The sequence below is a fragment of the Mustela erminea genome, chromosome 11, assembly GCF_009829155.1.
Source record: "Mustela erminea isolate mMusErm1 chromosome 11, mMusErm1.Pri, whole genome shotgun sequence".
NCBI lineage: Eukaryota > Metazoa > Chordata > Mammalia > Carnivora > Mustelidae > Mustela > Mustela erminea.
Window position 1 is genome coordinate 81,380,728 of NC_045624.1, and position 144,179 is coordinate 81,524,906.

The 144,179-nt window shown below is 33.8% G+C and overlaps 1 pseudogene; it reads left to right on the top strand.

Annotated features, from left to right (window-relative positions):
* The first annotated feature begins 33,082 nt into the window (after window positions 1-33,082).
* On the top strand, window positions 33,083-117,849 carry LOC116568773 (annotated as a pseudogene).
* The last annotated feature ends 26,330 nt before the right edge of the window (window positions 117,850-144,179 follow it).

Genomic DNA, 144,179 nt, shown 5'->3' on the forward strand with positions numbered 1-144,179 from the left:
CTGCTTTCACTTAAGCTACACTTGCTATATTATTAAGCTATTGGATCCATCAAACATTGCTGTACTGTTTATTCATTAAAAAGGTGATTTTTAACTAAGCCTATGTCATATCATCATTATATAATTATCTTATTTTCAGCAACCGAATTATCAATTTAATATTTGAAATCGCAAATTGAGGTAATTTTTAAAACCACTCATCTTGCCAAATGTGTTTCAGTTATGAATCTATTCAAGCTTTCATATATATTATAAGCATATATACATACACACACACACACACACACACACACACACACATATATATATATAATCAGTAGGGCATAACATGGGGTTATTTGGTGACAGAGTATGCCAGAATATTTCGATATGGTCTTTAAATTTCTTGCTTTAATCCATGTCTAATCCATTTAACTCATTTGATTAGTGTGTGTAGCAAGTGAAAAAACAACAAAAATTTTTTATCTTGTTTCATCCTTTATTCATCCATTTCAGGTAATATAAGTAAAGAAAACTGAGGAAAATAGCTTCTAATGAACTCTTCAGTATTCTAAAATGTGGATTAAATCCCACCCAAAAGGAACTGTTGTAATGAAAATATTCAAGACTATTTGCAGAGAGCAGCTTAAACAATCTCAGGAGAAATTTTATAGAACTTCTCAAAATGAAAAATCAAAATATGTGCAAACATTTAAAAAGAGAACTCTCAAAGGCTCAAAATATTTTTCTAAAAATATTTAATGATCATATTTCAAATGTTTGTCTTCTATAATTTTTAGATGTATTCTTTATCAAAACTATAAAGAAATCTATGACATACCAGGATGGTATGTGTTTTTAAAATAAATATATTAAATTTATCTTGGCAATTCATGTTCCTAAATCTGGTTGCATATAAAAATATGAACAGAAGACATCAAGGCAAGAATGCAAAAGCAATAAGGTTCTTCCAGCCTAAATTATCAACTCTTCAATCTTGACTATCTATAAGCTCTGTCTCCATTCCACGTAACTAACCTTTTTCTTACTAAGGATTCAATATTGATCATAAAGTTTTAATAAATGGCAGCTGTTTTCCCGTTTCTCCCCCTTTAGTCTGAAAAAGACTTTTAAGCTTAAGAAGTATGAACACACCTAAGAACTGAAGACCAAAAGCACAAGATGGTATACTTCTAATATTTCTTAGAATTTTAAGTGTTTAATCATCACTTTGGACCAATATACAACAAACTACTTTGCTATTAACAGACTGAACATAACTCTGGGTTTTAAAAAAACCTCAATAAAATTTTATTTTAATTTTCCAACTATAAATTTATACAACTTTTTTTTTTTTTAAGCAAAATAGCCTAGAAAGCTACCTCTGGCATTCTTGTGACACATCACACCATTTTTTTTAAAAATGTAGTATATAAGGACAATATTTAATAAATTAATCTTCAATCTAATTATCTTTCACTAGTATTTATCTTAACAATAAAATATATACACTAAAATATGAAAAATTATATTACAAAAATGTAGAGAGCAGCAAATGTTAGGTAATTGATGAGTGTTTTCACTCTTCACTTAATATGGCTAAATCTCATCTAAATATCATCTAATCTGAGATGCAGACTTTTTTTTCTTAACATTTCAACATCTCTGAAATCAAGATGTATCTTAAAATCACTCCAGCAAATAAATAAATAAATAGATAGATAGATAGATAGATAGATAGAGGTCTAAGGCTGATTCTCTAAATAAATAAATGAATTAAATACAATCACTCCAGCCAGGAAGCAGTTGTGACATAGTTATCATTTCCTGCCCATGAGAATCCAAACAAGCAGAAAGAGTACAGGGACTTGAAAGTCCCAGAGAAAAAGAAGAACATACACTTAAGAAATGCTGTATCACTAACACACAATGTCACATAGCACAATTTATGAAAAAACAAAAACACGGACAATTTAGGATCAAAGCATCATTACGAATGGTCAGACTTTGCATATGAGTTTTACAAATACATTATCTAATTTATTTTGCATACATACATACATGTGTAAAGAAAGATGGAGCCTGTGTAAAAAATGTAAAATATTTTTAAAAATAAATACAAAAATAAGTAGGTATAAAACAAAATGTCTAAGTGATAAGGAAATATCATACCGTAACATAATTGACAATAATCTTTTTTTCTTCCTCAGTAAGAAATAAAATATAGGTATGATTTTGGTATAGCAGGCACTTTGGGTGGCCATTCCTATAACCCCTTGACCTACCTCTGATTTCAGCTGAAGCTATAGTAGTGGTTTCTATTCTCATTGACAATGTCCAACCTAAAGATCCCAAGCTTTTTCTCAGCATAACTCAAACTAAAACAGTATCTTAGACTTGATTAATTACAAAAAATAAAATGAACAGATTTTTTTCTTTTCAAGACAAAAGTGAATACAATACTTTATAGTACATTAAATATCTCTGAAAATTATTCATTCAAATTCTTCTTTGCTTTTAATTTTTTGTTAACATTAAAGTATTAAAGCCAGCAGCAACAATCTAGTATTCCCACCCTTCTAAATGCCAAAGTGTACTTAATCTCTGACATATATTACAACGAATATCTCCAAGTAATGGAATATAGGATTGATACATAATTCAAAACACTTGCACTTTATACATTTAATAGCATACAGATTTTAAAGCACATCTACACATGTTATAATCACACACAGGTTTCATCATGATAAGAAAATGCCTGAAATTGTGAGCCATTTGTAACAAGATAAATTGCTAACCTTTGCACATTTTCTTATATGCCTCTATTCTTTCCTACTACTTAAACATGGAAATCAAAGTGTTCTTCAGATATGTTTGCCATCAGATTTATAGTACACACATTTAACCACAGTAACATGACAGAAGACACATGCTATGCCATTCTCCTAGTTTTTGCTTAAATAAATATTAATATCAAAAATTGTTGTCACATACATATCATGTTCAATGTAGTGTGTACTACAGAAACTTTTGAAAAATGAGTAAGAAGCAGTCATCCTAAGTACTCACCTTGCCCACTGTTGATAGCTGGCAGAAAATCAGTAGAATTCTACTCTAAAAATATAAATAGAATGAATGTCCAATCTAAAATCTAAATGAATGTCCAATGAAGGAAGAAATAATCTCTCTTTAGTAAATTAAGGAAGCCTTTCTGGAGGCTGTTGACAATTCAGTAGAAGCTAAAGAAAATGAGTAGAAACCAGCCAAACGAAGAAGGGAGAAAATTTGTGCTAGAAGGATGTGAACATTGAGGAGGGACCTAAAGATGATAACAGCATGCTGGTTTAGCAAACAAAAATTTTCTCCGTGTGGCTGAGACATGTAGTGAAAGGGAACATAGAGTGGTGAAGGGAAGCTGTCAAGGAACCCCTGCAGATGAGGCTAAGGAACTGGCCTGGCAGAGATGGGCAACACTCTAGGTGAGTAGGAGTACTGCTATACTGCACAATAAAAGATGTCAGAGGAGAGGATTATCCGAAGAAAAGTAATATGATAATGTCAAATGCTACAGAAAAAATTAAGGCTAAAGACATCTGACAAAAGGCTACTGGTTTACAATGTCAGCCTCTGAGAGAATAATGGATTGTGGAATTTTTAATTCAAAGGGTGAAAGAATGAGAAACCATCAATAGAGAAAATAAATCACTCTTGCAATAAGTTTTGAAAAGGAAAAAAAAAATCTAAACTTTGTATTTCTTCATTTCTTAATATTTTGCTAATGGTCTTTGTCACTATGAAGTACCAGCATCCTTTCAAAAAAATAACATTAAATTATAACTCTCAGACTTACCAGAGTTTTGCGAATAACAACAACAATGACACACACACACACACACACACACACACAATTTGTGCTTTAGTTTAATAATTATAATATCATTTATCCAGCACCAATGACTCTATAAAATAATGTAATTGTGGTTTCCTATAGGATAAAAGGAAGATATAGCCAACAAATGATGAGTTAAATCTGACCAATTTTTAAATTCACAACTGCTGAATACAGATCTTCTTTGACTTATGGTGGGGTTATGTCCCAAAAAACCCAATGCAAATTTAAAATACTCTAAGCCAAAATGCATTTAGTATACCTAACATATTAAATATCATACCTTAGTCCAGCCTACTTTAAGCTTGCTCAGAACACTTACATTTGCTTACATGTGAGCAAAATCATCTAACACAAAGCCTATTTTATAATAAAGTGTTGAATATCTCAATTAACTTATGGAATACTGTGTTAAAAGTAAAAAACAGTGACTCTATGTGTACAGAATGGTTACAAGTGCATTAATTTTGTTAACCCTCATCATCATGAGGATGACAGGTAAGCTGAGTTTCATTCTCACTGCCTAACATCATGAAACAGAATCATCTCACATATTGTTAGCCCAAGAAAATATCAAAATTCAAAATTTGAAGTACTGTTTCTACTGAATGTGTATAGCTTTCATCTCATTATAAAGTAAAAAAAGAAAAGTAAGTTGAACCTCTATTAAGTTGGGATGGCTATATTTAGAATTTTTGATACAAATTTAATAAAAAATGAATAAATAATAAAATAATAAAGGTTCATCATAAGAAAAGAAGAATATATAAATGAAAAGAGTAAGAATAAAACTCATAATCTAAGAATCCAGAGAACACTTTTAACATTTTGAGGTACAGCTGGCCAGTCACAGGGAAGAATAAGAATGTGTAAGTTTTTAAACCTCCTCTGTCACTCACTAGTTGTTTCATGTTATGCAAATTATATCATTTCCCAGACTTTCAGTTTATATATTTGCAAAATGACATAATAATGCATAGGAATACTGCAAAATTAAATGAATCATACACATAAACTTCCTAAGCCACTACCTAACACATCCTACTCCATAGAGTTAAGCAATTATGTTCATGAATGTGCATGTTTTTGTATGTATGTATAGGTCACAGAGAAAGTAAGATTATCTGATATAGATAATTCATTAAACCACAAATATATTTTATTTCTACATTCATGAAGACAAAGGGTTGGCAATCTTTTCTACAAAAATCCAGAAAATAAATATCTGAGGCTTTAAAAGTATCATATTGTCTCTACGGCAGCTGCCTCAACTCTGCTATCACAGCATGAAAGCAGCCATTGACATCACACCGTAAGTATTCACATGACTGCTTTTCCAATAAAACTTTATTTATAAAAGTAGAAAGTAGGCCAGATTTGGTCCACAGCATATAGGTAGTTTGTTGTGCTCTGAACTAGAACATCATTTTATGACTGTGAAATATATTATCTGTAATTTATTTTGCAACATCTAATTCTTGAACATGTAGGTTTTTTCCTCAAAGCTTGCTTTCACAACCATTTCACAACCACAAACATTCTAGAGTAGTTGTTAGGTTAAGTAGATTACTTACTTAGGTTAATTCTGACATACATGTGAAAGCTTTTTTTGTGTATGCCTTGCCATCCAGCAAATCTGTACTAAATTCCACTCACACAAGTATTTGAGGGTATCATTTTCCCAATACCGTTTTCTAAACTGGACATTGGGGGAAGGTGATTTTCTTAGATATTTTAATTTTGCATAAGTTACTATTATTTAGTTCCATAAAATCAAAGATGTAAGAATTGATCATTCTATAAAACAAATAATTTCTGTTTATTTCTAATTAGTTCCACATGATGAAAGGAGCTAGCTAGATCTGTGAGCTCTCTTTTATAAAGAGCATAAATCTCATTCATAAGGATTCTATCTTCATGACCTAAGCAACTTCCAAAGGCCCCACTTCCTAGTATCATCATGTCAGGCATTAGGATTTTAACATATAAATTTAGGGGGCAGGGGATGGGGGACACAAAAATTCAAAACACATGTTTTTGCAATGTATATTAAACAGTTGAAATATATCAATTCACTGAGTTATACTCATTTTTTAATATCAAAACATTTCATTATACAATATTAAAAAATCATACTATTAAATTGCCATTGATCACATCAGAAGAGACTTTAAATGTTGAGAAGGTCTAGAGCACAAAGTGACAGGTAAATATTTCCCAAAGTTCCAATTTTTACTTGAAAGTGTAAATGTTACCACCAGTGGCAAGGTCAGATTTTTCCCTGGGAGGATGGGTGTATAAAGATCATATTTGAATTTTGTAGAAATGACTGCCAAATGCTCAAGTATGCCTGTAAGTCTTTATTTTTTTTCAAGTAAAAATTGTTTTCAATGAAAAATTTGTTAATTTAGATGGTGACTCAATTACAAAAATGCTTTACCTCAATACAAGCTTTGCAATTCACTATTCAGCAAAAAAACTCTATGTGTCCCTCTTATTTTCTTACACAGAATATTTAAGACTTGTAACCAACATGGAGATTTGGTCATTTAATATTTTTCATTGCTACATCAAAGATTTTGAGTTTGTATTTGTTTTGTTTGTAATGTGAATACATGGTACTCACGCATTTGTTTGTTTTATTAGTAATATGAATGAATGGTACTCATGAATACAATGACAAGTTCAGTTTGGTGTTACTGTAGTTTTACTTGCCCTAGCTTGAATATCACTAATGTAAATACCAACATAGAGGGGAAAAGACAAATAACATGTTAGCAATGTTATCAAAAAAATTTTAAATTAATGGATCTCCTAACTGCATCCATGGACACTAGAGGTGCATGGAGCATACTGTGAAAATCATTGTATTGAGTTAAATAACTCTTTTATTAATACCTCAACTAACATACCAAAATATCAGTTTTCCAGAGAATACATTTTGAGAATATTGGTTAAGTGAGATTCCAGAGAAAAATTTCCAATTATAAACTGAATTTCCTGATTTCTTTATGATTTTTCTTCTTAAAAAATAGAGTGTTGATAACTTGAATCCCTTGTTCCTAAGACCTACTTGCTTAAAATTTCTATTTACTTCTCCCTGAGTACAAAGAGCAACATAAGCAAATTTTCTGCTCAAAGACCTTTAATTTAAAAATCCTTCCAACTTGTTCTTTTGATATGTATGTCTCCCATCTATAAACTGTGAAAACTGTGTTATTTTCCAAAATTTGCAAAGAAAAATCAAATGATCTAATAACACTTGACATATTCGGAAACCAAATAGAATTTTGTTATGACACTGCTTATGAGTAACTCTTACCTTGATCTAACAGCTCTTGTTTATAAAAGATTACTCTCAAAAAGGACAGAGGTCATTCCACTCACACCATTTGCTGTTGTGGAAGATCAGAAATCCTCTGGAGAATTTTGCCATAAATGGTAGACACTAAAGTTTAGCATCCACTTCCCAACACAGGAAACCAATGCCAGCTCAGGCCATTGGCTTTTCAGACAAAAGACAGCCTCAACCAAGAGTCTGGTGGCTAAAAGTTAACATCCACATGGAGATTATAACATAGAAAGAATTACGATCAAGGGAAGAACTCTTTAACAGGTTTTGAAATTTTGTTTACTGAAATTCCACCTCATTATAATTAAATATAGCAGATCACAGCCATGTACTAAAAATGGCAGATCCTAAAATAATGCAACTTTTCAGATTTGGGAAAGACCATGAGCAAAAATGTTAAATATATATATTTCAGTGAAAATGTTTTACTCGTGAAATCTTGAATACAAAATTAAATTTAAATTAAATTAAAACTTTTCCTTAGTTTAATGATGTTACTGCTAGTACGTCTTTTATTTTGCATCATTTTTAAAATAAATTTTATAAATGTATTCTATTTTTCCCTTGATTTCTATGGCAAGGTGCTTACATTTTAAGGAAAATGTATTTTGAGTTATTGCAAGAATTCCAGAAGAAAACAAAAGCAATATTGTTTTGCCTAGGAATCAGGTCATCAATGCTAAGTAATTTACCTGAATTTTATATGTGTATTTAATAACAATTTTTGGTAAAGCAACTCTAAAAAACTTAATGAACAGCAATCTAGGGATTGCTTGGCAGACCACATGGCTCATTCCCAAAGTTCTTAAGCTAATGTGAAATTTTTCTTTGGCACAAAATGGTCCAATTTAAATAATATTAAGGACACTACAACAAGGTTCTATGTTGTAATCACCATCACCTTACCTTTTAAAAGATGATCTTCAAGGACTAGTATTAAAAGAAATATTTATGATTATGTTTATGTAGCTGTGTGTGTGTGTTCAAATTAGTCAGCCTGCTGCTTTCTATAGAAGGGGAGACCTGGGATTACTTTACAGCTTAGAAACAGATCTTCTGCATCTTCAAAAGCAATGTTTTTCAAATGTAAAAGGAGGGGATCTGGGAACTTATTAGTAGATCATAAAATTAACTTAAAGGATGTTAACATTTTTAATGTTAAATAAAATCTATTAAAGGATTTCGGACATCCTTTAGGAAATAGGAAAAGTCAGTCATTATCCTGGAATTCACTAGTAATAGAACATTTTCATCCCTGTCTCTCTGTTTATATGCAGAGTTCTAGGAAAGGATGTAGGTCTATTACACAATGTCATTCTTCTGTGTGGGGCATCACAGAACTGTAAATTCTGTGTCCTAAATTTGAGGTTGCTTTCAAGACCAGTAACAAAGGAGAATAACAGACAAAAATTAATCAGTTGAAGAAAGTAAGGCTGGAGACCAGAGACTAGAAAACTAAGTTCAAAAAGAAAAGAAAAAAAATGGCAAGGGTTTATGGGGTAAACTGATATTGACATAATAGGAAAATGATGTTAGAATCACCTTTGACTCCCCCATTCCAGTGCATGTTCATTTATTCAACAAACATTTACTGAGTGTGTAACTTCTGTCCTGGCACTGTGCTATTTACATTAATGAATAATGCAGATAAAACTACTGGTTATGGAGAGTTTATTCTAGTATGTCTGATATAAATACTGAACAACTAAAAAAAGCAAATGGTAGCAAATGCATGGAGAAAAACAAAAGATTTAAGTTAAGTAGGGCTATGAAGAATGAATGCTATATTGGCAATCTTGCTTGGCCTTTCAAAAGAAGTAATATTGAAACCAAGAATTGAAACTATATGAAATCAATCATGAGAGGAAAAAAAAATTAGGGAAAAGATGGGTTGTTCCAGGTAGAAAAGAATGTATGAGCAGAGGCTCTGAGATCATGAGATAAACAAGGTAGAAGAATTACAATGAGACAAGTATGACTGGAACTTAGTGGGAAAGATGATAATACCTGGAGTTTGATGGTGGCCAGGGCGTGTATTCAGTGAGTATTTACTCGCTTAGTGCCAGGAATTGTTCTAAGTATAAGCATATAGCAGTGGGCCAAAAGATCAAGTTTCCAAGGTTATTCTGATGAAGATGGATATAAAGTAAGTGAACAAAATAGTGAATTATAACTTCAAGGAATACTAAGTGCATTTAAGGAAATAAAGCACATTCTAAAGACAAAAATTAATGTGGTTTGGCTTAAGAAATGTTGTTTGGGGAAGGCCACTCTGAGGATGTTACGTTTAAATAGAAGCATAAATCCCCAAAACATCTAAGAAAACATCTATGAAAAGAAATTTCATAGCAGAGTGCTAAGGAAATAAGGTAAGCACAGACTCATTAAGGAGTAACAAGACTAATGGTGGTTAAAATCTAAGAGATAGCTAGGACCAAATCAGGTATGGCCTGAAAGGCTATGGCAATGACTTGGATTTTATTTTCAATATATCTGAATATTCCTGGATAGTTTTAAGCAGAATGGTGAAATGATCTGATTTATTTTTTAGAAGGATCACTTGGGTGGCATGCTTGAGGATGGACTGAAAAGGAGGACATAGTCTAGTCAATAGATGATGGCAGTTGAGACCATGATGGTAGTGCAGAGGTTAGAAAGAATGTCAAATTGGCTACATTTTTCAGATGCATGGGGCTATTTTTTTTGAAATATTGATATTAAATGTAATAGAGTGCATGATACCCTGTGACGTTTGACTTGAATAACTGAAAAAAAGGACAAAAGTGTCATTTCCATTGGAAAAACTTGGAAACTTCAAATTTAGGAGATATGTAGAGAAGGAAAATAGGACTCCTGTTTAGGATGCCAAAAGAAGATACTGGATAGCAATTGGGGAATGATTCAAGAGTTCAGAAGGCAGTCTCAGTGATAAAATTTGAAATGTATAACAGCACTGAATTCATAGGATTAGATGAGAGGAGGAAAAGCCCTGGGGGAAGTTGGGGAAGAAGAGGAGGATCCACAAATAAGCCAGAGAAAGAAGAGCCAATATGAACAGTGAAATACCAAGAGGATAGGAAACAAATGAAGAAAGCCTTTGGGAAAGGTAAAAGTGATTAGTTAAGAAGTCATATATGGAAGAATTGAAAACTGTATACTAGATTTGACAAAGTAGAAGTCATTGTTGGTAGAGGAAAATTTAATTTTTATTGTTTTTTAGCTATAAGTTTCATTACTCAGAAACTCTTAACAAGAAAGTAAAAACCAAGTATTCAAATGTTTGCTGATTCCTAAGTGAAGTCAATCTAGTTAACTATGAATTACATTAGAAGAAAAAAGCCAGTGATAGAGACTGTGAGTTAGCTATTATAATTTCTTAGAACAAACATATTTACAATCTAAATGAGCAAAGTATTTTTATAGGACTCATTTCAACAAAAGTTATTTCTTGTAACAAACTTTAATAGTTTCAAAGTTTACATTCACAGTCTTTAAAAACATTAAAATAATCCTTTTAGCATTACTTGAAAACCTTATGCCTCTCTGAGACAGAAACACAACTCTATGAAGATACAGAAAAATACATCTAACTTCAAATTTATGGGGGAAAATGTTTGCTAAGTGTTTCCTTATCTACTCAAACCTAACATACAGGCTAAAGTAAGAGCTTTGCCTTCTTTGAGCATCTGTGTCAAGATCTTTCAAATTCTACTCCAGATTCCTCAACAAAATGTCAACTGAGGTCTGTTTATGAAGCTTCACTTACGATTTCTACTCAAGGATAACTTAGTATCACAGAACTTATACAAATCTTTTTCCATATTGGGGAATTTGCCCAGAGAAACTTCAGTAGAGTGATGCAAGCAAAAGCCTGATTAGAGAGGCATCAAAAGAAATGGAAAGAGAAGAAACGGAGTCAATGATTATACGCATGTTTTGAAGAGTTTTGCTTTCAAGAAGAACAAAGGGAATGTAGGAACAAGAGATTTCATTGTTGATGTTGGTTGGTTTTGTTTTTTAAGATGGAAACATGACAACTTGTTAATGGATATACTCACAGAAAGGGGAATACAATACAAAGACAGAGTGGCTAAGTGGAAGAGAGTCCTCAAGTAGGCAAGACGGGATGGGTTTCAGTGGACAAGGGGTGGGTTGAATCTTAGCAGAGAAGTTTATCTTTGATCAAACAAGACTTTTTATGATGAGTTTGAATTTAATGGACATGAAATTAGAACAAATTTTAAGAACTTATCAAAAACTGTGATGCCACATTTTGGAAAACTGAGCTATGATATAGTTTTCGATAATCAAAAGTTCTACAAAGTAACAAGGATGAGGAGGAGTGGTTGAGATAGAGCAGGAAAAAAAAAAGTGCCATTAAAATGGGGAAATGAAGAAAATGAAAAGACCAGATGCTGAATGGGCTAGCTATGTGGGTGATGATATGATCAAGTATGATGCTGGTTAGGCCGGGAGAGCATTTTATAAGACAAAAGCTTATTAATGAGTGAAATAATGAGTATTGGTAGGTGGCATAAATAGAAAGGTTGGGAGATTAAGAAAGTAAGTTAACATTATAAAATTCATTCTGATGAGAATGTTTTGAGAGTTAAGAGATGGAATATTATGGAGGACTCCTTCTGGCTTTGAGGTCAAAAGTTGGTCTTTAAAAACAAAGTTCAGAGCACGGTATAAAACAGTTATAGCCTTTGTGGGCGGATTGGAGCACCTCTGCACCCCAGTCAGAGATTTGGAACAGCAAGAGCATGTGTTCTTAAATGGAAAAGAGTCCACAGTACATTTCAATGCCTGGTTTTAACAGTTAATAGGCATAGCAGTGAGAATCAAGTTTTGTAACAGATTGGTCTGAAAACCTTTAATTGGGAAAAGCTGCAGAATCCTTTAGAGTAAATGGAAGCCTCAGTAGAGGCACACTTTCTTCCTGTTAACAGAGCAAACAAAATCTTTAGTTTTTAATTGATCTAAAAGAAGAGAGTATTTCTATTCTGATTTTTTTTATAGCTTGTCAAGCTTTTATGTATAGATAAGTCCATATATACGTTACCTAAAATATTCAGAACAATCAATAATCTTTGATTATTGTCTCTGTCAAATAGAAACATGGCAATGTTGTGCCAAGCAAAATGATGCAATATTCACCTCATTACCTGTCATGCCATTCATCAATACACCATCCATTGTTAATTTCATTTTTATCAGTTTATCTTAAAGAAATATCCCAAATAATGCTTTTGATTTTTTTTCCTCAAGGTTTAGAAATTACTTACCCAATTTAGGTCATTTGTTACTAAAAATAACTGTCAGTTGTATTTTATTATGCATGTTCTCTTATTACATTTTGGGGAAAATACACGATGCATCTGCTATGAACTGATGTTCTCATTTCCAGTAAATAACTTTTTTTTGCCTTATTTTGACATACATATGTCAAAATGTTTCATTCTAGAACATTTTAATATTTTGTAATAAGTAATACAGCAGTTTCAAATTGAACATCTCATATTTACCGAGACTGATATAATTAAATTTAAAATATGACTCCCTCCCCATTAGAGAAACAGAGCTATTAATTTTGCTAGCTTCTACTGTGAGATTTTAAAATTTATTTACAATCAAGTATGGACAACTGTTAAGTTGACTGCAACTGAAGCTTCCAAGGAAAACTTTGAGAATCAAAATTTTGCTCAGTGTCATCTCATTGGTAACACAATGACAACAGAATCAACCAATATGACAGAATTGTGACAATACTTAGCGTATTTTATTTCCTTTAGAAAGCACATTTTGCCTTTGCAGACATAAAAGGTTGCTTTTTATATTTTCTTCTATTTGTGAAATTGTTAAATGTATTACTGTTTAAACTTTTCTATCTGATTTTACTACATGTCAGAGATGATTTTTTTAACAAATTAGCTGTCATTTATAGAACATGGAATAAAGCCCTTTCCTTACCCTATGTTTTTACAATAAATCTACTACCTTGAGTATCTAAATATTAAGGGCCCTCAAGAGGGTATATTGGGGTATAAGGACTCAGGAAAGCTAGTCCTAAGTCTTGGCCATTCATTTTTCTGAGCTTATTTTCTGACATATAGCCTTTCACATTTCAGAAAAACAGAGACGAGGCTTTGGCCCATGGCTCGGACCCAGATAGGGCTTCTGCTCCTCTCTTGTCAGACATAATTTGTCTCCTAGTTTCCTGCTGTCCTGTGACTTAGCATCATGTTTGATATTATCCAGTCTTCCTCTCTTGTTCACCCATTTGGATGTAATGTGTTGCCCTGACAGTTTAGATCCTCAAATTCTCTGAGTTCCCCTACAGTTTGCCTTCCTTGGCAATAACAATTGGAGCAATATCAACTACACTCTTGGCCCCTGCATTTGGCAAACTTGAGTTTCCTGCTCTCTGTAGATGGCTTTTCTGAAATATGACCCTGGCTTCAGTTGTAGACTTTGTGTTTGTAATTATCTGAAGAGTTTGCCCTCAGTAAGGTAAGCTTTTGGCAAACCATGCAGCAGTCCAGCATCCTTCTGGAGTTGGGTGTATTCCTCCCCAGTTGACACTGTCCTTGTTTCTAAGCCAAACTCAACAGGATATGATCTAATGCCTGCCATCCAGAGGGTGTAAAGAACAACTTTATGCCATTTTTCTTGCTTGTTTTTGTTTGTTTCTTTTATTGGTGAGCTTAATTCAGAATTTGTATGCTTTTTGTCTTTAAAACAGAGCTCCTTTGAAAACCTTTAATATAATATGACCACACCAGTTTACCAGTTTATCACAATGTCCACATCTCTCTGCTTCTTTTCACCACATTCACCCTTTCAACTTTGCAGTCCACACCATTTCAATGAGACTGTTTTCCACAAGACACTAATAATGAGTTCTTAGAAAATATAGTGGATGGTTTCCAGCTCTTACATTACTTGACTTCTCAGTAGTATTTACCAACATTCATCATTCTCTCTGCTATGATTAGAATGTGTATGTTCTTCTCAAATTCATATGTTTAAATCCCAATATCCAATATGATGGTATTAGGAGGTTAGGGCCTTTGGGGGTATTAAATCATGAGGGTGGAACCCTCATAAATGGGATTAATGTTCCTATAAAAAGACCCCAAAGACCTCCCTAGCTTCTTCTGCCACATAAAATATAATGAGAAGTCTGCAACCAGAAGAGGGCCTTCGCTCAACCATACTGGCAGCTTGATCTCAGACTCCCAGTCTCCAGAACTATGAGAACAAATGTTTGCTGTTGTTTTGTTTTGTTTTGTTTTTAAATATTTATTTATTTATTTGACAGACAGAGATCACAAGTAGGCAGAGAGGCAGGGAGAGAGAGAGAGGAGGAAGAGGCTCCCCGCTGAGCGGAAAGCCCGATGTGGGGCTCAATCCCAGGACTCTGGGACCATGACCCAAGCCGAAGGCAGAGGTTTTAACCCACTGAGCCACCCAGGCACCCCATGTTTGTTCTTTTTAAGCCACTCAATTTGTGGAATTTTGCTATAACAGCACAAACAGATGAGGATGCCCACTATTTAAATTTTTTTTTTTTGAGATGTCATGGTCTCAAATTTTCTAATTTTCTTCCCTTCCCTATGGTATCTTCATAAAGGCACCTTTTCTTCTTTTATTCCTTAATTCTGGATTCTTAAGAGTGCCACTTGAAGTTCTCTTGTGTTCAAATTTTATACACTCTGAGCAATCTCATCCTCTCCCATGCCTTAACTGAACATAGCCTTGCCAAATGTGTATCTTGTCCTAGACATTCTCTATAGGAAATCCAGTAGTATTCTGAATATCAGAACATGAATATTTACAAGGACTTTTGACTGAACTTATCTTCTCTTCACAAAACTTCTTTTCCTATAGCACTTCTTATCTCAGTAATGGCATTATACGCCAGCTGCCCAAACCAGACATCAGGTAATTTTCTTTCCTCTTTACTGTCCTGCCTACTAATAAATCACCAAGTGTTGCAAATTTTATATCCTCAAATGTCTGAAATATATCTCCCTCCTTTTCCTTGACTTTTGTTTATTGCCAAACCCAAGCCTCCATCACATTTTGCTTGAATCACTCCAACAGTCTGATAACTCCTTAACTAACTCTAACCAAGTTGATCTGTTGAAATAAAAATGGAAACAACTGCTTTTCAATTTAAAATCCTTTGAGTTTTCCGGTAACCTCAGGATACAGTCCTTCATCAGGGAAATAAAGGTTTTTCTTGCAGTTCCAACTTAGTACTCTTTAGTCTCTTCCAAATTCTCACCCTACTTTGCTTTCTTGTATATGTACACTATCAAATATAAACTTTCCAATGAATTATTCTCTACATAGCACTAACTTCTCCCTTTATAACCAGAGATCTTACACACACAGAGTGACACAGACACACACACCAGACACACACACACTCTCTCTCATGGGCCTTCCTCCCTCTCACCGTGCTGGTTAACTTCTACTGATCTTTCATGTCTCAACTTACATGTGACTTCCCTTGGGAAACCATTCCTTGATTCCTTAGAGGCTTCTCCTATGTGCTAACCAAGTCCTTTGTAATGCTTCCTTTCATAGAACTTCTTAAATAACTGTTCGTTCAAAGCGGTTGTCTTCCAACCAGATTGTCAGCTCCATGAGGGAGGGTACTGTGCCTTATTCCATCACTCTCATAGTTCTGGTTTCTAGCTCAGTTACAGGTATTTTGAACAATTAACAAAGCTACTATTTTTTCTAGGAAACTGATAACCTCCCCAAATAATTCAGCCTTTTATCTGAAAGTCCATAGAAGTCTTAACTTTTTAGTGGGGGGCGGGGGAGCACCAAAGTCTTTAAATTACAGTATCCTACATGACTCCACATGCTCTGAACTTCCCATTGCTTACCTTTTTATTGTTTCAAATCATTTTTCTAGAATTCTTTTTCTTTGTTAATTCTTCCTTGCCTTTCTAAAATATGCCAGGCATTGCTTTTATAGTGGCCTTATCTGTTGATGCTCTCTCTTACTGGAATACTGTCCCCAAAGATGTCCAAAAACTTTCTCTCTCAACAACTTAAGATCTCTCCTCATATTGCAGCTTCTCACTAAGGTATTTTCTGGCCTACTATTTAGAATCTCAACTTGTCCCCACCAAAATCCCATGCAATTATATGCAGTGTCCCTGATTTCTTTTCCTCCTTAATAATTATAATTTCTAATTTATTACATTTTGCTTCTTTATCTTGTTTATCTTATATATCCTTCTACCTCTTAAAATGTAATGACCACGAGGGTAGTGGATTTTGTCTCCTTGTTCACTGCTATATTCCAAATGTCTAGAATATTCTTGCCCTTCTTGAATAAATGGATTCAATAAAAATAAAAAAGGCTAAGAAAAAAAAAAAGGCTAAGTAAAATAAGTAACAAGTTGGTAAAACTTCAAATGAGTAATTATAGGGTAGTTTTAGCTTGTATATAGATACATTCTTCAATACTTTAAACAATATTCATTTTTTTATTTTTTATTTATTTTTTAAATTAAATTTATTTTCAGCATAACAGTATTCATTATTTTTTTCACCACACCCAGTGCTCCATGCAATCCATGCCCTCTATAATACCCACCACCTGGTACACCAACCTCCCACTCCCCCCCCAACTTCAAACCCCTCAGATTGTCTTTCAGAGTCCATAGTCTCTCATGATTCACCTCCCCTTCCAATTTCCCCCAACTCAATATTCATTTTTAAATACAATTTGTGCTATTTATTTATTTCAGGAAACTGTCACAGGCCATGTGCTAATTTCTACTATTTATCATTTATCATTTTATTTCCATTAGACTGTTTTTTAAGTCTACTTTCTATTATCCATAGATCACACTGAGATACAAGAAATAATTTTCTTCATTGTGGTTTAACATCATGTTAAAATACACTTTTAGTGAGAATCACTACCTGAGGCTGATTCACGGTATTGCTGTCCTTATTTTTGGAAATCTGTCTTACTGATACACAATTTCCTCTAATTAAAAGACATTTATGGTTTTACATAAAAACAAAAGAAATAATTTATGCAGATAGTGTAACATGATTTTCCACTTATCTGAAGGTCAAATAAGCTTCTAGTAGCATTAACCATTCATAAATTTGGCTTTTTTTAATATAATTTGACATGATTATAATATATCTGCTAGGGTTGTTAGCAGAATAGAGGCTAATTGGCTTTTTTTTCTTCCTCATAATGAACATACAGAGTTCGTCTTTTGCCTTTAAATTGCTATATCCACAGAAGATCATGGTGAGGCCAACAGAGCCTAGTGTATTTCATTAGCACAAATTTTGCCCTTTACTCTACAAAAGACAAGTAAACAGAGCAATGAGTCTTCTAGGTCTTGTTGAAACATGATTTAGTTGAATAATAGCTTGTTTGAATTCTTGGTTCACAGCAAATGACACAAAGAATTGACAGCAAAGAACATCCTCATGCTGCCTAGCACACACTGTCCTTGAGGAATGATAAGTAATAATGTAGCACTTCAAGGACTATGAATGTTCTAACGCATCTGATTTGGTCTAATATGTCATTTAACATGCATTTGAAGTTTGTGGCTCTGCATTCCTTTGACTGCCACAGCCAGTGCCACTTTCCTGCCACATCTGCTTAGCTGATGTTGCCATCAACATTCCACTAGAGTCAGTGCAACCTCAGAATGGACTTTTCTGGGTGCAACACAGCAGATGTGTTCTACTTGACTGCTACCACACATTCATCAAGAGATGAATGATTAATGACTGTAATCCCAAATGGCTTTAAAAATGCACTTTAAATAAATCTGTCTCTTACCTTTGGCCCTGGCACCTACAAGCTTATAGCTATTTAATTAACATGCATCAATAGTCCTGAATCTATATTTAATGTACTACTTAAATCTGATATAGTCTACCTTCTTGCTTAGTATTGACACATATAATATTTAAAAATCCTCTCATTAGCCAAAATTGTATAGTTACAGACATGTGCACAAACATTTGTAATACAAGAAGTAACTCTGTAGTATCTCTGTCCACTTGGAAGACTTTATATACAAATTCATATTTTTCTGCTCTATTTAATTCCTTATCCTGGAGAAAAATTATGAAATTCAAATTGCAGCACTGTTCTCTTTTTTCTCTAAATGTGATCTATGGGCCAACTGCATTAAAATCACCCAGGGTACATTATAAAATTTTAGAGTTCTTGAATCCACTCATTATTCACTGATCTCTAGGGTTACAGTCCAAGAATCAGTTATTTCGATCTGTGCCAGATTATTTTAAAGTATACACAAGTTTGAGGAACCTTGGTTTAGAAGTCTTTACTGCAGCCTTTACATATTTTTTCCACCAGATATATGTTTATAATTATAACTTTTATTTTTGCAATCATTTCAAAGTATAACAAAAGCCCTATCAAACAAATTGCTCTTTATTTCAGTAAGAAACTATGCAAATATCATTTTGAAGATTCAAGACAACATTTTACCAATGAAGGAAGGCTATCTTATGACCCATACAATGTGGCAAACATTATTCTTGATGTTTTTATAGTCTAAAGTATTTTCAATGATTGCAAGGGTTTACTCATGTTGATTACTGTTATACAATTCATACTTTCTCTTGCTCAACTTCATTTGTGTGCATCATTTGAAAATATAGACATGTGTATGAAAGTATATGCATATACCTTTTGTGTACATGTATGTAAACAAGAAAGTACATACGTACAAACAGATGTATTGATACCTTTTATATATATATGTGTGCATGTGCATGAAAACATATTCATGTGCATGCATGCTTACATGCATCTGTATAAATGAAAACACACAAAGCACACACACATATATATGCCCTTATATACATATACATGCATGTACATATATATTTATAAAACCCTTACTTTGTAGTAGATACTCTTGAGAGAATTATGAAAACAAATGTTTACTTAGCATTCACATATTTCTTCCTATAATAATTTGTAATTCTTCCCTCAAGTCTAGAAAACTTCATAATGTTGGAAATGTCCATTTATAACTTCCGCATTCTGTTCTGCTAAGACTTTTAATGACTTTGTAGATTATCCCACTTTGAACATGATGATAACTAATACTCTTGCAAATGTATGTACACAAGAAAGAAAATAAGGGGCCAAAATAGAATGAAGAAGTAAGTCAGTGAATTGGAGAAATAAACAGAAAAGGCAATCAGAATAATGAACATCAAAATGTACAGGCTTAAAACCAAAAGCAACAGATTTATGGTGGAGAAAATTTCACAAAGAATTCCTTTAAGTGGAAACTTAGAGAGTGTGGAATTTAACAATTGCACATAACCCTGATTTTTCTTGGAATTAGTTTTCTTTACTTTGGATAATGATTTTTGAAATCTATCGTTTTTTACAAATAAGTACTATAAAACAGATCTTGTCAAATTTCTTTTAAGCATATACTTATTAATTCATTAATAGAACACTTTTATGAATACATTTCATTCCGTTGAGTTTATTTTTCTTCCCGCTGACTTTTCTCAACCATGTGTGCAGGTAAAGAAAAAACAGCTTCCTATTCCATCAACTCTTCCTTTACTTTGATAAGTATTTGAAAATATTTGAGTATATTCCTATAAAATGTTTGAATTTCTAACAAGTGTATTGAATTTGGAAGACAAAGGTCAAGATTTATCATTCTTCTATAATATCATAATATGTAAACTTTGGTCAAAAAACTAAGGGTAATATATATTAATTAAACTTTAGTTACCATATTGAAAAATGCTCTATTATCTTTGACAATTAAAACAAAACCAATGAGGAAGTGGAGATGCAACGTGGAGGGTTTTGGGGATAGGAAAAGAATAAATGAAATAAGATGGGATCGGGAGGGAGACAAACCATAAAAGACTCTTAATGTCACAAAACAAACTGAGGGTGGCTGGAGGGAGGGGGTTAGGGAGAGGGTAGTAGGGTTATGGGCATTAGGGAGGGTATGTGCTAGGGGGAGTGCTGTGAAGTGTGTAAACCTGGAGATTCACAGACCTGTACCCCTGGGGTTAATAATACATTACATATTTATAAAAAAAATTTTAAAATTATTTAAAAAAATACAAACACCTTTGCCTACTTACATACAATTTTCTTTTTTTTTTTTTTAAAGATTTCATTTATTCATTTGAGACAGAGAGAGCATGAGCAGGGGAGAGAGACAGAGACAGAGGCAGAGGGGAAAGCAGATTCCCTCCTGATCAGAGAGCCCATTGCGGGTCTGGGTCTGGACCCCAGAACCCTGGGATCATGACCTGAGCAGAAGGAAGACACTTGACCATCTGAGTCACCCAGACACCCCTACATGGAATTTCCTTACAGTACTATTATTTATTTTATTAAAAGAAAGTCCATGGATGTGAAATCCTACAGGAAATTTTAAAATAAATAACAAAAATGGAAAGAAAACTGTTAGTATCAAGGATATTTTCAAGTCTATCTCACTGTTATAATCTGGACATTTCAAAAATCCAACTCAACAAAATTAAGATAGTCTAAAAGAAACCCTAGTCTTGCTAACCTAGTGACTATTTTAAAATGAGGAGAGTTACAATTTACTATAAATTAAATTTTCATTTCTCTTTATTTGTCTTGGTAACCTATATTTTGGTATTTAGAGATTTAAAGACCCTTCATACATGTAATTTCAGAATTAAAGTTCACAAATTTTTTCCCAACTTAGTAGATTTTTTTTAAATTTTATTTATTTGCTTACTTTTTTTGCCTGCTTCAGGTAACAATTTGACCAACAAACAGTAACAGTAACAGAATGCTATTTGGTTAATTTATTTTGAAGAATTAAGTAGTATCAGGCTATAGATTTTCTTCTTTTAATTATATATTCCTGTTATTTTTCTCATATATTTACCCTAATAGAAGTATTTAGTGTTTTGAGGCAGTACATATACTAACTACTAGGAAGTCATATATTAAGACATTTACATCTAGTAATAAATTTAATCCTCCCAATGGAGAGAATTACATCCAGGGGGAAACTGAGGCTTTGTTAAGTAACTTTTGTCAGGTTTTATGTCAATTAATTGAATAGCCAGATTACAAACTGAAACAGTCTGAGTTTTGAGGGTATTCTGCCGTTATCTTTCTTTAAGCTGTCATTTAACATTTCTAACTTGATATTCTGAAACAATTTTAGATTTACTGAAGTTTAGCAAAGATAGTATGGAGAGTTCTCTTGTATCTTCTACCTAACTTTCCCTAATGTTAACAGCTTACATGTTAACAGCTTACATAACTACTACACAACTACTAAGGCCAAGAAATTAACTTTAGTGTAATATTATTAATTAAACCATGAACTTTTTTTTTCACATCACCAGTTTTACCACTAATAAATTTTTTCTATTCTGAAAGCTGATTCAGGATTCCACAATGCATTTAGTTTCCCTATCTTAATCTTCTCCAAACAGTGAGTTTTCAGTCTGTTCTTCTTCTTAATGACCTTAACATTTTTATAGAATAATGGCCAAGTATGTTGCAGAATGCATTTCAATTTGTATATGTCTGATGTTTTCTCATGATTAGATTGAGGTTATGGATTTGAGGAAAAGTACACAGAGCTGATGTCCCTTCTTAGGCATCAAATCAGTAGTACATGTCTATATTTGACTTACTACTGACTATGTTAATATTTACCACTTGGTTAACGTGGTATTTATCAAATTTCTTTACTGTAACCTTAGTATTTTTTCCCTTTGTATTTAATAAGTATTTGAGGTGGGGCACCTGGCTGGCTCAGTCTATTAAGCAGCCAACTCCTGATTTTGGCTCAGGTCATGAGTTCAGATTCCTGGGATCAAACCCCATGTCCGGCTCCCTGTCAGCAGGGAGTCTGCTTTGGGATACTCTCTCTCCCTCTCCCCCTACCTCTGTTCTCTCTCTCTCTCTCTCAAATGTGTATCTATGCCTATATAGATATCTATATCTATAGATATAGATATATATTTGAGGTGATATACTTTGAAGGTATAAAATACCCCATTTCACCATAAACTTTTGCCCTCTTGCCATGCTTTGGTAGATCTTGCCTGCAGCAATTACTGTAGCTCTAATGATGTTATATTTCCCTCATTACTTTTATATTTATTAATTAGAATTCTTCTATAAGTAAGAGTTGTCTCTTATTCCTATTATTTTTAAATATATTAAAATGTATAAATATAAATATAAAATATATATTTAAATACATTATAAAAATTATAATTAAAATTATAAAAAGTCCCACACATGTTTATCGATCTCATTCTTTTGCATAGATCCATATTTCCATCTAAAACAGCTTTTCTTCCACTTGAAGAAAATTCTTTAACATGTCTTACAGTCTAGTTCTACAAACAAATTCTTCCAGCTTTGCTGGCCTGAAGAAGTTTTTATGTGGCCTTCATTTATGAAAGATACTTTCACTGGGCAAAGAATTTTAAGTTGACAGTTTGTTTCTTTCAGCTCTTTAATGACGTTTTTTCCATTGTCTTCTGGCTTGCATAATTTCTGAAGAAAAGGTTACAGTAATATTTACCTTTATTCCTTCATACCAGGGGTAAGTACTTTAGGTTTTGAGGGCTACAGTCATTGTTAAATATTCTTCTTTAATAAAAAGCCATAGCAAAAGTTAAATTCTTAACTTTGAAGTCATACAAATACAGGGTATAGGCTGAATTTGGCACATGGACCACAATTTATTTACCTCTGTTTTACATGTTTGATTTTTTTTTCTCTTATTTCTTCTTAGGTTTTCTCTTTATTATTACTTATTTTAATAATTTAATTATGAGTTGCATTGATGTAGTTTCCTTCATTTTTGTCTTGGTATTTGTTGATATCAAGGGTTTATGGGTTTATATGATCAAACCTGGAAAAATTTTGGCAATAATTACTTTAATTTGTTTCTTCTTACACAACTCTCTTTAACGAACTCCAATTTATCATGTATTAACTGTTTAATCATATCCTGTAAGTCTCTTTTTCTCTGTTTTTTTTTAAATTTTTTTATTTTTTTATAAACATATATTTTTATCCCCAGGGGTACAGGTCTTTGAATCGTCAGGTTTACACACTTCACAGCACTCACCAAAGCACAAACCCTCCCCAATGTCCATAACCCCACCCCCCTTCTCCCAACCCCCCTCCCCCCAGCAACCCTCAGTTTCTTTTGTGAGATTAAGAGTCACTTATTTTTTTTTTCAGTTTTTAATACCTCTTTACTTCATTTTGGATAGTTCTTGGTTCTATACTTTTGGGTTTAATATTACTTCTTTTCTGATGGAGTCTAATCTGATAAAAATCTTAGGTAGTGGTGTTTTACTTGATATTTATGTTTTTCTTTGTCAGAAAATAGCTATTATATATTTTTTTAATTTATTTTCTCATTATGTCCACATTTTTCTTTAAATATCTGAGCATATTTATAATTGATTTTTATAGTCCTTATTGAAAAATTCTCCCAGTCCTGTCATTTTTTAGAATGTTTACATGGATAGACATTGCTGCTGGCTATAAGCCTCATTTTTTTAATTCTTCATATCTATGTACTTTTTTTATTAGATGCTTCCGAATTTGATGTTGTTAAGTGCTGACATTCATTGTCTTCCTTTAAAGAGTGATGACACCATTTTGGTAGAGTTACTTGTTGATTAGTTTGATCTTTTCAAAGCTTTTTAAAGCACTATTATTATGTTCTAATTTATTTTTATTATTTTTTAAAATTATTTATTTATTTTGGAGCACTAATTACTCTGGAGTAGTATTTCTGCTAGAGCTCACTTAGTCCTCCTCCTAAATCATGATATGTCTGGAGTCTCTACAGTGTCTCACATATTAATGAGACTCCACAATGAATTAAGACTTGAATAATTCCTACTTCTGTGTGATTTTTGGAAACCCTTTTGCTTACAACTCCCTGATAATTGTTCTTTTCTTACAAGATTTTTTTTTTACTTGCCCTTTGAGGTTTTACTTGTAATATGTGCAGAATGGAATTCTAAAAACTAAGACCTCTGTGTAAATTACTGAAACTATTTCTCTGTGTATCTCTCTCATCTCATGTTTTCTACCTTGTAAATTCTAGTCATCTCAGCATCTTAAAAGTCCAGTCCTCATGTTGTCAACACAGCAAAACCACTGGTCTCTGTTTGGGTTCCCCTTGCTATTTTGCATTCCAGAAATTTTCTTCAAGCATAAGGCTACTGTGATTTGTTTTCCTAAATCCAGGGATAACAGAACTGTACTTCCTGCTGTCTAACATCTAAAAATGTTTGTTTCATATAATTTCTCCAGTTTTCAAGTTGTTTATGGAAGAAGAATAAGACCTATCACAGAGCTTATTATACTCTTGTGTCTTAGTCATTAGGAAGTTTTGAGTAGAACAGTGATGCAACTAGTAAAACCTGACCTTTGCTCCTCGAAAGTGTTCTTTCTCCATCCAACTCCATGAAATCCAGGACGGCCTGTTCTTTTTATGCCCTGGTACTCTCCTGTGACCTTTCTTTCCCTATTCTTCTGATTACAACCAGCATCTGATATTTTATTTCTTTTTTTTTTTTTAAGATTTTATTTATTTATTTGACAGACAGAGATCACAAGTAGGCAGAGAGGCAGGCAGAGAGAGAGGGAGGGGAAAGCAGGCTCCCTGCTGAGCAGAGAGCCCAACGTGGGGCTCTATTCACGGACCCTGGGATCATGACCTGAGCCGAAGGCAGAGGCTTTAACCCACCGAGCCACCCAGGCGTCCCTGATATTTTATTTCTTTATGTTAAAGAGAGCTATCAGCCACTCTCTTCTACATTTTTCCACACTATGCATGGCAAATACATAGAAATACATATGAATTACTGAGTTCCTGTAATGTCCCAGAAACTGATAAATAATCCTGACATTTATGTATGTGTACTAAGATGGAGATGGGAAGAATTCAGCTGAAAAGATTTAACATCATCATATAATAAATCTGTGTCTGGCACTCAGAGATCAATATTTATCTATAGAATAAATGAATGAGTGAATGAATGCCTACAGTCATTTCCAGGTGTTGAACTACTACCTCTTAGATACCAACTATAATTTTCTCTGATTTAAAAGTGATCTAATGTTTTCCTTCTCAAGTCTAGTTGCATTTCCTTTCTCAAGCCTAGTTGCAGAGTGAACTGGAGCTATGCAATCTTGGTACAAAACCTAGAAGTTATTTGCCCATTAAAGTTTCCCATCTTAGTGTAGTTAACCCAGATGGACTATAAAACCAGATTACTCGGGGCGCCTGGGTGGCTCAGTGGGTTAAGCCGCTGCCTTCGGCTCAGGTCATGATCTCAGGGTCCTGGGATCGAGTCCCGCATCGGACTCTCTGCTCAGCTGGGAGCCTGCTTCCTCCTCTCTCTGCTTACTTGTGATCTCTCTCTCTGTCAAATAAATAAATAAAATCTTAAAAAACAAACAAACAAAAAAAAAAACAGATTACTCATAAAGGGAGGGAAACAGAGGAAGGAGATGAAGAAGAATGTGAAGAGAGAAGGTTCTTTGATGGACAAAAGTTACTACAAGTTTAGATAAAATATGTAATGAATTTTGTTGCCTTACACTCCCTTCTTTAAAACTCTTTCATTTTCTGAGTTCCAGTGAATATATTTTTTTCCACTTTGAATGCCTCAGAAAGCAGTAATCCCTATAGTCTGAAAGCCAAGATTTTAAGTACTGACATCTGTCTTTGTAAGTTAAGGTGCTCACAAAGTTGCACAGTTAAACACATGAATGAATAGAGGTACTAACACTTTCCACTCATAAAGATTAAAGGCAACTTGATATTCTTTATACTCCTTTATTTAGGCTGGAAGTCTCAGGAATTTTCCAGTTCCAAATTTTAGATCCTTAAAATGGTAAACATGCTCAGTAAAACATGGCATTTCTGTTTTTAGTGTTTCTTAATTATTTAACACATACCAATTTCTTATCATTTTTCTTCTGCTAAAAAATATTTTGGGGCACCTGGATAGTTCAGTCCAGTAAGTGTCCGACTCCTATTTTTGATTCAGGTCATGATCTCAGAGTACTGAGATCAAGTACTGCATTGGGCTCTGTGCTCAGCAGGGAATTTGCTACAGATTCTCTCTCTCCCTCTCCCTCTGCCACTCCCCCATCTTGAGTGCTCTCTCTCTCTTTCAAAATGAATAAATAAATAAATAAATAAATAATATCTGTTCAAAAAATATATATATAATTTTTCCTTTGTTTTTTTTTTCAAAATTCACAGGATAAATTGCATATGAATTTATTCTCTGTTGAGTTGCCAATGTATAGACAATATTCATTTATTACTATTTGCTAGTCAATTAAGACAGTTATGACACAGATTATTTAAAAACATTATTACTGAGAGAATCCTGACTCTAAATCTATGCTACTATAATATATAATCACTTAGCAGGATCTTTAATTATTTGGCTATAATCGACTTTCAAATATGAGAAAGAGATAGATTGCTAGATTAGAGAGATAGCTATAGATATAGGGGCACCTGGGTGGCTCAGTAAGTTAAGTGTCTGCTTTTGGCTCAGATCATGATCCCAGGGTCCTGGGATGGAGCCTCATGTCCATGTCAGGCTCTCTTCTCAGCAGGGAGTCTGGTTCTCCTTCTCCCTCTGCCCCATACCTCCCACTCATGGTGTCTCTTGCTCTCGTTCTCTCAAATAATGAAATGAAATCTTTAATTAAAAAAATAAAATAGATATATATCAGCATATAAAGAATATATAAATATTAAATATAAATATAAATATTATTTATTTATATTAATTATATATAATTAATTATATAATATATAATATATAATACATATTATAATTCTTAATTAATTATATTGAACATAAAAATATAAATATAAAAATATAAATCAGCATATGAAAAATAAAATAGTTATATATCAGCAACAAATATCTTACTGTCAAACTAAAATGAAATTTTCAGTTTAAAAGCCTTTTAAGTTTTCACCACTTAATTTTTAGTAGTGTGAATCCCATAGGCCACATACTTACATGTCAAAGAAATAAACATATATATGACTATATATACATGTGCATATATGAATATGGATAATTTAATTTATGGCTTAATTTATAATTCTACCTGAGTGCAGAAGCCTGAAACTTTATCAAATAGTCCCTTTGAAACTTGCTCAGTAAATTTTTGTTTTTGTTTTTTCTGTCCCTACTTCAACCCCCAACTTGGTGTAAAACCTAAATTTATGAAATTTGTTGTGAAATAAGGATGAGTAAGAACCTCATCCTTATAGTGCATCTATCCATAGCTGGCACCTGCTGAAAAGGATCATTAAAAAATAGTTCACATTTACATAGCTCTATAGTAGGTAATTTATATCTATATATCTTTATCTGTATCTGTATCTATCTATAGTTATATCTTTGTTTATCCATCTTCATAACAGCCCTATGGAGTAAGTACTATTATTACTATCCAAGTACTATTATTACTATCCATGTTTTACAAACAGGAACACTAGTGCCCAGAGCAGTTAAAAAATTGTGTCAAGTTTATGCAGCAATTAAAAGACAAAGTTGGATATGAACACAACTGTAGTACTCTACAACTTGAGGTTCAAATTCCTGTGCTCTACTAACCTCTCACTTCCTCTACTCCATGGGCATAATCAATCTTCTACCTCAGCACATGATGAGGCATCCATGTTATATATGTAAATTTCTGTGGCACATTCCACAAGAACGCCCTCATCTCTGCCCACCCCAGAACTGTTGTCTTTCCAGGATACAGCTGTGTCACTCAGGGCAATACAAGGGAAATAAAATTATGTGACTGCACACTTCTAGGACTTACTGTTCACAGGGGCTCTGGGCCTTATGTTCACCAGCCAAATAGCTTCATTTAAACATCATCTCTGTTTTCTCAAAACCACAGTCGGAGGAATTTCTTAAGTGTTAGCAGTATCCCAAACAGGAAGCTGTGTGTTCTCTCATTCTGCCAGGGGTGCAGCAGCTAGAATAATTTTTACTTCAAGAGGGCACTGGTCTATGGCTATCTTTCTTTTCTTACTATCTCACTTATGCTCCCCCCAAATTCTTTATAGAGATTTACCAGGTGATAAAAACTTGTTCTAACAGAGGATTTATTTTTCTATGTCAGTAATTTAGGTCAGGACCTTAGCTTTCAATACTTAAAAGACTTCTTATCATGCCACCCCAAAGCCTTTTTTGTCAAGACTGTTGTGTCTTCCTTAAATTCACAAGTGTATTTTGAAATTTAGGACACAAGAACTGACTTAGTTCTCAATTTTTTTTTCTTATTATATCTTTCCTTTCTTGAAGCAGTAAACTTAAACTACTCTTACTCTCCTTGAAATGGGGAGAAGGGTCATGTGGGAGAAAAAATCAAATTAAAAACACACTAGTGAATACTTCACAGTACCTTTTCTAATAGACTTCAAAGCTCTAATTTTAAAGAATTTGAGAATTATCTCCATACTTATCTCCAGATATCTTATATAAAAGCCACTTAGTGGTCTCTTCCTTTTAAAAGAGCTTGGAAGTCTTGGTACAAATTCTAAGAAACCTGGAGAATCATAACCTCTCTTCTGACTTTTAAAAGGTAGGAAGAAAAGCAAAAATACTTGAGAGGAGCCAGAAGCCTGTGGTTTTAGTCTCAACTCTGCCAATGACTAGCTGTGCTGCCAAGGACCAGTCATTCAAATCTTACTTCATTCGTGAATTACCCAACTAACATTTCTGGATCATTTATGGGATAGATACTTAATATAAAATACTTGCTTAGTTTTCACAATTTTAGCATAATCAGAAAGTTTAGTGACTTGTCTAAGATCTTAGAGGAGTTAACCGGCAAAATCGTGATTGAAGAAAGCTGTGTATTATCCCAACAGAATATTTCATGATATCTAAAATCCCACCTAGGCCAAAATACTCTATAATTCTAAGTGGGATTTGGCAGATTTTGCCGGGGAGACTAACTATCCTATGTATGTGTGTTTATATATATGTGTATATATACTGTGATTTATTGAAGAATACGATCTCTGGATTAAAAAAAAACTGGATGCTTGCCAGCAAATACACTCTTCCAGAGGTCTTCTTTGCATTTTTATTTTGATATAGTACCTGTACATTATCATGGGTTTTTTTGTTTGTTTGTTTTTTGTTTGTTTGTTTTTGTTTTAATTCTGATAACACACAAAGCTTACTAACCTCTCCACAATTTGTTAATCACGTTCATTTTCCTAGTGGTGGCTGTCATGAACTGAAAAGGGTAGAATTTATCTCCGGCTATCTCCTCTAGGGCTAACATTCACATTAAGCAATGTGTAATGTCTTCTCACGATGAATGCTGTCAGGCTGACATCAACAGTGAATTGTGTGAATACGTAACACAAACTAACATGATTTTTACATTACAGAAATCCCATTTTTAAAAAGGACAGTATACGGTGCCTGGGTGGGTCAGTTGGCTAAGCAACTGCCTTCAGCTCAGGTCATGATCCCAGAGAACTGGGATCGAATCTGGCATCAGGTTCCCAGCTCCACAGGGAGTGTGCTTGTCCCTCTGACCTTCTCCTGTCTCATGTTCTCTCTCACTCTCTATCTCACATAAGTAAATAAAATCTTTAAAAAAATAAAAATAAATATAAAGGACAGTATACAGTGATAAACAATGTGTGGACCAGCATTGGAAATCTATTAACATAAAGGCTTTTCTAGTTCCCTTGGAGAATATATTGATTAAGTGAACTATATTACATTTGCCTTTATACTGAAATACAGGGTTGATTTGCAAATGTTAATGAATTCTTCCAAAACTTCTGAATGATGACTTCTTGGCTAATAGATATTTGTAGCACATAATTTAATTTCCTTAAAAGCAGAGCTTAGGATTTTGGTAGTTTGCATCTGGAAACTGAAATTCTTTTTTATTTAAGTGATGGAGTGAAAGGTTTAGTTGTGAGTTCTGTCAAAAAAAACTTTTTTTAGATTCATTAATCCTCTACCTTGTGATTTATTTTTTTCAGGCTCATTTCCTTTTTTTTTTCTTTTTTTTAAGTAATATTTTCTCATTTCTCTATTTTCAATGGTACAGTCTAAAAAATAATATTAAAAGGTATCATGGGTCGAGAGCAATACTGGAGAACCCTAACAAAAGCCCATTCCTCTAACTACACATAATCTTTGAAGAAACACTAGGCATGATAACACTTTAAAGTTTACAAGAAATTTGTGTCCACATTGAAAAGAGATTATGACAGCACACTAGCCCTTAGTTTCACAAAAGCCTGATTTCCAGTCTCCTTTTAGGTTCCTTCCTTTGGTGCAATGGTTCTCAAACTTGGCTGTATATTGGAATCACCTAGAGAGTTTTAAAAATAGAAGTCCTATAACTAGAGATTCTCATATGATAGAGAATTGCCTGGGCACCTGGATCAATAAAAGCTCCCTCAGGTGATTCTAATGTGGAGCCAAGGCTGAGAATCACAGACTCTGTAAATTCTCAAGACATGCTCACTCATGTATTTGGGAGACTGACCCTACCAATCTTCCCAGGTGGCTGCTTCACTATCCATTTGCTTTAGGTAATAAACCAGATGTTATTTCCAAGGCAGTGGTGCTCTGTTCTGAGACTTCCACCTGGTTTTTTGTTTGAGATATGGTTTATGCATCATTGGTACTTATGTCTACAGCATTGTTTTGCCATGAACATCCCAATAGGCTCAGAACCTGTCAGCTGCCGATTACACTTTACATGTGCTCCTGGTTTCTTTGCAATGTCTATCCAGGCCATAAGGTTGGTACTAGATCTCTTGGCAAGTCAATAGAAAAAAATTGCTAACTATTTTTTGTTCTCCTTATTTATTATATCAAGCACAAGCTTGGAGGACCTATCTCCTAGCCTTCATTCAAAGGGGGAATAAAGGATATCTCCTCTCATTTAAGGCTTACACAGAGTCAGAAAGAAGGGTTTACTATAGTAAGCACTGGAGACAGAAATAGGAAACAAAGATAGTGGGAGGAAAATGAATCTGTTAATTTTCTCTGGGTCTTTGAAACTCCTTACTGGGAGCTTTGTTAAATAATGAGAATAATCCCAAGAATAATACATATTGAAGGGCAAAAAGTACTTCAATCAACCTCTGGATTCTGGGGGGAAAAAATGACCTCTTTACTAACCTGGCATATAGCAACTTGGAGAACTTAGCCAATTTGAAAAGAAGGAAAAATTTTAAAATGTGCAGCAAATAAACTTAGCTAAGCCACATTAAGTTCCTGGTTGACATGAACTCTGAAGACTGAAATATACTGGCTTTAGGACCTTGAAAGGGCAGTGTGATGACCTCACAGTAAAGGCTGGAGATGGGTAGCTGAGCTCCAGTCCACAGCTGGCAAGAACTAAGTGGAAACTACATCAACAGGAGAGAAATGCCCAGGACTTCCTAGTACCATTGCCTGAGCAAAATGAATAAACTATGAGTTCATCCACCATGAACTTCTGCAAAAGAGGCTAACACTACTTACAGGAATGAAAAAATGCACAACAGACAGCTCTGTATGAATATCACTTTCCCTAACTCTACTAAGAGAGCAAGTGCCTGTACTCCTCAAGGGATACTTTCTGATATCATCTAAGATCAAAGCATGGGAAGAGCTGAATAATTTTATACAAGATAAACTAAAAGGACTGTTGAAATTGTGTGATTCTGAGTAAATTTTCAGAGGATTAGGTTTTGTTTTTTGTTTTTTTTTTTTCCAAATAGCTGTTTATGCACTCAGAAAGATCAGATAGGTTTTTTGGTGTGTGTTTTTCTCTTTAAACACACACACACACAACTATGCTTTCTCTACATACAGTCATAATGTATCAAGGTGGAGACATACTGAGGAACCTGGGTGGCCTAGTTCATTGAGTGTTGGACTCTTGGTTTCAGCTCAGTTTACCTCAGGTGGTGAGATACAGCCCTGAGTAAACTGCATGCTCAGTGTGGAGTCTGCTTAAGACTCTCTCCTTCTCTCTCTGCCCCTTCCTCCTTCTCCCTCCCTCTCTCAAATTTAAAAAAAAAAATGTTTTTTTTTAAATATGGAGACATATGGAGAAGATAGAACCAGTAAACTGTAGGGGCATGACAACAGTATCTGCCTTTACTGCCTGGATGTTACTCCTTATTTTCTCTCTCCCATAACTTCACCCTATCTTTTCCTATTTGCTCTTTCACAATAGCTTTTTTTTTTTAAAGATTTTATTTATTTATTTGACACTCAGAGATCACAAGTAGACAGAGAGGCAGGCAGAGAGAGAGGAGGAAGCAGACTCCCTGCTGAGCAGAGAGCACGATGCAGGGCTTGATCCCAGGACCCTGGGATCATGACCTGAGCCGAAGTCAGAGGCTTTAACCCACTGAGCCACTCAGGTGCCCCCACAATAGCTTTTAAACATGTAAAAACATCTCCCACCATAAGGCATTAAGCAAAATACATAAGAAAATAAAATATACAGCCTTCCTCAACTCTACATATTTTCAGCTATTACTCTATTTCTAGCTGTATTAGTCCATACCTACTGTTTATACTAGATTTTCCACCACCACCTTAAAAGTATTTTTGCTGAGACTGTGGAGGTGGGACACATAGAGCGCCCTGGAATGGTGCTGGTGACTCGTGTCTGCTGTGACCGAGCCACGGGCAAGGACCTGTCCCAGGCTCTGGGGAAGTAAGGCACAGGAGGGGCTGAACCCACTGCCAAAGCTGGAGCCATGGAAATCGGCGTGGAGATCAGTCGAAGATCTGGAGTGCCATTAAAGGGAAATTACAAGACCTTACATTGATGAAGAACTTCCTGATAACATTATAGTAATAGTGGCCAACAAGAAAGTCAGGACCAAATGACAGAGGACCTGTCCTTGTTCCTAGGGAACAGCACGATTCATCGTTATCTCTTCATGGTGTATTAGATAAACTTGGCTATGTTACAACTGACCCATCCAGTCTAAAGTCTTCTGAAACCAACATCTTTGATAATAATGTGTCTTTAAAAAAGAGCAGTTTCAGTCAGGGGGATGAGAGAAGCATGAAGCTGCAGTGCTGCCCCTTGCCATTGCTAGCACTAGCCCTGAAAAAAGAGATTCCAGGTCTCTCCTAGTTTACAGGTGCAGAAAACTACTAAGTCAGACAGACTTATGATGATGGAGCTGCAACCTGATTAATGTCAGCTATGAAGCCTCTGAGGCAGACAGCACCCTCTGAAGATGTGATTGATACTAAGTCAGAATCAGATGACCCCATTGATGAAGACATCAGTTTTGTGCAGGAGAATCCCTTATCTCAGAAAAAACCCTACAGCGACAATTTCATATAATTCTTCTCACACTTCTGTTGAAAATTGTCAACCACCTGCAAGTCAAAATGCAGACAGTCGTTCTCATTTAAATAAGCTGCAATTTCAGCAGCAGCAAACTGGTATTTGTGCCACCAAGCAACCTATATACCTATATACAGAACAGCCAGGTGTATGAAATAGGACATTTTTGTGAACCATAAGTGCTTAACAGCTTAGAAGAGACTTATAGAAACTTCTTCAGAAACAACTCAGAAAAAAATAAGTATTGAGGAAGAAAATTTTCAGAAGAGGAAGTTGCTTGTGGTAAGTTCAACTGTTAAAGTAAAAAAATTCCATCATGTTGGTGAAGAAGAGGAGGAAGATGATGATTTTGGGTATCATAGAGGAAGCATCCCTAGCAGTGTGTCAAGTGCCAGCAAAGCCTGAAAGGAGACCTTTGCTTCCACCTTCTAAACAAGCTAACAAGAATCTAATTTTGAAAGCTGTATCTGAAGCTCAAGAATCTATAACAAAAACAACTAACTCTTCTAGTCTCACAGAAACAGAGACTTCCAGTTGCTCCCAGAACTTGAACTTCTCAAGAAGAATTGCTGACAGAAATGGTCCAGGGGCAAAGGAAGACTCCCAGAATAAATCTCCCCATTAAAGAAGAGGAAACAAAGGGATATAATAAAGAAAAAAGCCCAGGAACTCAACAGAGGCAGTGGTTATCCTGACTGCTAATTGAGCCAGTAATGGCAGAAACTTTGCAGATCAGTCAAGATTACTATGACATGGAATCCATAGTCCATGCAGACACAAGACCATTTATTCTGAAGAAGCCAAAGCTGTCTGAGGAGAAAGTAGTGGCTCCAAACCAAGAATGGGGGATGAAGACTGGAGCTACCCTTCAGGTACTTTCAGGATACCTTAGGCAGATGGAATCTTGTACCACCTGCAAGTCCCAAATTTATAGTGACACTGGATGGTGTCCCCAGGCTCCGAGAATACATGTCAGATCAAGAGGAGGACATGTGTTTTGAAGTAGTGAAACCTGTAAACCAAAATGCAACCTCAAACAAGGGACTCAGAGTTCTCCTCCATCCACAGCACTTGCACTTGATGAGCAGGCAGCTTGATGAGCCAAATGGTAGCTTTTCAGATGGGAGATGCGTGAGCTGAGTGTGTTCCAGAAACCAGAAAGATTTTTTGAAATGTTGCAAATACTTACCTGCCTTAAAAATGGGAATGAGTGTGCTTACCATCACCCTGTTTCACTTGCAAAGCCTTCCCCATTGTAAATTTATTGAAAAAAAATGTTTGTTCTTTCATCCAAATTGAAAATGATACAAAATGTGCTAAACCAGATTGTGCCTTCACTCATATGAGTCTAAGAATTCCAGTAGTATCTCCAGATCCAGCAATTGCAAAACCAGTGCCACCATCTTGCTTCTAATAGTCAACTGTGTCATTATTTCCCTGCTTGTAGGAAAATGGAAAGTCCCTTCTATCATCCAAAACACTGCAGATGTAACACTCAGTGTACAAGACCTGACTACTCATTTTATCATCCTTCAATGACTGTGCCAACACAACATTCCTTGAAATGGATTCGACCTCATACCAGTGACTTGGCAGAAGATTGTGGAGTATCCACCCACTGGCAAAAGTTATTCTGCAGACCTTGTCAAATCTTTGAAACTTGGAAACATTGCTTTCATAATATTGAGTTTACTGCCTACCTGAAGTGTCTAATTTTTCAAGTTTGTAAGTTTATTGACTGGTTTTAACATTGGGTGTTTTTTGTTGTTTGTTTTGGTTATGAAAAGACCATTTAAGGATAAGTTAAATTCTATAAAACATTTCAAGCATGTTTGTTTAAAAAAAAAAAAAAGCCAAAACATCTAATGATTGACTTATTCTTAAATCTGACTCCATTTTTTGTCTCATTTACTCTCTGCAACGTGTTCTTTATTTTTTTGCATTCTGTGATTTGGTTAGTTCTAGGTTAACATTTGTTAACCTGTCTCTCTAGCCACTTTTATTTTCCTTTATTATATTCTCTTCTTCAGCCACTCTATAAATTCAGTGCTTCCAGGATTTCTAATTGATTCCATCCATTTACATGGCTTGAGCTATCTCTTGTATATTTTAATGACTCAAATTATTATCCTCACCTTCATTCTAATTCCTCAGTGACAGAAATATTTATTCTAATAATGACTATTTATTCAAATAATGACTACCATCACCACTCAAACTCAATGTGCCTCAGAAAGAAATCATCTTCTGAGATGTCATATCTCCTTCTAAAAGTACTGGTGCAGCCACTATCTTCTAAGCTAGCCTTTAATTTGTAGTTGTGTCTTACTTTTTTTTCTTTATAGCCTCCCCCACTTACAGTTCCATTTTTTCAGAAGCTCATATCCAAGGGGCACCTGGATAGCTCAGTTGCTTAAACAATAGACTCCTGATTTTGGCTCTGGTCATGATCTCAGGATTTTGAGATCAAGCCCCAAGTTGGGCTCCATGCTGGGCATGGAGCTGCTTAAGATTCTCTCTCCCTCTCCCTTGGCCCCCAACACCCCTCCTGATCCTGTGCATGCACTCTCTCTCTCTCGAAAAGAAAAGAGCCTCAATCCAGGATAAAAACTTTTTTTTTAATCTTAATTACTATGAATAACATCTTAATTGATACTGTTATATCCCACTCTTAATGTCCTTTAGAAAATTTCTACTCTTTACTAAAGAGTGATTGTTTTAAAATGCAAATATAAGCAAGCTATAGCACTAAATAATATTCAAAATAAAGAACAATCTCTTTAATGTATTATAAATATTATGTCATCATCTGTTTTCAAACATGATGAAATATTTTTACTCTCTGGTCCCACCATGCGTATTTGTTTGTTTTTGTCATCCTGAGAGCTCTTCCTATCTGTCTGGCTAATTTCTCTTCAGCCTATAGAATCTAACTCAGGTGACATTTCCTCCAAAAAGCCTTCCAAGTGGTAAGTGTAACTTGGGTACCTCAAGTGGTAAATATCAATTCTATGTGTTTTTATAACACCTTGTTTCTGTTTCATTTAGAATATAAAATGAATCATGGTGTGTTTAATTGTTTGCATTTTCCCACAGAATCATAAGTTTTGTTTTGTTTTTTGTTTTCCTTTTTTAAACTTTTATTTAAATTCTATTTAGTTCAAATATACTATAATACTGGTTTCAGGAATAGAATTTAGTGATTTATCACTTACATATAATAACCAGTGCTCATCACAAGTACCCTCCCTAACACCTGTCACCATTTAGTCCATCCCCCTACCCACTTTCCCTCCATCAACCCTCAGTTTGTTCTTTATAATTAAGAGTTTCTTATGGTTTGCCTTACTCTCTCTCTCTTTCTCTCTCTCTCTCTCTTTGAACCATAAGCTTTTGAAGGCAAAACACGTTCATGTATATTTGTATTCTTATTTCCTGGAAATTTCCCAAGAAGGAGCTAAAATAAATGGACACTCAACAAATGAACATTTAAACAAGCACATATATTTCAGGATTCTGTGATCAATTTCTTGTACCTGTTATACAATAGTGTGGAATTGTGAAGGCATGACAACACCTATGTATCTTAACTCATGTTTCTATGAAGAATAATACTTATTCAAATCCAACATAAATCCATGCTGAAATATCATCCCACATCTTTTTAAGAATGTCAAAGGCAACAGAGGATCCCTGACTTATGTAAAAGAAAGTCTGGAAGTGATATTTCTCATAAACAAGACAAGATAACCTGATCTCCTTAAAACTGTGTTTTCCTTTTGTTCTGCCTTCTGTGGTGATTTCATAGTTTCTTTAAGACAGATGAAGAAAAGAAACTAGTTTTCTGTTGGATTGGATCAACCCTGCCCCAACTGGTTTGTAGAGGAGAAATATGTCTCTAGTACAAATGAATACACCTTTAAAAACCCACTTTTTCTTCCTTCCATCTTCCTTCCTTCCTTCCTTCCATCCTTCATTCCTTTTTTGCTTCCTTCCTCCTCCCTCCCTCCCTTATTCTCCTACCCTCTCTTCTTCCTCCTCCTCCCACTCCCCCTCCCTGCACCTGTCTATGTGTCTGTCACTGTTGCTCTGTTTTATTTTACTTTCTTTGCTTCTGGCCTATGGTAACTCTTCAACCATCTCAGTACTATTTGTACATATATAAATATGCAGGCAAAGAGTATTCTACTATAGAACATAGACATATTTAAGAGCTCTCATTTCATCTGTCATTAAGTATAAAGGAACAGATTACAAAAGACAGAGAGTCCAACAGTACAGAAGGGCAGAAAAAAAATCAAGTATATCTGAAAGTCACCACAAAATCAATTTCTTACTACAAAGGGGTCATGTTTTGAGGTATATTAAATAACAATACATCCTGTTGGTTCTTTAATGTATAAAAGACCATACATCAAAACATCAATGGGATTTTATGTAAGTTTACATTAGAGTTCTTCAGATCATGCATATTAGAGAATGTAATCTGTTTAACACTGGAGGCAACAATGAAGTTGAACAGTCCTACATGTTATATAAACATTCACTTTTCATATAAAAATGAACATCTTAATAAGTTAATTTTTAGCTATCCATGAAAGGTCTTCTTTATATTCAGCATTTTATAATGGATGGTATGTTTAATTAATGAGTTAGTCATATAAATACTGAGTGACTATAGAGTCAAGACACTGTGCTAAGTGATAGTGATATGTAGATGAAAAACATCCTTTGAAAAAGGATTTAATATAATTGAGAAGCAAAAAAGATAGTTGAAATGTAGTTACTGCTTTAAAAACAATAGCATTTTATAGGGACACCTGGGTGGCTCAGTCAGTTAATTTCACTTGACTTCATTTCAGTTCATGATCTCAGAGTCCTGAGACCTAGCCCCTCCAGCTCTGTGCTCAGTGGGGAGTCTCCTAGAGATTCTCTCTCTCCCTCAACTTTCCCCCTGCTCAAATGATAGCATGCACTCTCTCTCTCTCAAATAAATAAATATTTAAAAAATAATTGTATTGTACGGTGACAATAGCTACACTTGTGGTGAGCATGACATAACCTATGGACTTATGTAACCACTATGTACACCTGAAACTAATGTAACATTGTGTGTCAAATATACTTCAGTAAATAAATAAAATGCAAGAAAATAATAATAATAATAATAATAATAATATAGTATTTATTAAGATAAATGTAAATATTTTGAAAAAGGAGTCTTCAGTTCTCTGAAAACATAAATAGATATACAGAGACCTGAGCTTCTAAAAGGAAATAGCCTAACTTTACTAACAGGTATTTTTTTAATAGATAGTCATATGAATTAAGATTATTAATAATAAAATCTAGAAGCTGAAATTCTGTTCCCTATTTGATTACAAATCACAAGGGACTTACCCCTCCCGAAAAGGTGGTGCCATTCACTAATGTTTATCATAGTCCCTGTAAGGAATCTGTTGGTTTATTGTTCAGGAATAAAAACTATGCTAAAGAAAAAGTATGAAACCTTCCATTAAGCATAATTGAAAGGGAGTGTCCTTAGTGATTCTTTTATCAGTTTACACATAATGCCATTTTACATTGCTATTCTCATTTGAATATGAATGACTATATAGCAAATTATTACTTTTAGCCTGTTTTTTTAAATAAACAAATATTGCTAAGTAAGAGTAGTAGTATTTTTCATGTTAGAAATCTGCAAAGAATGGTCAGTACAAAACCTAGTCATCATCCTGTGTGTCCTAATTACATGATTTTTCAAAACGTAGTGGATACATCTAAAAATGATGATAACATTTATATAATCACCATATCAACTGATATATATATATATAGAGAGAGAGAGAGAGAGAAATTTGTCTATATATATATATATGATTTCTATGCACATTAGAACTAGAAGTGAGGGGACACCTCGGTGGCTCGGTCAGTTAAGTGTCTGCCTTCAGCTTGGGTCGTGATCCCAGGGTCCTGGGATGGAGTCCCACATCAGACTCCTCGCTCAGTGGGGAGCCTACTTCTCCCTCTGCCTACCACTCATCCTGCTTGTGCTTGCTCTCTCTTGCTCTCTCTCTCTGACAAATAAATAAAAAATCTTAAAAAAATTAAAAAAACTAGAAGACATTTTACTGTATAATAAAAGGATGTAATTTTATACAAAATTAAATACAGGTCCTTGTTAATTAAAGTAGTGGAAAATACTGTTCTGATTTTAAACTTATTTAAAGTGTATTTTTAATTCACTACATTAACACAAGGTTTGAATCAGTGATTATACATGCTTTATTATACACTACAATTTTAATTACCACAAATGTGTTTATATTAAGATTATGATACACACATGCTATTTCACAAGCATAACATGGATATTTAGTTGGAACTGAAAAGAAACTTCACTAAAATTATAATTTAATCTTTTTCCATAAGAAGAATTTATTGTGTCGTTGATGTAATCTTATTTTTCCGTAGAAATTATCTACTGAAAGCCCATTCCATGAAGTAAACTGACAGTAACTGGATGAGGATATGTTTTTGGTTTTTTTTTAAGATTTTATTTATTTATTTGACAGACAGAGATTACAAAGTAGGCAGAGAAGCAGGCAGAGAGAGAGGAAGGGAAGCAGACCCCCTGCTGAGCAGAGAGCTCGATGTGGGACTCGATCCCAGGACCCTGAGATCATGACCTGAGCCGAAGGCAGCGGCTTAACCCACTGAGCCACCCAGGTGCCGGAGGATGTGTTCTTGATGGTTGGGAACCAATCCTTGCTTCTAGTAAACTTGGCTGCCCCAACAACTGACTGAATAAATTTTATCAAGTGAAGTAACCTGTCTTATTTTCCCCATCTCTATTATGGGAATCAAAGAAGTACCTAATTTATACTATTGTTGAATAATACCTAAAATAAAATATGTAAATGGCTCAGTGACTGGTAGAGTAGACCTGTAACAAATATAAACTATAGATAGCTAGATAAAAAATCATAAATTTTGAAGTAATAGAGATAAAGCTTAATTGGGTGACTAAAGATAATTGAGAGGACCAATTTATACAATTTGACTTTTTTATTTAATTTGCATATTCTTCTTTCTTTCTTTCTTTCTTTCTTCCTTCTTCTTCTTCTTTTTTTTAATTTATTTGACACAGAGTGAGAGAGCACAACAGGGGAAGCATCAGAGGGAGAGAGAGAAGCAGGCTCCGTACTAGGCAGGGACCCTGATGTGGAGCTTGATCCCAGAACCCTGAGACCATGACCTGAGCTGAAGGCAGACGATTAACAGAATGAGCTACCCAGAAACACCTAATCTGTGTATTCTCTAACTGCAATCCTATTTCTCTGCCCATTACAATTTACACTACAAAAAGATTTCCTTTTCAGTAACAATACGAGAGAGAAAACGTGATAAAGCATAAAAAATAAGGAATTTGCTCATACACTGGGTCTAAATCCTAAATGTAATACTTACCAATTTTAATACTAGAGAAGTCATTTAAAATTTCTGAAATTATTTAAGACTTCAACTTCTTTTTCATAAAATATAATGAAAATAAATCTTATATCCCAAAGATATTTAAGGTTTAAATAAGAAATACATATGAGAGGATATATGTCATTGTTATTATAGTTTTCATTGAAATGAAGCTCAATAAATTTATACACAAAGCCCATACTAATTCAAAGTCCTTGAAGTATTTTTATGAATTAATTTTTTAAGTAAAAATTATAATTTTATATGTAATTAATTTACACAAAATATTTCTAGTTGTGTGGTTTGCTCAAGAAATTACTGAAGAAATGTTCTATAGTGTAAAGTTTTACAAAAAAAGATTTAAAAATGTGAAGTGTTTAAAATGATGGAGGTATGTAATTTACGTTATTTTGAAACAGTTTTGTCTAATACAGATTTTCATGATTTTCAATTTAGATTCAAAAGAAAAAAATCATTGTTTTAGTAAATAACTGAAATGCAATTGAAATTTTTGTAAGGAAAAATCCAAGAAATATATTTAAAGGAGTCACTTCACATGTGTGTCATATACAGTCACTGATTTATTAGCTCTAATTAACTGAATGCAAAATATATTAAAGAATAGTTTTATTCCAAATTCATATTAGAAACACACACTACTCAAAAAAAAAAACAAAGAACAAAAAACCAAAAAAAAGATACATTCAAGTTTCACATGTAGAAAATTAAAACTTTGTTCTTTATTTAAATAAAGTTTTTAATAAACTTGTCCCATTCAAAATAGAGAGACTCTTAAATATGTGTTTTACACTATTTTTAGAAGATTAATTTCTCCTCATTCATAGAATCTGTTTTGCTTATGTATTCTTGTATGTAATTTTTAGGCAACTATTTTGTAATAGCTTAAGGTAGATACATGAAAATATATCTTCAATAAAAGACATGCTAAGTTTTTTCTTTTTACTCTAATTAAAAAGAGTGTTTCAGAGGATTTGTTATTTGAAATATTTTGATATATTTCAAAACTCAACTGTGAGCTATTATTGAGAAACAGAAAATATTCCCCCATAACATCCCTAAGTGATTTTAACATTTCAACCTTAATTTCTTAAAGTGGGTGGAAATGTTGAACTAGAAAATAAAAGCAGACCACCATAGCTCAGTCATGAATCTTAACAGAATTCGTATTTCTTTAATCCAAACACCCTTTGGTGAAGGAAATATTGGTATGGGGTCAACTATTTGTAAGAGCAAGTTCAGTACCTCCCCAAGGCCATGTGCTTGATTGTGCCCTAAAGCCTCCAAGTTTTCCTTTCTTGCTTAAATTTCACATATTCATACATTCACTCATTTATTCAATAAGTACTTTTAAGCATTAACATATGTAAGGAAGTGTTCTAGGTTATGAGGATATCAAGGTAAATAAGACATAAAATTTACTCTAATGTTGTTACAAGGATTTTTAAAATATTTATAACTGTATTACAATAGTATAATATGAAAGAATCACATTACAAAATAGTATAAGCAGTGACCATATCTAACTGAGGTAAAAAATGAGGTGAAGCTTAAAGGCAGGACGATCTTAATTCATCACCCAACTGGACCAGCTCTTCCAGAACAATGACCAAAACAAGCCAAAATTTATCATCACCCTATTTAAAGGAGAATAGGATTATGAGGAAAGATAGAGAAGAGAAATGGCTAAGAAAGACTGAGGAATAAACTTGAGCCACTTCAGAAAGGACAAAGACCACAGCCTACTGGAACAATACTAGTGGCTACAAAAGGACAGGGAGATGGAATTTTAATGGTACTGTTTACAAATGGCAGAAGAGCCTCTAGAATCACCTAATCTAACAAGTGTCTCTGAGAACTCTAAAGCTATCCCACGCATGCTATTTATGGTCATGCTGCCTGATACTGTTTCCAAATTGCCATGCTGAATACTTCGTAATTATGTATATAGAGGACACAGTACAATATTGATTTGCTTCAGGTTTTGCCACACATCTGGGAAATCACATTCTGAAAGCATTGCATTTTATATTTGTTTCCCCCCTCGGATATAACCTAGAATAAACTCAGTTTTACTGTGGAAAAATAAAGACGAAAAATGTATCCTTAAAGAATCAGAACCTCCTTAGAATCTAGAGAAATAAAGTAAATGGCAATATTATTTATTCTGCTAACATAACCTTTAATTTGCATGCAAATTTTTAATTTTAATGTAATGAAAGTATCTGGTATATATACATATGATTTACTTTAGAGAATTTTAGGAAAAATAAATCTAAAGTTGATAAAATAATGTATTTGACATTATCAAAATGTATGTATGTATTTGAGATAATCAAAATGTATGTAATGTATTTGAGATAATCAAAATGAGTTAACACTGAATCATAATGGAGTTTTATATTCAAAGTTGAAGTTGTCAAACTTTTTTCCCCACCTTGGAGCATCCACACACTACAGGAAAGCACAAAAAGAACATCAGCTATAAGTGCACGTTTCTTCCACTTATATTGTAATGGCTACTAGTCAGTTGTATGGCACACCTACTCACAAAGGAGACTGAGGAAAAAAGTGTGGCTTTATGACCAGGTCTAAGAGGGAAGAGTGCTGCAGGAGGCTGTTCAGTAACTCTGGAATAAGAAACAACACATTTGGACTAAGAAGTGTAGGAATAAATAAATGAAAAATATTAGGGATGATTAATTTGTAGGGTTTTGTAATTAGTTCAATATGAAGGTGAAAAAGGAAAGACACTGAGACTTAGTAGTAGCAAATATGGCTAGATATTAGATTAAGAATGTTATTAATCAGGGTGCCTGGGTGGCTCAGTGGGTTAAGCCGCTGCCTTCGGCTCAGGTCATGATCTCAGGGTCCTGGGATCGAGTCCCACATCGGGCTCTCTGCTCAGCAGGGAGCCTGCTTCCTCCTCTCTCTGCCTGCCTCTCTGCCTACTGTGATCTCTGTCAAATAAATAAATAAAATCTTTAAAAAAAAAAAAAGAATGTTATTAATCAGTGACAAATTCACAAGCAAAAGTCTAAGTCCACTTTGGGCAGAGGTACAATACACACATATACATATATGCTCACACGATGTGTGTGTGTGTTCTATTTTAAAAAGAAAATTGTTATGGAAAACTATTTTAGTTCAGGATATTAAAGAACGGATGATTTAATCATCCATTTCTAATACAGTTCACAACGTTCCCTCAATTATTTCATTTAAATCCCTTAAAATCAATGCAAAGGTTAAATTTACCCTTGCAGTCCAGGTAAGTATGCAGTAAGTAAATCATAACTGAACCTTGAAATCTTGAATTGCAAAGTTAATATACCTAAGTAACTGTATCTTAAATGAGAACACACCTTAACTTGAACTCTAAAAATATTTTGGCAAAGCTACTTTCAGCAATATTATCTCTGGCAAACCACACTTGATTTCAAACTCACAAACTTCACCTTTGGCAGTTACACCTCAGCTAACCACCTCACCATGAGAGATTTAACCTCTGGTAGTAATCGTGCAATCCAAATTTTATAACTTTGTCTTCAAGGAATTGATTTGTAAGACACCATGGAAATCCTTTACTGAATCAGTAAATAATGACAGAAGTGGAAAAACTACATTTATTCAGGTTTAAATTCCTCTCTTTTACTGATCTTTGCTCCAATGTCTAAAGAAAGCAATAACACAAAAATTAGAGGGGAAATAAATCCAGTTTCTACTAACTATGTAGATTAGAAAACTAGTTATGAGTTTGATATTTTGTTATGTGACTAGTTTTATTAATTCTGTGAATATTATGGAGTGGAGATAGAAGAACACATCATGATATTAAGAATGTATTTTTAGGGCCTCTTGGGTGGTTCAGTCAGCTGAGCATCTGACTCTTGATTTCAGCTCAGGTCATGACCTCAGGGTCATGAGATGGAGCCTGGGGTCAGGCTCCTCACTCAGGTGCAGAGTCAGCTGGAGATCCCTTCCTTCTCTCCCTCCCTTTCCCCTTCCCCCTGTTCACATACTCCTTCTCTCTCTCTCAAATAAATATACAAATAAAATCTTGAAAAAAATGCATTTGTATTAATTGCAAAAAGAAAACCAGAAATAGTGCCCTAAAATTCGTTTATCAGCTCTGATTGTGTAGCCTTTTCTCCTGATGTTGATTGTCTCCACATGGCTATTTATCCTGAATTTCTTGGATAAGTGACTATCTTGAGTAAGATCCAAAGTCATTTTAGAATCTTGGACTCTATTCCAAAGCACAGCAGACACAGTTACCAATAATGCAAAGAATTTAAACACAAATTTCTTGAGAAGCCATATCTTGGATTAAATTGATCCTTTTTCTATTTCTAGTCACATATATATATATGTGTGTTTGTGTGTGTATAACATTATATATATATGTATATATATTGCTTTATATGTATAATATATAAATACATATATATGTATTTTTAAATAGGGATCTATAATATTAAAAAAAAAAGTTCACCTGCAAATTATGAAAGACATGCAAATATAACTGACAGCAAGTTAAAATTTTGAAAAATCACCCCAAATGACTAACACTGTTGAGGGGGATATTCAAGTAAATTGCTGCTAACAATTTATACTATAGCAAGCTATGTGGAAAACATCCTATCTTCAATCTCCCAGCTCAACAAAGAACATTTGTTCTTATTTCACTGAAAAAATGCAGATGATCAAGCAAGAAATATCCCATATAACAATCTATAAACTTATCTCTATCTATTGCAATATTATTTTGCCTTTCTTTCTGGTTAAAAGACAGACTTTCTCAGCTTCTATCTAAAATGAACCCCACCACTGAACCATAGCTCACATCTTAATTATTCTTTTGCTTATACCATAGATTTTCCTTTCCTGCTCTATCATTACCACAAATCTATGATCCCTCAGAAATTCTCCTATGTTAAGATAATAAAGCCCCAGAGACCTTATATCATCCTGTTAAGGCCTCTAGTTACAACTGCACAGAACAGAATCTTAAAGATGTTCTCTATACTTCTTCCCCCAGTAAATTTCTCATCTGCCTAATCCTAGTTTCATTCAAAACATTTTCCTAAAACTTGTCTCGATGAGGTTATTAATGACCTTTATTTTGCCGTATTGAATTGTCACTTCCCATTTCTTTTCTTAAACTACCACTATCATTCGATACTGTTGATAATTCCTTTTATGGATAATTTTATAAATTGATTTCTATAATTCTTCACTCTACTAGGTTTCCTCCTGCATCAATGCTTATTTTTTGTCTCCTTTGCTGACACCACTCTCTTTTCCAGTTAGAAATGCTGATTTCCTCTGTCATAGTATAGTCTCCATCTACTCAATTTTTTTGGCAGTCCAATTACTCTAAAAATCTAATAGACTTATAGCTCCATAATCAAGCCATCCTTTTAGGTCTGGACATGAATCTACTTGGTTGGCTTAGAAGGGCTGAGGAATGGGGAGAGGAGAGGTGATAGAGAAAAAAAAAAAAGAGAGAGAGAGAGCGAGAGAGACAGAGTGAGAGACAGAAATTGGTTACACTTGGCACTAGGTAATCAGAAAAAGTAGTGGGGGGAAAAAAAGTTCCCATTACTGTGGGGCAGAATGTTCAGTTCTCATTAAAAAGTTGTTTGTGTAATCTGAGGGGTTTGAAGTGCGGGTTGGGGGGGTGGGAGGTTGGGGTACCAGGTGATGGGTATTATAGAGGGCACGGATTGCATGGAGCACTGGGTGTGGTGAAAAAATAATGAATACTGTTATGCTGAAAATAAATAAATTTAATTTAAAAAAAGAAAGTTGTGTTTCTGGAGTGTAACACCTCCCTTCTTCCCTCCACTGACTCATGCATGAAGTCTATGCACAAGCACAGTTTTGAGTGAGAGAAGTTATCTTTGTGGACATTAAGAAAATGGTCTGAGTTCCACAGCTGGGTCCATGTGAGGCCAAATACAAGCTGCATATGGGGAAAAGCAAGAAAATCTATAAACTAAGCTAATTAAGAAGAAGTAGAAAAATAGAGCCAGAAGGGACTATGATGATGTAAACTACTCTTGGGATTTTTCAGAGATGTGGGGAAAGAAACTCACATAATATGAGTTAAACCTTTAGGGTTAGTGATGATAGCTAATTTCCAGATTACACATGTACATTCCCATCTGGAGGCTATTGTCAACAAGAAGAAGGTATGAAATAAAAATCTGATGTGAAGTAAAATATCTAAATAGTTTCTATTCTAATACTTGCTTTGATTAGTTTCTATTTAACACATATGCAAATAAATGGAATCTTGAGTATAAAACTCAATAAGGAAAAATGGACATAATCAAAAATTTGTCATCATGTATCTTTAACTGGGGGTATAATAAAATAAGATGCTTTGAACAAGACTGAGGATCAAAAATAGCTCTCTGAATAAAAATAGATGGTCTTAATCACACTTCACACATACCTGACTTACATAAATGAAGGCAGTTTAGCTTAATGTTGAATACAATATGAAAAAATAGGAGATCTATTTCATGTGAAAATATTTCAGAACTGAGCTCATCTAGAAATTAATGCACTTAAATAAATTTACCTTAGAGTTTGCTTATATATTATAATTTCATGCATTTTTCATAAGGTAAATGAATGCCAAGTTAATAAAGTGGCCTACAGCTTTTTCTTTCCTGAAATTCTTTATCAAAATCACATTTATATGCAATGTATCATGGTGCAGTTGTAAAATAAGAAAACTAAAGTCTCTGTTTTACTATATTTCTGTCATCCAAAGGAGAGTGACCACATCTTACATTCTTTAGTTAATAAACTACTTTGAGTTGGTGATGTTTACCAACAACTGACTTTCATTTATAAAGCCCCCAGAGGCTATTACTTCATAGATGTATTGACCTAGATTTTGGTTTGCAGCCAGCAAATGCATGAAGATGCATTGGCTTTGGTTTCAGGTTTCGAATCTTTCAACCTCATTTGGGCTTTTCCCATACAATGGAATTTTACATTAGAACAGCAAAGTAAAGGGGGCGCCTGGGTGGCTCAGTGGGTTAAAAGCCTCTGCCTTCGGCTCAGGTCACGATCTCAGGGTCCTGGGATCCAGCCCCGCATAGGGCTCTCTGCTCAACAGGGAGCCTGCTTCCTCCTCTCTCTCTGCCTGCTTCTCTGCCTACTTGTGATCTCTGTCTGTCAAATAAATAAATAAAATCTTTAAAAAGAAAAAAAAAAAAGAACAGCAAAGTAAAGCAAACTAGACTATCTAATCACTTACTTAAATATTAGCTAAACAATTTAGAACAAAGTTTAAACTAGTTAAAGTTAGGCTTCACTCAGACTTTTTTCAATGATTCTTAATCTCTGTATTATAATTTTGAGATCTTCTCAGGCTGAGTAAAACTAACTCTCTCTAATTCATTCTTAAAGTCAAGAAAACCTATCATATCTTAACCCAGGTTAATAATCAGGTTTTGAGACTGCTCTCCCCAGACACTTAAATTTCCACTTGCCATTGTATCAACTGCCTTTCTGTTCCTGATTGCACTATAAATTATGTGATTCCCTGCTAAGCTGTGAGACTGTTTGGAGATAAAAAGCAGTATGAGCTCCTTGTGTTAATTTCCAGAACAGTTTCAGGTTGTCTTCCTTGCATTTCTCAGTAGAATTTCTGAGTATTTAGGGTTCCACATTCCTCACAGGTAGGGAGGAAAAAAAACTAGCATAACATATTTGCTATTATGGAGTCTTCTTAAATGTCATTTAAATTTTTTTATTATTTGAAAATATTATTATTGTATGTTATCAAACTAATCATAAGTAAATTGGTTATAGAAACTTTGGACAAATGGAAATACTTATAAAAAAGTTTAATTAGTTTTCTGAGGCTGCTGGAAAAAATACCACAAATCTGATGGCTTAAAACAACAGAAATATATTCTCTCACAGTTCTTTAGGCTCTAAGTCTGAAATTCAGCAAGGCCACACTTCCTCCGGAGGTTTTAAGGATGAATTCATTTCCTTCATTCCTCTTCCAGCTTCTGCTGGCTCCAGGCATTCCTTGGTTTATGACCATATCATAACCTCTGCCTCAGTGGTCATGTGGCCTCCTCTTCTGTGTCTGTGTAATCTCCCTCTGTTTCATTCTCACAAGAACTCTTGGCACTGGATTTAGGGGCCACATGGGTAATTTAAGATGATCTTGCCACCTCAAGATTCTTAGGTATATCTACAGATTCTCCTTCCAAATAAGGTAACATTTAGAGGTTCTAAAAACTAAGATGGGGGTTTATCTTTTAAGATTCCACTATTCAATCCACTATAAGCAATTAAAATTTTAGTTTATTTTCCCCAATCTTACTTTCTCTAAAAATTTCTTGTTGCTGACTTCAGGCTACATAGGGCTTCCCATGAACAAAAGAAAACTAAATAATATATGTTTAGGAACATATTCCTATTTTGGTAAAATTCATTTTTTTTTAAGATTTTATTTATTTGTCAGAGAGAGAGCACAAGCAGGGAGAGAGGCAGGCAGAGAGAGAAAAAGACTCTTAGCTGAGCAAGGAGCCCAATGCAGGACTCGATCCCAGGCCCCTGAGATCATGACCTGAGCCAAAGGCAGACACTTAACCAACTGAGCCACCCAGGCATCCCCTAACCTCATTTTTAAAATAAGAAATAATAGAGAAAAATCTAAAATTTAAATCCTTGAAAGGAACAGCATGGAGTAAGGATATGGGATACACACACACACACACACACACACACACACACACACACAATAATATTACTCAGCCATAAAGAAGAATGAAATCTTCCCATTTGCAACAACACAGATGGAACTAGAGAATATTATGCTAAGCAAAAACAGTCAAAGAAAGAGAAATACTGTATTATTTCACTCATGTGGAATTTAGGGAACAAAACAGATAAACATGGGGGGAAAAAAGAGGCAAATCAAGAAATAGAGTCTTAACTATAGTCTTAACTGAACATTGCTGAAGGGGAAGAGGGTGGGAGGATGGGTTAAATAGGAGACTCATATAGAACATAGAACACTAGTAACAATGGCTTAGCTCTAAAATTGAGTACTTGTTTCATGGGTGTATATTTCATTATTATACTTTATAACTTATTTATATTATATATAATCTTTGAGTTAATGAATTATTAGATAATTAAAGACTTTATAAGGATTTTTATAGGATGCTTCCAAAGTGGTGATATACTGATATCATTAAGATAGCATTAAAAGCACCAGTCACTCTACAGAGCACTGTTCATTTTGAGTGAAGTATTAAAAACAAAACCAAAAATCTTTGTTACTTGGAAAAAACAGATAAATGTGTCACATTTTAATTCATTTATTTATACCTCGATTATTTTTCTTTAGGATTGTTTTCAATTTTTTTAAACATTTATTCTTTTTTATGTATTTCAGAAAAAGTTTATCAAGCTTACTTTCTCTAAAATATTTGTATTTTGACTGAAATTGCCTTAACTCAATACATAGTTCTTAAGAAAATTAACATCATAAAAATATTGACAACATTCAACAGAAACATAAATTAGTTTTCCATAAATGTCTTGTACATATTTTGATAGGTTTATCCTTGTTGCTAGTTGCTTGTCCCTGTCGTCTTATTATCTCATAGGCTTCTTTTATTTCATCTAATGTATTCTTCTATTTTTCTATCTGTAAACTATCATTTTAATAGAACAATATACCATAGCTGTTTTTAATAATCAGAAGATTACATGTTTCTATCTGTTCATGTAATTATCTTTCTATATATATAATCAGGATATTTTTAATTATAAGTAAAATAAATCCAATCAAAACTAGCTCAAGCAAATAAGCAATCTATTGATCCCATAGTGATAAATTCCAGAGCTAAAACTGTCCATGGAAAGAAGTACATTCAAAAAATGATCTTGGGCTCCTTCTTTCCATTTCTAGAACTTTACTTAATTTAATAAATTGTGTTAGTAAGTATTTTGATCTAAATTAATGAAAAGTAGTTCTATTGTTTTGTTGTTTTATTTTTTCCTAATGTATTTTCCTGGGTTTTGTTTCAGAATAGTGTTGATCTCCATCTAAGTTGCAAAACAGATCTTCCTCTTCAACTTTTGAGAAGACTTAGTGTAGAACTGGCAGTATTTCTTCCTCAAATGTAGAATTCCTTGTTGAAACCATCTGAACCTGTAGTTTTCTTTGGGGATGTGTTTTAATTTCAAATTCATTTCTTAAAAAGATGTAAGGATATTCATGTTATCACTTCAGAGAGAGGGCTCTCTTATTTCATATACTTCTAGCAATTGCTCAATTTCATCTAAGTTAGATTTAGTGACAAAAAGTTATTCTTAATATTCCTTCTTATTCTTTTAATATCTCTAAAATCTGTAGTGATTTTCTTCCTTTATCAGTCTAGCCAACTGACTAAGGGTTTATTAATATTACTGATCTTCTCAAAGAAATGGCTTTTGGTTTCATTGATTTTTCTCTATTATATTTTTTTCTGTTTTCCACTCTCATTTTTATTTCCTTTCTTTCACTTTGGGCTTAATTCATTCTTCTTTTTCTGACCTCTTAATTAGGCAGAAGCTAAAGTCATTGTTCTGAGACCTTCATTTTCCCCTCTATATGATATGGTGCTATAAAATTTTCTCCAAATACTACTTTATCACTTCCCCATAAATTTTGATATTTCATATTTTCATTCTCACTTAGCTAAAAATATTTTCTAATACCCCTTTTAAGTTCTTCTTTGGCCCACAGTATTAACATAGTATTTTTTGTTTGTTTCCAAATTTGGGGTGGTTTTCCAGATATTTCCTATTTATTTGTAAGATAATTCCATCATGATCACACAGCATGTTTTATTACTAAAATTACTTTAAATTAATTTAGACTCAATTTATGGCCCAAGATATTGTGCATCTTGGTAAATGTTGTGTATGCAATTGAAGAGAATGTGCATTCGGTTTGAAATGGAGGGTCTATAGATGACTATTAATTCAAGTTGGTAAATAATGTTTTTTCAAGTGTCTGAATCCTAACTGATTATTTCTTTACTTGCTCTATGAACTACTCATAGCTGATATCACCAACTTACCTATTTATTTGTCTAGCAATCTTGTAGTCGTATCATTTTTTCTTGGTATATTTTATAGCATCGTTATTAGGTGTATCAACATTTGGAATTACGTTCTCTTTAAAAATCGACCCTTGTGGGCGCCTGGGTGGCTCAGTGGGTTAAGCCGCTGCCTTCGGCTCAGGTCATGATCTCAGGGTCCTGGGATCGAGTCCCGCATCGGGCTCTCTGCTCAGCAGGGAGCCTGCTTCCTCCTCTCTCTCTCTGCCTCTCTGCCTACTTGTAATCTCTCTCTGTCAAATAAATAAATAAAATCTTTAAAAAAAAAAAATCGACCCTTGTATCTTTAAAAATGGGACCCTTTATATTGATGATATTATTTTTGCTATAAAATCTACTTTGTCTGATTTTTTTAATAGTGTTAGTCTAGTAAATCTTAACTTAATGATGTAATTTAAATTAGGTTTATTATAAAAAGCATACAGTTAAGTCTGATTTTTTCCCCCCAGCCCATATTTGCCTTTGGATAGGAGCATTTGGACCACATATAAAATGCAACAATTGATACAGTATGTTTTAAATCTGCCATCTTACCATTTCTTTTTTATTTATGCTATATTATTCTTTTCTTTTCTAATTTCTTTTTTATTTCCTGCTTTTAGATTAATGAATATTTTAATTGGCTCTATTTATCTCCATTATTTGTTCAGTAATACTATTTTTGTTATTGTGATTGCTTTAAGATTATGACATACAATTTAACTTAATACATTCAAATGATACTGTACCACATACAAATGGTATTAACAATTTTACAAGAGTGTACTTCATTTCTTCCATCCTAACATTTATACTATTATTATCATTCATTTACCTTTGCCATGTTAAAACCACACAGTGCATTGTTACTAAATTTACTTAATCTATTTTTCAAAAGATGTTAAATATTAAGAAAAAGTTACCCAGGTAGTTACCAGAGTTCCCCATTCCTTTGTGTGGATCCAGATTTACATCTAGTATCATTTCCCTTATACCCAAAAACTTTCCTTTAACATTGGTTTTAGTTTAGGTTTTCTGATGAATTATTTTGCTTTTTGATACCATTTTTTATTACTATTTTGTTTTCATTTTTGAAATGGGTCTAGAATTCTATCAATTTCTTTCTTTCTTCTTTCTTTCTTCCTTCCTTCCTTCCTTCCTTTCTTTCTTTCTTTCTTTCTTTCTTTTTTAAAGATTCCATCCATCCACTTAACAGAGAGAGATCACAAGTAGGCAGAGAGGCAGGCAGAGAGAGAGAGAGGAGGAGGAAGCAAGCTCCCTGCTGAGCTGAAAGCAGGGCTGGATTCCAGGACCCTGGGATCATGACCCTAGCTGAAGGAGAGGCTTTAACCCACTAAGCTACCCAGGCACCCCTAGAATTCTAAATTAACATTATTTTTCTTTTGATACTTTAAAGATGTTGCACTGTTTTCCTGTTTGCATTGATTTCAACAAAATATCTGCTCCTTAGCATGTAATTGGTCTTTTTTTCCTCTTGCTGCTTTATGTTTTTCTCTTTATTACTGATTTTAAGTAATTTCATTATTATGGTACCCTGGGGCAGATATCTTCATATTTATTAAAGATGGGATTAATTGAGCATCTTGGATCTGTGAGTGTATCAAAATTAGAAAAGTTTCTGCTACTATTTCTACTCTGTTTTCTGTTTTCTCCTTTTACCTCTCCTTTTCCCTCCTTTGGGGATGCTAATTATATACAATAGTAAATGCTTAAAAATATTCTCAGTTCACCAATAAACTTTTTTTTTAATTCATTTTTCTATGTGTGTGTCATTTTGGATAGTTTCTACTGCTATGACTTCAAGTTCACTAATCTTTTCCTCTGTATGTCATTAATCTAATCCAGTGTATTTTTAAAGTTTCAGGCATTGTAATCACACCTTTAGAAATATGACTTATGTCTTCTATATATCTTCCACATATCTATTTAACAAGTTCAACTTTTCCTCTCGCTTCTAGAACATGTGGAATACATTTATGACTGTCATTTTTCCTTGAATATTTTTCTTTCATCTGTTTCACTTACAAGTTGGTTTCAAATAATTGATATTTCTCTTCATTATGGGTTGTATTTTTCTTCTTCTTTGACTGTCTGATAATTTTTTACTGGATGACAGAGATTGTAAATTTTACCTTGTTAGATATTCATTTCTTTTTGTATTCGAAAGTGTTGTTCTATACCTAAGTATATCACGTTGAAATGGTTCAACCATTTTGGATCTTGCTTTCCCACTCCCTCCCCCATGAATACTGGTTATACTTTGAGAATCTTGGTGTAATCAGTGCTGCTTCTTCTACTTATATCTCATCCCAACTCAGTCCAGTGAGAACTTTAGGAAATGTGAAACTGAAGCATGTCAGAGGTTATCACCACTCCATTTACCATCTGACTGGTGAGTGATCCAATTCCAAATTCTAACTTAAAGGGCTGCTTTCTAAGCGCTGAAGAACCAGCTTTTCTGGTTTGGGTTCCTTCTGAAAGCCAAACTCGAGACAAAAAGGTAGAAGTACATAGTTTATTGGAAAGACAATCTTAGAAAATGGGAGGACATGGGAAAAGTAAGATGAGGAAGAGGTGAATGATAATAAAGACTGTTACCAAGTTGGTTAGTACCGTGAGCAACTGAGAGACATTATCCCTTAGGTGACCATCGGAGGTATCATATAGAACTTGCCACAGAATTAACTCACCAGAAAATGAGGGGGCTGGGGCACCTAAATCCCATTTGCATCCTTCATTATTTGAAGGTTGTCCCATGGAAATTAATTCCCACATTTCACGATTGTGCAAACCCATAGGTAAATGACCTTTTTTGGGTGGAAACAGAATAGCTAGTTGTGGAACACTGGCAAACACATATGGAAATATCCATCAGGTGGGCCAAGGAGATGTGATACGGGACCTCATAAGTGCCTGCTACAGCATTTTATAGATACGTGGAAGTGGAGACCAGAAGAAATAGATAAAAGAGTTGAACATGATCTGGATAATAGAACTTAAGGAGGTGGGTATGGAAAGAGGGGGCATTAAAAGACTTCATTTTTTTTTAACTTAAGCTCTAGAGAGCAATTTGACTTTTAAAGTATGAGTATGCATTATTTTAATTAAAAATTAAACAGGATAGTTGGCAAATGCAGGAACTATGGTCTAAAACATGGGGTTAAAAGTTTAACTATTGCAGCATCTACTGCTTAATTTTTCCTTTAATATACTTTATTTTTGTTCTATTTTCTCCCATTGCTTTAGCTAAGACATAATATCTAGAAAGGACAGGTTCTTTTTAAGTTCTCTTTTAACAGATGGCTCTGAGTTAATTTGCCAAAGATCTACCCACAAAATCTTGACTCACTGAAGAAGGGTGGAGATTTTCTGAGCTAAGGGAGGTTGTTTTCTCTTCCACCTCTCTGAGGCAGCTCCTGCAGCCAAACCTTAAGGCCAGAATCAGATGATAGGAATTCAAAATATGACTTCACTCTGAGCTACAAGGTCCAAGACCTCCAGTAACTGCCAGTTTTACTGAGTTACTAATAGTCAAGGAGGCAAACAATGGCTTTTTTTGTTTTGTTTTAATGAAGGTTAAATAAGAACTGCTGATACCACATTATGAAGTTTTCTCTTTCTTTTCACAAGAAAGTGCATATTCAGTCCTAAAGATTTTTAGTTGCCGACAAAAATTCAAATGCTGAACTCAGAAGTAATTTACCATCTTATTATATTGCTCTGTAGTGTTCTACACATTATTCTCTGCATGCAGGCAAGACTATACCTTTCCTGAGAATAGGTACTTAACCTCTTTCAGCTCTGTGCCATGTTTTAGCCAAAGCATTATAATTACTGATAATTACTGTCTAATAGTATTCATACCTTTTTTCACAGAAATAGTAATGTAAATACTATTAATTAATCAGTAATGAATGGCAATGTTTTAAAGACAAGAACTCCAGGGTCTTCTATAGGATTCTAACTTTGCATTTTAACAAAGCTCATTCTTGGTAAAAGGTGCCTTATGTGTTTATTGTCATAATATGTGTTTATTGTGAGGGTTTCAAGGCAGCATTGCAGTTGGGGAGATGAAAGAAAGATACTTTGGACAGGTGGAACTGTCCCACTTCTCACATATCCCACCACAGTGAATTTACCCTACCTTGTCCCACTGATGACTGCCACTTTCCAGTAGGATCACTTCTTTGTTATTACATTCTCATATATATTTTGTATCATCCATTCCAATATATGTCCTTCAAATAAGAGAAATAGCTGTTTCACTAAACTTTTGCTATATATACATCACATCCATAGAATTTCCAAACTGAAACAAAATTTACAAACAATGAAATTCACTCACTTTCTTCTTTAATGAGGTAACCATAGCCCAGTCAGAAAAATAAAATAAATCTCCCATGTAAACATTAAAAGAGTCTAGTGCAGAGTTGGTACTTGAAATGGACCACCTGATATCTAATTTTAGTTCTCATTATAGTCATTGATGTATTTTTTTTCCCCCTGGATTTAACTAAAATTCATTTATTCACTGGGGAGCTTGACAACAAGAGCAAACTAGGTGATCTGTGAATTCTATTATTCTGTGTATAGTGTACATATAAAAAGTCAATTCTGGCTGCTAAGAAAGAGGTAAAGATACTGGTAATTTAATAATGGATGATTTCTAAAGATAAACTAGTAATTGTTCATTCAAAAAATTACAATGAAATTACAGGTAACCATTTTTAGGAGAGCAAAAATAACAATTTTACTATTATATTCAAAAGATTAGACATTTTGAAGATAATTATTTTAAGAAAACATATAAAGTATGTAATTGGGTGAATACTAAGTTCAACTGAAGACTCAATTCACAATTTTTTTTATTCTGTGTTTTTTCTTTTGTTTCATTAAGCTATTTCCCAGCAGTTAAATTATAAACTGTTGTATAAGAATTACTTAGAAAAAAATTCAAGAGAAAAAAATAATCAAAATATAGAAATTGTTAAAAATGTCTGAATTTTTCAATCATTTTCTGTATTTTTTTAAAAAATGCATTCATTCCAAGTTGGCATAAGGGCTACAAAATGAGATTTTTTTAAGTAACATAATTTTAAAAAATACTTGGAGGGACATTTGGATGGCTTAGGTAGTTAAGCGACTGCCTTTGGCTCAGGTCATGACCCTGAAGTCCTGGGATCAAGTCCCGCATCAGGCTCCCTACTTGGCAGGGAATCTTTTCTCCCTCTGATCCTCCCCCTTCTCATGGTCTCTCTCTGTCAAATAAATAAATAGAATCTTTAAAAAAAAAATACTTGGAAATGCTACACTAAATATCCCTACTGGCTCTGTTCACTTATTTTCAGTTTCAACAACCTGTTTCTTTCCTAAAGGTCATGGTATTACTTATTTGTCAAAATTAACTATTTTGAAGTAAATATTATAACTAAATAATTCTACTTCAATTCTACTTAGTCAAAATACTAAGTGCATGGAGCACGGGGTGTGGTGCAAAAATAATGAATACTGTTATGCTGGAAATAAAAATAAATAAAAAAAAATACTAAGAGTATTCAATGAATAGTATATAATTATTTTTAGCCTTTGGTCGATAACTACAGATTTCATTAGTCACCAACTCAAGTCACCTCCTAGTGATTTAAAGTAATCATGGAGTAGATAGTAAGTAAAGTACATGGGAGGTAATCATTAATAAGGCAGGAAATTGTTTTATATGTGCCATTAACATGCCAACAAATATTTAAAAACAAACAAAAATTACATATAGGAATCTATGAATCAGGCAGGAGTCTTATTTTAAGGAAATGCAACCAATACTCACAAACAAAAGGAAAAATAATTTACTGTATCACTATCAAGTAGCTTGCAGCATTGATAGACTTGACAATGTTTTAGTCAAACAGGCAGGAACTGAAAGTATAGCCAAGACCAGACCCAGGAACCATCTAATCAATATGCTATCAGAAGCAGCAAAGGTGACATTTCTGCCACTGGGCACTCACTGCCATTGCTGGGCTCACAAAGCTACCATAGGTTTTGTTATGCAATTGTATTCTGTTATCAATCACCACCACTACCATGAATGGTTTTGCAACTGTTTCTACAACTTAGTATCACAAATTTAAGATCCAAATTCTCCAGTGAGGATCTAATTGGCCAAGTATAGGGTACATGTCTATGTCATGGATGGGAAGAAGCTGTATTTGTCTCTCTTGGCTTATTTATTTCCATAAGGAATATTTCTTTTCACTAAGAGTTACACTAGAGAATATTCTTTCCAAAATTGAACAAATGTTCAGAATCTTGGTATAAATAAAAAGACAAATACTTGCACAGTATATCTGTGTTAAGAATATAACTGAAATTTCATCAAACTCTATCAAAATAAGAATTGTTTTTCTCATTGGTATTTGTTATATGTTTCAGAAGATTTACGCGCTCTTCTCCTAGTCTATATCATTGATAAATAACTTTCACTTCTACAAATGCCAAGTAAGAAAATATAAAAATTTTAAAAATTCATTTTCTAAGTAAAAATAAAATCAGTTTTATTAAGCCTTACAAGAAAATAGAAGTATCTTTTTACATGTTTATGTTATGGAAAGATGTCAAAGAGGATATCTGAAGTTATTAATTATGTCAGTAAAATTGAGAAACAAGTACACACACACACACATTATATATACATATGTATATATATAGTATATTATTTGTACAAATCTATTATATGTATATATATAATCTACATGTAGCACTTATAACATATTCATAATATATACATAACCTTTGAAATGTCAAAGTGAGTTTATGTACCTTATACATTTTTATTACTGAAAAAATTAGAGAGGAACCTGAAGCTCAAGGACATGACACATTGTTACCATCAGAGCTGAGACAAGAAAGATTTCATTACCTCATTTAGCACACTTTGCTGAATATTGTAGAAACAGAGTTAGATCAGTTAGATCAGACATTCCATCTACCTTACCCAAGTTACTCCTGTATCTCCTAAGGCTGCCTACAGTGTACTTCCTCTGAGGATTTCAGAGGAATTCAAAACATGTAATCAGTAGAAGCACCACAAGGTTCAATCCCAGCCATTTCTGGACTTCAGAGGCCTCATTCTTGTGTGATTTTTTTTCCCAGCTGAAAAAGTGAGGTTCTGTACTTCCCAAGAAGTATTATCCTCCATCAGTCCTTAGCCTCTGCACCTTTGGTAGTTCCTATTCCAGCTAGAAATACGTGGGCTTGTTAAAAAACTATGTGGTTACCACAGAGGTTCTTTTTTCTTACTTTTTACTTATATTTTTGTTGTGTTTCCTATTTCTTTAATTTGAATGACCAAAAGACAGTTAGAAATAACATTTTCAGTCACATCATGAAGTTAGGTAGGTTTGATAGCTTCTGAATGTTACCACTAGTCTAGACAAGACCCTAATTACCCTTCTCACTGTCATATGAAATTTAGAATTGGGTCTGTGGCAGACCGTGTAGGTGGGCTGACTCCATTATTTCCAGTCTGGCTTCACACTTGTTTCTCAAACTCCTCTGCAGCCAGGAATAGATATATGATATGCTCACCAATCAGACATCAAATCTGTGAATTCATTTGAAAGTTCTTAGAGAACTATAAACCTCCAAATAAAAGGCTTAATATGGTTACTATCTTTTCTTCTAATGACCCTTACCCCTTCACACTTTAGCATTTGACTCTGCTTTCACCACCAAGGTTTCTCTGAGTAAACACTGACTATCACTGAATTTCCACTTGCTTTAAGAGTACAGAGCATTTCAGTGGCTCCATCTACCATCCTGTATCTAGACCTAATCTTGGCAAAATTATCAGTTGGTCGGGGTTTGCTATAGGGAGCTCCCACTCATCTGCAATTCCTTATTTTATTCCTTGCTAAGTCATTAGCTAAAAAATTAAAAGGTTGTTTCATAAGGATTTAAGTTTAATCTTTTCAGAATTAACATTCAGGACAATAACAAATAATGGTGGTTGACTGATAAGCCTTCAGTCATTAGGTTCACAAAATTTATTACCTAAGCAAGCAGCTCCTGTGCTGTCTATTCCCACAGCCAGCCCTGCTTGTTGGGCAACGTTGCTGCAGTCACTGAAAATTCCTATTCAATAGCAAGTTCCTCACTGTTTGCATTTCCTCTAAGGAGGAAGCAGTCTGTGGACCCCTGAGATTTAAATTCACCATTAAAATGAGGTTTTCTTCTTTTTCCCACTCTTGCTGCCAATTATTTCATGGTGGCACGTTTGGCACATTTGCCAGCCCCACAAGGCGTACAAATGGGTTCCCATGGAGATGAAATTCTTTCTTGTTGCCATTCCAAAAACTGTATGCTTTGAAAAGAATGTACTATGTTCTGTAAATACCTCTCCTACTGATACAAGTTTATATCTTTGCTAGTAAAGTTTGAACACTTTTTTTTTTTTTTTTGGTAAATGCAGACACACATGAAGTGACCTCCTGTAGTATTAGGGTCTACATCTGGCATGCCTGCTTGCAGACAGAACTGAAATGACCTTTATTTTTTTTTTCTCCTTTCGTGACACATCAGCAGCTGGTGTCCTAAAGGGATGGGCGAACCCAGTCATATTTTAAGCCAAATAATGTTTCAAAAAATTTTGTCAAGTATTTTGCCAAATGTCTAACCTCCATTTCTTTAAACACTTGCATATTTGAAAATACTTAATCTACATGTTTCTGAATAACATGTCTTTAACTCATCAAAATATTTTACCAGATAAAAACTATCATCCAAACAGCATGTATCTTGCCTTTTCAATGAATTTGTCTATAAGATAAATTCATATACTATCTCACAAAATTTGGTTTGAGGCTCAAATTGCATTTAGTTCAAGGAAGTTCTAGACATAAAACAGAGGGTTTTGTTTTGTTCGTTTGTTTTTAATTCTAAGGGGAAGGAAGCAGTATTTTGATGCATATATACAACATTTAAAGCTACTTTCTCCTTTCTCCCTTGCACCCATCCTTCCTTTTTTTTTTCACCCTTTCTTTTCTCTTTTTCATTCTATAAAAATGGTATTTCTGCTATCTAATTTGCTCCATTTGTCACCTAATTTCTGGGATGGCATCCACATTCCGGTGCGCATACACTGTACTACCTGAAACTGTGTACATCATAACCTGCAAAGTTCTGAAATTTGTACCCAGGAGAAAATGTCCAGGTCATAATTTAGTGTAAGATGGTAATGAATTTTAGTTCAGACTATAGTTACCTTTCTAATATTTATATATGTCAAACTGATGAGAAATAATTAATAAATTATAACAGACATTGTTATAGATGTGAGATAACTTCAAAGGAAAGAAATCTCATACCAAACAGTGTAGCTTTTCTAACTTTTTCCCTCTTGGGAATAATGTGGAGGAAAAGAATAATAGATTATTGACCTCATGCAGAAACTTTTTGTTTCAGGCAAATAAGGAGTTTTATCCTATTGTTCAAACGTGGTAAAAAAGAAGTCAAGAAATTCCAAAGAAAATCCATATAGGCATAGATTGACCTTTGACCACTGAACTGCCTTCTATTGTTCTCTAGGAAAAGGAGAAATAGAATTAGGAGAGTCAGTTCTGGCTACGTCATAAGAGCTTTCTTTTTCTTGGTGTTTGTTTTCTTTGGCTTGGTAGTGCACAGCTTCTTGTGGAAAATAAATCCCTTGGTAGTGTTTGTGTTTCTTGTATGTGTGTGGGACTATTTAGCTCAAAGCAAGTTCAAGCCAAATCAAGAGTTCCAGTGTGTGCTGAACCTAAGCAGCCTTTACCTTGAACATAAAGAACATGGTCCAGCAGTTCAACTGGCCCTTCCAGCATTTCACCATTGATGCATGCAGAAATGCATCACTGAGGAATGTGTCACTTCATTTGACATGGATGCTTGCCCAGAAACTTGGTAAATCTCAGTCCAAAAATTCATTCAAGAGTGTATTTGATAAGACATGGGTATTAGTGAATATGAAAGGACCATAGGGAAGTTAAGCTTATGCGGAACTGTCTTAATCAACTTTCCCTCGGTTTCTGCCTTCTCTATAAATCACATTACATTGCTTAAAGTATTAAAAGTAAATCAGCTACCGCTAGAACTAATCATGAACCCAAACAATAATATACAAAAGTTAACAGTAAAAATAGGAGACATGTGAAAGTAAATAAGACACTGAGTGTTTCACTTGTCTAAAAAGAAAAGAAAAATTCTTTCTGGATTCATAAAACATATCCTCATGTGGAAATAAAATTCCCAGCATGGCAAAAAATCATAGGAATATTTCAAATGCATTATAAATTAGGTATATCAAGAAGGGAACATGCTGAATACCACAAATCCAGATACGGATGAGTGTGTGATTGTACATATGTATGATAATGAGAAAGGAGACAAAGCCAAACTACTTTTAAGATGACTTACCTATGAGTGTAAAAAAAAGACCATATCACAAGCTTAATAATATAATAATTAAAGTTTTATGTAATATTTTCCTTTCATATATTAAGCATTGTTTTTATAAAGAGAGTTCATTTTATAATATATTTCAAATCATAGGGATAGGAAGGGAGGAACATTTTATGGTCTTCATTATTATACCATATTCAGGGTAAGTTTAGAAAACAAAACAATTTGGGCAACATATAAATAGGTTACAAGTAAACCATAGATATTTATGTCTCTTGTTAAAATATACATGGTAGAAGAAGTAAATAGCTTTTATCCTTAGCTTTGGACTATGATATTAACTATTCATGTGGTAAATAGTCTCCTCATTTAAAGGAAAGAAAGTTCTGATATTTTAGACTATCTTCCCTGTTCAAATTTAAATTAATGGTACAAATGGTTACGAAATGTGGCCATAGGAAGACTTGAAGAATCTATAAATTTAATGCAGTTTTAAAGAGAAGATTTTGTCTTCTCAGGAGAGTCTCAGAGAATCCCTTCCATTGTTACAGTGTTCACATAACATCTGCTGCTTGAGTTGGTTTTAGCAGGGTTCTAAAGCAAAGCAGAATTTTAAGGGCACTGGATAAAACAAAGACTACCAAGTTACAACTTGTTTTGCCAGAACTAGCTTCTTAATAGGCTCTAAAATCTCCATCTCTTTCTTAAATAAAAATTACCAATGATCTCTTTAAGAGTAAACACTCATTTTGTATAACCCTCATTTGCTGAATTTTTAATATACCAACATAGCAGTATATAGAATGAATAACATAAAACTCAAGTAGTAAAATGTATTTCCTCTAGAATCTTCATTATGTTGAAATATCAACATAACTATTTCATGTTATAGGAACACTACTAAAGGGCACCTGAGTGGTTCAGATGGTTAAGGTCTGCCTTTGACTCAGGTCATGATCTTGGGGTCCTGGGATCAAATCCCACCATCAGACTGTCTGCTCAGTGGGGAACCTGCTTCTCCTTCTGCCTCTGCCTCTCCCTCTGTCACTCACGAAAAAATGAATAAATAATCTTTAAAAAAAAAAACTACTAAAAAATATATGTTGGCTATGATCTAATTTAAATTTAGAGATATTTCAAATTCTACATATACACATATTTAAATGTAACAATTTAACTTGTTTGGGTAATATTTAAAAGCTCTTGCATTTTTGAGAGTGCCTGGCTGACACAGTCAGTTAAGCATCTTGTGATTTTGGCTCAGGTTGTGATTTCAGGGTCATGAAATTGAGCCCTATATCAGGTTCCATGCTCAGCATGGAGTCTTGCTTGAGATTCTCCCTCCCTCTCCCTCTGCCCCTCCCACACCGTGCCTATGCACTTTCTCCCTCTAAAATAAGTAATTTTTTTAAAACTTTATAAAAATAAAATAAAACCTCCTGCATTTTTTTCAGTTTGGAAGAGATTAGAGTACCATGGTTCAATTTACTAGCTTCAGTCTTTGACCAGCTGAATCAGATGGTTTTTCCTCAGTTTTCACTTTGCACTGGAATTAATATTATTAACCGTTTGTATACTGTTAGCTAATCTTAGTTGTGAACCTATAATGTAAAAGTAACAGTGACTGGAAGACACAAGTATTTAAAAAGGAAGTTGTTTGATATGACCTAATTAATGTATAACAAGTACTCAATTTGTGCACGTGAATTGTATTAAAGCTGACATGGTTGAGGATATTTTCTCATTTAAAAATTATAAAAGCATTTATCAGAAGGATATAAATATGCAATAGAAAACTTTGAAATTATACATTTCTTCCAGTTTTGGAATTCTGTGCTAAACAACTTGATTAAAAAAGAATTAATAAATCAAATTTAGGTTCTGTAATTTGTGAATTTCTGCCTGTGGCATTGGGAATTATCTCTGTTTGAGATATAGTTGTGAGTATACAAGATACCACTACCAGTCTCTTACTTCTCCAAATTTAGAAGAGGACAAGACAGCCAGATAAGAAACACTAAATTAGGAGAAACTGACGACTAGATCAAGGTGCAAGTAGGGGGAGGCAGTACACCTGGCTAGGCTTCTATGGACAACTCTCTGATGAATTTTGGTTTCTAATAAATGCTGTACTTTATGGTACCTCAAAAGACTACTGAACTTTATCACCTATACCAGGAAAACTTGTTGAACTACCAGCTATTTTAACTGCTGGATAAAGGTATGCTAGAAAATGTTCCCTTGGAAAAGATGGTATATCAAACAGATCTGAATTTGTATTTATACCTCTTTTTTTTTTAAGATTTTATTTATTTATCGGGGGGCGGGGAGAGCAAGCACAGGCAGACAGAGTGGCAGCAGAGGCAGAGGGAGAAGCAGGCTCCCTGCTGAGCAAGGAGCCCGATGAGGGACTCCATCCCAGGATGCTGGGATCATGACCCGAGACGAAGACAGCTGCCCAACCAACTAAGCCACCCAGGCGTCCCTGTATTTATACCTCTTATTTGTTATCTGAACCTTGGGCAAGGGGCTTAATATTGCTTAATCCGTTTTTTCCTTTATAAAAGAGAATTATATTAACTCACTTTTTGTGAAGATCTAAAAAACATATATATGCGTATGTATACACACATGTAAATGCATTAAACAAAGGTTTTGATATATAGTATGTATTCAGAATATGTTAGTGATGATTATTTATGTATTAAATCTGCTAACTTCCTTATGCCAATTATATTTTCTCTGTTATAAAACGTGGTGGTAATTGAATTCTGTTAACATGAAAATTTATTCTGGATTTGGTATTCATATATGGTAAGAGAGAAACAAACTTAAGCCTTGAGGTCCAACATAATCCTAGGCTTGATTTTTCCTAGCCATTGCCTCAAAAAATTATTCACCTTTTTTGTCCCTTCAGTGTAAATCTGTGTGTGGTATATGTTGTGAAACATCACCACAATAAGTGTAGTTAGTAACATTTGTCATGAGAGTTATATTATTTTTGAATGCTTATTTAAATTCTAGTTAGGGGACACTTGGATGGCTCAGTCTATTAAGCTGCTACCTTCGGCTCAGGTCACGATCCCAGGATACTGGGATTGAGTCCCACATCCTTGCGGAACAAGGAGCCTGCTTCTCTCTCCACCTCTGCCTGCCACTGTCCCTACTTGTGCACACACACTCTCTCTCTCTGACAAATAAATAAATAAGTAAAATCTTTTAAAAAAATAAATAAAATAAATTCTAGTTAGTTAACATCTAGTGTAATATTGGTTTCAGGAGTATAACTTAGTGATTCATCACTTACACAAAACACCCTGTGCTCAACAGAAGTGTCTTCCTTAATACCTGTCATCCATTTAGCCCATCTTCCAACTACCCCCATCAACCCTCAGTTTGTTTTTGTAGTTAAGAGTGGTTTGCTTCTCTTCTTTTTTTCTTCTTCCTCTATATTCATCTGGCTTGTTTCTTAAATTTCACATGAAAGTGAAATCATATGGCACATGTTTTTCTCTGACTGATTTGGTTTGCTTAGCATAATACCCTCTAGTTCCATACACATTGTTGTAAATGGCAAGATTTTATTCTTTTTTGATGGCTGAGTTATAGTGCAGTGTGTGTCTATGTGTGTGGAGGGGTGGGGGAGAGTTTGGACTACATCTTTTTTTCTTTAAGATTTAATTTATTTATTTGAGAGAAAGAGAGTGCGAGAGTATGAGCAGGAGAGGGAGCAGAGGGAGAAGCAGACTCCCCACTGAGCAGGCAGCCAGATGCAGGGCTTGATCCTAGGACCCTGGGATCATGACCTGAGCCGAAGGCAGGTACTTCAGTGACTGAGCTGTCCAGGCCGGCCTATAGACCACATCTTTATCTATTCATCAGTCATGGATATTTGGGCTCTTTCCATAGTTTGGCTATTGTTGATAATGCTGCTACAGGAGCACTGGAGTGCATGTGCCCTTTTAAATCAGTATTTTTGTACCCTTTGGATCAATACCTAGCAGTGCAATTGCTAGATCATAGGGTAGTTCTATTTCTAACTTTTTCAGGAACCTCTTTACTGTTTCCCAGAGTGGCTGTATCAGTTTGCACCTCCACCAAAAGTTTAAGAGTGTTTCCCTTTCTCCACATCTCCCCTAACATTTATTGTTTCCTGTGTTGTTAATTTTAGCCATTCTGACAGGCGTGAGATAGTATCTCATTGTGGTTTTGATTTGTATTTCCCTGATGATAAGTGATATTGAACAATTTTTCATGTGTCCTTTGGCCATCTGAACGTCTTTTTCAGGAAAAAAAAAGTCTATTCGTATCTTCTGTCATTTTTTTTTTTAGTATTTTATTTATTTATTTGCAGACAGAGATTACAAGTAGGCAGAGAGAGAGGAGGAAGCAGGCCCCTGCTGTGCAGAGAGCCTGGTGTCTGGCTCAATACCAGGACCCTGGAATCATGACCTGAACCGAAGGCAGAGGCTTTAACTCACTGAGCCACCCAGGCACCCATTTCTTAACTGGAATATTTGGTTTTTGGGGGTGTTGAATTTGATAAATTCTTTACAGATTTTGGAATACTAATCCTTTATCAATAGGTCATTTGAAAATATATTCCCCCATTCTGTAAATTGCCTTTTAATTTTGTTGATTACTTATTTTCCATACAGAAATTTTTATCTTGATGAAGTCTTAATAGTTCATTTTTGCTTTTCTTTCCCTTGCCTCCAGCCAAAGGTCTACTAAGAAGTTGCTATGTCAAAGAGGCTAATGTAAAAGAGGTTGTTGCATGTGTTCTCCTCTAGGATTTTGGTGGTGTCCTGCTTCACATTTAGGTCTTTCATCCACTTTGTTTATTTTTGTCTTTGGTGTAAGAAAGTAGTCCAGTTTCATTCTTCTGCATATTGTTGTCCAGTTTTCCCAACATTCGTTGAAGAGACTATCTTTTTTCCATTGGATATTCCTTCCTGCTTTGTTGAAGATTAGTTGACCATATAATTGTGGGCCCATTTCTGGATTCTCTATTCCATTCCATTGATTTATGTGTCTGTTTTTGTTCCAATACCATAATTTCTTGATGACATTAGTTTTGTAATATAGCTTAATGTCCAGAATTGTGATGCCTCCACCCTTGTTTTTCTTTTTCTACGTTACTTTGGCTATTTGGGGTCTTTTGTGGTTCCATACAAACTTTGGGATTCTTTGTTCTAGTTATGTGAAAAATGGTGTTATTCTGACTGACACTGCATCAAACGTGTAGATTGTTTTGGGTAGTCAGACATTTTAACAATATTTATTCTTTCAATCCATGAACATAGATTCTTTTTGCATTTCTTTGTGCCCTCTTCAATTTCTTTCAGAAGTGTTCTTTTTAAAATTTTATTGTGTTATGTTATTCATCATAAAATACATCATTAGTTTTTGATGCATTGTTCCAAGATTTATTATGTACAACACCCAGTGCTCCATGCATTATGTGCCCTCCTTAATACCCACCACCAGGCTCACTCATCCCCCAAACCCACTTCTTTCTAAAACCCTCAGTTTGTTTCTCGGAGTCCATAGTATCTCATGGTTCATCTTCCCCTCTGATTTCCCCCAATTCACTATAGTTTTCACAGAACAGATCTTTTATCCCTTTGGTTAGGTTTATTCCAACAAATTGCACAATCTGGAAGAAATGGATAAACTAGAAACATAAAATTACCAAAACTGAAACAGAAAGAAAAAGAATATTTGAAAAAGCCCATAACCAACAAAGAAATTGAATCAGTAATCAAAAATCTCCCAATAAACACAAGCCCCAGGCCAGAAGGCTTTCCAGGAGAATTCTACCAGACATGTAAATAAGAGTTAATACTTACTCTTCTCAAATTGTTCCAAAAAAAACAGAAATGGAAGGAAAACTTCCAAACCCACATAACAAGGCCAGATTTACCTTGATTCCAAAATCAGACAAAGACCCCACTAAAAAGGAGAATTATAAGCCAATATCCCTATTGAACATGGATGAAAAATTTCTCAACAAGATACTAGCAACAATCCAACAGTATATTTAAAAAAAAAATTATTCACCATGATCAAGTGGGATTTATTCCTGGGCTATAGGAGTGGGTCCATATTCACAAATCAACCAATTAATAATTGGCAAGGATAAGAACCATATGATCCTCTCAATAAATGTAGAAAAAGCAGTTGAAAAATACAGATCCTTTCTTAATAAAAACCCTCCAAAAATTAGGGATAGAGGGAACATACTTTAACATCATAAAGGCCATATACAAAGACCCACAGCTAATATCCTCAATGAGGAAAAACTGAGACTCTTTCTTCTACAGTCAGGAACAAGGCAGGAATGCCCATTCTCATCACTGCTGTTTAACATAGTACTGGAATTCCTAGTCTCAGCAATCAGACAACAAAAAGAAACAAAAGCATCCAAACTGGAAGAACTCATCCAAAGGAAGAACTCAAATTTTACTCTTCACAGATGACATGATAGCTTATGTAGAAAACCCAAAAGACTCCACCAAAAAAATTGCTAGAACAGATACACAAATTCAGCATGAAATTCAGATATAAAATCACCATGCAGAAATCTGTTACATTTCTAGAAACCAATAACGAAGCAATGGAAAGAGAAATCAAGGAATCAGTCCCATTTACAACTGCATCAATACCCATAAGATACCAGAGTTATATTCCTAAATATGAAGTATTAAATATTTGAGAATAGGAATCCATGTTCTCCAATATCTCATGTGCCCTGAATAGCAATATCTTTTAATCCCTGAAGGAATACAGATAACAGGTGATGGTAATCTGATAATGTTGATAACAATGGAAAAGTTGTGATGAGTGACTTCAGTTCATCAAGATTCATCTCTGATGAATTTATCTGTTTCTCTTTCTGCTCATTTACATTTACTTCTCTATTATTTGGATAGACAAATTTTCTCACTTTCCTTGGGTCTTACTCCCTCTTAGCTGACAATATGGAATTGCAAAATATTTTTAAGATTCTTAACATGTGTTTTAATAATTGTTTTATTACTTCAAATGTCAATCAAGTTTAATACATTTCAAGTAACTTATGTGAGAATGATTTTCTTACTCTTTGGGCCAGACATTTGAGATAAACAAAGCCCTTCAATCTAGGACATGAATTTAAAGTAGTTTTCCAGTCATAAACAACCAATATTTCTTTGTCCTTACTTTTAAGAAAAATTGTGTATTTAATAAGAGGCTTTACCAATTTCCATGTTATGATTCAGAAGGAAAACTGTGTACTATTTTATCATTTTGTACTACATCTTCATGTTTTAAGATAATTTAAAAAACAAAATACTTAAGCCAAAATAAAGAACCAGAGGTATTTCAAGCAAAAGAAACCACAGAAGATCATTCGGGGGAACTCCTAGCCTTAAAGCAGGTAAATTTAGTATTTCTGTATTAAAAGTAAGGAGCCTAAAAAGTAAAGTGTTCAGTCTGTTGACTTTTGTGCAGTATTCAAAAATAATGGCACCATATTTTGATAGTCCATTATCTTATGATATCTTGATATGGAATTGATACTTGAACATTCAATCTGGAGCATTCACAATATATCAAATGGTTTGGTAAATAAAATATCAGCTCTTTGGTGAACCCTATTAGAGCTGGTTGAATAATATGTCCCAAAAAATATTTCTACCAGAACATGTGAATGTGATGTTAGATCTCATGATGAGATCATCTAGGTTTATCCAGGTGGGCCTTAAATCCAATGTCAAGTATCCCTATAAGACAGAAAAGGAGAAGACACAGATACAGAAGTCTAAGTCAAAGATGCACAGAAGATAAAGTCACATGAAGACAGAGGCAGAGATTGAACCTGTGCATTGGGAAACCAAAGAAGCCACCCGATGCTGGAAGAGGCAAGGAAGGATTCTTTCCTAGACCTTATGGAGGAAATGTGGCCCTGCAAACACCTTTATTTTTTACTTTTAGCTTTCAGAACGATGAGAGAATAAATTTCTGTTGTTTGAAACCATCAAGTTTGTGGTAATATGTCTTGGCAGCTCTAGAAATCTACTATACCCACCATTTGGCCTCTTCAAGTATAAGCCTGAAGAGCTAGATGAACATTGTTAAAGAAAATTATATAATGGAACTACTTCTAATTCAAATTCATAGGTATTAATAGTAACAAACTTCAAATAAATACTCAATTCTATTCAGAAAATCTAAAATGTTTCTCACTATTCCACACACCATAAAGAAAATTTGCATCTCCTCTTCAATTATTAAACTTTATCTTCTCTATACTATTGTCTATGCCCATCTTTCTTTGAAAAATGGAACTCAAATCCCATCACCTTATATTGGTAAGCTTGTAGACCTACTTGCATTAACAGACATTTCATCTTCTTCCCAGATGTGACAATGGAGAATGCCCACACCCACTATCTTTTATCAAAGAACATCTATCCACATGCTCTCTGGACCCACTATATTCTTGCCTTCCCAATGAATGAACTTTAGTCTGTATCCTCTCTTTTCAGCAATATCTAACTTTTTATCTCTACTACAGCATTCCAATAAACACATAAATACGTTCTAATATAGACTATCTTAGAAAAACCCTCCATGGACTTCATAACTGCTTTCAACTCAAATTCTCTAATAGTTTTCATACAAAAGATGTTGACTCTTGTTCATTTCCCAATAACCTTTAATGTACTTCAATCTGCCTTCTATTTCCACATTTTTTAAAATAGTTTATTTACTTAACAGGTCACAAGTAGGCAGAGAGGCAGGCAGAGAGAGAGAGAGAGGAGGAAGCAGGCTCCCTGCTGAGCAGAGAGCCCGATGTGGGGCTCAATTCCAGGACCCTGGGATCGTGACCTGAGCCGAAGGCAGAGGCTTTAACCCACTGAGCCACTCAGGCGCCCCTATTTCCACATTTTTGAAAGTCACATCAAGATCATCAGTAACCTCTATGTTGCTAAATCCAAAGAATAATTCCCTATCCTCATGTATTAGATCTTTCAGTAACCATTAAAATGGATGTCCACTTTCCTTCTTTCTTGAAACTCAATTTTCTCTTAATTTCCTTAACACTATACACTGTTGGTCTTCCTTCTTGCTTTGTGGTTCCTCTTTTTCTACTTGAGGTCTTAATTCTGATATTCTTCATGATCCAGTTACAGGTCATCTTCTCATTAAAAAAAAAAAAAGGCCTTTTTTAGGTGATACCATCCCTACTCATATCTTTAAATTATTGGAAATTTACCACATTTTTTTTTTAATCTCAAGCTCAGACCTAGTGTGTGAGTTGCATTCTTTCTACCCACTTGCCTGCTACACATCACTTACTTATCTCACAAAACCCTCCCCTCTCCCTGACAGTTTTCACCCACCTCCAATTTTTTACACTTAAACAAATGGTATCACTATCCATCCAGCTTTTAAAACTAAACATAAAAAAGTCATCATATTCTATACGTCTCCACACCCTCCACATCCCAATCAGCACAAAGTCTTGTTTATGATACTTATCAAATATATTTCAACTTTGGTTAATTATCTTATTCTTCACTGTTACCTTCCAAACACAGGTTACAATTTTTTTTTTTTTTTAAACACTGTTATCTCTTACTAGACCAAAGCCTTTGACTGGGCTACATACTTCTACTCTTTCCCTCCTCCAATTCATTAAGTCTTGTCATTTCTCTGATAATAACCCTTCAATTATTTCTTCTTATACTTAGAACAATACTGAAATTCTTTCCCATGGTTATAGACCCTTTGTCATGTAGCAATTACCTCTCTCTTTAACTTTACTATATACACTTCTTTCTCTTCAGTCACTGTACTCTGGCATCATTGGTCTTTTTTTCAGGTTTTGAACACACCAAAATTTATTTTCTTCAGAGTCTTGCAATGTTCTTCTATTGCTCTTCTTTTTCATTTTCCAGTTATCAGCTTAACTTATCTAATCAGAGATGCTTTACTTGACTACCCAATATAAATAACTCTCTATTGCATTATTTTCCATCTGGTCTGTTATCTGTTTTCTTAGTGACATTAATAATCTGTAATTGTTTAATCTAATTCATTTACAGTTTTCTGCATTAGAATGAAAACTTTATGGTAGAAGGGGAACAACTTCCTCTGCTAATCACTGAATGTCTAAGCACAGTTTCTGATACAAAACAAGTCTGCCTGTAGAGTATCTACTTTAGTACCTTCAGGAAATTCAAATTGTACAGTCATTAACAAACAAAGCTCATGTGATAAGAGATAACTGAACTTCTAAAGTAATTCTCAAGGATTTTTTTTAATTAATGAATCTATTTTAAAATAATTATTGTCAACTAGGTACACAATCATGAACTCTGGATGTGCTTACAGACTATGACTATTACTCTCAGTACAATATCTTTACACAATAACATAAGCCACTTAATTAAGGGAGGAAACTAGCACAAATGCTAGAGGGAAGCTCTGTTAAGTGTGGCAAGAAATCTACACTATGACTGACCAGTAAGGAATTGAAAGCGAGTCATGAGATGATTTCTTCAAGAGTATTTAAATGAAGAAGTTTATAATACAAGCCTCTAATATTAGAACCATACATTTTCCAAGTACAGTCTTCTGGGTTTGTTTTCATTATCACTATCAGAGATTCCTCATAGTAACATTTTGAATGACTAAAACAGATTAGAAAACAAAAATCAGAAGCCCTACATTAGACTCCTCAATGTTTATTATGCACATTACAGTTAATTTTTCTTTCTGAATTTTCTAGTTTGATATACTTTGATTTTGTTGCATATATGACTCTGAAGTAGACACAGAATATATGATTCTGTGAACTGAGACTTGGAATTTTCATTTTAGTGTTTTATTAGCATTCTCAGACATTTTGGATTATTGTGTGACTTCAGAGTGGTGTAACATTAATAAAAAGTAATAAAGAATATAAACTGATTTGGGGTAAAACCAAAGGTGAGATTAATAATCTGAACATGAATAGGCTACATGTAATTAATTCTCAATTCAAATTATGATAAAATAATAGCTTTAGAAGCAGACATATTTGAATTTGATAGATGCTTTGTCATATAATAATAGTGGTGTAAACTTTTTAATCTTCAAGTGACTTTGATATCATCAAAAGATAAATATGTTGAAATTTTGAGCTAAAGTTGAAAATATTTCAAATTCATTGAAAAATCAATGATTCTGCACCATCTATAGCTACTCAATTGATCTAATTAGTAGAGAATTTACAAATCATTTTGAGAATAGGAAAAAAGGTAAATGATAGCAGATACACTGATAAAGGTTGCACAGGGAAAAATTCTGTCTGCATTAAATATCCCAGGGAAGTGGCATGCTGTCATTTCTGTACTAAAAGGTGAATGTAATTTGCATGTTGAGCCCTATAATAAGGAACAAATAACTGTTGGTCCTACAAATGAAACCATCTGGTTTTTCAAAAAAAGAAAAAGAAAAAGGAAAAGGAAAGGAAAGAAAAACAGCAACAACAAAAATGTGCGAAAACAGAAACAAATAATACAGATCAGATAAAGAAAGATCAATATGCTACAAACCGAGCTCCAGTTCATGGACAGAATCACAGATTATAGAAAAAGCACTGTTCACATTTTTCATATATTTCATGAAAACACATTAAGCGCTTAAAATCTTGTGTTCAGTCGATTTAATACAAATTTAAAAAACTATCAGTCTGGTTGACACGTTCTCATTTAGTTTCATGTGGTATTAATGGAAGAAATATGTAAATTTAATTAATTTGTGGACCTTGTAAGGTATTTATAATTAAATTCTAACTAATACTAGATTTTATTGTTGCTTCATATGACTATTACAGCTTTCCTAAATGATATTCTTAAATACCATTTCAAAATTGTTACTAATTTGGCAGGCTAGTTTCCTATTAGTCACAGTTGTTTTTGTTTTATTGTTGTCTTTTTTTAAAATTTCAATCAAAAGACAGGAGATCTTTAGTCATAAAATAAATATTTCACCACTCCCAAGTCTAATTTCCTATAGAAAGTGACAAGCTACTCATGGATGGTCTGATGGTTGCCTGTGTCAGCCCTTTTGTGGTCTTTTCTGTCTAAAAGGATACCATATTCAGAGACCAGAACAATAGATCATGTTGTTTCTGTGTTTTGTTCTTTCTTCTGCCCATTACAAGCACTCCAAATGGCAGTGAAATTCAATGGTTGATATAAGAGACCAAGGCACTTGTTTACAGAGGCTATGTTATTATGGAACTAAGCACTTAGGACTTGATCATTGACTGAAAAAGTCTTCAGGGGAAAAGAAAGAGATCTAGCCAGATGGTGCTTAAGAAAAAAAAAAAAAGTCTGAATCTCTTTCACATAAATTAGCCAATTAATATGCAAAGTCACAAAAGGTAAATCTTGAAACTGTTCTTTTCCAATTACAAAGCTGTCCTTTCCTGGTTTTCCTCAATTTTGAAGCTACTTTTAAGATTTTTCTCCCCTAATTCTAGTTTTTTAATATAGAACTAAAATGATTATTAAATATAAAAAGCAATGTAGAATTATTTATCACATATAAATGTTCTGGTGGCAAGAACACAAGATAAGAGCCTGGTTTTCACTGGGCTTATTATACTGCTTAACTATGAACAATTCTAATTATTAATTTTCTCATCTATATAGTAGGGTGGGCATTACAACTTCCTCCAGAGTTGTAAGGATTGAACGGGATAGTGGATTCATGGTTAAAGGACTCAAAGAGCATGGGTTATGCCCAGCTGAAATGCAGACATATCCAGACAAGTCTTTAGAGGACTGCTGAAAATGACCTGCCAGCAGTTCATTTACCTAAACACACAAGTGGCTTTCTGGGAAGAAACACATCTTTAAAAGGGAGATAGAGAAAGACACAAATGACACAAATAAAAAGGCTCAGTTTCCTACAAGAAAGGTAATTTTGAGGCCAATATAGGGATGGTAACTCAAATCCATTTTCTTCCCTAACAAATGAACTCATAAACATATCCTAAAAAGATATTGCACAAAAGAAAATAAACAAAAACCCAAATCTGACAATAAACAGCTTCATTACAATTCTGTAGATACTAGACAACAAAACTAGTCATTTTAAAACTATAACACAAAAGTGAGAGATTTGAATATACATGGAACTCAGCATGGCTATGCACATTTAGGACATTTAGAGCATGTGAGTACCACTCAGCTCTGTCTTAACAAGGATTTCAGGGGACTGCAGATATCCTTGCCAGACATCTGGCACCCTGACAGCAGTAGCTATAAATATAAAACTCCAAAGGCCCCTATTTTAGTGGCTTTAGAGCTATAAGCAACATTAATACCTAATTGGGAGTTTAAATTGAGTACCAGTCACAGATATCCATGCAGAGATATCACCTCACTAAATAAGTGTAAGGAAAGACACAAGAAAACAGCTAATGGGTGCTCTAGGTCAGAGGTCAGCAAACTTTTTCTGTGAAGGGCCAAACAATAAATATTTTAGGTTTTGTGGGTCATATAGTCTCTATCACAACTACTCAAATTTATCACAACTACTCAACTACCGATGTAGTAACAAAGCATCCACAGGCGAATGAGACATGAATAGGTGTTGCTGTATTTAAATAGTATTTTATTAACAAAAACAGGACAGGTTGAAACTTGTTTGTGAATATAATAGAAGATTTGTTTGTGAATATAATAGAATGATTCTTGAAAATTATTACAAATAAATAAGGACATACTTCAAAAAAAAAACTTTAGAAATTATGAATACATTGGCAATGAATGTCAAATAATGTTTAATACATTGATGGGATGCCTTTTTTTTAAACTCCAAAGTAATTATAGTTACATATCCAAACTTCTTCAAATACAGAAGGCAAGCAAAAGTATGCTGTCCCTTTCTCTCTCTCTCCCCACTTTTCCTCTACCTCTATATATATCTTCCTGAAGAGAAGTCTCTGAACCCATACTTCCATTTCTTTTTTTTAAATTTATTTTTAATTTATTTTCAGCATAACAGTATTCATTATTTTTTCACCACACCCAGTGCTCCATGCAATCCGTGCCCTCTCTAATACCCACCACCTGGTACCCCAACCTCCCACCCCCCTGCCACTTCAAACCCCTCAGATTGTTTTTCAGAGTTCATAGTCTCTCATGGTTCACCTCCCCTTCCAATTTCCCCCATACTTCCATTTCTAACAGTAGTTTCGCTGAACAAAATTCCACTTCTGATGATGTAAATAATTACATTAGTCAGTGCCAACCTAATAGTTTGCCTAATGAACGACAGCATCCTTGACTTTAGCTAAGTTCTGGGAATGTAGGATGTTGTAAGATTCAAGATAAGTCATGAGGATGGCTTAAACATTAAGATCATTAATAATTTTGCTTTACAACAATATGGAACTGGAGAGTATGCAAGATGAGATAATTTATAAGAATGAGGTTCAGGTGATCACTTTTGGAAGTAAATATGTCATAATTCTAGCTAATAAGTTATAAAAAAAAACTTGCTGAGGACTACCTGGGAAGAATATCCTCATTCTTAAAATGACAGATTCCTTATTCTTATATCTTTCTCTTCTGCCATTGTCAGCATCTTAACTTGTCATTTTTAGGCTTTTTTTTTTTTTCTATAGTCTAAAAACATTTCTAGGCATCATTAAAGAAAGCAAAATTGAAAACATGTTTCGTACTTTTTAAGAGTGAGGAAAGCCTTCCCAGAGGATCTTCAGTAGTTTTATACCTAAAATATTATGTAGATGTAATGTATATCACAACTGCAGCATAAAGAAAGGTTGAAAGGCTATATTTTACTTAACATAAACAATTATCTCTAAGTAGAATGTAAAAGTTAGGTGAATTGCCACAGCAATACATAAATATCATAGAGGAAACACAGTGAAAAGCTCAATAGATAAATTAAATGAAATACTAAAATACTAAAATAATTTAAATAATCAAAAAAGACAGGGAGGAAATTTTTTTTAAGAAAAAAAAAGAAAAAGATTGTACAGACAGAAAAATAATAATGAAATGGTGGACCTACATCCACATTAAATATAAGTAGTCTAATACAGTTTATTAAAAGAGATTTTGATACTGAATTATTTTAAGAGGCCAAAATATATGTTGATATATGTAAGTACTTAATATAAGAACTTGAAAATCAATGACTAGAGTTGTTGAAAGGAAAAGAATGGAAAAAGATATATCAGGTGCCTGGATGGCTCAGTAGGCTAAGCATCTGCCTTCAACTTAGGTCATGATCTTGGGTTCCTGGGACTGAGTCCCGCATCAGGGTCCTGGCTCAGCGGGGAAACTGCTTTTTTTTTTTCCCACTCTCTTTGCTTGTGTTCTCTTTCTCTTTGTCAAATAAATAAAATCTTAAAAAAAAAAAAAAGATATCACACAAACACTAATTTAAAAAATGTCTGGGGTTGCTATATAAATATCTGACAATGTGACTTCAGGAAAAAAAGGAAAATTAGCAGAAAAAAGAATATTATGTAATGATAAAAGTATCAATACATCACAAAGATCTAATAATACTGTGTCTACATGTAACAACATGGCTTCAAAATACATGAAGCAATAACTGATTAATCTAAAAGGAGAAATAGACAAATCTGTGACTTTAGTTGGACATTTCAGCAGTCATTTCTCAGTAATTGATAAAATAGGTAGACAAAAAACCAAGTAAGAATTTAGATGACCTGCAGAACCTTATCCGCCAACCTGTTATTTATAAAACATTCTATCCAAATCAGTTAAAATACACTTCTTTGCAAGTAGACATGGAACATTCCCTAGGATAGACCATGTTCTTTGTCAGAAATTAAATTTATTAAATTAGAAAAATAAAAAGTATATTCTTTGGCCATAATAAAAGCAAAAATATTTTTTAAAAAAGTATTTGCTAAAACTCAAATAATTTGATAATAAACAATGAATTTATAAATAATATGTAGATCAAAGAATTTCATAAGGAAATTTTAAATTTGATTTTAAACAATTTTAAATTGATTAAAAATTAAAATACAACATATCAAAAATTGAGAGATGCAGATAAAGCAGCATACAGAAATTTATACTATAAAAGTGTATGTTAGAAAGAAGAAAAAAATCAATAATCAAAGCTTCTAACTCAAGAAACTAGAAATTTAAAAAAAAACTAGAAATAAAGAGCAAACAAAATACAATTATTGCAGAAGGAAATAAAGAGCAGAAATTGATAAACTGAAAACAGAAAATCATAGAGAAAAATATATTAAACCAAAAGCTGCTTGACCAAAAAGATCCATAAAAGTGATAGTGAAAATGAGGGTTTGAAAAAAGTGAGGACTCAGTGAACACCACTGGAAACAAAAAGGGCAAATGTCACAAGCATTAAGAAAATCCTAAGAAACTACTAATTCCTTAAAAGATATGAATTACAAAAACAATTTCAAGAAAATGTAGAAAACTGGAATTATTTTCTATTAAAGAAACTGAATCCAGTTATAAAATCTTCTAAAAATGTAAAAATAAAAATAAAAATAAATTTTAAAATAATTTTTAAATATCACCAAATCTATAAAATCTCTTCCAGAAAAGAGGGGGAAAAAATTTTATGAGGCAACCATTACTTTAATAGCAAAACTAGATAAAGACAATTAAAAAAAAAAATAGGGCAGTCCAGTATCCTTCATGAACGCAAAAATCTTTGAAAAAATATTAGCCAAATGAATATGTTAATATATAAAAATAATGAAACATCATTATCATGTAGGGTTTATCTCAAGAATGTAAGTTTGCTTCCAACATTCAAAAATAAATAGATATATTTAAATCACAGATTAACAGATTAAATGATAGGAACTGATAAAATTCAGTATCTATTTAGGATAAAAAACACTCTGGAAATTAGTTGTAAATTAAAACTTTCTGAACCTGATAAAGACTATCTACAAAAAACTTAAACCTATCACCATACTTAATGTGAAAAACTGAACGTTCCTTACCAAAAGTCAGGAATAAGGCAAGAATATCTGGTTATAATACCCCTACTCTATATTATATTGGTTGCTGTAGACACTGATAAGGTGAAGGAAAAAGAATGTGTCAATTCTCTCTAAACTGGTCATTAGATTTCATACCACCCAATTAAAATCTCAACAGATATTTTGTAGATATTATCAAGCTAGCTCTAAAACGTAAATGGAAAAAGAGATATACAAGAAATGCCATTTTCCAAAAAAAGAGCCAAATTGGAGGCATAACATTTCCTATTTTAAGACTGACTCCTGACCTACAGTTATTAAAGACTGTGTCACTAATAAAAAGAGAGACACCAGATGGAAGAGATGGAACAGATAATGCTGAACTAGACCTATGCAAATAGAATCAATTGATTTTTACCAAAATGCATAGATAATTCAATAAAGAAATGATTTTTTTCAATAAATTGCACTGGAACAATTAAACACTGAGTATAAATAATTCAAAACAAAAGAACCTCAACCTATATCTCATTCAGTACAAAAGCATTACTTTAAAATGGATCAAAGCTATAAAATGTTTAGAAGAAAATAGAGAAAATCTTTAAAACCTCGAATTACTCAAAGAATTATTACATAAGACACCAAAAGCATGAATCTGTAAAAGAAATATTGGGTAAAGTGAAATTAATCAGTATTTAAAATATTTTCCCTCCAATACATTTAAAAACTAAACATATATTGAAACAAAAATTTCCAAATCAAATACCTGACAAGGGACTTGTATCTAGAATATATAAACTCAATAATAAAAAGAAAAATTAGGGGCACCTAGGTGGCTCAGTGGGTTAAAGCCTCTGCCTTCGGCTCTGGTCATGGTCTCAGGGTCCCGGGATCCAGCGCTGCATCAGGCTCTCTGCTCAGCAGGGGGCCTGCTTCCTCCTCTCTCTCTCTGCCTCTCTGCGTACTTGTGATCTCTGTCAAATGAATAAATAAGATCTTTAAAAAAAAAATTAAAAACAAATGGGTAAGAGACCTGAGAAGATTCTTTTCAAAGAAGATATGCAGATGCCAAGATATATACATGGCAAAGATGTCCAATAAAGGTTAACAATAAGATGTGCTACTGAGGATGCATTTTGCTGATGGGAATGCAAATTATTACAGCTACCCTATGATACAATTGTGCCATTTTTCATTAAGTTAAATATACATTCATATGATCCAGCAATTTACTTTTAGGGTTTAGAAAAAAAGGCTGTCATTGGTGTGTGGTTTTTCACCCAGGGGATGTTAAAATCTTGAGATATTTTTGCTTGTTAAATCCATGGATATTACTGGCATCTAGTTGCTAGAGGCCAGAGATGCTACAAAACATCCTATAATGCCCAGGACAGTCCCCTCTAATAAAAAATTACATAGTGTAAAGTATCAGTAGTGCTGAGGCTGACAAGTCTTGTCCTATAAAAAGGAAAAGGCTTGTTATGCAAAAACCTGAATACAAATAGCACTACTACTCATAATTGTCTCCAAACAGGAAAAAAAAAAAAATCTTATCATTGGTGAAGGGATAAACAAATTGTGGTACATCCATACAATAGAATAGTACTTGGCGATAAATAGGAATGAACTACTAATACATGAAACAACATGAATGAATCTCAAATGGACTATGCTAAGTGAAAAGATGTCAGTCTCAAAAGATTACACAATGTACAATCCCTTTATATGACATCCTCTTAAACTTTAAAACTATAGGAATAGAGAATAATCAGTGGTTGCCAGGAAATCAGGGAAGTGTCTAACTATGAAGGGCAGAAAGAGGTAATTCTGGGGGGTAACAGAATTGTTCTGTTTCCTGTCTTTGGTGATGGCTGCACCAAACTGTGAATATGTTAAAACTCACAGAACTGTATAATAAAAAAAGAGGAGGAAATTTATGGTATGTAAATTTTTCAAATGATTTTTAAAAATGCATGCAGAAATCCTTTAAAAAACTGATAGAAGTAAAAATTTTATATATTTGTTAAATGATTCCATTTCTTAATGGCACACTGAATTCACTGAATTAAGAGAAGAGACTCTGAAGCAACGATAACTGGGTTCAAATTCCACCTCTGCCAATTATTAGCTCTGAGATGGACACAGGGCAAACCTAATCTCTCTGAACATCAGTATCCTCATCTGTAGACTGGAAATAATAATAGTTTCTGCCTCATTGGTTTGTTGTGAGTTAATATACAATAACATACTCAGAGTATTGACTGATAGATTATAAATACACTATGAAAATCAGTGATTTTTATTATAAATGATAATATTTATATAGTACATATTTCTACATTCCTTGAACTAGATGAATTTGAAAGACATGTTACTATATTAAAAGTTTTAATAAAAAATAATGCTGGATATTGTACATATATCATACCTTACAATTTTTATGCCATATATTGGTGGACTTTCATGAACTCCATCAATGTCTATTTCTCTCGTGTGTAACATGAATATTTTCTCATTTCAGTAAATTTGTATATAAAGTCTCCTTTGAATGGTCTAATTTAATTTTATATAGATGCTTTATGATTTATCTGATACCCTACCACTAAACATTCAAGTCATTTCCATGTTTTCAAAAAACATATCTTTTCTCTATCAAACTGATTTTATACAAAATTAGAGCTTTGGTTATTCCTTATCCAAGGCATTTTACCAATATCTTTTTAAAAAACTAAAGCCCTCTCATTTTATAGTTGCTAGTTATTGAATATCCTTAGAAAAAATTCCCATTCTGCCTTTACAAATAGCATGAGGAGACAGTCTGACAGTTAATTTTGAGAACGTAAATTTATATTTACAGAACCACATATATGTAAATGTATACAAAAACATATAGATATGCTCACACACACAAAAAAAAACCCACTTCTTTTTTACCAAATTAAACAGAGCAATGTGTCCCCATTCTGTACTCTATGAAGAATGAATTTGTAACTTTATCTTAAAAAAGCAATATCAGGTTTTGTGCTCTCTGTTTATTCACCTTTGATTCCTAGGTTCTAGCCTAGACAGCCATAGAAGATGAGTCACCTGCTCTGAAAGTAGACTTTTTTTTCCAAGAGATAGAGTCACTTCTATTATTTGCAGTGGCACAGGTCAGATCTCCATCATGAATCTTTAGAAGAACAGGTGTCAAAACAATATGAACTATACTTTATTGGTAAAGAATACAAATTTTGAAGTTATCTGAACTGCATAATTTCCAAATGTGTTATCTAAGGACAGAAACAAAATACCTCTCCAATAACATATATTCTTCTCATCACACTACAAGCTCTTCAAACCAGGAAACTTAACTTTACTCATTTTATATCCCTGAAACATGCATAATGCTCAAATGTGTATTAAATAAATCTGTAATGAAGGTATTTTTAAAGTAGATATATGTACATATGATAAATGCTTAGATTTCTTACTTGAAGGAAAATAGAATAAAAATCTTCTAAACCTCAAATTTTTGCTTTGCTGTATATAAATATGATCACATAATCATATAATCAAAGAATTATTCAAATAAGCAAAAACTCTTCCAATTTTTCCCTCTTGTGGTTGAAATGTGATATTATTATTGTTCTTTGTTACTTAAAATTTTATACATACACACATACACACTCAAAATGTCCACAAATAAGTACTGAAAAGCAAGGAAAATAAACTAACTTTAAGGAAGTTAGCATATTTATATAAAATTTATATATAGGTTATCATCCACATTAAGTAGAATGTTTACCTTCACAGCTACAGAATTTATAATTATCTTATTTATTCATGTGCAATTTTCAAATCTGTAATTTAAGAATTATTTAAATTCTTCTATCTGGTATTAATTACTTCTCTTCAAGGTGATGGTCCTAGCTACTAATTTAGTTAGACAGCTACAAAGAAATGTAAAAGGAAACCAGGTGGATAATTATATAATTCTTGTACTGGATACACAGTTATTATTTTTAATAATTTACATAATGCCCAAAATTCTCAGTAGGGAATAAAAATCATTTTAGTTTAATCTGTCAATCAAAAATAAATATTTTTCTTTTTTCCCAGTGATTATATGTTAAAGACAATCATGAAAACTGAGCGGGAACTGTTGGGAAGCATAATACCATAAATTTACAGCTGGGCTTAAGTTGGCTAAGAGATTGTTGACTCACTTGTTAATATGGGAGAAATATTCACAGGGTATACAGAGTTACTTTACTGTGCATAGTTTGATGTGTTGTATTATGTTAGAACTACTCTATTTGACCTCTGTTCAGTGATGCATTATAAATGTGAAGTATTGTACTTCCTTAGAAAGCAGACTCAATGCATTTCAACCCCATGCTGGTTGTTACCCAAAGCAAGCATGGTTAAATTATACGCATCTCCTGGTTTTAAAGGAAGGGAAAAATAGGGGGAGGAGACACATTTCTCATGGATTAGCATCCTCTGATCTATTTTTGCACCTAACGTAATACAAATTCAGTAGATCATTTTTTCACGGTTGAGAAGAAAAATGTTTTATGTCTGTGTTTTTAATGTTGTACTGATCTGAAAAACATTTAAAACAGTCTAACCAAATCAAGTGTTCTCATTAAATATTAATGTTTCATACCATATAAGCATATAGATCATGTTTATTGGAAAAGTAATTTAAGATTCTTCCAGAATGTTTTTGTTTTTTAAATTCTTTTTAAAGATTTTATTTATTTATTTAACAGAGAGAGAGAGAGATCACAATTAGGCAGAGAGACAGGCAGAGGGAGAAGGGGAAGCAGCTCCCTGCTCAGCAGAAAGCCTGATGTGGGGCTTGATCCCAGGACCCTGAGATCATGACCTGAGCCGAAGGCAGAGGCTTAACCCACTGAGCCACTCAGGTGCCCGAACTTCTGAAGTGTATTTAAACTACATCTTTTATATATTTGTATACTTTAACATACACATACCCACTCAGGTGACATATGTTTGGTCCTATATTAAATTCCAAATGGTTCAGAATCATTCAAGTTCATTCTGGGTACTGTTCTTGTCCCCATCACCTATAGTATTACATAACCTTGTTTTTAAACAGTAGATTCTACATAAATGGTAAAAGTACAATAATAATAATATAATAATATTAATGTTAATGATACTAATGCTTAATATTAATAATAATAGTAATAATTCTAATACTTTAAAGATATTTATATGTAATAAAAATTTTATTGTATTATTTGAAATATGTACATTACTGTAACCCCCAATACATATTATGCTTTTCATGTTGACAGTTTATTTCACTTTAAACATTTTAAATATTAAAGTGAGTAATAACTCTAAGTGGTTACATAGAATAGTATAATTAAAGTTGCTGAAGTTATTCCCTCATTTTTAAAGTCTGAATTTTTCTTTTAAATTGTGGATTTTATTTTTTGAAGATTTTCTTTGTTTGAGAGAGAAAGACAATCTGAAGCAGACTCCTCACTGAGCATGGAGCCTGATGTGGGGCTCAATCTCACAACTGCAAGGTCATGGCCTCAGTGGAAACCAAGAGTTGGATGCTTAACCAACTGAGCACCCAGGTTCCCCCAAATTGTTGATTTTAATTATTTTGTGTTTTTTTTTTTAGTTTTTAAAAGATTTTATTTGCTTATTTAAAAGAGAGTGAGCAGAGAGAGAGCATGATGAACAGAGGGGAGGGAGAGGGAAACAGACTCCCCTGCTGAGCATGGAGCACAGAGCAGGACTCAATTCCAGGATTCTGGGATCATGACTGAGCCAAAGGCAGACACTTAACTGACTGAGCCATCCAGGTGCCCCTCAAATTGTTGATTTTAAAGAGTGACTTAAAATAATGATCATTATTGATCACTGCAAGATCATGACTAAATATGCTTTTTTTAAAAAAAGATTTTACTTATTTATTTGACAGAGATAACAAGTAGGCAGAGAGGCAAGCAGAGAGAGAGGGGGAGGTAGGCTCCCTGATGAGCAGAGAACCCAATGCTGCGCTCAATCCCAGGACTCTGGGATCATGACCTAAGCCAAAGGCAGAAGCTTTAACCCACTAAGTCACCCAGGTACCCCACAAATATACTTTTGTTATAAAAATATGAGGGATATTAAAAAATTATTATCTGCTCTGGGTATCAGATATCCAAGATGTGCTTTTGTTTTAATCAAAAGGTGAAAAGTTAGAGTAAAAAAATGTGGAACTGATATACTACCTAACAATTTCAATCATGTCAGAACATTTCTATTTCTTTGATATTTTTTAAATTGTCATTTCTTTTTCCCCTTTTTTATGATTATAGCATCTCATTCAGACTGAAATTATTATTCATGACGCTTGACTAAAAATGTTTTATTTATTCAGATGCACCTGTTTTAAGGCTTTGAAAATGATAAATCCCTCCTGGCTTGAGTTATTAAGATTGAATCATGTCTTCAAACTGACATTTAGACTAGACTATAAAAGATACATTCAGATTCTTTATGAGTTATACTTCTTGGAAGCCAATAGAAAGCAAAGCCATACTTATATAACATCCAATTTGCTCAATATTTTAAATATAAATAGTACTGTGTAATTACATACATAAACCCCTGAGGCTGAAGATTCTATGGGACTTTTTGATGTTTCTTTAAAATTTGAGAAGAGCCATAGGGAAACTGATATTGAATCATTCATTATCAGAAAACCCAGTAAATGAAAAAAAGAATTAAAAATATTAACTCTTAGTAAATGTCACTGTTAATTGCAATTTATTTATTCAACACATTATTAACTAAAGTGACCTGTCTTGTGAAATCTGGTGATTTTTCTGTGTCTCTCACAGGAGCATGGCGGTGGTTGTGATTCAAAGAAGTATAAGAAGCAGAAAAGAAACCTAGATATTGATTGGAGAATAAGAAAAGAAATCGGATTTATGAGAGATGCTCTACTTAAAAATAATCAGGATTTGTTCTGAAAAGAAAAAATCAGGACTAGAACAATGAATACTGTATTGTTAAAATGAGACTGAATAATCTTAGATATTTATTGTTCCCAACACATTGTTGATGTTAAAGAGTAATAATGCTTATATAAAGCTCTAGTATTTTATGGTAACCAGGATTTTAAAACAATAAATATTGTTATATGAGAGTAGTATTTCTAAGAATATAATGATCTATCTTTCCATGACCTTAACTAACATGTTAGCTCTCAAGTTTTATTCTGGGGCTTAGTAAAATGAGCCACACAATTTCCCACATCAACTGAGGGTCTCCATTCATTTCTTTTTCTTGGCTTTAGACTCCTTCATATGTGGTCAATTTCTCTTTATTTATTATTCCCATTTCCCTCCTCTTCTTTTGGTCTAAACTGGTTACCTATGCATTCCTCTCCACCTTACACTTTGGGGTAATATGGAATATTTGAGTTTTCAAGCACAAATGAGTAACCTTTGCACGAAAATGTAACTCGTAGTAGAATAGCTCTCTGTTTGCTTTCATGGCAGCTATTCAATAGTGGTTATTCATTAACAAGTTCTCTTCCAGAGTAAAGTACTTGGAAAGAAGTGGTTCAGAATGTAGTCTTTGTTTCCAAGTCTTCCTTTTATCTTGGTTTGTTCCCTATGTCCTCATGCTTGAAGCAGTCACTCTGTTCTTGTATATCAAACTGTTACAATTACCTTCACATTCTACTGGAACAATCATCACTCACTAACTCCCACTCAATGTCTCTGTATCAGTGGGAATGAAGTTCAGTTGATAGGATTTCCCACCAATTCAATATTGAAGTCAGAAATACATTGCATGGTTTAAAATATGTCTCAGAGTTTTAGACTCACAGCTACTCCTACTGAAGTATAGAAGGCCAGATACTAAATAAAGATGCAATAATTCTGTGAATATAGGGAACCTTGAAGATTTAACCAAGGAGGCAAAGCAAAGGAAAACAAAAATTATTCAAGTGTGCTGGAAGAGAGGTTGTTACCTGTTGTGGCGAATCTGGAGGCAGTTATCTATTCATTCAGCTATTAAGCATTTTTCACTGAAGATTAAAAATATGTGGAGGTGTTAAACCACATTTTGAGACTATTCACAAGATCCTATAAACATAATGAATACAGAAGACACTTAGACCTTTTGTTTTAAAAAATGTATACTTTTAAAACAACCAAAATAATAAAAAAGCAGTATAACAATACTTGGATATTGTTAAATAAATACACAAATAAATAAACAGAAAAAGAATATCATTTATACATACTGTTCTTTGTTGAGTTGTGTCTCCTAAAAATTCAAATGTTGAAGTCCTAACTGCAAATACCTCAAAGTATAACTTTATTTGGAAATAGATTAGTTGAAAATGTCATTAGTTAATAAGCAAGATGAGGTCATTAGAGTGGATCCTAATACAGTATAACTGCTGTCCTTTTCTTTAAAAAAAGGAATTTTGGACACAGGTTCATCCAAAGAGGGAGAACACAATATGAAGAGGCAAAGGAAGAAAATGGCAATCTGTAAGCCAAGGTGAGCAGCCTAGAACAGATTCTTCCCTCACAACTCTCAGAAGGAACCAACCCAACCCACCGACACCTTGATCTTGGACTTCAAGCCTCCAGAACTATGAGAAAATAAATCTCCATAGTTGAGGCCACTTACTTTGTGGTACTTTGCTACATCAGCCCTAGCAAACTAACATGCACTCATTACCCATAGGTAATCTCTATAAAAATTTGTTATAAATTATGTAGTCTGTAACTATTTGTTTGTTCATATATTTCATTTTTTTCCACATAAAAATTAATTGCAAATAAGCTTTTTTAGGCTTTGCAGTGAGTCTTTGTTCCTATCCTGAAATCTAGTACTACTCCCTCTTCCTGGTAGCAATACACCAATTTCAATGCTAAGCTAATGATAACATTCCCCAGGATCCCTTGGAACTAGGTGTACTTACTTGCCTAAATTTTGAACTAAGAGATATTAGAAGAAATGGTGTCTGAGATTGTCAAGAACTGCAAAATTTCTATAATTTCACATTTCCTGCAATCAAGCAAATAAACTGGCATACCATAGTCTCTTAAAACTGGAAGTCATGGGATTCGTGGGCCAGAGATGCAGTACTTTATTTCTCACAGCAATAGCAGTAGTCAGAATATCAGCATTTTATTTTCCTAGTTGTCCAAGAGCCAATTCCAAGCCCTTCAACAGGGCTATGAGAAGAGGGCCAGGCAATACTTGTGCTTATGGAGTTTAAAACTTTCATAATAGTCAGTAAGTCTGTATATACTTTGTAATCAATTAAACATACTTAAAACCAATTTTATAACCGTTTATTCATCTAATCCTTTTTTAATGTGTTCCCATTATTCTGTTTCCATTTTTTCTCCAATACCAAAATTTTAATGCACTTTATTGCTGCATTTTTGCTCATTAAAATTATTTCTTTAAGATTGGTTAATGCTTTCCTGTTGTGAGTTTTGTTTAATATATTCTTATTTTATGTAAATATGTACATATGTAGACAAAACAACAAAATCTTACATTTATAAAATAGAATCACCATTTCCATCTCTGTCTTCTCTCTTCCCTTTCTACATATATACAAAACACCAACCCAAAACTTAAGTCTTAGGAAGTAACAACACTTGAACTTTACAGTTCTGTGGATAAACTGCATAACTCTTGTATTGTAAATTGTATATATTGTAAACTGTATAGCTCTTGTATTGATAAGACAAATACATGTATCTTGCACACGTACTTGTCTTATTTTTAATTTTTTCCTTGTTTATTAATTGCTAATGCTCATAAATCCAACTTCTTTTATTTACTCAATAGGTATACTTTTTTTTTTTGCTAATGATAGGTATGTATGATCAACAAAAAGAGATAAATGAGCCTATGTGGAAAGAATTAATATTGATAAGTTCTCTTATTGAAGGTGAATAACAAAACTGGATTTAGTAAGACTATGCTGGTGTGTTTGATAATGCAGAAAAGACTTGGTCGTATCCTCTAAGTAGCTTCTAGCTCACAATGCTTTTAGCTCGTAAGATAATGATTCGGGATGTAAGTATATTAAACGTAATGTATTTTGATATATACCCTGCATTGGAACTTTAAGTGTTAATATTCATGGAGGCTATTCATATCCATAAGTTTTTTTGTCTTCTGTGAAATAGTAAGCTTTGGTCTATTGCTGTTTACAGTTTCCCTGCACATAGGGCCCCTTGTAATTAGCAGATGAGTAGCAGAAATAGCAGCTCTGTGTGTGTGTGTGTGTGTGTGTGTGTGTGTGTGTGTAAAAGTCTTGCATGCCTGTATTAACAGTGCAAAAATGCATTTAGGCACCAAAAGAGGTCTGAGAACAAATGAAAATTTTCTTCTGACTGCATACCAATAATACATTGTCTGTCAGGATTCACTAGCACCAAGTAAGTACCCAACCTAACATCCAACAAAAGAGAGACAATTTAATACTTAATACTAGTTTTATTACTTATAAGGAACCAAAGATGAACAACAAGTTAAAATGAAATCTTGAATGTTTAGGAAGAATGATTTTGCAAATCAAAATTACTGGTAAAAAGAAAAGCATCACCAGTGCATAAGAAATTCAGGTGAAGGTTCAGAAAATTTTGATCATTTAGTTCGGGAAAAATATAAATATTTGAGTCTCTATGTAACCAAAGACTAGAGTCACAATAGAGACAGGAATCAAAATTAACAAGACACAAACAGTGAGACAGATATTGCTTGTTTTTTGGCTGATTAGCATTGAACTCATCTTCCTATGATTGGGCAGTCTGATACCTTGCGAGGCCTGATGTAGTCTTTCCACTAAAACCAAAAAGGCCAGATTCATATTCTTATAAGCCCTTGGCAGCTCATACACAGTCATGTGACTCATCCTGAGTTTGAGATCTCTGCTCTACTAGTCAGATTCACCTGCCCTATAGAGTGTTTCTGTACTGAGAGTTTATAAATTCCCTGGAACATTGTGGTGGCAGTTAAAATAGCCAGAGTCCAGTGACCACAGTGGCAGCTGCACTGAATTCCAACAACTCAGCAGGGCACATCCAGCAGTCTCAGCATCAGAGGCAATTTTCTAAGCAGAACCAATACATGATGTGATGTTGGCTGTGTTCTTGGCTGTCTGGTCTCCCTTCTGTCTTACTCTTTTTATTTCAGCCCAGTTCAGCAGCCTCCCTTTTGGTTCTGGAAAATACAAGGTATCTTTCCAACAAATCATTTTTCTGTTAAACTAACTAAAGGTGGTTTTGTTTCAAATTAATAACCATTGCTTGATTACATTAATGGTACCAATGATAACGTGATTCTAATCCTCATTTGTAATCCTTATTTTAAAAAAATCCAATGTTTTGTGTAATCTAAAGTGGTCTAATATTTCAATATAGAAATCATAACCCTTAAAACACACTTGAATCTATAGACCATTTATATATTAATATATCAGGTATTAAAAGAAAAGAAAGTGAACTTAATAATTTAGAGAATTCCATATTTCTGAATTCTTCAGAATAAAGCCTGAAGAAATTGCTGCTTTTAAAAGTTCCTTGATTTAGGGAAGGAAAACTCATCATTCAACTTTTTTCATTCTTATTCTCAGAATATATAAACATGCATATCAAGAATACATTAAGTATATAATCTTAATTTAGACGCCATTATACGCATGTCATTGAGAATACATGCAACAAACTACAAGAGAGAATAAACTGCAGTATTCTCAATCTTTTTTTCTAACCCAATACAAGTGAAGAAACTGACTATTCTAATTAATAACAATGACTGACCAAAAGTAAGACGTTTTGTTGAGATCTGTTTGATACAGTTGTCTTGGTATGATTAATATGATTTCAATTTAGGAAGTTTTTTTTTTTTTTTTTTTGGTAAGATTTATTTATTTATTTGACTGAGAAAGAGAGAAAGACCAAGCACAAACAGGGGAGAAGCAGAGGCTCCCCAGTGAGTAGAGAGCGTGACATGGGGCTCAATCCCAGAACCTTGGGATTATGACACAATCCAAAGGCAGACATTTAATCACTTCAGCCACCCAGGCACCCCAATTAATATGAATCTGTTACAATGTATAATCTTTTATTTTATTCATTTTCTTTATTTTATTTTTACCCAGTAATGAATGAACAGATACACATGGCATTAGCTCATTACATTACCTTGACCTTAGTTCTGGCCCCCTAATCTCTGGCTTCCAACCCAGATAACATGAGCCTTAACATATCTGCGATTCCAAGAAATGGCCTTCACTGCTTAGGTCAGAAAGACTGTATGATTAAGAAAAGGACTGAGGAAGTCTATTTCACACAATACTGAGTAATTTTAGAAATTTTACATTATTTTTTTTCTTAATGTTTAGTAAAAATGATCAAATCAAAATTGCATTGTGACATATATTTTGGCTTATAGTTCTAGTAATTGAAGAATGGGAAGCAACGAAACGTACTGGAGCATTATCAACCATTTTAGGAGAAGACACAATGTGTTGTAAAGGTCTTTCTCCATTCAAAGTTATTGTGACTAAAGCATTCCAAGAATGGGTAACAACCCAAACAATGAAATGTAGCCAGTTCTGATTGTTGTGTACTTGTACCTATGTATTTGTTGTATTTCAATGTCTGAAAATGTCAGATGTAAGGAGATTAAAAATGTCAGATGTAAGGGAATGTTTATGTAAAATACATTAGAAAACTTACCGCTGTAATATAGACTGAATTGTTACCTCTTGAAATTCATATGTTGAACCCCTAACTGCCAATATGGTAGAATTTGGAGATGTACTTTTAAGATACTATTAGGTTTAGATGATAAAGTCATAAAATGAGAACCTCATAATGGTACTAATGTATTTTTAAAAAGAGGCACCAGTGAGCTTGCTGGTTCTCTCTCACCACTACTTGAGTATGCAGCAAGAAGGTGGCCATATGCAAGCTAAAAAGTATGCCCTCAAAGAACCCAACCATGCTGGCACCCTGATCTTGGACACCCCAGCCTCCAGAACAGTAAGAAATTAATTTCTATTGTATAAACCACCCAGTTTGTGGAATTTTTTTATGGAAGCCTGCAGATACCTTACATGACAGAATTTTTACTCTACTATGAAGCTTGTAACAATTCTTTCACTAGTAAACCATTCACTATTTTTTCCCCCAAAACACTTAACGTATTTGTTTGGAATAATCTAAATGGGAAAACCTCAAGATCCTTGTTTTCAAGAACCTTAGAACTTGAGGAAAATTACATGTGCTTGAGGATAGCTAGAAACCAATAGTTAAGTTACACAAACAAGTATACAAAGGGTATATGTACATATATATGTAAATGTTAATTGCAAAGTGATGTAATAAAAAGCAAGGGCTGGGGTCAGCATAGCTTCCTGGAAGAAATTTGGCAATACAGTTGTATAACTTGGGGTTTGCGGGGACAGAGTAAGCTTTTTGGACCTCACTTATATTTCAGTTGGTTTCCAGTTCTCATAATCTGTGAAATCATGATTCTTAGTTTAACCCCAGTGGTAGAAGGCACATACTGACAAAGAGAAAGAGTAGGTTTTCTTAAGAGCAGACACAAAGTTTACTAGTTAAACATTTGTTCAACAGATTTTACAAGACAGGTCTCGGGAGATTTGAGTAAATGAGCTTAGAATTATATATTTGTTGGCCAACCAGACTAACTAAATAAGTCAGCTCATTTGGAGTTCTCATATTTACGCAATTATGTTATGATAAACAGTCTCTTATTAAGTATCATATTTATGCCAAACATCCTACATATCTTGTCACTAACCATTACTATAGCTACCACTCATTTATAAAATGAGTATAGGTGGTTCTAGTCTTTGTAGATGAAGAAACTGAGGGTCAGAGAATTTAACATGACTAGAAGTGCAGATTTAAGGACAAATCTGACTGGTTCTGATGCATGCTATCTTTCCACTTCACTTTCCATTTGTAATAACATAAATCTCTCTAATATTTAGTGGGAGTTTATTGGGGACTTATTCTAAAGGTTGTGCCAATATTAATTCATTTGATTCTCCAACAATCCATGAGATATGTACCTTTTATCCTATATAATAGATGAGGAATGAGGAATCTGAAGAACAGAGAGATTAAGTAACACGTGGCTGATTATACAGCTAGCAAGAGGCAGAGCTCTGGGATACACTGTCATGAATGTTCCCTTATATGATGCTATGTGAATGCTGGCTATAGATATGTATGGTAGTAGATGGAGAAAATACCCCATTGCATCACATCTCAGTTATTTCTTAACACCTGTGTAAAATGAACAAAAATAGTGCATAGAAAAGCGTCTGATGAAATATTATCATTTGTTCCACCAAGAGTCATAGAGTTTACTTGTGGAGAAAACCAAAAGATTTTCTCATCAGGCTAATATTACTGCTAATAAACACAGGTAAAACTTTATTTGTAGTTATCACATAGCTCAATAGTTGAATTCAAATTTTAACTGCAATCACACTATAATTTGGGGTACTTTTTGGAAATAAATAACTTTATTGTATGTCCATATTGTTGACCTATATGAGAACAGTCAGAGAAAATTCTTCTTCCCTTATTTTATTACATGAAACAGTGAAGAAAGGTCTTAGAATATTTTCAGATAAGAATGAAATAAGAGGGGCACCTGGGTGGCTCAGTGGGTTAAGCCTCTGCCTTCGGCTCAGGTCATGATCCCAGGGGCCTGGGATCGAGTCCCGCATAGGGCTCTCTGCTCAGCAGGGAGCCTGCTTCTCCTCATCTCTCTCTCTGTCTGTCTCTCTGCCTATTTGTGATCTTTCTCTCTGTCAAATAAATAAATAAAATCTTTAAAAAAAAAAAAGAATGAAATAAGAAAAGTAGATAATTTTTTATCCTGTCTTTGGATTTTTCTCTTAATTAGTCTATCTGGAGTGAAAAGTGGTAATATGTTCCAATAGTGGAAACATGAACTTTCTCTTGCAAAGAATAAGCAAAAAGAGAGATGCATGGAACTCTAACCCAAAGGAATTTTCCTCTCTATTTAGGCCAATAAAACAGAAAGATTACTTCCTCTCCATATCCCAAATCTCTGTGACTTTTGTTAAAAACACCACTGTATTTTTACTTCCGTGTCATGGTGGCTAAAAATTCATAAAAGTATGTGGGAATCTAGGTCCAAGCAATCCTTCCATTATCAAGTTACTAAGAAATCCCTGAAGAGATTTTCATTCAATTTTTGCAATTTAAGTAAAGGAATATGTGATTGAAATTATTTCAAAGAGTGAAGAGAGGAGGGTGAAGAGAGCAAAGTGTTGTAAATACTCATGTAAAAATAGCAATTTGGCCAGAAAATCATGCCAATTATTGGGAGCTTAGAAGAGAGGTTTTAAGTCAAAGTTTAGCAACCCTTTTCCGTAAACAGTAAAATGTGAAATAGGTGTTATGAACCAAATGGTTTCCAACTATTCAACTCGGCTATTTCAATAAGGAAAACATTATAAACATGCAAAAAAATGGATGTCACTATGTTCCAATAAAACTTTACTTACAAAAACAGGTGGAGGGCTGATTAGGTCCTCAGTCTTTGCTCTAAATTAGAATGTTAAGATTATATCCCAGTACTTTCAGATAGAACTTTCTACTTTGAAGGAAATGTTCCATATCTGCCTAATTTGGTAACCACCAGTCACAAATGTCTATTTAACACCTGAGATGTATGCCTGCTGAGAGTAAAGAAAATTAAATTGTAATTATTTCACATTTACATAATCATGTAACTAGTTGTTACATCTTGGACTCCAAAGTACATTTCTTTTCTTCTTCTTCTTTTTTTTTTAATCTGAAAGTACCACTTCAGAATTTCCTTTTATTGCTAATAAATAAAGAAAAATTTTACATGTTGAAGATTTTCAAACTGCAAAATTTGAAAAGGTGGGAAAACTTTACACTATAATTATAAAAATATGAAATTTAAAAGACTAACCTCAAAGAAATACTATTTCACCTATTTATAATATGCATAAATACAAATATACAACATAAAACATTTTAAACATAAAAAAGCCCACCTTGCCTCAACAAAAATTATGAGGAAGTATGCAGATACGTGAAAAATGTGGATAAAATGAAATATATTTGATTTGGTCCTTCTATATTTTATTCTGATTAATGAGTAGTCAAATGAGATTGATATTATTCTATACAGAAGTTTTAGAAATGTATGTGGTGTTCATTATATTATGAAACATTTTTCTAAAAGGATGATAGTGTTATTGGATGAGAAGAACATGAGCTTTGTAATTGATAATCTTGAATTCAAGACCCAACTTCATCACTTGCTAATTGAATAACATTTTCAAAATATTTCTTCATTTCTTGAAGTCACAGTTTTACAGTTTCCTTGGTGGTAAAACTGGGATAAAAATATCATGTACTATAACAAGTTGTAGTGGGTTTTGTGGAATTTAAATGCTATATACCCATTACATTTACCAGGAATGGTGCAAAGGTATCTGCTTTTATTACTCCCAGTAAGAGAAAGGTTAAATATGTAGGCCATATGTACTCTGACTAAAGAAGTCTGAAATTAGTCATGCTCACCTCTCCAGCCAAAGATTTAATTCTGCAATTAACAATCTCAGCATTTACTTCTGAAGAGACTGTTATTGTATCAAATAAATCAAGGAAAAATTCTTCTTTAGTCCCAGAATTTTTCAAATCTTTTATAGTAAAACCCCTTCAGCAGGGGATAGATGAAAAGAGCGAGGAGAAACTAAAAAGATAAAAAGAAAATCAACTGCAAACCAAGCAGGTTGGTTTGGGGATGGGTAAAAAATAATAAAATGAAAAAAAAGGAAATGAAACAAGACAAGACAAAGCAAAACAAAAAAAAATAAAATATTCCTGCTTTACATTTATAATCTCATCTTCTAGGGAGAGAGGTCAATGTTGCTGTGAATGGGAGGTTTCTGTCCCACTCAAGAGCATTCTATCTTTACGACAGTCATATCCGAAGGTCCCTCCCTCCTAATAACATCACCTTGGACATTAGGTTTTTAACATACAAAACAAGGGCAGAGGACCACACAGTCAGACCATAGCATTGTTCAAATAAGTACTTTTATTCCTGCCTAATTTATTCTGAGGAATCTGTACATCAGGTTATTTCACAACTAGATCTAAATATTATTAATGTAATTTTTTGCTAATTAGAAGTTATTTAATCCCATCGCAATCAAGGAATGCAGCAATCTTCAGAATGATATTACTCTTCTTTTGACACAAATGGGTATAACCAGTGAGTACACAATCTGAAATATACATATATATACCTTGTCCTTCATTGCAGTGTAAGTATTGGGTAGCAAAATGGTTTACTACCCATATTGAGTATCAAAATTCGTTGCTTACAAAGAACTGAAACCCACACAGAACAATAATAGAAAGGTATTAAAAGATAAAAACTTGAAGTCAAACTTCAGGAAGTTAAGTCACATCTTACGCAGAATGGAAAACAACACATTTCCTCATTTTTCTTTTGGGTTATTTTATTTTTAATTTCTGATGCTTTCAACATGTTATTACTCTTTACTCATCAACAGTATAGTTTTTCTATTTAATTGAGTTTCTCATCCCCATAATTCAGTTTGGCCCTGATTTCTTCTGTCAGAGTAGCAAATGATGTTCAGAACCATTTAACTTCAGAGTCCACCACCAACTTATTTAAAATTCTTGACAAAGAAACAGATTATTCCTTTCATCTGTAACTGAATGAGTTTCTTTAAGTCAGGTGCTGGCCAGGAAATAGTGTATGTGATACAAATCTAACCACCCGGACTTTTAGTAAAGGGTGATCTAGATAAGCATGAAAAATATACGTGCTACCTATGGGCATGGAAACTTTATTCATCAACAACTAAACAATTTCTGAAAGATAAATGACCATATATATCAGACTTACATGAATGAATCTGGAATGTGAGGGACTTATATCCAGTTAGAATACAGTTCTAGAGATGTAATTTCTGTAATAGATTTTGAAAAAAATAAAAATAGCAAAAATTCAATGTAAAAATCAGAATAACAGTCTTAGAAATGCTTATTGCAGGCCACCTGGGTGGCTCAGTTAAGTGGCCACCTTCAGCTCAGGTCATGACCCCAGAGTTCTAGGATGGAGCCCCACATCAGGCTCCTTGCTCAGCGGAGTCTGCTTCTTCCCCTGCTTGTGTGTGTGTGTGTGTGTGTGCACGTGTGTGTGCACGCGCGCACACGCACACATTCGCTCTCTTTCTCTGACAAATAAATAAATAAAATCTTAAAAAAAAAAAAGTTATTGCTTCTCCTAAACTAAGATGTAAAATGAAGGAACAAAATTACACTAATGCCATACCATTCTAAGATATTTATAAATTTTTATTCCAGGCATCTTTTGTGATATGAAATATATTATTTGGAAGATAAATATCCTAACATAAATTTAGCTATAATAAATAAAACTCTGGGTAAATCTGAGCATAACAAGTAGTTATTTCTTAAATAATGATAAGTTTGCAAGTCTACGAATTATATATGGAAACAGCCTCATGACGATCAATTTTTCATTAATCACTGCATACAAAGGCATATATTTCTTCAGTTCCACAGATATATCACACTTATAACTAAAGACTTAGCTCATTTTCTTTCCCTATTTTTTTTCTTTCTGCCACAAAAACTAGAATGTAGTTCAGCTGTGGCTCTGAAGTGATCTCATATAGATTATGAAAGCAGGAGTTTTGCAGGGAAGAATTTGTAAGATAGTTTTAACTGACTCATGATGTAGGAATTCTGACAGCTGATATAGATATGTCCTTTCTAAATACTGTTTCATAAATAACAGTGTATATAAACTGAAATATTATTAGAGTTATATACACAAAGGTTAATACATTGTGAAATACTTATTGTAAATACAACTTATGGCTTCATTTTTCATGAAAATAAACTTGTTTCAGAAAACACCACATGGAATTTTTTAAACACAAATGAAATAATCACTGACCAACAAATAAAAAGTTCATATATTTTAAGAAGATAAAAAAGGAAATAGTGATCCATGTTTCACTGTTTATTATACTAATGGAGTTCTAAAGAGTTTACCCTTACAAAAAGAATATAATATACTGAAGAATTATTTAATTTCTATGGCCTATCTCATTAATTCATCTATTTAGTCAATAAATATTTACAGACACTATACTAAGGTCAAAGTATTATGCAAATATTATGTCAAAGCTCACTGACTATTCATTGAAAAGATGTTGGAAATACAAAATCCATACTTGGCATATATACTAGTTCACTTCTGTTACTTTATTTGGGGAATTTACATTACCTGTGACCTCAGATTCTTTTGTCATTAAAAGAAAGTCACCTGAGTACTAGCTTTCAAATATTTTTTTAAGTTACTTATCTATGAACTTTCAAGCTTTTTTTTTAAGATTGTTTTTATTTATTTAACAAAGAGAGCACAAGCAGGTAGAACAGGCAGGCAAAGGGAGAGGAAGAAGCAGGCTCCCTGCTAAGCAGAGAGCCTGATGTGGGGCTCGATTCCAGGACCCTGGGGCTCGATTCCAGGACCTTGGGTTCATGACCTGAGCTAAAGGCAGATGCCAAATGGACTAAGCCACTCAGGCACCCTAATGACCTTTCAAGTTCTAAAAACTTAAAGAGACTTGGTTTTTAAAAACAAGATAGGCAAGATAATTTTTCAGCTTACTTTCAAATAAAAATCCTGTATGCTTACAATTTTCCACTTAGTGTCTCAACAAAGGAGAGTCCCCTTTATCCTACTCCTCTTGCTCAAATACCACATTTTGTTTACGACATAATTCATCTGATATCTACCTCAAAATCCTGACTATTCAAGTCCATATTGATCTTTCTTTTTTCAGAGTTCCTAGACCTGAAGTATATACAATATATATTTTTTCTTTCATTGTTCTTTAATTGTTGATGTATTCTTATCTCCTCACTAAAATTAGTTCTCAGTGACATGAAGTTGATGTTTGGCTTAAATTTATATTTTGCATTGATAATTGGTACCTGATTTCCTAAGCTGGGAGTGATTTGCCTAATAATGTCTCCAAGTAAGGTGTATACAGTGAAATAAAAAAGCCAACTATATAGATTAAGTAATTTTTAAAGTTTTTTGTTTTGTTTTGTTTTAATGCCTACTCTCAGCAAGCAATAACTTTTCATGGCAATACAGTATGCACAGACATTTACACGTAAATATACAAGTGAAACAAAATATTTACATGATAATATTCTAAATATATGCAGTACAATCTGCTATTGTCTATTCTCTTATGTTAACGTAAACAAATCTCAGTCACAAAAGATTACATTGATTTTATGATCATTAATGGATATATCATACCCCAAATTCAAAAACATTACATGAAATAATTCTCAGAGTAAGATCACAATGATGGTGGATGGCATCAGTACAAATATTTAAGTGTTGTGCTGGTCTTTCTGGTTTTGAGCTGGTTTTCAGTGTTACTCCAATGGATTATTGATGGCATTGTGGACAGGATGGATAGTCCTTCGTTGTATGGAAGTTTCTTTGTATTGTGAAATATTTACACTTATGACCTTTGCCTGCTAAATGCTAGATGTATCCCTCAGTTATTAACACTTCCTCCACACATGTCTAAAGTTTAGAGAAATGCAGTGCTGACGGGACCCATGCTGAGAACTCATGAAAGAAGTGTTGAATATAAAAATCAGTTAGATTATTTATACATGGTATTTGTAAAAATTAAGCCATTAATACTAGGGAATATGTTATGAGAAGGTAATTATAATAATAAAATAAAGATTAAATCAATTAACCCATTCACTATTGCTTATTGCCAAATAATCACATTTGAAAGTCTGTAAGACCCTGATTGTTCCTACTTTCAAAAACTGAGAATGGATCTTGTATCATACTTACTAATTCCTCATCTGTAGTGTGAGAATAGCACAAATTCTCACCAACAGTGTTGTTGTGAGAATTACATAAGAAAATATATCTGGAATATCCAGCCCAGAACCTGGCATATAGTAGGTGCTCAATACATTTACTTTTTAAAAATGAGATAAGGAAGAAAATGACATAAAGAAATATGTAGCCAAGGATGAGGATGTACACTGTTAGGCTGAACAGTCCTCAGCACACCAAGTAGTGTCAGTGCTCAAAGCATCTTCCCTGGTGCACTAGCAATCACGTGAGGCAGAGAAGATAAAATTACTTTTGGAAAATCATTTGCCTAAAAGATGCGGAAGGATAACCTCTAGTTTCTTTGTTCATTGTTAAAGAAAATGGCTAGAAAAAAACATCATCCTTGCCTCTTTTGTCAGAAGTTTATTGAAATTATTTTTATTAACATCAGCAAAAGTATAATATCCCTAAGTTATCATTTTAGTCTCATGGAAAATAAGGAAAACAACAATTAGTTTTCCTAAGGAAATTATTTAAACTCTAGTTATTTATTTATTTATTTAGATTTTATTTATTTATTTAACAGAGTGAGAGAGAGAAAAAGAGCATCCATAAGCAGGGGGAGCAGCAGAGGGAGAGAAGTAGGCTCCTCACTAAGCAGGGAGCCCACTGCAGCGCTCAATCCCAGGACTCCCGGATCACAACCCAGGCCAAAGGCAGTCACTTAGCTGACAGAGTCACCCAGGCATTCCTAAACTCTTGCTTTTTAAAAAATATTTTATAAAACTCAAATTCATACAGACATGTGATGTGAATAGATGACTTAGCTAAATGCAAAAAAAAAAAAAACTTAGATATAAATGCTGTAAAGTTAATTACATGTCTGATTATAAACAAAAAATGGAATGAAGTGCAATTCATAGAAGAAATTATTTTTCATAATTCCAAATGATTAAATAAAAAGATCAGGTTCTCCTTAAACCCCTCTGAAGTTTGTAGACTATTAAATATGCTCCTATTTTAAGGAGCACACCATCTTTTTTTTTTTTTAAGATTTTATTTATTTATTGGACAGAGAGAGATTACAAGTAGGCAGAAAGGCAGGCAGAGGGGCGGGGGGGAAGCAGGCTCCCTACCAAGCAGAGAGCCTGATGCGGGACTTGATACCAGGACCCTGAGATCATGACCTGAGCCAAAGGCAGAGGCTTAACCCACTGAGCCACCCAGGTGCCCAAGGAGCATACCATCTTACTTAGTTAGAATGTCTCTAGAAAATGTAAGCAGTAATAGAAAATGACAGGAAAAGTACATGGTCTAATATATCTCCTAAGATGACTATCTAAACAACCTATATTTTCTTTGAAGAAAACAAATAATAAGTAACTGCTAATTTATTTCTATAGTATATCAATCACATTATTATTATTACTATTATTATTACTATCATTATTAAAATACTAGAAATTTGTGGATCTGTGAGGCAGAACAAATATCTGTAAAAGTTTCTAATAATGATCCAAAGTTCTGCATTAATGAACTCTGTCTCTGGATTTTCCTGACTATTTTACTTTGTTTATTAAAATGTTTCCAGCCACTTCTATTGTTCCAGTTTATTGTTTTTAAGATTTTATTTATTTATTTGAGAGAGAGTGAGAGAGAAAGATGAGCAGGGGGAGGGCAGGTCCCAGAACTCCGGAATCATGACTTAAGCCAAGGAGATGGTTAACAAACTAAACAACCCCGGCACCCCATATTGTTCCAAACAGTTTTAAAATGTTTTGCACTTTATTTGAATACAGAAAATATGTATGTATTATACAAAGAAGACTTTTCTGTCTCAAAATGTATCATTTTATTCAGGAGACTAATGAGGACTGTGTTCAAGGAGAATATCTTTAATATTCGTGAATTGAGATTATTCATATCAAGTAATTCCCAACAAGACAATTACTACTGCTCCTCTGAAAGAATTTTTCCAGTGATTTATCATTTTTAATCACATCAGTGTTCTACTGATTACAGATCATTCAATCTAGCTTCAAGGTATTTGCTCTTAATGTGCCATGAAAACAGGATAGTCTCTCCCCACTATGTGGGGAATGTCAGAGCCAGAAACTGAGAGATGTCTCACAAATCTCAACTACAAGATCAGGTTTCAGGGCCTCTTAAATAAAGGACAGATTTAAGTGGATCTTAAGGTTTTAAAAAAAATAAACACTAACCTCCCTTTCATTCCACTGTCACACAAACATAAACAACAACAAACTAGGCATGGTTTGTTTTGTCCTAAGAAATAAACTCTATAGATGTGATTTATATTGAGCCATATATATACATATATGTATTCTTTTCTACGTAATATACAACAAAACTGTGGGGAATAAAAAAATTCATAATTGCCTAATATGTAATAGAAATGGACATGAAAAAACAAGTTAGAATACCTGTGTAGATGTATCTGAATGTATATATTTTCAGTGGACAAAAATTAGTTGAAATATGTTTTTCATTGATTTTCAAGCTCTTTCCTAGAATGACAGTACAGGTGTCTTATAAAATTTGAAGGTTGTCTTGAAGCACAGTCGGGGTAGGTGGAATGGTGAAAGAAAGAACAAACAGCAGCATATTGTAAATGTCACAGTACCTTGGCCAGGCAAAATGATCCCACTTAGGGGAAGAAAGCTGATCTAGTGCTCCTGGGAAACACACTGACGTACTGCTATGTCCCCAGAGTACTTTGCTATAATTGTCAGAGTCATTTGGGAGCCTCCAGGGACACTTTTGCTTTATCTTCATATGGCATTGGCACATTTATGGAATCCCCTCTTTAATCTTTATTAAATGGAAAAATTCTGAAAGTTTTAGCTCAGAACAAAATGAATAGTGATTCTACAATTGTGGTAGATCATAACTAGATATAATAAAAATTCTTCATTTTTCAGAGTGAAAAATAAAAAATGAAAGTGAGCAAAGTCACCAGTAGCAGATACTTTACATATGGTTTTGCAACCACACATTTTATCTGTCCTTTGTTTAACCAGGAATGTGGGGGTTTGAGAGATGTACATCAATTCCAAGGCTAGATAATTTTTGTCTTGAACAAATTCCTAGTGTTAATTTATATATGTTAACACCAAGTGCTGAAAAGAGATAATGCTTTCAAGGTCTCAGACAAGGTAGGAGGCAGAATTATACAGCCTTTGACTGTCCACAACATTTTGGGTTGTCATTGATGGAATAGAATTTAAGGAATGGAATAGAATTTAAGGCTGAAAACTAATTTGTCAAGCAGAAGTCCTTTTTTTCTCTTACAGATATATCATAGAACATCTCACTTTCAAGGATATCTCATAATTTAAAAGGAAAGAACCATTAATCACTTTCCAGGGTGCAAAAGACTACAATGAGTTCATATTTCACATAGGGAATCAGGAAAATGTAGCATGCTAATCAGACCTCAGATCAGAATAGTATAAAATACTCTCTTCTCAAAGACTATAAATTCCACTTTTTTTTCTTTTACCTTCTCATTTTTTAAAAATTTTATTTATTTATTTTGACAGCGATCACAAGTAGGCAGAGAGGCAGGCAGAGAGAGAAGGGGAAGGAGGCTCCCTTCTGAGCAGAAAGCCCGATACGGGGCTCGATCCCAGGACCCTGGGATCATGATCTGAGGCTTTAACCCACTGAGCCACCCAGGCACCCCTACCTTCTCATTTTGATGACCATCAGTTAACACTCCCTCCCTGCCCATGTTCCACGGATACCTTCAAATCAACAAGAAACTTTCTTTTGTAACCTTAATGATGACCTCTATCTGTATGCTCTATTACATGCAAAACTTGCGAGTTCATTCTGATTTTTTTTTGACATCTCCTAAATAATGTGTCCAATTTTTGTGGATTCTTCTTCTAAAATATTTCTTTAATCTATTTTTGTCAAGTTGCTCTATCACTACCCTAGTTCAGACTCCTACCCCATATCTTTTTACCTATGAATGACTCAAATATGTACCCTGCCTCGAAGAACCACCTTCAGGGCAATCCAATAGCTCCTAAATTTTACAGAGAACCGAAACTATTTAACAAGTTTGTTAAAATGCATATTCTCAGACCCTAAATTCTACTTTACCTCTTGGATTATGATGAGTAGAGTATAGGAATTTTCCATTTTAATTAGCACATAGATGGTTCTGACACAAAAATACAGCAGATGCAAAGAAAGTAAAAGGGATATTAACTGCCAAAAAAGTCATGAGCCTGAATTGCAAAAGTGTGTGACTCTGAGAATCAAAGTTACCTATGGGTCCCCAAGCATCACTAAGCAGGAAGTGAGCTAAGAAAATTTAGAATTGATCAAAAGGATAGCAGAAAATAAATGAAATGAACAAAAGCTCTGCCAGGAGAATCATATCCTATTTAAGGAAACTCTTGACCTCAACATAAAAGGCCTTCATAGTAATCTCAGAATATCTATGACCTAGTCACTGTTTTTTGACTTCCACCCTCCTTTTCAAGTGGGACTATTTTTATGTGAGTGTTTTTTTGCCCCTGTTCTACTACAGCATACTGAGTGTGTATGGGATAGATAACCCGTCCTCAAAATTCTTGGGTTTCGAGTCCAAAAGGAGCTACGCAGATTCCCAATGAAGTGACTACTGCTTATCAACTTGAGATTCTGGACTTGGAGCTATATTTACTCACTGAATGTTATCTTTGGTTGTCTCCCAAGAAAATCAATTCTATTAAATACATTTCTATCCTCAGATTATTTGAGTAACTTTAAAGTCCAATTTAAGAATCACTGACATAAATAAAAGATTGGTTTAGAGAGCTCCCCAACCTCTTTTTAAGTCTTATCTTCCTTCCTGGTACATATATGCCCTGTGCTCTAGCCAAGCTAAGCCGTTTATTGGGCCCTTGGGTTTTATCAGTTGCATTTATCAGCATTCACAGTGGCAAAGACAAATTTTATAAAAAGAAAACTAGCTTAAACAAAGAGCAAAATTATCCAGTAGATATTTGGGGTCATATATCTTATGGAAAGCTAGAGAATAAAACTTATGCAGGCATCAACAAGGGAACTCTAGATGGTTCCACCACAAGAACTACCATAAATCCAATCAGCAAAGATAACTAAGTCAGTATTAGAGAATTCAGGAATATGACAAAATTTCCTGAAGAAAGATGCATAGATAGTCATATACATATTTAAAAGAAAGGAGAGGGTTAAAGAAAGAGAGAAACTGAGAAATTAGTCCTCAATCAAGTTATAGAACAGATTTAGTGGATGTGGGGAAGTGTAAGAGAAAACAAGACAGGAGTTTTGAATATAAAAGCCAAGTAAAAATTTGAGTTATTGGGAGTAGATGTGCTGATGAGGTCCAGAGTTTGGTTGTATTACAGGGTGGTCAATCTAGAATGAAGATAAGTAAAATCAGGGTTATTGAAAAGGGCAAAATGAAGGGCAAAATGAATGATAAACTTGAAGAGTTATACTAATAGACAACATCAAATTAGAAATTATGAAAGTGAGCTCAGCTAAAGTTGGTTGAAAATATATACATATGAACAATCAACTTAAGTTTTTCACAGAGATAGAAGTAAATCGTATAGGGTACAATAATAACACAGTGATGACTACAAGATTATAGACTCAAAATGTATTGTATTTGAATGAAAACAAAAGGGAGACTAGAGACTGGTTCAAAAGTGGTGCTGGAAAGGAAACAGCACAATAGCTTCACTTACGCTTCAGATGTGTGGGGAAAAAAAAACAACTAATTTTGTCCAACCCTATTATCACTCAACAGAAGAGCCTTTTCTAGAGTTATGATATAATGGGTCAGGCAATAGGTATCTAGAGTAAACCCTATCATCATTATTGCAGCAATTATTGATAAAGTATATACTAAGTACTAACCTATGCATTTTTATTGTAAAATTGATTTAAAATCAAATTTAAAAAATAAAATTAAGTAAACAAAATAAATTATAAATGTTACCCAATCCTCTCCTTACCACTAGCACCACCAAACACACATGTAACCTTCCAGGAATCTTCATAGTTAGTGATTATGTGCCTTGCTTGGATCCTCTATTCTATATAGAATATATTCCACACAGAATGTGTGAAATATATTTTCCACTGTATTCCAATGTATTTTCCACTGTATTCTTTACAGCATCACCTTGTGCTTGTTAGTTTTATCAACAGAATTACTATCTATATATGTATACATGTGTGTGTGTGTGTGCATGTGTGTGTATATATGTGTATATATGTATATATATATCAAATACTATACAAAATGTGAACACATTTGTAACTCAGTTATGGACAGAAAACAATGATGCTTTGAAGATCTCAATTAATGCTTTAAAGCAAATATTCCAAGAAAAAATATTTTTAAAATCCTCTACTAAATATTGATACAAGTAATCTTATGAAACAAGAATAAAAATTGTCTTTAAATTTTTAAAGTCATACATTTATATAAAATTTGAACATTAAGATATGTTTATTGATTTTGTTTTCATAAAATTTTTGAATACTGTACAATGTTAATAGAATTTGAAATTATACATAAGAAAATTGGAGGCTGAATAATTAATGTACATTTTCAAAAATTTTTAGCATCTAATACATTTTCCTGTTTTTTTATACTGGCTCAAATACATCACTTGAACTGTCAAAGGAAAAATTAGTCTGACACTTACTACAAATGGTAAGGAAGACTTTTTTTAAGACCATTGCTATAGGTATCAAGATTATCTCAACAGAGGAGAGAGTTCTAGCTCAACTCTAAATACAACATGGATAAATTATCTGTTAATTAATAGCTAATTAACAGATTTGGTGTGGGTATCAGTGGATTGAAATTGAGATGATATCAAGGGAAGGGGAGATTTTGATAAACCTACTTAATTCATGGTATAGGCAGGCCAGGATGATGAGATATTAAGGGTAGGATATTCTCTAAACTGACTTAGCATAATTCTTACAGCGATTGGGCTAGTAAGGCTTGATGGCAAGGCACAAGGATAAGACCTAGTCTTAAAAAGGACTCAAAGGAGTCTCACTAAAGTTTGGTCAAGGAGAGAGTTTTTTCAGAAGTACCACATTATATTGCAGCTATAATTTTAGCCGGTATCTAGTTTAAAAGCAAAAGTTTGAATTACAAACTTATACACACTGTAGGTGTAGTAATAACTGCAATGATTAATAAGCTTTCATGTTTCTTTGAGCCTAAATTTGATGTTTAACAGCAGCTATTTTATTACTCATACCATTTTATTGCTTTTTTAACCCTCATTGTAGGACTAAGTATAAAAACCGTCAGTGTTGTATTTAACAGGCTACTAAATTTGTGTTTCCCATATAATCTCACTCTGCTTGATATTTGCTGGGAAAAAATCATAGTAATTTGTTCTTAACAAGTCATAAAATGTATGTTCTCCATGGCTAATTTAAAGCAAGAATGTTAAATAATATAAGTCTTATCCAGAAATCTAATTAAAATTAACACTTCAAATTTTTTTTTGTTTTTTGTTAACTGTACTAAATCATTCTCTGGAAATGTGTTCCTATTGACTCTAGTGATTTATATGGTACAAACTCTGAGCTAAAGCTTAATATCTACATGCAGTAAATCACCTAGGAAATGACACAAAACTATTTTGAAGTGACTAATCTCATTTTCTAGGTACCACCAAAATACAAAACAAGCGAAATTACACAAATAACTCTCAGACTAAACTTCCTAGGATTAGATCACTTTAACAGGGATATATATCATACATGAACTGAAAGTGTTATTAATATAGATGAAGCAAACCAGAAACAGTTTGGTAACCCATTCTCATGATGTGGTGTGGTATGTGTTTATACTGGTTTTTATGTTAAAAGATAGTGTTCAGTCTTAAATCAGACAATGTTAAAATATTTGTCTTTTGATTTTCTTAGGCATAGTTACCCTTTACCTTCAATAAAATGTTGTGTTATTTTAAATTTTAAGTCTCTTACATCAAAATTGAAAATCAGTAGATACTGGCATAGCACCACAAATATATTTATATTATACTTGTGAATTCATAAAACACTTTTAACAAACGTGTAACTTTCAAATTAATGAATAGTTCCACTTTATAAAAGGGCCTCTTAGAAAAGAAGAAAAGCAGTTGTGTAGTTTTAACTTGATGGTCATCCAAGTGCTAATATTACTCATATTTTTATTTTGCATTTAATAGTCAATACCCTATCAATAGGCTAATTAATGTGTTTTTTCTAATACATTGAAACTGAGGATATGGGATTGAGAACTTCACTTTAAACAAATTAACTCTAAATCCCTATAATGGATGTTTTCTATTTTTACTCTATCAGGTTTGTGTTTAACTCACGTCTATCTCCAATCTAATGGGACAAAAGCAACAGATGACAGATCACCTGCATGACATTTCACTTAACCTTTGGGAAGATAAAAAGAATGTTGATGTAAAGAATGGGCAGTGAAAGATTTACCAATATGAGTTTCAGTATGATAATTAAACACTTATTTAGATGGAAAATTAGGTAACTCATAGAATCTGGGGATTTATTATACCACACAACCATTGTAAAATTTAAAAAGGGAGTTGAATCAATAATATTTTGGCTTTGCTATTATTTTCTCCCAATTTATAAGTATATGGCATCTTTAAAACACAGTTTCCATACTCTAATTTTAAAACCAATATGAGCCTGGTATGTTAGGCCAGGAAAAATCATGAAAGACTTTGAAACAGGCAAAAATGATTAGAGGATGTCCTGACTAACTCACTACTCTAGGTTGTCTACATCAATTCATAGCATTGCACATTATTATCTTCCACACGCTAATTAATTCTTTTTACTGAAGGGACAATTGATTTTCCTTCCTTCTTATGAAAAAAAAAAAGCCAATTTTGCATCTACTTAGAAATTCATTTTGGCATTCCTGATTTACCTACAGACGTGTAGTACTTTGAAGTCTCCTTTGAGCCAGTCATAACATCTTAATGTATCTCTTATTAATTAATAAGTTATGTAAAATATTTGGTACATGCCTGTTCATTTAATATTTGTATGAGAATGATGATTTTATCTCTTAAAAATATCTTTTACAATACCCAAATATAGTATTTACAGATGTACCAACATAAAGTCACATTATCTTTCTGAATTTTCTTGAAAATGCCAAATGGGGATAATACTTAGCATAGAACAATTTCTTTTTTTCTTTTTTTTTTTAAGATTTTATTTATTTAAGCATAGAACAATTTTTTAAAGATTTTATTTATTTATTTATTTGAGAGAGAGAGAGAGATAATGAGAGAGAGAGAGAGCATGAGAGGGGGAAGGTCAGAGGGAGAAGCAGACTCCCTGATGAACAGGGAACCTGATACAGGACTCTATTCTGGGACTCCAGGATCATAACCTGAGCTGAAGGCAGTTGCTTTACCTACTAAGCCACCCAGATGCCCCCAGGACAATTTCCTAAAAGTCTATTTTCTCTTTCACATGTACACACACACACACACACACACACACACACACACACCACACACACACCCTGGGAAAGAGGGAAACAACTGCCATCACCTCCCAATTAATTCTTCATTCATTCTCCAAACTCTCCTATCCCCACCCATTATTTATTGCCTCATTCTTCTTTCCCTCTCTTTTTAGGTTAAATTCTCTTATCTGCACTTTACTATATATTTTGAACACTGTTTCTCTGATTTTCACTCAACTATACCTCACATTTTACCATAGTTTTCCACAACAAAATTCCTCCACTTAATCTAGTACACAATTCTGTGCTGAAATAAGAGGTGTGAAGCTGTGTCTATCCATGCACTATTACATACTTTTCGGTCATATAAATGACAAAAAACGCATTGGGAAATGCATAGAATATGAAAGCAGTTGTAGTTTATGTTACGGTTGAAAAGGGTTGGGGCACTCTAGGAGTGAAGAACAAAGGGGCTTTTCATAGGAATTTAAAATCCAATGAGGTACATACAAGTCCTGCATTCTCAAAATCTTTTTAAGGTTTTTGGAACAACATTTTAAAGAAAATGGAGTTAGTTTTGGTGAATCTCTGCATCACTTGCGAATTTTATTTTATTCTTCTTAGGCTGGATATACAATAGCAAAATAAAGTATCACCCTTTTTTTATTTTCCTGGAAATCCACTATCTTACATGCGTACTGCTTATTTAATTATGCTTAAATTACTCAAATCACTCCAAAATTTAAAATGTGTTATTTTCATAAGTGAAGTTATTAAAGTCCAATGTGCTCTATTTTGATATATGCTGTCAGTCAATCCTCTTCCACAGAAAGTACATATGGAGTCCAATCAATACTTTCATTCTGAAAATATTTCATCATGCAGACACGTTTAACTGATTGTCCAGATATTTCTTCTGCTGCAAACCTTCCCCGTCCTCCCTCCCACTTCCCCATGGTCTATTAGGCAATGTCTAGACAAGAAGGTCATTTTGTTCAGTTAGCTCTGGATGTTTGGGATACAAAATAATAATCTTCACAGGAGGAAAGAAAGTTTAATATCTGAAGGAAAAATCTCCAGTGAAGCTAAGCTAATCCTATCTGATAGCTGGTTTCTAGAATTAACTTCCTGTACTAAATATTGCTTCTCTTCATATATATGTGTCAACCTGTGTATGTTTTAGAGATCTGCACATAGCTAAAGACTATATTTAATAGTTAGTCATCAAACAGAAACATAAATCTTTCTTTAGTGTACGTGCCTGTGTGTGCCCATGTGCTTCTGTATGTCAGCAGTGGGGGTAGAGGAAAATAGAACAGAGCAGACTTGTGTCGCAGGAAACAGACTAGTATAAATATGCACTGCTGTGTGGTTAACATAGTTTATGTGAATGAGAACAAAATAACTTTTTATTTGCTTCTAAGATCTCTGAAATCACAGGGGTCTGGGAATACAGAATGGTGCAAACATGTTACAATGAGACAGTTCAAACTCAGATTTCCATTTTCCTTGCAAGATTGAAAAGGCCCTTGCTCTAATAATTAAAATTGTATCTGAAAAACATGGGGCACTTAAGAAAAGTGTAACTTATGTTGTTGCTGGTTTTTCCCTTTTACTGTTCCTCATTCTAACATCCCTGTAGATCATTCTCAGGATACGAAAACTACTATCTTATTATATGTGTGTCCCCTCCTCACAATATCTATGGGGTCCTTTACACAGAGTAGATGCTTAATCCATGTCGTCACATAGTGATATTCTAAATTCATCCTCATCATCTTCTACTTTTCCTCTTTCCAGTTTCACTCTTTAATCATCCAAAAGAAATCACTTCCCAGATCTAAACTGTAAGGTCCAGTGGCCACACCTGCCAAATTATATGGCATATGTCAACATAGTTGCTAGAAATAAAAATCTCTGCTAAACTTGTGTGTATTACTGACATACAGGAGCATAGTTCTTTCTCATTAACATGGAAAGGAAATCAGAAATTGAAGGAAAGAATTAAGACATTACTATATTTACATGAAAAAGAAATCAAAGTTATAATTTACAGGTAAAATAAGAAAAGTTATTTGATCTCCTTTTTTTCACATTAAAAAAATTTTTTAAACAATCTCAGGTTGTCCTAAAATTAATCCAGAAAATAAATGTTAGAAACTAGTGAGATATTCATGATATACACTGATATTGTTCATTTATGGTAGTCCTATTTCTGCTTAAGGTTTTTCCTATATAAATAATTTTAAAAGTTAATATTACATTTCTCTTATTGAAACAAGAATAGAGTTAATTCACTTCAACAATTGCTCATTTTAGACTTTTCATCAATTAAAAATGTCACGTTTGATTATAAAATTATGAGTTTTTTTAACTAAAAAAAACTTTCCCCAAGTCCTTTGAGACTAAAAAAAGAGCAGATTGAACACTTGGGTTTTTAAATTTACTCTAACATTTGTGTTAAAAAAAAACCCACTGAAACCACAAAATGTATGCTCAATAATCTGGGAGAAAAACTAGATTAATTCCAAATGAAAGACATAAAAACTTGACCTATGACATGAGGGAAAAGAATAGCAACTAATAAATAAAAAGATTGTAAAAGAAATATAAATTTGGAAAAATTAAATTTAAAAAGAGTCCAAAAATAGGAAGTTAAGAAGGGGTATAAAACCATTATAGACAAATAAGTAGAGGTACAATAAAATATGGGAAATTTAAGGTCAGAAGTCTGTATCTAAAGTGTACATAAAGGGAAGCTTTATACATTGTTGGTGGGGATGTAAATTGCTGCAGTCATTATGGAAAATAATATGGAGTTCTCCAAAAATTAAAAGTAGAACTACCATATGACCCAACAATTCCACTTTCTGGGAAAATATCCAAAGAAAATGACATCATTATCTCAAACAGATATGTATACTCCTATGTTGACTGCAGTATCATTTACAATAGTCAAGACATGGAAACAAGCTTAAAAGTTCATTAACAGATGAATACAAAAAGAAAATGAAATACACACACACACACACACACACACACACACACACACAAAGGAATATTATTCAGCCATGAGAAAAAAGGAAGTGTCGCCGTTTAGAACAAGGATGAAACTTAAGGACAATTATGCTAATTGAAATAAGTCACAGAATGACAGATACTTTATGGCCTCACTTACAAGTAGAATCTAAAAAATCTGAACTCATAAAAACAGAGGTTGGTAGTTGCCAAGGGCGGGAGTGAGGGGAATGGATGAAGGTGGCCACAGCGTACAAACTTCCAATAGTAAGATGAATAAATTCTGGGGGTCTAATGTACAGCTTGTGACTACAGTCAACAGTTCTGTATTATACATTTGAAAGTTATTAAGAGAGTACTAGTTCTTCTAAATTCTCATTACAAAAAAAAGAGAGAGAGAGAGAGAGAAAGGGTAACCATGAGGTGAGGAATGTGTTAACTAACCTTATGGTAATCATTTTGGAATATACATGTATGTTAAATCATCTGAACCCATCTCTGAGAAAAAAGAAAGGAAAGATTGCACTTTTTTTCTTCTCCTCCTTGTCCTCTGCTCCTCTTCCCCTTTGTTCTTCTTGCCATCCTACCACTCTATATTGTGCTATGACTAGTATGTTTCTTAAGGCATTATTCTGAGTTTAAATGGCAAGTACATGAGGTGATATATACATTAATTAGCTTGATTACGGTAACAATTTCACAAAGTACATGGATATTAAAACATCATATTGAACACCTTACATATTTATCGTTTTTGTCATTTATATTACAATAGAGCCAGAAAAATTAAAAAATAAAAACACACAAACAAAAAAGCTAATAATGAAGGCTGTACTTCAGAATTTGACAGAAAACCAATGTCTTGTATTTGAATCAGTTCATAGCAAGGTTAGTTTTGCAGTCAGAGGTAAATTTTAAGGTTTCTTGCAAATTTGGGATAAAACTAAACTTTGCCTTGTTCTAAGCATGAATATATATTGCAGAACATATTATGTTCTGAAGGATATTTGCAAATGTTATATCCAATAAGGGGTTAATATCCAATATATAAAGAACTCACACAACACCAAAAAAAAAAAAAATCCAATTAAAAAATGGGCAGATGACCTGAGTAGACATTTTTCCAAAGATACATACAGATGGCCAACAGACATATGAAAAGATGCTCAACATCATTTACCATCAGGCAAATGCAAATCAAAACCACAGTGAACTATCATCTGACATCTGTCGGAACAGCTAAAATTAAAAAAAAAAAAAAAAAGTGTTGGCAAGTGTTGGCAAAGTTATGGAGAAAAAGGAACCATCATATAATGTAAATAGGAATGTAAATGATACAGCCACTATAGAAAACAGTATGATGTTTCCTCAAAAAATTAAAAATAGGAATACCACATGACCTAATAATTCTACTATGGAATATCTGCCCAAAGAAAACAAAAACACTAATTCAAAAAGATGTATGCCACCACTATGTTTATTTCAGTCTTATTTATAATAGCCAAGATATGGAAGCAACCTAAGTGTCCATTAAAAATGACTGAATAAGAAAGATGTAGTACACACACAAACACATACACACTCACACACCCAGAGGAATATCATGCAGCCATAAAAAGATGAGACTGCATCGTTTGTGACATCATGGATGGCCTAGAGTACATTAACCTAAATAAGTCAGACTGAGAAACGCAAATCCCATAGGATTTCACTCATATATGATATCTAAAAAAACAAAACAAATGAATATAAACAAACAAACAAAAAGCAGAATCAGACCTGTAAATTGCTAGAGAGTAGGAGGGTGATGGGAATAGACAAAATGGGTGAAGGGGAATGAGAGATACAACCTTCCAGTTATGGAATAAATAAATCACTAGAATAAAAGGCACAACACCGGGAATACAGTCAATGATACTGTAATAGCACTGTATGGTGACAGATGATAGTAGCTACACTTATAGTGAGCATAATAGCATAGGTATAGAAAAGTTGAATCACTATATTGTACACCTGAAACTAATTGGACATGTGTGTCAACTATACTTGAATTTTAAAAATTAGCATAAGAAAGAAAATAAAAGTCATAGTGCAATGGGTGTACCCAACACTTAATCATAAAAATATTTTAAATTTAATTTTAAAATAAATAAATTAAAACATATGAGATGACAAATATTGTATCTAAAATATCTATGTTTAAAAAATAAACTACAATTAAGCAGCATTGACAATTTAGAAATTTAAGAATATCTAAAAAATAGGAAAACTGTATGCTATATACACTTAATCTTAATATTTATATCCAATTTTATTTGATGTCTGTAGCCAGAAATGAACTTTTTTGAATTCTAACTTACTAAAGATAATATCACAAAGAAATAATAACAATATCTATTCTTAGATTTTAGGGAAATTAAAAATCAATGTGCCACAGTATTCTAGTTTTTTATTATATACAATATTCACCATGGCAGTAGTTATTGGGTACAGATTATTAATGTGATTATGATAAAATAATTAGTTGTTTTACTGAAGGTTTCATGCATGATATTCTGGGGATTGTGTTTTCAAAAAATTTTATAAATTTAAACATTTTTTTCAAATAACCTGGAATTACAAAATTCTATATCATCAATATTATGTTTAAACATAACTAGGATAATCATCCTTCTTTTTTTCAGTAGGTAAATATATCACAATAGAAACCTTCCATATTTGTCTTTCTGATTCTAATCGGTGTTTACAAAAGAACACCTAGGAAAAGAACCAGCAAATCATTCCTAGAGTATTCCAAGAGAAAAACATGTCCGGTTCAACAATTTCCCCATTATGTGACAACTAAAATGAAAAATATTAATATTGCAACCCTCAATGAGATAATTATATTTAAATGAGATAATTATATTTAAAAAAAAAACAAAATTGTCACTGATTGTACAATGACCCGGCTATGGTTAGTATTATAAAACTCTGTGCATATCTTAAAAACATAATTTGGGATAAAACATATAAACTCTGTAGAAAAATTTACCTTCTCTTTTTACCTATGAGTAAAATGCAATGGTCCAATCACTTACTATGAAATTTATAAATGAGGTCAACACACACATACAGCACTGATAGTTTGAACTGTCTTTCCCAAATCAATAACCCTGCCTAGGAAAGAAGGTTCCCTGTATCACCAGTTAGTGGTAATGATTATCTGAATATAGAAAATTTTCCTTTCTTATATGATTTGATTCTTCTTTGAATAAAATTGGAGTAATACTATAGTAGCTGCTTTCTATATCAAGCCACCCTTCAAAATACTTCCATGTGATACAAGTGTAATTTTGTTAAATAATATTTAAGTAACAACTCAACCTAGATATTGATTTACCTAGACCCTTGAGTATTCATTCAATGTAAATCTTCCATAATATCCTAAAACTTATACAATGTGAGTCAAATCCCCAAAGAGACAAACATTACAATGCTAAACAAAATGAGGTAACTGCTTGTTATTCATAAAACTTGGGGATAGCTGTAAAAGTAGTAACTGCTATTAATGAACATTTTATGTAGAAATAGGAAAGCTGAGCATCTGGTATTTACATCTCTTAGTAAACATTTTACAGGCTTTTATTAATTTAAATCATTTCTCCAGGTTTATCAAGTCATATTTACTGTACTTGTATTTCCATTAAAACAAAACAGGAAACCAAGAAATAATCTTTTAAAAAATGCAAAAGCAGAATGATTCAATGAAATGCAAGTGCTTACTAGTAAACTCTAAACACATATGTATATATAATGTGAAGATTCATAATATTTACACAGTGGCTCCAAATTTTCTCTGAGAAACAAGTTCAGGGACAGCTATTTGGTTGGAAAGGAACTTCGGCTTGAGGATTCATTAGAATAGCAAGTATACCACTTTTCATGTTTTGGGGGTGCTTTAGGGGAAAAGCTGATGGAAATTATGGAAGAGCTAAAATATCTTCGACTTCAAAAGTAAATAAAGTGGTAAAATCTAAATTAAAAATAACAATAATAAAAATAAATAAATAAAAAGGCCTTAAACTAGGGCCCAGCCACCTATGGTTGGAGGGCCCAGGTCTGCCTGAGAGGAAGAGCCTCTATTTCATCCAGAGACCTCGGTGGGTACCCCCTCCTCCAGGGTGGAGGTTGGCCCCATAAAGTGTGCATGTGAGCCTACTAACCCCTGGTTGTTGTTAGAGCACCTAGTCCAGAATCCAGTCGGGTTCTGGAAATTATTAGGTGGTACTTAGTAACTGAACACCTCAAAGACCAAGAAGACGACTGCGAGCAATGAAAAATTCAAGGGGAGGGTTCCTGAGGACGACAGAGAGAGGAGGTACGAAGAAAGGAAAGGCCATGAGTACTGCCAGCGGCTGCCTACCTTGCTTCTGGCTGCCATCGTGGTGAGCCTGCTGAACCCGTTGTGCACCGGTGGGGACATTTCTGGGCCGCCCGTGTCCTCGAGATGCCCGCTAAGGGGCTGAGGGTGTGTGCAGCGCATGCGATAGGTGCCCAGAGCGATGTGGTGGAAGTCTACCAGCACCGGGAGCCGTGTGTTCCAGCCACCTCCGCTGGCCTGGATGCACTGAATGCCGGCTGAAACACTGACAAATCAAAGAGAAGCTTCCAGACAGGAGCTGAAGATGAACTGAATATGGGAGGAGGGCAAGGCCAGGATCCCAGTTTTTGTAAGCCTCTGGGCTTCTTTGGATATACCCTCCCCGTCTTCAGGATGACAGCCGTGGACGCGGCTGTGTAATCTGCCATCTGATTGGAATGACGTGAAGGAAAGGAGGAGTCAGTGCTTTTAATTGGCTCTAAAATATCTTCTTTCATGATTGTGGGGAGCGACATGCGCCAACAAGGCAGCTTCTAAGACACAGAAGGAATGCAGGAAGCCAAGCTAGAAGTCAGAGGCTGTGGATCTGAAGAGGCCATAGTGTTCCCTTCAGTTTGGCCCCCAAATTCACAGGCCAGCTGCAGGCCGCCCTCCATTCCCCTCTGCTGCGGGAAAGCGGTAGCTGCCCGTGGTCAACCCACGCCCCACAATGCCAGTCTGTGAAGCCCCTTTAAGGACGCTTACTCGAGGGCTCTGGCATCCTGTCCGCTGACAAGATCCACGTTCTGGGCAATTAAGTGCCCCGCCAACGTGTCTGGCTTCTACGACCATGAGGGGAAGCAGCATCTCTCAGCCAGCTTCTGGTAGAAATGCAAGGGGCACCACCCTCCTGTTGTACACCAACCAAGCTGCCGTTGGTTGGCCGCAGTGTTGAGGCCACACTGACTCCCCCGTCTTCATCGACTTCCCCACACTACACGAAAGATGGAAGATTTTTTAGCACCAGCACCGGAAGAGGCTGAAGCGGACCCAGCCTTGCAACTTTCACTCAGAATCCGTCAGAGATCACTCAGGGACGCCAACCCCTCCGCTGTCGTACCCTGCGTAGAAACGCTCCGTGTACGTCCGCACGTTTATTTTCACGTACCACGTGCCGCGCGTCCAATGCTAGGACCGCGCTGGGAAACTAGAGCCTGTCAAAGGAAGAACAGAGGAGGCCGCGTTTTGGAGGTGAGGTCCCGCTCTTTCTGGCTGGCTGGTGGCTGGAGCGCACCGAGGTGGAGATGAAGGTCCACGCCTCAGACAAACGCATCCTGGGCTTTGCTCTGATGCTGAGGGAGACGTGCATCTCTTCACCAGGAGCAGCTGCTTGAGTGGATGTGCCTGGCCCTGGGTGGCGCCCATCTGGGACCAGCTCCTTCAATGATGTCACTTTATACGCAAGAGGACGTAAGGAAAATCACCCGAATCTCCTACTCTGTGGTGAAAGTGTATTGTGACACAAAGCGTGCAGCCCATCTCCTTCCCTGAGGCACGAGGGGGCCTCATGGATATTGATGCCCTTTCATGCTGTGCCTCCAACAGTTACAAAGAAAACTGCAGGTGGCTAAGCCCACGGGCACACGGAGAATGTGATCCAGGATATTGTGGACAACAAGCTGCAGGTGCGTGGACCACGTGCGGCTGGAAAAGGAGCACAGAGAAGCCTCAAGGCCAGCCTCCTCACCACTGAAGATTATGGCGCCTCAGGGATGGAGCTACTACAGTGCGGGGAAGAGAGATGCTGGGGAGCAGGAGGCGCCTTATCTGACGTCCTCGAGGGGAAGATTCTGAGAGGGAAGAAGGGTCATCTGGCCCCAAATCCTTGATTGTGCCTGTGGGGATTCAGTGTTTCTGCCGGATCCAGTAAGTGAACTTCTTACTTAGCTGTTTCCCAGCTTCTTTTCACTTGAGATTTTTACCACCATTTTTAGCCCTTACGGGTCTCTGCTGAAGGGCTTCTGAGATTTTTTTTTTTTAATTTTCCTAGCTATGATTAGTAAAGATCTTCACAGAGATGAAAAACAAAACAAAACATGGCTTTAAAATTGTTTGCTATGGTTCCTCTTACCCACTAAGATTTCTTGCTCCTCTCTTGGCAAAATGAGTTCAGGTGCCATCTTCCTCCAGGGAATATATTCATATTGAACTGAACTCCTCAGAGTGTCGTGTTTTCCCCTACATAGGAATCTTCCAGAACTCTCTTGGTCTACTAATTACAATCCATCGCTGCATCTCTGCCATGATTTACATAGCTAATAGATTCATACTTAAGGATCCAGTTTGTATATTAATATTTCATATACACTCCCTAGGTTGGTACTCCTCCCCTTTATAAATGCATGTGCTTCTTTTCACTTCTCACATTATTTTGAGACAAATTGTAGAGTGATAATTCCCCATTGGATTATGGGCTTCTGGAGGAGAGATGCCATGTATTTTAAGTCCTTTAATAAGCAGACTGAATCAACTAAGGGTACAGGTAAAAAATGGCATTCTCTCTCTCTCCCTCTCTCTCTCTCTCTCTTCTTATGTTTCCTCCAAACTAGTGCCTTAAAACAATTCTGTTACTTCCTTTCCAGTCTTGGATGGAATCTTTTGCCATACGGTTAAGAACAAGTCTCACTTTAGTAATTGACTCCTTTTGATATTAAAAAGTTCAGTCCAGTCCAGTTAATTTAAAACTTAAATCTCACATACAATGAAAACTTCTCCTATGTGAGAAGATTTCTCATAGCAACGCAGCTATGACCTCATTTGGCTTGGAGACTTGTAGTGGGAGGGCAAACATGGTCTGTTTTTTCTTTTTCGCTTTTCTCCTCACTTGCTTCAGTGTATTTTGAGAAAAGATGGAGAAATAACCTTTGTGATTGTTTTTGTTATTATCTGAGCATTCTAGATATCATGTCCTAAATGCTAATTCTTTCATTTATTGTATTAAGTGGTTCTTCTGAGGCTTCTGTGGATACCTCATATTTCATAGGTCAATTCAGTTTCCCACCTTCTAGAAGTACATTCCATAGAGTTCCATTACTGTAGTCTTTTCCCCCCAACAGAGCACCTGCTTGCATAGGATGCTGTCAAGATGGTGTGAGTCTCACCATTTGTTCCACATTTTCATTGGGTCAAGGGATAACTCTTACCCTTGCCATGTGTCATTTGTAGGATTAAGGGTGCTTGCACTACATGACTTTTCTCCTTACCCTGCCCTGTGGACCCAGATGATAAAATCACAGTAGATTCTTTCTTCATAAATATTTCCCACGTTATGGAGATGCCTGTCAAGCTTGCTCAAGAATTATCTAAATGTATTCTAGCCTAGTATACCCAGAGGTGGCCTAATGAGTTTCTGCTATTTAGAAAGCATCCAGAGGTGGAATGAGTAGCATGATATACTTCTGGCGCTCTCCTCATTTCGATTGTGATGATAGCTGGAAGAAAGGGAAATTTCATAGCACTTTGACTAACCTGATTACTCACTACCTCAATAAGCCACCCATTCAAGTCTCTAGCATCCTCTTATATACTGTGGACATGGGTGAACTGTTTTCACTACTTTAGTAAGTCCAACTTGGTTGTAACTAGAATGTATATAATGTGAAGAGGCTCTTTTCCTATTGTGTTCAGTTTTGAGACATGAAAATATCCCATTTAAAGCCAGAAAGTCAGTATGGCAAAATGGTTAATATTATAGACTCTTGTACCACATCAACTGGGATCAAAGTCCAGCTCCATCTTCACTAGCCGTGTGACTTTGGTCAAGTTAATCAATCTTTCTGTGTCTTAGTTTGCTCATTGGAAACAGAGATGACAATAACAGTGACATTCTACAACAGGCACTAAGCACATAGAACTGTAAACAAGATTCAGTGAATTTATCATTTACCATACAGTAAAGGAATTTACCATATATAAATTGGTTAATTTATAACATAAATAGCTATTTGTTATGTGCTATGTTGTTATTTATTTGCATTATCTGCCCCATTTACCATTACTTTTTCTAACTCACAGTCAACCCTTCATCAATATTTATTGAATGGATGTCCTCATCAGTGTAAGACACGTCTTAATTAAATGATACCACTAATCAGAATAAAATATATTTTAGAATTTAGATGCACAGAATCAACTAAACCTCTCCTAAATTATATGAACAATACATTAGAAAATGAGAACTAGTATAGAGGTTTAAAGTTATTATAAGTATCGATGTGCAACCAAATCATATCACTTCAAAAATTTCAAGGTTGCACATGAAGAAATTTGAGCTAAATGTAATTAAGTTCTTACAAGATGGGTAAATCCAAGAGGAAGTGTGAAATATGAACAGGTATACATATGCAGTTGGTTCATGGATATTACAATGCATAGAAATTAATGAAGCGATTCATTTTACATTAGCCTCCTTCAGGAATAGGCCATCACATTCTAAAGTTGTATTTTACATTATAGACAGGGTTGTAATTCAGTCCTCATGAGTTGTCTACTTCTGAACTTTGCTCTGAGAAGACTAATATTTATTCTGATTAGTTAAGAGCTCATACTATTAGGATTGTTGAATATTTGTCATCTTACTCTCATTATAAGATGTGTATCAGGTACTTAATCAAATTTATTTCACTAAAATGGGAAATATTAATACATCTATCTGAAAAATATGAAACAAGTCTCTTTATTTTGAAATTCTATCTTGAAATATTGCCAAAGATTTGAACTTAACCCATGGAAATCCAACTGTATTAAGTTTGTTGGGTTTTTGTTTTTGGTTTTGTTTTGTTTTGTTTTATGTCCTAGAAAGCTGGGCTTAACACTTATCCTTATAATCAAACACAAATATATACATGTTTCCCATTTAATTAGAGACTTGTGAAGTAATGTTTTAGAAAACAGTAAATCTATTTCAATTGCATTTCTTATTAGAAAGTATTAAAATATTTTCATAGGTAATATTAACTAAACCTTGATGATATACAGATTAATTTTTAAAATAAAACACAAAATAAGAATAATGATGTGTAGACTACATTTAAGTGGTTTCCTCTTTAAAACATAATTAACATTCCATAGATAGCACAAATACTACCATCCAAAGAAATTGCTTTAGCAAACATAATATGGAACTGTAGAGCAGTCAGTTCATGGGAGAGTTGCCATTCAAAAAAAAAAGTGTTCACAGTTTACTTTTAATTACATTTTAATCTATTTTTAGGCCTGCTAAAAAAGAGTGCTATTTTTATAACAGATAACATTTATATTAAAGTAACCAACACTTTATATATAGTTTTATTAAAATCTTAGAAGATTTTTTTCTTTGATATTCTTTTATCATATCACATGATCTGAGAAAACATCAGTCCACATCTGGCAGAGTTTTTGAATAAGAGAAATTAAATTCTCAACTATAAGCCTGAAATCAAGTTTGACTAAAACTTAGGGAAAAAAATGTTCATTAACCAAGCCATATCAGAAATATGTATTTCATTTAGTAATAAGTAGCTAAGGTAAAATTAAATAGAGCTGCAAATATCTCTGTAAAGGGCATCATAGATATACCACTTAAAGAAGGTGTTCATGTTTTCTAAACTAGCCATGTAATTAAATATCATCACACTTTCCTAACATATCTAAGTTTATACAGTTCTAAAAGGAAGTATTTTAGATGTATATAACCAACTTCTGTCTTGTGTTTTGCTCTGACAGCACCCAGATCTAGGAAATTCCTCTTTACTGGCCCATGCTACTGATTCTAATAATGTCATCAAATCATTCCTGACTTTTTGGTAGAGTGAAGTATTTATTTAGGTTACTGTGATCAAATTTTTTTTTTTTTACAAAGTTCTTCCATATATATGTTCACTGTTCTTTTAAATCTTTTTAAAGAGAGAAATTTGAGAGAAGAAGAACAAACAATTGTTTTTTTTTTTTTTGCACTTTGAATAATATGTAATAGAATTAGAGGATAGGACAGTTTTTGTATCACTGGAGAAAAATATACGCCCCAAAAATATTCTGGTTTCAAATATTTAACATTAGTCTGACTCATCCTTGATAGGAGAATTACCAAAACCTTAGTGCAAATTGTGGAAAGAATTTGAAATCTGTAACAATATATCCTAATAGGGAAGGACAGGGGAACTAGAGACAGACAACTAGGAAAAAGATTGAACAAGACTCCTACATGAACATATGCAATTATTTGAGTAAGTTTTACTCTACAAAATTCATGGTGTTAAAAAGAAAGTGGATCATTTTGTAAAGTTTGAAATCAGAATTGAAAAAACAGCAAAGTCATGCAAAAACTACCATTCTGTAGTTGTCTAGACGGGAAATAGCAAACTCAATAAGTAAATTATCGACCCTTCATTAAATGATAAATTCTAGAGGAAGTTCACAAATTATATCTTTAGGAATTTTCACTTGCGTCAATGTGTTCGGGCAAAGAATTGGTGTCAAATGCTTTATTGATTGCTCAAGATGTCTTCTTAGGAGTAAGAAGATCAAAAATGAACTTATCACCTCTATTGAAAAACTTTGATTTATGGGCTCATAGCAGATAATGACACTGAGTATAGTGACGTTTCTTAGAAATAGTGGAATTGAATAAACACCACGAGTCACTATTTGCATGAAGTAAAAATAAGACTATAACCCTTTACTACCCCATTCCAAAATAAAGTCATTTGCTGCTTGGAAAGGAGCTAAATTATTTTGAAATTGCTGAATGCAATGGAAAGGATTCACATCTAGGAGATTTCACATCATGGATTTCAGATTTATGTCTTTAATTACTTGTTGCTTTGGACAAGTCACTTAAACTGAGTCACTATTTTGCTATCTTAAAAATGATTGGGAGTAATACAGTATTTATGAAATCTCTTGAATGCTGTGCTTGATCTAATTGTAAGGGATTGGTTTTACTTTTACATTAATTTAATTAGGATGGGGTTTGTAATGGATCCACAGAAAGGGATCCGTTATATTCTTGCTACTCAAATATGATTCATGAACCAGCAGCTTCAGCATGACCTGAAAACTTGTTGGGAATGCAGAAATTCATGCCCTCCCCAGCATTTACATTTTAATAAGATCTCCAGCTGATTCATATGCACATTAATGTTTGAGATAAACTGTTTTAACATATTTGTGATACTATGGCTAAGACCACTTCTTTTATATTAATCTTTCGTATTCAAAGGAGCATTTTAGGTACTGTCATTCATCTGTTGAAATACTGTTAGAATAAATTGTTTTAGAAGAGGTACACTTTTATGTGTAATCAGTAATTTTGTTAATTAATTGGCACAATGCACATGGCTTTTTCTTAGCACTGAATTAGTTATACCAATTCCTAAGTAACAGGCCACAGTAAGAGTTAAATCTATAATGAGAAAAGTTCAGAAAAACAAGCACGGTACTGAATAAGGCAACATACATTTTCAGTGAAAAAGTCATACCTTTCCAAAGATGATGCATGGGAATTCAAGATATAAAGGCAAAAAAAAAAAAAAAAAAAAAAAAAAAAAATCTAGAAGCCAAAGGCAGAAAAATGAGAGAATTATTTAAAATGTTTATCTTTGGTCATTACTGTAGTGATAATTAAACTTCCAAATTTGTATAATTTTTAAAGCCCACTTTAAAATGGAGGAGGAGATTATTTTATATCTGGATAAAAACTATGTTTTAGTTCCTGAAAAAAATGATAAAATTATCGTACCTTTGAGTAATTTGGAGAAAGTCATTTTTCTAATTTACAAGTTGGTTTGATTGGAGAATAATAAGTATCTCAAATATCTCAAAGGATTTACTGTGATTCTAAACTTTGCTTTTCGTATTTCCTATTGTGAAGTGCTTATTTTTCAAACTATTTAATCTTTTATGCTACTAGATTGACCTAGCCTGTGTTACCTGCTAAACTCTTTCTGAAGTAAAAAACAAATCATTGTAGTAGGCAAATAATAGAAGTCTAGGATTTCTTTCCTCCTCATCTCACTCTTCCTCTTTCCTTCCTTTTTGCTTCTCTTTGTTTTCTTTATATTTAAAAACTACTTTAAACAAATTGTGACTTGGCCTGAAGAAATCAGAGCTAGTGACTAAATTATAAAGATTTTTGCCAAGTGTCTTTGAGAAATCTACACTACTCCTTGGATAAAACAGGTGGCCTTCTTTATTTATTTATTTATTTATTTATTTATTTATTTATTCATATATTTTTTTTTATTTTTATTTTTTTTTTATTTCCAGCATAACAGTATTCATTATTTTTGCACCACACCCCGTGCTCCATGCAATCCGTGCCCTCTATAATACCCACCACCTGGTACCCCAACCTCCCACCCCCCGTCCCTTCAAAACCCTCAGATTGTTTTTCAGAGTCCATAGTCTCTCATGGTTCACCTCCCCTTCCAATTTCCCCCAACTCCCTTCTCCACTCTAAGTCCCCATGTCCTCCATGCTATGAACAGGTGGCCTTCTTAAGTAGAGCAAATATTTGAGACCAAAAAGCAAATAAATTGGTAGCAAATAAATTATGTGGATTTTTTTCAGGTTAAGGTTTAAAGCATACCAATAATTCCCAAAGCAATAAGGTGTCAAATATTTTTCATATAATTATATTCTTCTGATATTATCATGTGCAATGATCAAAGGAAAAGTTAAGGACAAAGTTAAAGAATGCTCTTGGCTGTACTTCTACAACATTGAACTCATCCTTAACCAAATTTGTTGCTACGTTTATTAGTAAGATTTCATTGCACCCAGACTGTTTCTTCATGTGACAGGATGACCTGTTGCAACTTCCAATATTCCTTTCCTTGCCTTTTTATACCCAGAAATTATCAGGAAATTAGATTCCAAAGTAAAAACAACATTAGTTTTCTAATTTTGGATGATGCTATAAAATCGCAAAGAATAGGAGTCATTTCATAGATTGTTAGACTGTTTAAGATAATAAAGTTCACACATACTGATAATGAAATGTAATGTCCACATGGGCTTGATTTTTATTTTATCTGTTCTCCTACATAGAGAGCTTCAAATAAAAGTTCTATTTAGGGCAGGAATTGTAAAATAAATTTTAATATGTATTTGTTTTGATGATTATATCCTACCTCATGAAAAAATATAGTATGGAATTCAGTGTAATGTCTAAGAAAAGAAAGAGATCAAACAAACAACAAAAGTTTAAATAAAGACTGGAGTAACTCTCAGTTGTCAAAGTTACTAAAATAGCAATAGGTTTTAAAAAAGAAAAAAATCAAATCATATCTCTAAATATAAATGTGATAGTCACTTCTCTACAAGCTATCATGTTCTTTTAACTTGAGAGTTTGCATAGTCAAAAATTAGTGATTTAACAGATTAAAAAATCAATTTAAAAAAACAAAAAGCAAGTTCTAATTGAAATTCCTTCCAGAACTTGACTGCTACACAGTTTATTCAATAAATATTTGATATAGGTTTGATGAATGAATTAAAGAATGAACGAAGGAAGCAAGTCAAATAAAAACATTTGAGAATTCTTTGCTTATCTTAGAGAAACTTACATAGACCAACCACATCTATATAAGCTGTATTTGTTTTTTTCTACATTCTAACAATTAAAAACTAAACCACAATTAGACATAATGAGTTAGGCAGGAATTCAAAATATTCACAGTAAATTCTAAAAACTTAGTGACATCAAATCACAGATATGAGCTGTATATAAACATATAGTGGAAGACATTGCTCTGCACTTTGAAAAATGCCAGATTTATACCTTCTTATGTAAAATTTTCTCTGAAAAAATTATGAGTTTTTTTTTATCAGAAATCCTTTCTTTTTATTTTTAAAATTTATTTATATACTTATCAAAATAACATACACATATATATTTATGAAGCCAAAAAGTGCAAGAAGTCTGAGAACAATAACATCAAGAAATAAAGATCTCCCTCATCTATACTCTATGTAAGTACCCACTTTCAGTCTTCCAAATGCTCTCACAGGCATTTACCTATCTATTTTTAAACAATATGCATCTTGTGATTCATAAGACAGAATTCTCCATTGACCTCCAGTGACAACAGGTGACCATATAACTCTTTTACATCCTTATTGCCCTTTCTGGGTCCCCCCAGCATAATCCTCTCGATTTTTCTTTTCTATTTTTTTTTTAAAGATTTTATTTATTTATTTGACAGAAAGAAATCACAAGTAGGCAGAGAGGCAGGCAGAGAGAGAGAGAGAGAGGGAAGCCGGCTCCTTGCTGAGCAGAGAGCCCGATGCGGGACTCGATCCCAGGACCCTGAGATCATGACCTGAGCCGAAGGCAGCGGCTTAACCCATTGAGCCACCCAGGCGCCCTCGATTTTTCTTTAAGTCTATACTCAATGTTCTAATGATTATGACTACCCAAATAATGTCTACTGCAGATTCAAATAATATGACCACATTTTCTTTCTTTTTTTTTTTTTTAACAACTTTTCGTTTCTTTAAGGGTTAATAATTTTTCCATCGCTTCATTCCCTTTGATGTCTTAGTATGCATGAATGGAGGCTGAGGGAAGCCCCTGAAGAACAGCGGTTCCACAGGCCTAGAGAAGAACAAACGCATCTTGCAGCAATGTATGAAGGACTTCAGAGGAACTCCAGGAAAATCAAAGGAACGGAGGGATTACTGGCAGGACTGACCAGGAGGGCATTTGTAGCAAAAGCGTTTTACAGATCTCTTTATAAGAGCTTTTGATTAACCAATATGTCAAAAAGCATAGATATTATTAACTTTTACAATGAATAACACTAGAAATTGAGTAGAGCTTTAACCTTTTAAATGTTTTAAATGCTGTACTCTGGTTTTTAAAATACTATAAGGGCACCTGGTTGGCTCAGTCAGTTAAGCATCTGACTCTTGATTGTGGCTCAGGTCATATTCTCAGGGTTTGAGATCAAACCCCATGTTGGACTCTGCAATCATGCAGAGTCTGCTGGAAATTGTCTCTCCCTCTCCTTCTGCCCCTCCCGCTAGTGCCCTCTCTCTTCTCAAATAAATAAATAAATCTTAAAAAATAAATAAAAATAAAGAGTATTTAGAAATGCAGAATTTTTATTTGGTTTATGATATAGCCACTGCACTTTTTGTCTTTGTTCTTATCAACCTTTCCATGCATCTACATTCTTTTTTTTTTCTTTAATCACATGGATAGATGGAGATCATTAGCAATTGTCTGAATATTATTCTTCCAACTTTGTCCACATACCTACAAATGAACTGAAATTGAAAAATAAAAATAGAAAAGGAAGTCCACATCTGTTAGAAATTATCAAATTTTTAATAAAATTATTCTGATCAATTCAAATGTCATTCCTATAAAACATGATATAACACTTGCTACATTTATTCAGGAAATATAGAGTAATTTCAGCATACTTTTATGAGATATGTTTAGAGATTTTTTCAACACTAACTTTGCCAAAATTTACTATAATTTAAATTAAAACGTGTTTTTCTTACAATTTTTATTATATAGGAATAAAAAGAAGCTATACTTATATTAAGAAAATAGCTATAGAGAGTAAATTTAAATCAATAATATAGATATTAATAAATATTTAGAGGTCTAAAATAGCAAAGTCTCACATGATTAACTTTATCACTTATAAATATTATAATTTATATATGTTGTTGCTGGCTTTTTGCCACTCCACAAAATACAACACTTCTGAAAAGATCTTCACTGCATGAATAGAATTTTCAGAAAGTGGGGAAAATGGATATTGGATTCTATTGTAACCCTTTGAATATATTTCTAAAAATACATCCGCAGAAAGAAACTATAACTGCATGTTATAAAACATAAACACACACACACACACACCCATCATGTAAGTCAAATGATGGATTAAATGGCTACAAGAAAGAAAGAGCTTCATCAGGATCCTAAGACTATACAACACAAAAAAGCTAAGTGGAACCAATTTAATATGGAGAATTGGTAATTGGACACATTCTCTGATTCTTTTTCAGCAATTGGGAAAATAAGGAAAATTGCCTAATGTTAAAAGAGAAAGTGACACCAAATACATTCTAAAGAATCTTCATATATATTTGATACTCTAAAAACACTTTGATTGAAGAATTACTTTTTGAATTTTCCATTAAAGTACACACCCAATTTCTGTTGAAAATAGAAAAGAAAATCCACTAACTCCAGTAATTGGTCTACCATTTAACTTGCTATTCATAATAATATTACTTTATAATAATGTATATCTCTGATTAACAATGGGGTTGTTTTGAGTGGTTATATTTTTTTCATTATGCTACAATACTCATTAAGACTGACTGATAAGGAAAAACATGGTATTATTACTCTTTCTAAAGCAGTATTATCTTTCAAAAGTAAATAGATATAAAAAATAAATTGTTAACTTTCTGTAGATACATGGCACCATGTATACCTCAGTTTTTAAAAAATGTCCTTCATAGAATGCAGTTTATTATTATAATATCTACATTTTACTTTTAGTATACGGCATGACATCATAAGGTCAGTTTATGAATTTAGGAGTATGTAGAACTATTTTTTTTTAACAGCAGAAGGGAATAGTTCTATTTTTTTTTATTTTTTAAAGATTTATTCATTTGCCAGAGAGAGATCAGAAGTAGGCAGAGCAGCAGGCAGAGAGAGAAGGGGAAGCAGGCTCCCCGCTGAGCAGAGAACCCAATGTGGGGCTCGATTTCAGGACCCTGAGATCATGACCTGAGCCGAAGCAGAGGCTTAATCCACTGAGCCACCCAGGCACCCCAGGAGTATGTAGAACTATTTTAAATAAAAATTAACCATTCTGCTTCCTACAAAAACTTAAGATGTTTCTTGATTATTATTTTTTTAAACATCCTCCACTTTCACATTGGGCAAAAACTATCCTCCTAACAGTCTTATTTTTCCTCATATGATTTTTAGCATATTCTGTACTGACAGCACCAAAATTTTGCAACTGTCTATTCCATTCCCATTTCTGGAAGCAAACTTTAATTTGGTTTCTACTCTTAATCCAGAAAGTTAGAAGTGGCTAAGGTAATAATAGCATTGAGGAAAAAAAGGCAATGCCAATGTATTGAAAAAACACTAATAGTTCAATTTTAAAATAAGTTTAGTAGGTCTTTCCTCTAATAAAAATACAAATTTGGGGTATATTGATTGGTTACTCTGCTTCTCCTTTTATATATTACATGTTTAAATGCACACATATATGTATGATTTTCCTATCTCAAACTGACAAGAATTTTTGTTTTTCTATACAAATCATTTCTTTCCTTTACCAGTAATTACACAGAAGGGAAAATTGACCATTTTCAAGTTGTTGTTTCAGTCATGCCCCTTTTCTTTTCAGCTCCAGTTGGAAGATAGCAGCTAAAGGACAATATGCATTTGACTCTGCAAAAAGGAGAAAGCAGCTGAGAAATCATTTTGGCAAATTAAATTGCCAGTGATTCAGCCCCATCAAATTAGTTAATAAGAAAAAAGACGAATTTTAATTCTGATGTAATGAAAACTGCCTTTTTGTAACGCAATAAAATAGAAAATAAATAATACCTGACTAGTTGTTGACAGCTAAATGTTACTAATGCCCAGAAGTTCTCTTAGGACACAAGGCTCATTGTGGTACAAATTTAGTCGAGGGGCTTTATGATGAGAGAGAAGCTCTGGTTGCCAAAAAAAATTCAAGCTCCACCTCCATCCACCAACCCTTACTACATACAGTTTAAAGTAAGTAAGGAATAAAGAGTAAAAACAGATGGAGTGATTTTACAAGGTAAATCACTTGTCTCCTTTTTTTCTTTTATCTTCAGGAGCTATAGAGAACAAATAGACTATTCTGACTAGAAATATATATACAATATGTATAGATAGAAATATACATAGAAATATATATATACACTTTAACAGATTTCTAAGTGTTCATTTATCAGAACTGTCTAATGTCTTCAGACTGATACTGAGCAAGGGCTATACATATTCTTCAGGATTAAAAAATAATAACAATAGGGGACCTGGGTGGTTCAGTCAGTTAAGCATCTGACTCTTGATTTCAGCTTAGGCATGGTCTCAAGGTCATGTGACTGATACCTATATCCGGCTCCATGCTGAGGATGGAGCCTGCTTGGGATTCTTTTTCTCCCTCTCCCTCTGTCCTCCCCACTGCTCATATATGCCTTCTCTTTAAATAATACTAATAATAAAGAAAGAGATGAAAAAAAGTCAGCTGTTCACTAGCAAAAACTGATGAAGGTTAAAGTCTGACCCAGAGTTGAACATGAATGTGTGAGATCAAAGCCTTCAATAATTATTTTGTGATAGAAATACCTAGAGGAGGGCGCCTGGGTGGCTCAGTGGGTTAAGCCGCTGCCTTCGGCTCAGGTCATGATCTCAGGGTCCTGGGATCGAGCCCCACATCGGGCTCTCTGCTCAGCAGGGAGCCTGCTTCCCTCTCTCTCTCTCTCTGCCTGCCTCTCCATCTACTTGTGATTTCTCTCTGTCAAATAAATAAATAAAATCTTTAAAAAAAAAAAAAAAAAAAAAAGAAATACCTAGAGGGTGTTCTATGAATTCAACTTTGATGTATTGTGCTAACTTAAAAATATTTATTCTCTTTTATTTTCACTACGATAATCATTACCATAAACCACTAGTTCATATATCAGGAATTCAAGAATCCTGTGTTTTTTAAAATACTTTTGAATATTTTGTTCTTGAAAGTATAAGTGCACTTCACGTTAGGTACAATAAACAGAGATATATATACTTAGAAATAAAAGTGGTCTTAGATCTGGAATTTGATATTCTTAGAAACTATATAGAAAAGGGCTATAATAGAAGAAAAGAACCTAAAATGTTATATTAGTGTAGTAAGACAGCTGAGAGACATATTCTGAATATAATATTTTTGTTCATTTTTCTTAATGGTATTAAGCTTTTATATAGTTATCAATTGTATCCTTAACTAGTGGCATTCCCTCATGCCAAGGAAAGTATTTTTTAAATAACTTTTAATGTTTTCTAGTTGGAGGATAATTTTTAAACTAACATTTTAACAGCTACTCATATCTTAGAATTTTACTTTTAATTATATATTTACTTTAAATATAATTGAAATTATAACAGAAATTATTTAAAGATATGAAATTAGAGAAAGTGTAACTTGAAAGGGGATACTTAATTAGTGAGAGAGCAAGCTGTCTAATCCTAGTCTTGTTAATGAAAAGCCTCTAATGCCATACTGACAGTCAAGGAGATATTCCAGCAAATATGTTTATGAAATTAATACAATTTATTAATGAGGATGGAAACCGAAAGAGAGAGAAGGAGGAAGAGAAGGAAGGAAGGAAGGAAAGAAGGAATGGCGAAAATTTCAAGTTGGGGCTTTAAGTACCAGAAGCATGAATCTCTGAAGCAGCCATTGAAATAGGCCAGCTTCAATAAAAATAGAAATTCTGATAACTACACATCATGTCTAACAATGAAGATATTTCAGGAACTTCCTAGGAACTGAAAACATGTCTCAATTCTTGCTATAAATTTGTGACTATGAGACACAAAAACAAAATATAAACTCAGTTTTCCTGCTTAACAAATAAAGAGCCACCAATAAGGTTTGGTATCTTTATAAGAAGAGGAGATTGTAACACCAAGACACAAAGAGGAAAGACCATGTAAAGACATCGGGAGAAGACAGCCATCTAAAAGCCAAGGAGAGAAGCCTGTGGAAGAGACCATTCCTGCCCTTATGTAGATCTTGGACTTCTAGCTTCCAGAATTGAGAGAAAACAAATTTCTGTTGTTTAAGCCACCCAGTTTGTGATACTTTGTTAAGGCAGCCCCAGCAAAGACATACAGTAGCGAAATGTGTCAACATTTAGAAGATCAGCAAATTGCAGTGAGTCAAATTTTCCAGTGAAATCCAGTAACATTGTAAGATAGGCCAGAAGATTTTAAGATAAAGTGTGAGGGGCTCCTAGGAAGTCAGTCAGTTAAGTCTCTGTCTTCAGCTCAAGTCATGATCCCAGGGTCCTAGGATTGAGCCCCCTATCAGGTTCCCTGCTTCTCCTTCTCCCTCTACCTGCTATTCCCCCTACTTGAGCGCTCTCTCTCTCTCTCTCTTTTTCTCTATATCAAATAAATAAATAAATCTTTAAAATAAAGAGAAAGTATGAAATATTTATTGATATTGTTTCATATATTGTTTCATATTGTAGTTCTTTTTTTTCTACCAGGCAACTAAACTTTAGCTAGATTGCAACTAAAATTTTAGAAGTTGGTGTGGAGTTATTTTGTGGTATCAGGAAAAGAATATGGAACATTACATAAAAGGTTATTAAGGTGGCTTCCTTTTCCAAATACACATCTGTGTGAGGCCAGATGTTCTTCATTGACTTCCACAAATAATTTATACCACAGGAGATTGCCTTCTTAAAATTGTTTTTTAGTTCATTATTTCTGTTCATATTTTATCAGTTTTCTGTTATTTTAAATGAATTAATAAATATGAAGGTTCATCAAAGTTAACTTTAAATATGTCTGCAGTTATCATCCACATAAGTAAAATTCTTTAGTGTTTAAAAATTTTTAGCCCTACAAACACATCTGGAGAGTTAAAAAAAAATCTAGAACTTCTGATTTGAGGGGAAAAAACAGTAAGTAATATTAAGCTATATAGTAATATTAATATGCCAGCCACTCATTAAGCATTTCACATTTGCTTTCTCAGTTTACCAATACAAGTACTTGCAAGTCTAACATAATTATATCCCTTGAGAGATGAAGATTTTGAAGTTCTATATGAATATATGTATTTATATTTTAAAACCAGTGTATGCCCCATATTGAAAAACAAACCCAGATTATAAGATTCCAAAACTAAGACTGTTTGACATATTACACCAAACACTCATTTAATAAACAAGGATTTGCTAAAAACATTATTTTGGCAATAATGAATCAGGAAGGGATTTATCAGAACTTCTGCAAGAAATTTAGAAACCAGTGTTTACTGAGTCTCTAGTCTATAAAGTGATTCTCTAACCTACAAAAGCTTTTGGGCCAAACAGCTATGATGAAACATACTGTGTGATGCTTTTTATTTTCTTTTTAAGATTTATTTATTTATTGGGACACCTGGATGGCTCAGTTGGTTAAGCATCTGTCTTTGGCTCAGGTCATTATCTCAGGGTCCTGGGATCGAGGTTCACATTGGGTTTCCTGCTCAGTGGCAAGTATATGTCTCCCTCTCTGTCTTCCCACACCCCCCCCCCGACCCACCCAGGTTGTGCGTCTTCTCTCCCCCCTCTCTCTCAAATAAATATATATTTTTTTAATCTAAAAAAAAATGTATATTTATTTGAGAGCAAGAGCATTGATGTGAGCGGGGGGAAGGGTTGAGGGAGAGAAAGAATCTCAGACCCTCTGCTTAGCTCAGAGACCAATGTGGGGCTCAATCTCATGACCCTAAGATCATGACCTGAGCTAAAATGTATGATGCTTTTTAATATGCTACACCAAATACTCAGCTTAACTCAAGATACTGTTAAGATACTGTGCACATAACTCAAGGAAAGTATACCTTTCTTCTCTGATTCTCAAATACATACTATAAGAAACTTGGGTTTCAAGTAGATAGTATGAATAAACATTTCTCCTTTTTTGTTTTTTAAGATTTTATTTATTTATTCATGAGAGGCAAAGAGCGAGAGAAGCAGAGCCAGAGGGAGATCACGACCTGAGTTGAAAGCAGATACTTAACTGACTGAGCCATCCAGGAGCCCAACATCTTTCCTTTTTAATAATGGAATTTCCTAAACACTCTTACTGCCTAATTCCACTCTTAAACTACATAATACCAGATATACCCACATTTGAAAGAGTTTCTCAAGATCGTCCAAGCCATCATCAAGCTTATAGAAATTTTATATGGAAGTGTTTCTGAACAAAATTATATAGTTATTAAAGATAAATGACTATGTACATGTATCTCAAAAAATTAATTTTAACTATTAATTATATTTTGCTTCCTATTAACTCTTTTCATATTATAACAGAATATGGAATATGTTGTAAAATGACCATTGTATCAACTTGGCCATGTAAAAATGAAAGTAAAAAGCCTAAATAATAATGCATAAATCCTGTAAAGTTAGCAATCATTAAAAAGTGTGTTCCAAACATACTTATTTATTACATAAATAACATCTTCTGCCATTTCTTGCATAAAGTCAGTTTAAATTACTCAAATTTCATGAATTTGTGCCAACAGTATTTTTCACTGAGAATGTATGGCTTTCCTTATTGTGCTGTATGCCAAGAGCTTCCAAAATGAAATACAGTATTAAGGAAAATTTTTATTTAATTTTAATTTATGTTGTTTTAAATTGTATTACCAAATAATTTATATGATCTGAGGAGGGTTTTTAATTATTTTAATATTAATTAATTAATTAAATTATTAATTGATTTAATCAATTTAATATAAATAGTAGTAAAAACTTAAAATTTCTGAAATTCATTTTAAAACTCTTAAAATAATTCCATTCTGTCACAAAGTTCTGTAAAATATTAAATTTGCAATATAAATACCAAATTGTTATATAATATTGTTAAGAAACAGTATCATAAGATTTTAGGCACAAAGCTATGATAATCACCCAATAATCAAAATTAAAAACATTGTTCTTTTGTAAAGGGTAAAGAAAAGAGAATGTGAGAATGAAAGACGATAAGGAATGAGAATTGTTCATACTAATGTTATATTGGTAGTGGTGAAGTTTTGAATGGATATGACATAAAAAAGAAATTTCTGTGTCCTCAAAACTAAATTAATAGTTAAAACTAATTATATAGGTCAATTCAAAACATACAATTCCATTCTAGAATTTCAAAACTGAGATTGTACTATCACACTAATATGTTTAACCTTTCTTGACCTGACAAGATTTATGTAAATATTTTAAGCATGAATATGATTAAAATTCAATCTTAATGTTATATATTTTTATTGTCAGAAGATTAAAAATCTATAACATGCTGTTTTGTATGAATTTTTATATTTAAAAAGTATAACTATGTATATTTTTTCTTAAATCTTAGCATTTTTAAAAAGATAACACACAGTTCATGTGTCATAGTTCCATTAAATTCTTAATCTACTAGAAGTTCTGCATACCCATAATTCATCTGCCTAAATGTTGGATGACTTAATTGTTTTTAATTGTATAAAGGGTATGTCTCCAGCAGTCTTCTTTAACTTAAGCAAGAACGATTGGTGTTAAATATAAGGAAGAACTTCCAGGCAATGAGATTTGTGGCACGATGGCCTAAATGGGAGGTAAATTATAAAATCTACTTTGGGGAGCTTTTTCTAAGAGCTCAATTACTTATCTTCTTTTCCTGGCTAGGTAAGACCTTACGCAAAGAGAGGGGTTGAGGGTAACATAATCAGTTTCAAATGTGAATGCATCTATGTCTGAGTAACACCTACAGAGCTGTTGATTCAAGATACTCCTTTATATTCATTAATTTCCTTTAATTCTAGCCTTTAGTCATCTTGAGCAATGATATTGTATCAATGAAATCATAGTTTGATGAGCTAATTATATTTTATTGATGTACACTAAAATATATTATAGAAAAATGACACTTATCTTTGTTGTGTCCACCAAAAAAAAATGACGTATGTTCAAGTTAGAACCTTCAGTAACTGTGAATGGGACATGCTTTGGAAATAGGTTTTTTGCAGATATAATCAAGTTAAAATAAGGTCATTCTGGATTATGGGTTCTAATCCAATGACTAATATCCTTATAAAAAAAGAGAAATTTAGACACAGATATAGATATATAGGAAAAACATGATGTGGCAAAGGAGGCAAAAACTGAAGTAATGTGTCTACAGTGAAGATACACCAAGGATTGTGGGCTACCACCAGAAGTGAGGTAGAGGCAGAGAAGGATCCTCTCTTAGTGCCTACAGGGATAGTATTGCCCTGCTGACATTTTAATTTCAGAGTTTTAACCTCCAGAACTATGAAAGAATACTATTCTGTTGTTTAAAGCCATCAGCATGGTCGTAATGGCTGCTGCCTTACCAAACTAATATATCAAAGAACAATCTGAACTCACCCCTGTCCTATCAGTGGGATGCATTCAATACTTGGGGGAAAAGTGCTGGGGTGGGTGCTCTGTGAAGGTCCTTTTCAGTCCTGTGGTTGAATGGTGATGGCCTTCTTTACATCAGCCATTTTTATACTCAGTTATGATGTGTCAGCACCCATACTTACAAAGGTGAAATAAAAGCTATTTTAACACTATCAAATAGAAAAGCAGTTATATCTTATTTGAAGCTATGTTTCAAAAATTTTAGGGAAGAAAGGATACCTGTGTTCCATTTTTTTTTTAATTTTTTATTTTTATAAACATATATTTTTATCCCCAGGGGTACAGGTCTGTGAATCACCAGGTTTACACACTTCACAGCACTCACCAAAGCACATACCCTCCCCAATGTCCATAACCATTTTTTTCGGTCTGTAAAAAACTAAGGATAGATGATTATTGTAGACTTTTCTTTATACTTTCCATTTCTTACGAGATAAAATGGGTATTTCTGTATTTTAAAAAATTAAAAATACTATATTTCCTATTATAAATTTTATTTCACATAAATAAGGTGCTCAACTACTACATGTTTCCTTACCCTAGAGTTTGTGGCCACAGCGATATGGAAATAATAGGAAGCTTAGCTTTTTTAGACATTAATTTCTCAGACCTATCATTTAGAAGGAGAAAGAGTTCATAATATATTATCATTTAGAAATCTCTTATAAATAAAAGAGGAAAGTGTTGTTTTCCTATTCTATGGCACCATAAAAGATTAATAGACAACACTCTTATAGAATTCTCTTTCAATTTGTTGGTAATACCAAAACCTTTTTTTGCAGGGGTGAGGGTGAAAAAGTTAATCTATTCTACCTTTCACAGATAGACCTATAAAACTATATTCTTTAAGTTGAAATATGGTTTTTTACAATGAAAATTTTTTTATTGATGTATAATGTATTATTTGCCCCAGGGGTACAAGTCTGTATATTGTTAGGATTATATACTTCATAGCACTCACGATAGCACATACCCTCCCCAATGTCCATAACCCAACCACCCTCTCCATACCCTTCTCTCCCGGGCAACCCTCAGTTTGTTTTGTGAGATTAAGAGTTGCTCATAGGGGCACCTGGGTGGCTGAGTGGGTTAAAGCCTCTGCCTTTGGCTCCGGTCATGATCCCAGGGTTCTGGGATTGAGCCCCACATTGGGTTCTCTGCTCAGCAAGGAGCCTGCTTCCCTTCCTCTCTCTGTCTGTCTCTATGCCTACTTGTGATCTCTCTCTCTCTGTGTCAAATAAATGAATAAAATCTTCAAAAAAAAAAAAAGCTTAAAAAAAAAAGTATTGCTCATAATTTGTCTCCCCTCCCACCTGATCCCATCTTGTTTCATTTGTTTTTCCTTCCCTACCCCCCAAACCCCCCACTTTGTCTCTCAAATTCCTCATATGAGGGAGATCAAATGATAATTGTCTTTCTCTGATTGACTTATTTCACTCAGCACAATACCCTCTAGTTCCATCCACATCATTGCAAATGGCAAGATTTTATTTCTTTTGATGGCTGCATAGTATTTCATTGTGTGTGTGTGTGTGTGTGTGTATACATACATATATATATATATATATATATATATATATATATATATATACCACCTCATCTTTATCCATTCATCTGTTGATGGACATCTAGGTTCTTTCCATAGTTTGGCTGTTGTGGACATTGCTGCTATAAACATTCAGGTGCACGTAACCCTTTGGATCACTACAATTGCATCTTTAGGGTAAATACCCAGTAGTGCAATTGCTGGGTCATAGGGTAGCTTTACTTTCAACTTTTTGAGGAACCTCCATGCTGTTTTCGAGAGTAGCTGCACCAGCTTGCATTCCCACCAACAGTGTAGGAGGGTTCTCCTTTCTCTGCATCCTCGCCAGCATCTGTCATTTCCTGACTTGTTAATTTTAGCCATTCTGACTGGTGTGAGGGGGTATCTTATTGTGGTTTTGATACGTATTTTCCTGATGCCAAGTGTTATGGAGCACTTTTTCATGTGTCTGTTGGCCATCTGGATGTCTTCTTTGCAGAAATGTCTGTTTATGTCCTCTGCCCATTTCTTGATTGGATTATTTGTTCTCTGGGTATTGAGTTCGATAAGTTCTTTATAGATTTAACCATTATCTGATATATCGTTTGCAAATATCTTCTCCCATTCTGTCAGTTGTCTTTTGGTTTTGCTGACTGTTTCCTTTGCTATGCAAAAGCTTTTGATCTTTAAGTCCTAGTAGTTCATTTTTGCCCTTGATTCCCTTGCCTTTGTGGTGTTTCCAGGAGGAAGTTGCTATGGCTGAGGTCGAAGGGTTGCTTCCTGTGTTCTCCTCAAGGATTTTGATGAATTACTTTCTCACATTGAGGTCGTTCATACATTCAGAGTCTATTTGTATGTGTGGTATAAGGAAATAGTCCAGTCTCATTTTTCTGCATGTGGCTGTCCAATTTTCCTAACATCATTTGTTGAAGAGGCTGTCTTTTTTCCATTGGACATTCTTTCCTGCTTTGTCAAAGATTAGTTGACAATAGAGTTGAGGGTCTATTTCTGGGCTCTCTGTTCTCTTCCATTGATCGATATGTCTGTTTTTGTGCTAATATCACCCTGTCTTGATAATGACAGCTTTGTAATAGAGCTTGAAGTCTGGAATTGTTATGCCAACTTTGATTTATTTTTCAACATTCCTCGGGCTATTTGAGGTCTTTTCTGGTTCCATATAAATTTTAGGATTATTTTTTCCATTTCTTTAAAAAAAATTGATGGTATTTTGATAGAGATTACATTAAACATGTGGATTGCTTTAGGTAGCAAAGACATTTTCACAATATTTGTTCTTCCAATCCGTGAGCATGAAATGTTTTTCCATTTCTTTGTGGAGTTTCATTTCTTTCGTGAGTACTTTATAGTTTTCTGAGTACAGATTCTTTGCCTCTTTGGTTAGGTTTATTCCTAGGTATCTTATGGTTTGGGGTGCAATTGTAAATGGGATTGACTCCTTAATTTCTCTTTCTTCTGTCTTGTTGTTGGTATATAGTAATGCAACTGATTTCTGTGCATTGATTTTATATCCTGACACTTTACTGAATTCCTGTACAAGTTCTAACAGATTTGGAGTGGAGTCTTTTGGGTTTTCCACATAAAGTATCATATCATCTGCAAAGAATGATAGTTTGACTTCTTTGCTGATTTGGATGCCTTTAATTTCTTTTTGTTGTCTGATTGCTGAGGCTAGGACTTCTAGCATGATGTTGAATAGCAGTGATGATAATGACATCCCTGCCATGTTCCTGAACTTAGTGAAAAAGCTCTCACTTTTTCTCTATTGAGAATGATATTAGCTATGGGCTTTTCATTGATGGCTTTTATAGTATGATATATGTACCCTCTATCCCTACACTTTGAAGAGTTTTGATCAAGAAAGGATGCTGTACTTTGTCAAATGTTTTTTCAGCACCTATTGAGAATATCATATGGTTCTTGTTCTTTCTTTTATTAAGGTATTGTATCACATTGATTAATTTGCAGATGTTGAACCAACCTTGCAGCCCAGGAATAAATCCCACTTGGTCATGGTGAATAATCCTTTTAATGTACTATTGGATCCTATTGGCTAGTATTTTGGTGAGAATTTTCGCATCTGTATTCATCAAGAATATTGGTCTGCAATTATCTTTTTTGGTGGGATCTTTGTCTGGTTTTGGGATCAAGGTAATGCTGGCCTTATAAAATGAGTTTGGAAGTTTTCCTTCCATTTCTACTTTTCAGAACAGTTTTAGGAGAATAGGTATTAATTCTTCTTTAAATGTTTGGTAGAATTCCCCTGAGAAGCCATCTGGCCCTGGGCTCTTGTATGTTGGGAGATTTTTGGTGACTCCTTCAATCTCCTTACTGGTTATCGGTCTGTTTGGGTTTTCTATTTCTTCCTGGTTCAGTTTTGGTAGATTTATACATCTCTCAGAATGCATCCATTCCAGATTGTCAAATTTGCTGGTGTATAGTTGCTCATGATATGTTCTTTTTTTTAAAAAAAGATTTTATTTATTTATTTGACAGACAGAAATCACAAGTAGACAGAGAGGCAGATAGAGAGAGAGGAGGAAGTTGTCAATTTTCTATTTGTAGATTTGCTGCTCTTCTTCTCTTCAATCTCCTGTTGGGTTTGTAGTATTCTAAATGGTTTGATAACTATCTAGCTGAACTCCTGCGACCTGATGTTTATCTCAGTTTGCTACTGCTCCACCATCCTCACTCTCTTCCACAATGCAAATTTTTATAAATTACTTTAGAATGAATAAATTCTCCATACATATGTTTTAGTCATAATTACATAATGTAATATATTCACCATCTATCTATATTGCATAATATAATAATAAGCTTGGCCTCTCACATTTTGTAAACCTAACAAAGTTTGAATGAAATTTCAGTAGCACAGTGGTTCTTCCATTGATTTGAATTCTAGCTTTACCATGGTAATTCAATACTATTAATTTATAGACTCTAGAATCTTCATGGGTGTATACCTTTTTAAGCACAAATTTCTTCCGTGTTCTCAACTCTGTAAACCATTTCTCTTGAAAACACAAAATGCATCACTTAGAATTTGTTAACTGTAATGAGTTCATTAATTGTAATGAATCAGGTTATTAAAAATCTCAGTGGCATGAAAATATAACTGTACAGATCTAAAGGCCTAATTAATATGAAGATTCTCTTAACATTAGACTGGAGCCCAAATTTTAAATTTTAGCTACTCTTTTATAGTTTTTAATATTTATGATACTCCCATGAGGCCCATAAAATTGAAGTAAGTTTTTAGGAAATGACTTCAAGGTGCTTACAATTTAGCAAAAGCCAGGTAATAGAAGAAACCATGAAAATAAAGATAGAGAGATAGTGTCCCAGTGAGCTCTAGTGTTTATAAAAATTCTGATACATAATAAAGAATATCAGAAAAGGAATTGGGGAAGGAAAAAAAAACTTCAGGGCTCTACGTATTCTAGATTTTTTTTTAAAAAAGTGTCTATGATAGCCATCTGGATGTCTTCTTTGCAGAAATGTCTGTTCATGTCCTCTGCCCATTTCTTGATTGGATTATTTGTTCTTTGGGTATTGAGTTTACTAAGTTCTTTATAGATTTTGGACACTAGTCCTTTATCTGATATGTCGTTTGCAAATATCTTCTCCCATTCTATCAGTTGTCTTTTGATTTTATTAACTGTTTCCTTTGCTGTGCAAAAGCTTTTGATCTTGATGAAATCCCAATAGTTCATTTTTGCCCTTGCTTCCCTTGCCTTTGGCGATGTTCCTAGGAAGATGTTGCTGCGGCTGAGGTCGAAGAGGTTGCTGCCTGTGTTCTTCTCAAGGATTTTGATGGATTCCTTTCGCACATTGAGGTCCTTCATCCACAAGTGCTCCATATCACTGGGCATCAGGGAAATACAAATCAAAACCACAATGAGGTATCACCTCACACCAGTCAGAATGGCTAAAATAAACAAGTCAGGAAATGACAGATGCTAGCGAGGATGTGGAGAAAGGGGAACCCTCCTATACTGTCAGTGGGAATGCAAGCTGGTGCAGCCACTCTGGAAAACAGCATGGAGGTTCCTCAAAATGTTGAAAATAGAACTGCCCTATGACCCAGCAATTGCACTACTGGATATTTACCCTAAAGGTACAAACGTAGTGATCCAAAGGGGCACGTGCACCCGAATGTTTATAGCAGCAATGTCCACAATAGCCAAACTATGGAAAGAACCTAGATGTCCACCAACAGATGAATGGATCAAGAAGATGTGGTATATATACACAATGGAATACTATGCAGCCATCAAAAGAAATGAAATCTTGCCATTTGCGACAACATGGATGGAACTAGAGCGTATCATGCTTAGCGAAATAAGTCAAGCGGAGAAAGACAACTATCATATGATCTCCCTGATATGAGGAAGTGGTGATGCAACATGGGGGCTTAAGTGGGTAGAAGAAGAATCAATGAAACAAGATGGAATTGGGAGGGAGACAAACCATAAGTGACTCTTAATCTCACAAAACAAACTGAGGGTTGCTGGGGGGGAGGGAGGTTGGGAGAAGGGGGTGGGATTATGGACATTGGGGAGGGTATGTGTTTTGGTGAGTGCTGTGAAGTGTGTAAACCTGGTGATTCACAGACCTGTACCCCTGGGGATAAAAATATATGTTTATAAAAAATTAAAAATTAAAAATTAAAAAAAGTGTCTATGATATTTAGTGACTGT